The following is a 144179-nucleotide window of genomic DNA, read 5'->3' as shown; positions in this document are numbered from 1 at the left end:
TCCAAAGCCTCTCCAATCCTATGGAATGCCCTACCCCAATCTGTCCGCCTATCTCCTACTTTATTAGCTTTTAGACGATCCCTGAAAACACTTCCCTTCAGAGAAGCCTACCCCACCTACACCTAACTGTATTTTCATGTTCTCCATCAGCTCATCCCCCCACAGTTATTACCTTTTTGTTTCAACTTGACCCTCCCTTCTAGATTGTTAGCTCTAACGAGCAGGGCCCTCTGATCCCTCCTGTATTGATTTGTATTGTAAGTGTACTATCTGCCCTCATATTGTAAAGCGCTGCGCAAACTGTTGGCGCTATATAAATCCTGAATAATAATAATAATGAGATGGCACTGATAGGCGGCACTGATAGGTGACACTGATGGGTGGCACTGATATGCAGCATTAATGGGCATTGATAGGCAGCACTGCTGGGCACTGATGGGTACTGATAGGCAGCAATGCTGGACACTTAGGGCACTGATAGGCAACACTGATGGTCACTGATGGCTGGAACTGATACATTGCACTGATAGGAAGCACTGATGGCCATTGATGGCTGGAACTGATACATTGCACTGATAGACATCACTGATGGCACTGGCAGAGATTTTTAATGGCCATTGATTTGCAGCTGCCTGAGCACTGATTGGCATATCCTTGGTGGTCTAGGGTGGCATACCTGGTGGTCCTGTGTGGTGGCCATCCCTGGTGGTCCTGGCAGCATCCCTGGTGGTCCTGGGCGGGCATCCGTGGGGGAGCTGCACTGATAAACATTCAGCACAGACCCCCCTGTCAGGAGAGCCGCCGATCGGCTCTCCTCTACTCACGTTTGTCAGATGCGAGTGGTCAAAAGCCGATAAACGGCTCTTCTTGTTTATATCGTGATCAGCCGTGATTGGACTCGGCTGATCATGTGGTAAAGAGCCTCTGTCAGAGGCTCTTTACCAAGATCGGTGTAGTGGTGTGTCAGACATACTGTCAACTTTACACACCTATTCAAGTCAATAAACAATGGTTTAACTTTATAGATAAACTGTCCCACACACCCAATACATATGCAGAGCCCTGAATATGTTTGTGGATTCGTGTGGCTCAGCTTTAGTACATTTTTTGAAGCAAAGGTAAAATTTGGTGTCTTCAGTTAGCCACTTTAGTTGGTGCACTTTACCTCCTGGGTAGCAGGGCAAACAACATAACTGGCCCAAATTATTAAGTGAAATAGATAGGATTTTGTTCAACAAGGTGAGGGGACAATGGTGTCTGTATTCAATGTACCCGGAAATGGATGGCCTTATCCTTTATCCCTGTAGTACTAAAAGTGTCTGCAAGATGACCACCAGCAGTGATGTTTGTATGCAGGGTTCAAATAACTCCTTCTGTAGTGCAGTGTCTCTCTCTGTACCCTGCAGATGGGCAGAAATACCCTCTCACCAAATCCTGCGATCAGGGCCCAAGCGAACGCCCTGGAACAGGCAGGCTTTTCCCGGCAACCTGACCGGTCCCCTCACACTGGAACAGTTCACTATTGGTGGAGATGCGCCGCAATATTCACCTGGGATACCCCCCTCTCAGGCTGGACGTCCCAACTCGCAGTGGAGGCCTAAATCGTGCAGGGCATATTGTCTGAGAGACAGCATTCCACCCTCAGGTTTGGTCTCTTCCCTCCCTCAAGGCTGACTGAACTTTAGCTCAGGACACAAAATGTAATAATTTACTTTTCTGTCAGCAAATGATCATGGGGTTTGTAGTTCTCCCTGTTTACCAGTCTACGGGCCGTTTTGTGTGGGAACTTCATGTCCCAGAATCCATTACTGCTCTCTCTGTAGTTCAGTACAATCTCTTCCATTGGCTGTTGTAACTGTGCTCCTAATTAGTTTTCCTCTTCCGGCCAATAGGAGTAAAAGAGAGGCCACTGAATGCAGAGCTCTGTGTGTGTCAGCTCACATTACATTAACTCAGTCAGTGAAAACAGGAAGAAGGGAGGAGTGAGAAATCCCCTTTACAACTGTTAGCAGGCAGCTCTCCCTAACCCTAGCTGGAAAGCCTGTGTATATCATTCCGGACAGCTTGGGGGGATTATGGGTTGTAGGGTGGGACACCTGCTACATTGATGTAACGCTCTCTACCTTTGGTAGGTGCTTAATAGTCTTTTTCTGACAGTGTAGGATATAGAGACAGGCAAATTTAGCCAGGGCTGTGTCCTTTTACTAGGTCTGTTTGTTTATTCAGGGTTAGAAGTGTCAGAATAGAAGGGGGTGTGACCGCCTACACTTGGGCTCAGGGATACCTCCTCTGCTTGACAGTGGATTATGCTGGAAAGAGAGGAAGGGCTGAGACCTGAGTGGCAGGAAACCCATGTGAGAGGATTGACCAATGGTTAATTTACTTGGTCAAGGGGAGGTCTCTCATAAAAAGGGGGAGTCACATGCTCTACAGAATGGGAAGTTGGAGTTCAAGTTGGAGAGTCTGGAGGCCCGGGAGATCAGAGATTCAGAGATCCCGGAGCCTCTGGGAAGGAGGCGAGTCCAGGGAGGCTGAGAGTCTGGCCCCTGGAGATGGAGCTAACACGTAGCGCTGGAAAAATAGCGGACGTCCCCACGCAGAGGAGGAGGAAGTAGCGCCAGTACGCATACATGTGCGCCAATGTGCACGCAATACTTGAGAGATGCCAGTGTCCTATTGAAGCCTGCTGCAGCAGTGAACAACTGCTGCATGATCTTCAGCTTCTGTGTGTTCCTGAGTTCCTGTTCCTGCTGTCTTGGATACCTGTTAATGACCCGGCTTGCCTTGACCCGTCTGATGTGTGTTTACCCCTGGCTTGTTCCTGTTTACCCGCTTGACCTGCTGCTCTGTGTATGACCCCGGCTTGTTCCATTGACTTTGTTGCTGCTTGCTGTGCATGAACTCCGGTTTGGCTCTTGACATGGTTTCTGGTTCCTCCTGCTGCGCAATCTCATCTGGGACTTCCAAGGTACCCCTGCCAAGCGGTCTACTCTGCTCATCAGCTGCCTATCAGTTGACTTCTCTTCTCCACCTCAGCTTGCCACAGCCAGCGACCCCCTGCTGCTTTGAGTATAGCTCTCCTTGTGTCTCCTTCAGAGGGAGCTTGGCACTTAGTCGCAAGGGAAGCCCTTCCAGCATTTCAGCCTCCAATCAGGTACGTGATAAGCACCTTCCAGGACTGAGGGAAGTTTGACAATACAAGTCATGGAAATAGGCAGTATGGCATGGCCTGTGACTTTGAGTTCAACATCCACAGCGTTATTCAGAGTAATGCTTATCTGTCCAAATTGGAAGTGTAGCTTCAGAGAGAGAAGTGAAACCAGGAAAGGATCACTATAAGGGACTTCATTACCAAAGCCATGGCTACAGATTAGTACCCTTTAACCTAAAATTGGGGTCGGATGGGGCATTTCATATACCCTACTGAATAGCCCACCGATTTATACCCAAAATAAAGAACTATAAATCCAGAATTTTCTCTGTTTGGTGTCATGCAATTGCATGAGGGAATCGGAAGCGGAGCAGTCTGACAAAAGATAATGAACAAACTCAGCAGCCCCCATGGGGGTACTGCTACATATATATATATATATATATTAGTTTTTTCCTATTTGTAATTTATTTTTGATGTTCTCTGAGAATTTGCACTTGACAGGATATGCATTTTTTCCTGCATTAGGGGATACCAACACTCTTATCTTTTGGTGGTTGTGCCACTGAATTACTTTGGTTACTTCCTGGTCTTCATTAAAATGGCAGTTTTTGTATTTCCTGTGCCTTTGAGCATAGATGTATTGGTGGCCAAGTCACTTCCGGTCACCAGCAAAATGTCGATGTGATTTTAGCAGTTTTAAGAGGCTATATAAACTAGTTTGATGTCTGACAGTAGAGGACCCCTTGATAACAACCTTTTGGACGAAATGAGCAGCCAAACTATATTAATACATAAGAATTCCTAAAAATATATAAAAACATGGATGAGACGCATTGGAGGGAAACACTAGTGCTGATGTCAAGCCACTGTCTGATACTAGGTTGGCAGTGTCACCCATTGTCATGTGTTTTTATGATTCATTCAATTTTGGCTTTTAACATACAAATTCAATAAATGCTACACTATGGAGACTGCATCTGGCTCCCGGTAAGCTTTATTTAGTATAGCTACATCTGCATGGTGCCAGTTGCTGAACAGCCTTCCACACAACAAATGGTGGATCTACACTGAGTGCGTGTTTGCTGCTGTAACGGCCTGATTTTTCGGTGAGTGTCCATTTCACAGGGGTGCAATGGATGATTCTGGAGCTCTGTACTGGATCACCTCTTGACTTTTCAAGCGCGTTATTGCAATACTAATGAAAAAAGACAGAAAATTTTGTAAAAAAAAAGAATTTTTCTTCACTTCATACATTTTGGCCAACATTTATACTGCTACATATCTTTGGTAAAAAAATAACCCAAATCAGTGTATTTGGTCTTTGTGAAAGTTATAGAGTCTACAAGCTATGGTGCCAGTCGTTTAAAATTGATCACACCTGAGGTACTGATGGCCTAGCTCATTTCTTGAGACACTAATCAGCCAGAAAAGTACAAACACCCCATTTTTGGAAAGTAGACATTCCAAGGTATTTAGTGAGAGGCATGGGGAGTTTTCTGAAATTGTATTTTATTCCCGCAATTCTTTGCAAAATGAACATAATTGTCATATTAACAGGTTATATCTCTCAAATGGCCTGTGTATGTCAAAAACTACACCCCAATACACATTCTCTCATTTAAAGTTTTATTGAGTACATCAGACAGGGCAGAACAAGTCCATCAACAAAATTTTGTGCAGTAAGAATAGGCTGATACACAAACCAATAAGAATTAGCAACATCTAATAGGGACATAGCGAATCGGTTGAGCACCAACTCCCCTATATTAGAGTTAAGATGCAGCAGTATAAAACATTAATATTGCCCCAAGTCAGGTGTACACAAACAAAATTTTCCAAGATGATGAAGAAGACAATACATCTCAGAAATTAGAAGACAAGAAAGCATAAAAAGAACCAGAGCAGGCTCAATAGAAACCATAGGAAAATGAGGGTAAAGATTTCAGGAAAGAGGAGGGGGGGGCAGGAAAAAAAAGGGGGGAGGGGGTTGGTTGTGAAAGCAAATGGTTAGGGTCACATGTACAGTTACAGTTGCTCTACCAATGGGGGCCACATAGGTGTTATAATCTTGAGAGAACCAGAAATCATGCCATTCAAACCAGGTTTAATGCGGCCGTCAATTGTTCCAGCAGGTTAATTTAATTCACCACAGCTATCCACTGACCAATTGAAGGGGAATCTGAGCATTTCCATCTTTGTGGAATACATATTTTAGTGGCATTAAGAAGGGGGATCAAGAGGGACTTCTTATATTGACGCCTCAACATCGGGGTAAGGTGAAGTAAGCACTGTGCCGGATCGTCTGCAAGTGAAATGTCTGTCAGTCTAAAAACCATACGCCGAATAGCGTCCCAGAAGGGGCAGACACGTGAGCATGTCAAAAATATGTGCAGTAGTGAACCGTCAGGTTGTTGACACCGCCAGCAGGTGGAGGGAACTGAAGGGTAGATCTTAGGAAGGAGCGTGGGTACTCTATACCAGAGGGTCAGGCTCTTAAACCCCACCTCCTGGAACCTACTCGCAATTGAGGAGCAGTGTGCAAAATACAAAATACGTTCTCTCTGATCTTTTGAGAAGGTCGGACTCAGGTCGCTTTCCCATTTCCGTAAATAGGGAGGTATTAAGCTGTCCTGGGGTTCAATCAGTATCCCATACATTAATGACAGTAGATAGCGAAGAGGAGCAGGATCTGTGTAGAGCCTCTCAAAATCAGATGCGGAATAACAAGAGGAGGGCACAAAATTTGAGAAGAGAAAGTGTCTAATCTGTGTTGCTCGCCATCTATCTAGAGGGGGTGACAGCATTGCTTGAATTTCCTCAATAGTGAACCATCGAACCTCATGAAGAAAGTCTTCAAATCTATATCTGTTGGTCGAGAGAAATTCCCTAAACCTCCTCCCCAACAAACTAGAAGGAAACTCCTGGGCTCCAATAACCGGTGACAAATGTGAGGGAGTGTGGGGGACCATTGTGACACAACCAGATTTTGCTACTACCGACAGAGTAGTCCCAATCAAAGGGTGGGATTTCAGGGGTATCGGCAGGGTAGATATCTGCCACAACAAAGTTTAAAGGGGAAAGGGGGGCATTGCCTGTTCTACCCCCACCCACTACTTCTCTGAGACATGCTTGGTCAAGTCTATGGCTCTGGTTAAATGCACTGCGTAGTAATATGGCACCAGGCTAAAGGTCAATTGTGCAATCATACGACCGGTGTGGAGGAAAACTACCAGCTTGACCTTTGCCAAAGAAATTTAACTAAAATCACGGTACTCCACCAGCAGGGAGGAGAGTGAAGAGGTACACAGGACCTTGGCTACCTTCTGGAAGCATATCTTATTGCATTGTGTCGACCAGGAGAGAACCTCAGCATGGTGCCAATCAAAAAAGGGGTTGTGCCTCTGTAACCAAGGATAACCAATAACTTGCAGAAACTTAGTTGAAATAAATTGGAATTGGATTATCTCATGGTGAAGAGCCCCTATGGCCATGGACATCGGAACCATCTTACGAGTCACATGGGCAGGCTGTAGAGGTCTCCCGTCAAGATCCTCAATGGCAAGTGGAGTATCACGCAGCTGCAATGGAATCGAGTGCTTCAATACAAAGGCAGCATCAATGAACAGGCCTGCAGCCCCAGAGTGGATTAGAGCCTGTATCTCAATGGACAACTCAGCCCAAGAAAGGGTAACCGAAACCAGGGGCTTATGCTTCTGGATAACTGGGGACAAAACAATGCTGTTATACCTGAAGGGTTCCACATGTACTGCCACTTTAAGGCTGGCTCCACCCAGGAGTGATGCCAAGGGTCAAGGGGTATGGTAGCCATCTTGGACACATGTAAGAGCCTAATAAGATGTACTGTCCTGAGATGCATGTTGCAGTGTACAGTGAGTACTGGAAATAAACTTCCATTGTTCCAGACCAGAGTCTTGTGTCTCTCACAACACAGAGGATATAACAGTGGCGACGAGGATGGGATTTACAAAGTGTCTATCAGTCTGAGAGAGAGACAAAGACATTGTGGATTGTTACCTGGATAAAAGCAATCACAGATCCCAGCAGGAAAATGTCATTGATCGGGACATTAAGTGAATTTGATGGAGAACAGACATCCTGGAGTTCCTGGGTGGAGAGACTGGAACAGTATTTCAGTGCAAATGCCATCCCAGGTGAAAGGCAAGTAGCAGTATTTCTGACAGTGGTCGGTGCTCAGACATATGACACTCTCAGGGATCTTCTTTTTCCTGTAAAACCAGCAACTAAGGCCGCGTACACACGCGCGGACTGTTCGCCCAACTTTGTCCGTCCAACAGTTTCAGCAAACAGTCCGCTCAAAATTAGCATGGACGGACATGCCCACACACGACGAACGAACAGTTTGCTGAAACCGTGCGCGATGACGTGAACAGCACATACGACGGGACGAAAAATACGACGTCCTATACACTGCATTATAGCTTTCGGCGTGAAAATCCTTTCTGAGCATGCGCGCAACTTTGTTTGACGAACAAGCCTACACACGAGCGGGCTGTTCGCTGAAACAAGGTTTCAGCGGACAGTTTTTCGGAATTTCCGAAAAACCTTGTCCGTCCAACTGGCCGCTGAAACTGTCCGCTGAAAGCCCACACACGAGCGGACTGTCCGCCCAAACACTGTTCAGCGGACAAAGTTGGGCGAACAGTCCGCCCGTGTGTACGCGGCCTAAGACATTGGCAGAGCTCCTGACACTGTTAGAGGGTCACTTCCAGCCTAAACCACTAGAGATTGCAGAAAGATTTCGTTTTTATCAGAGGCAGCAGCAGCCAGGTGAAGAAATTAAAGCTTATGTGCTCGCCCTTCGCAGACTAGCCTCTACCTGTTCTTTTGGGGAGTACCTACCTACTGCACTGAGAGATAAGTTTGTCATGGGACTGAATTGTGACTCTAGCCAAAAGAGACTGTTAACAGAGAAAGACCTTACCCTTGCAAAGGCAATTGAGATAGCTTCAATGATGGAAATGGCTGTGAAAGATACAGAGGAATTGAACCCCCAGGGCAGAAGAGAAGAGGTGAAACAAGAAGTTTTCAGAACAGCAGTCAAGCCCACAGTCACAAACTGGAAATACAGACCTCCACCAAGCCAGGAGTCAGCTTGCTACCGTTGTGGGAATACAGACCATGATCACAAAGTCTGCAGGTTTAAGGATCAGACCTGTCATAATTGTGGTAAAACAGGACATCTGAAACGAGTTTGTCGGAGCAAGAAGGTGCGAGATAAACAACCTCTGAACCCCAAGACAAAGACCTATATGGTGGGAAGATATACTTCATCATCTGAGTCAGAGGATGAGGAAGTGCTCCACAGTTTAGACATACATCATATGCATTCAGCACCCTCTGCAATGACTGTAGAGGTAACCATTGAGGGAAAGAAACTAAAGATGGATGTAGACACAGGAGCAGCAGTTTCAGTTATCACTCAGAAACAATGGAGACAACTTCAGACCCGAACAACTGTCCGTCCAACGCCAATCAAACTGCAGACATACTCAAAGCAGATACTCCACCCACTGGGTTATGCAAAAGTGCAGGTATTGTACAAGGGTCAGACAAAGAGACTGCCATTATATATACTAGAGAATGGGGGACCCCCTCTCTTTGGGAGAGACTGGATTGCTCACTTTGGTATGCCAGACATCACCATAAATCCCTGTAACACTGTGACAATTCCATTAGGAGATAATGAGGGATGGGTGGTGTCCCTGAAGCAGCGGTTCCCAAAAATCTTTGATGACCAGTTGGGGAAAATAAAGCATGACTGTGTGAGACTCAAGCTGAAACCCAACGCCCAGCCTAAATTCTTCAAAGCTCGCACAGTACCTTTCGCACTCCGAGCAGGAGTGGAAGCAGAACTAAGTCGGCTGGAGGAACAAGGTGTCATCTCAAAGGTAGAGCACAGCGAGTGGGCATCACCTGTTGTACCAGTGAAGAAAGCGAATGGGGACTTGCGCATTTGTGGCGATTTCCGCATGGCACTGAACTCCCAACTGGAAATAGACCAGTACCCTCTACCCAGAGTAGATGACATTTTTGCCTCTCTTGCAGGGGGTCAAAAGTTCACCAAGCTTGATCTCAAACAAGCATATTTACAGTTTGAGGTCCATCCTTCTTCCCGCAAGTTTCTGACCATCAACACCCACAAGGGACTGTATGAGTACAATCGGATGGTGTTTGGTGTAGCCTCTGCCCCAGCCATTTGGCAACGGAAGATGGATGAGATTTTGGCGGACATTCCTTTCACTCAGTGCCTGTTAGATGACATGCTCATCACGGGACGGACGGACCAGGAACACAAGCAAAACGTGGAGCTTGTGTTGGAAAGACTCCAAGAGCAGGGTCTGAAAGTGAACTTAGCAAAATGCCAATTCATGGTGCCAAAATTGGAGTTTTGTGGCCACCTTGTGGATGCAGACGGTATACACACCACAGAAGCCAAGGTTGATGCCTTAGTCAAAGCTCCTGCCCCAACCAATGTCCAGCAGCTGCGATCATACCTTGGCTTGCTGAACTATTACCACAAATTTCTGCCAGATCTGGCACACACCTTGTTTCCGTTGAACAAGCTTTTGGAGAAACACTCCAGATGGGACTGGTCGGCTGCATGCCAACGCGCTTTTGAAGTCTCTAAGCGGAAGCTGTTGGCGTCACGCATGCTTGTTCACTATGACCTCCAGAAGCCTCTGACCTTGGCTTGTGATGCCTCACCCTATGGTCTGGGGGCTGTACTGTCTCACATCTTACCTGATGGGTCAGAAAAACCAGTGGCATTTGCCTCCAGGTCTTTGACAAAAGCAGAAAGCAATTACTCACACATTGACAAAGAGGCTCTTGCGCTGATATGGGCAATTAAGAAGTTTCATCTTTACCTGTATGGTAGGGAATTCACCATACTGACAGACCATAAACCACTCCTTCAGATTTTTAGCCCTGACAAAGGCATCTCTCAGACTACTGCGGCCCGCCTCCAACGCTATGCCCTCTTCTTGGGAGCGTACAGTTATAAAATCCAGTATCGCGGTCATGATGCCAATGCTAATGCGGACGCAATGTCCCGACTGACAGGGAGGTCAATGGACTCCTCTCCACCGGTCAAGAGTTGTCGTTACACCAGCCTGTCCTTCTTGTCTTCTGGGGAGATAGCAGCCCATACAGCCAAGGATACCTTTCTGAAAACAATACTCTCCTGGGTACGGTCCGGTTGGCCTGCAACCGTCACACAGGATTATGAACCTTATTTCCGTAGGCGTATGGAATTAACTGTGGCTGGTAACTGTGTTTTATGGGGAGACCGAGTGATCATTCCACAGACCCTCCGGAGACACATTCTGGACTTGCTACATACTGGTCATCCCGGGGGCACACGTATGAAACAAAAGGCCCGAGGCTATGTGTGGTGGCCAAACTTAGACTCGGATATCACAACATATGTGAATGCTTGTGCTGGATGTGCACAAACTGCAAGAGACCCTCCTCGAGGGTGCGTCCAGCCCTGGACTTGGCCCACGGTTCCTTGGTTTCGACTACACTTGGACTTTGCAGATCCGATCAGAGGACACACCTTCTTGATCATAGTGGACGCCCATTCAAAGTGGCCTGAGGTAATTCCTGTTACTCAGCCAACAACTAAGGCAACAGTTTCCATACTGTTACATCTCGCTGCTACATTTGGATACCCCAGAGAAATCGTCACAGACAATGGTGCACAATTCACCAGTCAGGAGTTTCAGCGTTTCTTGACTGCCCACAACATCAAACACAAGTTGACCGCACCTTACCACCCAGCTACAAATGGTCAAGCAGAGCGGTTTGTGCAGACTTTTAAACGCTATTTCAAAGCTACAGTGGCTACAAGTAAACAGCAGTCCCTGTCACCCCAGCAGCTGGACTCCTTCCTTTCTGCTTACAGAAACACACCACATGCAACCACCGGGAAAACTCCAGCAGAACTCCTTCTGGGTCGGCAGCCATGGACTGTTTTGGACATGCTCCGCCCACAAACAGTCCAGGAACATGTACTGCAGTCCCAAGACAAGATGGTCAAACACCATGAGATCCCCCGATTCACAGCCCAACAAAAGGTATGGGCCCGATCTTATGGGGCTTCCAACACCCGTTGGCTTCCTGCTGTCATTGCAGAGACTTTGGGACCCAAGATGTATAGGGTCTGCCTGGAAGATGGTTCTATTTGCAGAAGGCATGCGGACCAACTGCGCCCTCGTTTTCAACTGCATGAATCCCTGACGCCGGCTGAACCACCAGTGTTGCAAGGAACTGCTCCCAGCGGATCAGGATGCATGGGAACTGATGATTGGGGGGACTCTGATCTTTTGAACTCAGCTCCAACAGGGCCCTCCAGCCCTGGTCCGGAGGTTGGTTCACCCACTGAGCTGGGGGATCCCTTCTTGGCACCGCCAGTGCCCATTCCAGTCGACCCTGTTTCCTCCAATCCCGAGTCGATGGGTGCCCGCCCTCAACGACACTGTCGCCCTCCTGACCGGTTTCAGCTTCAAGACCAGTTACGAGACTTTCGACGGGGCCGCCGAAAGTGATCCAATGACATTGTATCCCCGCAACTGTCCCTGGAATCTTGCTCTCACATTTGGATGCAGGAAAAGTCCTGTGCATCTCCTGTGTTTGGAGGACTGTTATTGGACAGTTATTAGTTAATGTTTTGTGCCTTTTCTCGTTTTTTTTTTTGTTTTGTTTTTTAGGGATGGATGGAAGGTGTTATACCTGAAGGGTTCCACATGTACTGCCACTTTAAGGCTGCCTCCACCCAGGAGTGATGCCAAGGGTCAAGGGGTATGGTAGCCATCTTGAACACATGTAAGAGCCTAATAAGATGTACTGTCCTGAGATGCATGTTGCAGTGTACAGTGAGTACTGGAAATAAACTTCCATTGTTCCAGACCAGAGTCTTGTGTCTCTCACAACACAGAGGATATAACAAATGCCACCTAAGATCTGTCCATGACAGGACCTCAAGGTTTTGGGCGTTCCCTGGACAGGTAGGACAAGACTTCAAAAGGTGACCTGCCTGGCCAAAATAAAGGCACAATCTCTCCCTGCTCCTACGGGTTGTCACGGTACTACTTACAGTGAACCCACAGGCGAGCAGGTGACACGGGATCCCCCAGGGCGTGGAATCTAAGATCCAGCCGGTGTTCCGCCAGGGACCCTCTCACGAAGGTTTGGACTTAGCTGCGTGCTGACCCCAGGTCACGACCCCCGGGTTCACCCTGCTTGCTAGGGAAGTACTAGAAGACACTGTTAGACAAGGATGGATGAAGCAAGGAGAGCCAGATAGTAAGCCAAGGTCAGGGCGGGCTGCAGACAACGTAATCAGAACAAGCCGGGTCGGTACACAAAAGATCAGTTCACGAGAAGTCAGGTAAAACAGGTTACACAGAGGAGCTTCAGAAACAAACGTTGCTCAAGCAATGGTAGCTAGTTAGGAAGGGATTTAAATAGAGAAGCACATGAGGGGCTGGACAGGAAGTAGCAGGAAGGAAACATATATTAGGCAACAGGTGAAGGGTGGTGACACCCATAGCTGCAGAGTGCACAGAGCTGAACACCCGACAGTGGAACAACAGATGCCAGCCGACCCGCAGCTGATCTGTGACACAGGTTCTCTCATCCGCAGAGAGACGCATAAAGCCCGAGTGCATGGGTTCATCTTTACTGACGGACTCCACTTCTGCAAGCGCTCCTTAAAAGAGAGTCTTTCTCTGAGTCTAGAGTCAATGAGGATGGCAAACGTGATCAACTTCTCCAGCTCAATGGGTATATCTCGGGCTGCTATCTCATCCTTGATGGTATCCAAGAGACCATGAGAAAATGTAGCCACGAAGACGTCATTGTTCCATGCAACCTCTGCTGCCAGAGTACGCAATTTAATGGCGTAATCTGCAACAGTTCTTGTACTCTGATGGACAGGAGGCATTTGGCAGCAAAAGCGGAGCATGCGGGAACGTCAAATACCCTTTTAAAAGAAGCCACAAACTCAGGATAACTCAAGACAACAGGTTTTTGCATCTCTCATAGAGGGTTTGCCCAGGCCAGGGCTCTCTCAGAAAGCAAAGATATCACGAAACCTACTTTGCTTCTATCCATGAGAAACACCTGGGGCAGCATCTCAAAGTATATCTCAACCTGGTTGAGAAACTCTGCATTGGACTGGATCGCCTGGCAAATCACTAGGGAAGCAGAGTGGAACCAGACATACCTCAAATAGAGGTAATATTCGAGGTGGGTGCCTGCACAGAGACTGGAGCAGCAGCAGGGACGGCCTGCAACACAGGTTTTAACAGAGCAGCCACAGTGGCAGATTCCAGGTGAGCCGTGCAACTCAGGAGCGTTTGTAACGCCATGGCAAACTGATCCATGCGGTGATCCTGCTCATACAATCTGGAAAAAATATTACCAACAAGTGGATTGGCTGCATCTTCTGAATTCATGGCCTTCGGCTAATTTCAGAAACTATGAATCAGACTGAGACAGAAGTACAGTTAAATCATACTTGTTTAATAATAATAATTAAAAAAAAGGTAAACAGGGTAAATGTAGTCATAACATAGCCAGAGTTCAGGAACCGGAAAAGATAGTCAGACAAGCCAAAACGTCAGGGAGCCAGAGAACAGTGTAGTGGAACAGCAAGCAGGATCTGGAACCAGAAGGAATCTCGGCCAAGCAAGTCCAAGACAGTAACACAGGTGAGCATCTCTAGAGATGTGACTAAGGACAAGTAATGCCACGTACACATGAGCGGATTGTATGGCGTACTTAGTCAGTCGAAACACATTTCAGCGGACAATCCGCTCGTGTGTGGGCTTCAGCTGACTTTTTCAGCGTGCAGTCCGGAGTACTAAGAATTTTGGTTTCTCCGAAATTCTGTCCGTTGTACTTTGGTTTCAGCGGACAATACGGTCTTCAGTATGCTAGTCGGACGAACTAAGAATGACGCATGCCCAGAAAGGATTTACAGGGCTTTGCTGTGTCTTGGACTTCCTATTTCTAGTCCCGTCGTACGTGCTGTACGTCATGGCGCAAGCTTTCGTCGGACTGTTTGGGTATCCGTGTGTGGTCAAGTCCGTTCAGTGGAAAGTATGACCGACTGTCCGTCGGATTGTATGACGGACTAAGTACGCCATACAATCCGCTCGTGTGTACGCGGCATCAGAGATCTGGACTGGACGGCTAAAGTAGGCAGGACTGATGAGCAGGATATCATCAACAGGTGAGTCACTGTGGAGAGATGGGAGCTGGTAATTAGCCAACAGCTGAGTGACCACCTCAGAGAAGGAAGGGCTGAGCCCAGCCCTAACAAGTATATTGTTTTGGTTAGGGTTGTCCCGATACCACTTTTGAAAGACAGAGTACAAGTACCGATACTTTTTTCAAGTACTTGCTGATATCAATTACTGATACTTTTTATAATGTCATGTGACAGTTTGACTAATGGGCACTGATAGATACCACTGATAGTCAGCACTTTGGGCACTGATAGATGGCACTGACAGACGGCACTTATGGCTACTGATAGGCGGCACTTATGGGCACGGATAGGTGGCACTTATGAGCAGGCACTGATTGGCACTGAAATGCAACACTGATTGGCAATTGCATAATAAATTACATGAATGATGAGAGGAAAGGAAGGATTTTGCAATGCAATATGGCATAGCATTGCAAAATCATTCCTTTCCTCTCTTCATTCATTTCATTTAACATTTAGTAAGTATGCTGTGAGGCCAATCTTGGTACACCTTGCACTCGGCTGTAGTAAGCCAGCAATGGACATCTTGTTACACCCAGCCCAAACTTTATGGGCTGGGTGTAACAAGATGTCCACTGCTGGCTTACTGCAGCCGAGTGCAGGGTTTACCAATATGGGCGTCGTGTTGTTTACCCTCCAACTGAGACACAGAACGTCACTTCCTTTACCGAATGTTACAGCTCCGGTCACTGTTTTGGACAGAATATGAGGTGGCGCCCTGCAACCCTTCCCTGGCCAGCTTACATAATTCCACTGCTGCCAGACTGTTAACACGATCTCTGCTCCGCCGACTTCCGATTGCATTCCCAGATATCAGATTAGACATTGGGAGCATTTGTGCGAATACACGTACTCTCACAAATGCTCGGTAATGGTCCCGATACCGATACTAGTAACGGTATCGGGGCAACCCTAGTTTTGGTAATTCTAAAGGAAAAAATCTAAAGAAAATTGTATAATGTGTATCCAGCTTTAGACCTTCAATTGGTGTCCCTGTCCCCATTGAGGAGATTCACCCCTCTATGCGTAGTTTGGTTACCTTTGACAATGAGAAGGTGAGGGGAAATCCAAAATTTTAGAGTGGCAACAGCAGGCCAAGGACACTTGGCATTTTGGTAGGCTGTGTGTGTGTGTGGGGGGGGGGGGGGGGGGGTTGTTGGACCCCCTTGACACCCCCCCTTATCTATGCCACTGGAGTGGTCCCTAGAACAAGAGGTGACGGTAAATCTTCAAATGGGGGCTCCTGTTCCAAGGATAACTGTCTACACTTCAAAGACATGCTGGCAGGTAGGGATGGCCGAACTGTTCGCCCGGCGGTCGGTTCGCGGCGAATTTCGGCTGTTCGCGATTCGCCCGATCGGCGGACTATTCCCGCTGTTCGCCCGGCGGACCCACGTGTTTACTGTGTAAAAGAACTTTGACCTATGATGACACATCCATCATGTGGTACAGGACAGCCAATTGAGACATTACAGCACATGGACACTTGGACATTCCCCCTAACTTATAAATAGACCCGATCCGGCGGCCATTTTACATTCTTTCTACTGTCACTATAGGGAGAGGTTGCTGTTTGGAGCAGGGAGAGACTGCAGTGACACAAATCGCTAGCTATTAGGTCCACAAAAGTTCTTTTAAGGACTGGTATGGTATGGTATAGGTGTAGTTCAGGATATAGGTTTGAGGCATGGGCGTCCGCAGAACTTTTTCCAAGGGGGGGCATCATTTCAAGGCCACTCATGCTCCGCCCCTTTTCGACAATCTCATGAAAATCTTTACACTGGTAATACATATGTGTTATATAACAGATAATTCATCTTCACTTTGTATTGGAAGTTACTCTGACTGTGTTCCATGCCCATATAGCCTAGAAAATGTACATCTTTTTACATTGCAATACATCTGTTGTGGCCATATTTTGATCTCATACTCTCACTGTATAGACTGTTTTCATCAAGATAAAAATATGGCAACAACAGATGTATTGCAATGTAAAAAGATGTACATTCTCTAGGCTATATGGGCATGGTACGCAGCCACCTGAGTAACCTTGCGGACGCCCATGCTTTCAAAAACCAGCCCTGGAAAAAATTTCATACCAGCCTCACAGCATTATTATACCAGCCCAACAGCATAACGTCATTATTTTCTGGTTCATGAAAGGGAAAAACCATACATTTTAAAGCACCTTTGATGAAGAGAGTATTAGATATAGATATGAAATCACATAGGGCTTTATATATATATATATATATATATATATATATATATATATATATATATATATATATATATATATATTCAAATTCCAGTTAATAGTGGTAAGTGATCAATCATCAAGGGGGACCCCAGAAACTCAGGCCGCGTACACACGGGCGGACTGTTCACCCAACTTTGTCCGCTGAACAGTGTTTCAGCGGACAGTCCGCTCGTGTGTGGGCTTCAGCGGACTGTTTGACGAACAAAGTCTTACGGAATTTCCGTAAAACTGTTCGCTGAAACTTGGTTTCAGCGGACAGTCCGCCCGTGTGTGGGCCAGTCCGCTGTACTTTCGAAATGAGCGGACTCATTTCGAGCGCGTCTCCAGGTAGGCGGGGCCCGCGAAGGAGACGTCGCGGGCTCCGCCGCCCGGTGTGGACTTAAAGGGGAACTCCAACGCCGAAAAAAATCGGCGTGGGGGTCCCCCCAAAGTCCACAACAGACCCTTGTCCGAGCACGCTACCCGGCCGGCCAGGAAAGGGGGGGCGAGCGAGCGCGCCCCCCCTCCTGAGCCGTACCAGGCCGCGTGCCCTCAACATGGGGGGGTGCCTTGGGGAAGGGGGGGCCGCGCGGCCCCCCCACCCCAAAGCACCTTGTCCCCATGTTGATGAGGACAAGGGCCTCTTCCCGACAACCCTGGCCGTTGGTTGTCGGGGTCTGCGGGCGGGGGGCTTATCGGAATCCGGGAGCCCCCTTTAATAATAATAAAATACCGGCCCCCCACCCTATGTGAATGAGTATGGGGTACAATGTACCCCTACCCATTCACCTGTAAAATAAAAGTACCCAAAAAAAAACACAACACACGAGATAAAATATTTTATTGCACAGCTCCGGGGGTCTTCCGTCTTCGGGGGTCTTCTCGCCGGACTCCTCCGCTATCTTCTTGTAGCTCTTTTGCTAGCGGAGGAGTCCGGCTTTCTTCCTCCCCGCCGCCGGCCTCTTCTCCCGACTTCGGGGGTCTTGTCCCCCTCTTCGGTTCTTCTGCCGGGCCACCACGCCTTCTTATAGCTCTTTTGCAGGCGGTGGCCCGGTCTTCTGTCGCCGCTGTCGCCGTCGCCGCCGCCGTCGCCTTCCGTTCTTCTTCTTCTTCTTCTTCTTCTCCAGGAGATGTTGACACGTCGCTCTCTCCGGCCGGAATGCCAGAGCCGCGCTGCGCGGCCACTTATATAGTGACAATGGGGCGGTGTCACATGGTATATGTCACATGGGTTGGTCACATGGGTTGATGTCACATGGGGACTATGACATCGCAAGGGGGCGGGGTCACCATGTGACCAACCCATGTGACATATACCATGTGACACCGCCCCATTGTCACTATATAAGTGGCCGCGCAGCGCGGCTCTAGCATTCCGGCCGGAGAGAGCGACGTGTCAACATCTCCTGGAGAAGAAGAAGAAGAGGAAGAAGAAGAACGGAAGGCGACGGCGACAGCGGCGACAGAAGACCGGGCCACCGCCTGTAAAAGAGCTATAAGAAGGCGCGGTGGCCCGGCAGAAGAACCGAAGAGGGGGACAAGACCCCCGAAGTCGGGAGAAGAGGCCGGCGGCGGGGAGGAAGAAAGCCGGACTCCTCCGCTAGCAAAAGAGCTACAAGAAGATAGCGGAGGAGTCCGGCGAGAAGACCCCCGAAGACGGAAGACCCCCGGAGCTGTGCAATAAAATATTTTATCTCGTGTGTTGTGTTTTTTTTTGGGTACTTTTATTTTACAGGTGAATGGGTAGGGGTACATTGTACCCCATACTCATTCACATAGGGTGGGGGGCCGGTATCCGGGGGCCCCCTTATTAAAGGGGGCTCCCGGATTCCGATAAGCCCCCCGCCCGCAGACCCTGACAACCAACGGCCAGGGTTGTCGGGAAGAGGCCCTTGTCCTCATCAACATGGGGACAAGGTGCTTTGGGGTGGGGGGGCCGCGCGGCCCCCCCTTCCCCAAGGCACCCCCCATGTTGAGGGCACGCGGCCTGGTACGGCTCAGGAGGGGGGGCGCGCTCGCTCGCCCCCCTTTCCTGGCCGGCCGGGTAGCGTGCTCGGACAAGGGTCTGTTGTGGACTTGGGGGAACCCCCACGCCGATTTTTTTCGGCGTTGGGGTTCCCCTTTAAGTCCATTCCAGGCGGCGGAGCCCGCGACGTCTCCGTCGCGGGCCCCGCCTACCTTGACACGCGCTCGAAATGAGCGGACTGTCCTCGTGTGTGGGCGAGTCCGTTCATTTCAAAAGTTGCGCGGACTTAGTACGACGAACTTAGTCCGCTCAAAAAGTGCCGTGTGTGGGCAAGTTCGTTCATTCAAAAGTTTGAGCGGACTGTTTGACGAACTTAGTTTCGGCAGACAGTCCGCCCGTGTGTACGCGGCCTCAGAACGTGGGGGGAACCACCTTCTTCAGAAAGAATACTCTAAGGTAAGGGGGGTGGGTTACTAATATAAGGAGGAAACCGTTTATGTCAGTGCCCCTTACATTATCGTATTCACTCCCCCCTTACATCAGTGACCCCCGACTGGCCTGGCGGTGCCTTCACTGACCTCCTCTCAGGTGCACTGTGCAGGGCTCAGTCAGTCGGCTCCAGCTTGGAGGTTTTATCCTATAGTCTCCTATCCACAGTCCACACAAGTCTGACTTCTCCCATGACCCCCATCCCGGCGGTGCTCCCACTTTTGACTACTCTCCAGACTCCCTCAGAGACTTCAGACATGCTACAGGAGATGGACAGAGACTGCAGACTTGATGCAAGAGCTCAATGCAGCCTCACCAGTGCCCATCAAATTCAGCCTCACTGTGCCCACCAATGCAGCCTCACTGTGCCAACCAAATGCAGCCTCACTGTGCCCACCAAATGCAGCCTCACTGTGCCCTTCAAATGCAGCCTCACTGTGCCCTTCAAATGCAGCCTCACTGTGCCCTTCAAATTCAGCCTCACTGTGTCCATCAAATGCAGCTTTACTGTGCCGTGAATGCAGTCTCACTGTGCACATCATTGCAGCCCCTCCTGTGCCCCATGTCCCAGTCTGCAGTCCCTGTCTGTGGGAAGGTGTGTTGTTTATGCTCGGTACAGTACCTTGCATGCCAGCAGGATATCCATGACGGCCAGCAGCAGGCAGGGTCTGTTCTCGTTTTGGATGGGGACGGTGCTCCTTCCAGAGGATTTGTCTGCTGTGAGATGGAGTGGTCCCTGGCCACCTGCACCTTCAGCCGTCCTCATTTTCTGGCCCCAGTCAGCCTGCCCTCTGGTCCTGGGGAAGTGGAGAGCACTGAGTGGGAGTTGGAGAGAAGGGGGGGCAAAGAGTACTAGCAGGGTTGGAGAACACATGGGTGGGGGCAAAGAGTGAGGGGGAGTGGAGATCACAGGGGTGGGGAGCGGAGAGCACTTGGGGGGAACTTGAGAGCACTGGGGGGGCCAACAAGAACAGGGGTAGAGAGCACGGTAGGCTGAGAGCACTGGGGGGGCTAAGAGTGTGGGGTGGTGAAGAGCACTGGGGGGGGCACAAAGAGCAGGGGTGAGTGGAGAGCAATGGGGGGGAGCTTGAGAGCACCAGTGGGGGCCAGAAAGAACAGGGGTGGAAAGCACGGGGGACTGGAGAGCACTATGGGGGGTGGAGAGCACATGGGTGGGCGCAAAATGCAGGGGGAGAGGAGAGTACAGGGGTGGGGAGTGGAGGGTGCTAAGGGGGAGCCAAAAAGAACAGGGGTGGAGAGCACGGAGGGTAGAGAGCACTGGGGGGGGGCTGGAGAGCACCAGGGGGGCAGATAGAACAGGGGTGGGTAGTAAGGAGGGCTGGAGAGACTGGGGTGGGGGCTAGAGAGTGATGGGGAGAGCTGAAGAGCACTGGGGGGGGGGGGAGAACAGGGGGGGAGCATTGGGGGGAGGGGAGAGCACTGAGGGGAGAGCACTGGAGGGGAAAGAACAGGGGGAGAGAGGAGAGCACTGGGGGAGAGCACTGGGGGGAGTGGAGGGCACGGGGGGAGAGCACTGGGGGGAACAGGGGCGGAGAGCACTGGGGGGGAAAGCACTGGGATGGTGGCTAGAGAAGGATGGGGAGAGCTGGAGAGCAGCAAGAACAGGGGAGGAGAAAACTGGGGGGGGGGCAGAAGAGTGTGGTGGTGGTGGTGGTGGTGGTGGTGGAGGAGAGCACTGTGGGGGGGGGGGGCAGGAGAGTGTGGTGGTGGAGGAGAGCACTGGAGGGGGTGGCAGGAGAGTGTGGTGGTGATGGAGACCACTGGGGGGGCAGGAGAGTGTGGCGGTGGAGAAGAGCACTGGAGGGGGTGGCAGGAGAGTGTGGTGGTGGAGGAGAGCACTGGAGGGGGTGGCAGGAGAGTGTGGTGGTGGAGGAGAGCACTGGAGGGGGTGGCAGGAGAGTGTGGTGGTAGAGGAGACCACTGGGAGGGGCAGGAGAGTGTGGTGGTGGAGGAGAGCACAGTGGTGGAAGAGAGCATGGGGGGCAGGAGAGTGCGGTGGTGGAGGAGAGCACTGGGGGGGGGGGCAGGAGAGTGCGGTGGTGGAAGAGAAGAGCACTGGGGGGGGGCAGGAGAGTGCGGTGGTGGAGGAGAGCATGGGGGGGCAGGAGAGTGCAGTGGTGGAGGAGAGCACTGGGGGGGCAGGAGTGTGCGGCGGTGGAAGAGAAGAGCACTGGGGGGGGCAGGAGAGTGCGGTGGTGGAGGAGAGCACTGGGGGGGAGCAGGAGAGTGTGGTGGTGGAGGAGAGCACTGGGGGGGGCAGGAGAGTGCAGTGGTGGAAGAGAGCACTGGGGGGGGGGTCAGGAGAGTGCGGTGGTGGAGGAGAGCACTGGGGGGGGCAGGAGAGTGCAGTGGTGGAAGAGAGCACTGGGGGGGGGTCAGGAGAGTGCGGTGGTGGAGGAGAGCACTGGGGGGGGGGGGCAGGAGAGTGCAGTGGTGGAAGAGAGCACTGGGGGGGGGGCAGGAGAGTGTGCGGTGGTGGAAGAGAGCACGGGGGGGCAGGAGAGTGCGGTGGTGGAGGAGAGCACTGGGGGGGGGCAGGAGAGTGCAGTGGTGGAAGAGAGCACTGGGGGGGGGGGCAGGAGAGTGCGGTGGTGGAAGAGAGCACGGGGGGGCAGGAGAGTGCGGTGGTGGAGGAGAGCACTGGGGGGGGCAGGAGAGTGCGGTGGTGGAAGAGAGCACGGGGGGGCAGGAGAGTGTGGTGGTGGAGGAGAGCACGGGGGGCAGGAGAGTGCGGTGGTGGAGGAGAGCACGGGGGCAGGAGAGTGCGGTGGTGGAGGAGAGGAGCACTGGGGGGGGGCAGGAGAGTGCGGTGGTGGAGGAGAGCACTGGGGGGGCAGGAGAGTGCAGTGGTGGAGGAGAGCACTGGGGGGGGCAGGAGAGTGCAGTGGTGGAAGAGAGCACTGGGGGGGCAGGAGAGTGCAGTGGTGGAAGAGAGCACAGGGGGGGGTCAGGAGAGTGCGGTGGTGGAGGAGAGCACTGGGGGGGGCAGGAGAGTGCAGTGGTGGAAGAGAGCACTGGGGGGGCAGGAGAGTGCGGTGGTGGAAGAGAGCACGGGGGGCAGGAGAGTGCGGTGGTGGAGGAGAGCACTGGGGGGCAGGAGAGTGCGGTGGTGGAGGAGAGCACTGGGGGGGCAGGAGAGTGCGGTGGTGGAGGAGAGCACTGGGGGGGGGCAGGAGAGTGCGGTGGTGGAGGAGAGCACTGGGGGGGCAGGAGAGTGCAGTGGTGGAAGAGAGCACGGGGGGGCAGGAGAGTGCGGTGGTGGAAGAGAGCACGGGGGGGCAGGAGAGTGCGGTGGTGGAGGAGAGCACTGGGGGGGGCAGGAGAGTGCGGTGGTGGAGGAGAGCACTGGGGGGGGGCAGGAGAGTGCAGTGGTGGAAGAGAGCACGGGGGGCAGGAGAGTGCGGTGGTGGAAGAGAGCACGGGGGGGCAGGAGAGTGCGGTGGTGGAGGAGAGCACTGGGGGGGGCAGGAGAGTGCGGTGGTGGAGGAGAGCACTGGGGGGGGGGTCAGGAGAGTGTGGTGGTGGAGGAGAGCACGGGGGTCAGGAGAGTGCGGTGGTGGAAGAGAAGAGCAGGGGGGGGGGCAGGAGAGTGCGGTGGTGGAGGAGAGCACTGCAGCCCCCCTCCCCCCTCTATCCTCCTATCCAGGCACTGTAGCATGGATGGGCATCTACTCCTGTGTATCACAGCGCTGGATGGCTGTGTTCGGCGGCCGCTCTGTAACACAGTCCCGCCCCCCCCCCAGACCGGCTCATGTGATAGGCGGAGCGTTGATTCTCTCTACTATCACACGAGATGGTCTGGGGGGGGGGGGGGGGGGGACTGTGTTACAGAGCGGCCACCGAACACAGCCATCCAGCGCTGTGATACACAGGAGAGAGCGGACTCAGAAAAAAAATAGTGCAGCATGGCGGCGGCGGCGGCGGCAGTGGCAACACCTTGGGGATTCCAGAGGGGGGGCACTTGACCCCCCTTGCCCCCTGCTGCGGACGCCCATGGTTTGAGGCACTGCTATTCAAGTCATTGTTGCAGCAGATTGTCTTTTCTCAGTGCAGATAGGGACAGGATGCTGTGTGCAGCAGGGACAGTCAGTTTAATCATTAGCTGTTACTATTAGGTCCACAAAGGTCCTTTTCAGGACTGGTATGGTGTAGTAGTACAGAATATAGTTTTGAGTGCAGTGCTATTCAAGTTATTGTTGCAGCAGCCTGTGTTTTGTCAGTTTAAATAGGGACAGACAGGAAGCTGTGTGTAGCAGTGAGGGACAGTCAGTTTAATCATTAGCTGTTACTATTAGGTCCACAAAGGTCCTTTTCAGGACTGGTATGGTAATAGGTTTTTACACGTATAATATTCTTTCTTCCAAATATAGAAAGAATATTATAATTGACTGCTGCCCTTCTGCTGCAGTAGTCCTTTATGAGAATAGGGACTGAGGTCCCTCTAAGGACTGGTAAGGTATAGCGTACTACAGTATATAGGGTTGAGTGAGGTACAGTCTGCTAATCCTTAAGGACTGGTATAGATCCACAATATATAGGGTTGAGGTGCACTACTGCTGACTTCTGCCCTTCTGCTGCAGTAGTCCTTTATGAGTATAGGACTGAGGTACAGTCTGCTAATCACAACCTACTAGATCCACAAAGGTCCTTATAAGGACTGGTAAGGTATAGTGTACTACAGTATATAGGGTTGAGTGAGGTACAGTCTGCTAATCCTTAAGGACTGGTATAGGTCCACAATATATAGGGTTGAGGTGCACTACTGCTGACTTCTGCCCTTCTGCTGCAGTAGTCCTTTATGAGTATAGGGGCTGAGGTACAGTCTGCTAATCACAACCTACTAGTTCCACAAAGGTCCTTATAAGGACTGGTAAGGTATAGTGTACTACAGTATATAGGGTTGAGTGAGGTACAGTCTGCTAATCACAACCTACTAGTTCCACAAAGGTCCTTATAAGGACTGGTAAGGTATAGTGTACTACAGTATATAGGGTTGAGTGAGGTACAGTCTGCTAATCCTTAAGGACTGGTATAGGTCCACAATATATAGGGTTGAGGTGCACTACTGCTGACTTCTGCCCTTCTGCTGCAGTAGTCCATTATGAGTATAGGGACTGAGGTACAGTCTGCTAATCACAACCTACTAATTCCACAAAGGTCCTTATAAGGACTGGTAAGGTATAGTGTACTACAGTATATAGGGTTGAGTGAGGTACAGTCTGCTAATCCTTAAGGACTGGTATAGGTCCACATAATATAGGGTTGAGGTGCACTACTGCTGACTTCTGCCCTTCTGCTGCAGTAGTCCTTTATGAGTATAGGGACTGAGGTACAGTCTGCTAATCACAACCTACTAGTTCCACAAAGGTCCTTCTAAGGACTGGTAAGGTATAGTGTACTACAGTATATAGGGTTGAGTGAGGTACAGTCTGCTAATCCTTAAGAACTGGTATAGGTCCACAATATATAGGGTTGAGGTGCACTACTGCTGACTTCTGCCCTTCTGCTGCGGTAGTCCTTTATGAGTATAGGGCCTGAGGTACAGTCTGCTAATCACAACCTACTAGTTCCACAAAGGTCCTTATAGGGACTGGTAAGGTATAGTGTACTACAGTATATAGGGTTGAGTGAGGTACAGTCTGCTAATCACAACCTACTAGTTCCACAAAGGTCCTTATAAGGACTGGTAAGGTATAGTGTACTACAGTATATAGGGTTGAGTGAGGTACAGTCTTCTAATCCTTAAGGACTGGTATAGGTCCACAATATATAGGGTTGAGGTGCACTACTGCTGACTTCTGCCCTTCTGCTGCAGTAGTCATTTATGAGTATAGGGACTGAGGTACAGTCTGCTAATCACAACCTACTAGTTCCACAAAGGTCCTTATAAGGACTGGTAAGGTATAGTGTAGTACAGTATATAGGGTTTAGTGAGGTACAGTCTGCTAATCACAACCTACTAGTTCCACAAAGGTCCTTATAAGGACTGGTAAGGTATAGTGTACTACAGTATATAGGGTTGAGTGAGGTACAGTCTGCTAATCCTTAAGGACTGGTATAGGTCCACAATATATAGGGTTGAGGTGCACTACGGCTGACTTCTGCCCTTCTGCTGCAGTAGTCCTTTATGAGTATAGGGACTGAGGTACAGTCTGCTAATCACAACCTACTAGTTCCACAAAGGTCCTTATAAGGACTGGTAAGGTATAGTGTAGTACAGTATATAGGGTTTAGTGAGGTACAGTCTGCTAATCACAACCTACTAGTTCCACAAAGGTCCTTATAAGGACTGGTAAGGTATAGTGTACTACAGTATATAGCGTTGAGTGAGGTACAGTCTGCTAATCCTTAAGGACTGGTATAGGTCCACAATATATAGGGTTGAGGTGCACTATGGCTGACTTCTGCCCTTCTGCTGCAGTAGTCCTTTATGAGTATAGGGACTGAGGTACAGTCTGCTAATCACAACCTACTAGTTCCACAAAGGTCCTTATAAGGACTGGTAAGGTATAGTGTACTACAGTATATAGGGTTGAGTGAGGTACAGTCTGCTAATCACAACAAGGGATGAGCTTCGTGTTCGAGTCGAACATACGTTCGACTCGAACATCGGCTGTTCGCCCGTTCGGCGAATTCCGAACGTTAAGGGCCGTTTGCACCAAATTCGTGTGGCGCTCACGGCCCAAAATGCACTGCAATGACGCAGTGCATTGCTGGCTCATGAATGGCCAAGCATGCACTGTGACCCCGCATGCTTGGCCAATCACAGCGCCGGTAGCGAGGAGAGCCATGATTGGCCACAGGCAGGATGCCTGTGGCCAATCATAGCTCAGGCTGTGTAGTACACGCCCCACACTATAAAGGCCGCCACCGCGGCAGCCTTGTGTAGTGTGTTGGCATCTATAGCAGTTAATGGGTGTTCTGTGTACCTTCAACACAGTATACACCGATCGTTATTGGCCGATTTTTCGTTCTTGCTCTTCTGTAGTGGTTGTTGTCTGTGTGTCCTGACCGCAGTATACACCGCTATATTCACCTATATATCTAGCGATATATCTATCTTTTATAATAGAGCTGTCAGTCAGTGTTAGGAGATTGTGCGTGCTGTCTGCATGCTCTGAACACAGTATACACCGCTATATCCACCTATCTAGCTAAATATCTTGCTCGTTTTAAATAGAGCTCTCAGTCAGTGTTAGGAGATTGTGCATGCTGTCTGCGTGCTCTGAACGCAGTATACACCGCTATATCGACCTATCTAGCTAAATATCTTGCTCGTTTTAAATAGAGCTCTCAGTCAGTGTTAGGAGATTGTGCATGCTGTCTGCGTGCTCTGAACGCAGTATACACCGCTATATCCACCTATCTAGCTAAATATCTTGCTCGTTTTAAATAGAGCTCTCAGTCAGTGTTAGGAGATTGTGCATGCTGTCTGCGTGCTCTGAACGCAGTATACACCGCTATATCGACCTATCTAGCTAAATATCTTGCTCGTTTTAAATAGAGTTCTCAGTCAGTGTTAGGAGATTGTGCATGCTGTCTGCGTGCTCTGAACGCAGTATATACCGCTATATCCACCTATCTAGCTAAATATCTTTCTCGTTTTAAATAGAGCTCTCAGTCAGTGTTAGGAGATTGTGCGTGCTGTCTGCGTGCTCTGAAAAAGACGGACGGCAAAACAAATTATACAGGGGTGATAACCCTTCCCTATGTTTTCCAAAAAGCTTAAAAATAGTTTTTTTGACTGGAGCTACACTTTAAAAATGTACCAGTTGAAAATTACAAACCGATTCAACTTAACACAACAAACCTACACAGTCCCTGTCTTGTTTGCACCGCCTGTATACTGCTGTTCTGCGTATATAGGGCCTGGGGGCCACACGTATTTCCTTTTTTTAATATGGGTATGGGGTTCCCCTTAATATGTGTACAAGACCCAAAGGGGCTGGTAATGGGCAGGGAGGGCTACCCATGCCATTTTTCTCAATGATTTTCAACCATATTGCAGGAACCAGATATAACATTACAACCGCAAGCAGCTTTAAATGACGTTATTTACGTTAAATGTCATTTTGTGCAGGGACTGTTCTAAACACCGGAAACACGTGGCACTTCACAGGCATACTACAGACACCCCCCAGGCACCATATTTAAAGGAATATTTCACTTTTTTTTTCATTTTAATCGTCGTTAAAATCAGTGCTCCCGCCAAAACGTCTGTTTTTAAAAGTTTTTTTTGCAGTGACCCATGTCCCTTGGGGCAGGAGCCAGGTCCCCAAACCCTTTTAGGACAGTATCTTGCATATTAGCTGGTTAAATTAACACTTTTAATTTCGAACGTGCGAGTCCCATAGACTTCAATGGGTTTCTAACGTTCGTACGAATTTGGGGTCCGTTCGAAAGTTCTGGTGCGAACCGAACCGGGGGGTGTTCGGCTCATCCCTAATCACAACCTACTAGTTCCACAAAGGTCCTTATAAGGACTGGTAAGGTATAGTGTACTACAGTATATAGGGTTGAGTGAGGTACAGTCTGCTAATCACAACCTACTAGTTCCACAAAGGTCCTTCTAAGGACTGGTAAGGTATAGCGTACTAGAGTATATAGGGTTGAGTGAGGTACAGTCTGCTAATCCTTAAGGACTGGTATAGGTCCACAATATATAGGGTTGAGGTGCACTACTGCTGACTGCTGCCCTATTCTGCAGCAGTCCTTTATCAGTATAGGGACTGAGGTGCAGTCTGCTAATTACAACCTACTAGTTCCACAAAGGTCCTTATAAGGACTGGTAAGGCATAGTGTACTACAGTATATAGGGTTGAGTGAGGTACAGTCTGCTAATCACAACCTACTAGTTCCACAAAGGTCCTTAAGGACTGGTATAGGTGTACTATTTGGTGTGCAGTATATAGTTGTGTAATACACATATAAAATACTTTCACATACTTGACTTCCTCCTGGGGCTGCTTATTATGAGGGGTTCCCACCATCCCTGTGCTATGCTGACTTACTCCTGGGGCTGTACCTCTGCTGTGCATATTATGAGGGGCTCCCATCATCCATGTGCTATGCTCATTATGAGGGGCTCCCACCATCCCTGTACTATGCTGACTTACTCCTGGGGCTGTAGCTCTGCTGTGCATATTATGAGGGGCTCCCACCCTCCCTGTGCTATACTCATTATGAGGGGCTCCCACCATCCCTGTGCTATGCTGACTTACTCCTGGGGCTGTACCTCTGCTGTGCATATTATGAGGGGCTCCCACCATCCCTGTGCTATGCTCATTATGAGGGGCTCCCACCATCCCTGTGCTATGCTGACTTCCTCCTGGGGCTGCTTATTATGAGGGGCTCCCACCATCCCTGTGCTATGCTGACTTCCTCCTGGGGCTGCTTATTATGAGGGGCTCCCACCATCCCTGTGCTATGCTGACTTACTCCTGGGGCTGTACCTCTGCTGTGCATATTATGAGGGGCTCCCACCATCCCTGTGCTATGCTCATTATGAGGGGCTCCCACCATCCCTGTGCTATGCTGACTTCCTCCTGGGGCTGCTTATTATGAGGGGCTCCCACCATCCCTGTGCTATGCTGACTTACTCCTGGGGCTGTACCTCTGCTGTGCATATTATGAGGGGCTCCCACCATCCCTGTGCTATGCTCATTATGAGGGGCTCCCACCATCCCTGTGCTATGCTGACTTACTCCTGGGGCTGCTTATTATGAGGGGCTCCCACCATCCCTGTGCTATGCTGACTTACTCCTGGGGCTGTACCTCTGCTGTGCATATTATGAGGGGCTCCCACCATCCCTGTGCTATGCTCATTATGAGGGGCTCCCACCATCCCTGTACTGTGCTGACTTCCTCCTGGGGCTGCTTATTATGAGGGGCTCCCACCATCCCTGTGCTGTGCTGACTTCCTCCTGGGGCTGTACCTCTGCTGTGCATATTATGAGGGGCTCCCACCATCCCTGTGCTGTGCTCATTATGAGGGGCTCCCACCATCCCTGTGCTATGCTGACTTACTCCTGGGGCTGCTTATTATGAGGGGCTCCCACCATCCCTGTGCTGTGCTGACTTCCTCCTGGGGCTGCTTACGGTGCAGGTGTCAGTGCTGTATATCACGGTGCGGGTGTCAGTGCTGTATATCACGGTGCTGGTGTCAGTGCTTTATGTCACGCTGCTGATGTCAGTGCTCTCTATCACGGTGCTGGTGTCAGATCACTCTATCGCGGTGCAGGTGTCATTGCTGTATGTCACGCTGCTGATGTCAGTGCTCTCTATCACGGTGCTGGTGTCAGATCACTCTATCACGGTGCAGGTGTCATTGCTGTATGTCACGCTGCTGATGTCAGTGCTCTCTATCACGGTGCTGGTGTCAGATCACTCTATCACGGTGCAGGTGTCATTGCTGTATGTCACGCTGCTGATGTCAGTGCTCTCTATCATGGTGCTGGTGTCAGATCACTCTATCACGGTGCAGGTGTCATTGCTGTATGTCACGCTGCTGATGTCAGTGCTCTCTATCACGGTGCTGGTGTCAGATCACTCTATCACGGTGCAGGTGTCATTGCTATATGTCACGCTGCTGATGTCAGTGCTCTCTATCACGGTGCTGGTGTCAGATCACTCTATCACGGTGCAGGTGTCATTGCTGTATGTCACGCTGCTGATGTCAGTGCTCTCTATCACGGTGCTGGTGTCAGATCACTCTATCACGGTGCAGGTGTCATTGCTGTATGTCACGCTGCTGATGTCAGTGCTCTCTATCATGGTGCTGGTGTCAGATCACTCTATCACGGTGCAGGTGTCATTGCTATATGTCACGCTGCTGATGTCAGTGCTCTCTATCATGGTGCTGGTGTCAGATCACTCTATCATGGTGCAGGTGTCATTGCTGTATGTCACGCTGCTGATGTCAGTGCTCTCTATCACGGTGCTGGTGTCAGATCACTCTATCACGGTGCAGGTGTCATTGCTGTATGTTACGCTGCTGGTGATCATCTCCTGCACCCTCTTCTTTGCCTACCCTGACCTTCCCTCTCCTCCATTGCCTTCATGCGCTCCACAGTCCTGAATTGTCACAATTTCACATATAAAAAAAGAATGCTTGTAGTTGTATTTTGTAGCTGCAAATTTGACCTGTAGGTTTGTAAAGTTCGCCTCCCATTGAAGTCAATGGGGTCTGCCGCAAACGTTACGGTTCGCGAACGATCGGCCGCGTTCGCGTTTCGAGAAACGTCCTGTCGGAAGTTCGTCCATCACTACTGGCAGGATAATTGGCTCCAGTCTAAATGTGCCCTAGTACGTGTATGTATGGATGTGAGTTAGGGCCCTTAGATTGTAAGCTCCTTGAGGGCAGAGACTGATGCGAATGTACAATATATAATGTGTAAACACCCTGCATAAATTGGCAGGTCAATATAAGTACTTGTAATAAATAATAAAATGAGGGGAAGACTTCACTTTGGGAAATATCCTCAAACTTCCTGCTGCATCTTTGGGACAGGAAGTGAAGGGAAATGTCCCCAATCCCCATTCATACACATCAAATTAAAAATAAACATGTTTTAACCTTTTTTGTACCAGAAACCAAATGAAATTGTTCTGACTGTATAAACACGTTGCTCTTCATATTCTTTGTAGAGCAACATGTTCTACTAACTACAGCATACCAATAACAAGTTAGTGAGCAACGTGAGCCCACACGCACACGACGATTCACGCAAAGCACCACTGACCAGGTAACACTGTTTCACGCATGCTCAGTGTAAGAATAAGGCAATGCGCACGCTCTGAGGCAGGCTGATGACCTGCGCATGCTCAGTGCGGCGGGCCCGGCGCTGGTGGACGGCAAGATGATTATGGCGCTAAGTAAAACGTTTGGGCAGAAGCCGGTGAAATTTCAATTGGAGGAAGATGGGGAGTTCTACATGATTGGCTCCGAGGTAAGGGGCGAGGAAGGTGGGCTTGTGGCTACACAGGGCCCGCCGGGCTTCCCGTATGAAGAGCGAGGCCTGAGACAAAGAGAGTGGAGGGGGGACAATGATAAGAGTGTGGTGGGGAGAGGACTGGTTCGGCACACACCACCCGGAAATAAATAAATTAATGAATGGTGTCCTACGTCCTAGCCTTCCTAATTATTATTATTATAACACAAGTTACCAGTCCCAATTGTATTGCTTATAGCAGTCCTATGACCACCAGTGTGTATTCCACTGATTGCATGAGTCGCAGCGATCGCCACATTGTGAATCGCACCACCTTTCCCGTCTCTGGCGATAAGTCACAGTCTAGCCTTGTTTACACTTACTTTTGCTGTTTGACATGCGATCCACGTTCAGGTCACTCTTCAGATAGCGATAGGCGACAAGGAGGTGTCTTATCGCCTCTTTTAACCCCCTAAATATCGGACGCGTGCGCTGCCATTGTGTGGGATTGCTGGGCAGCTGCAGTGCAGCTCCATTTTCGCTTGAATGGGTCGCACTCGGGGGGGTAGTAAGGCTTGCTGAGCGCGACAGGGATATAGTTTCTGCCACTCACAGCGGCAAAAGGCCGAGCAATTGAGGGGCGGTAAAACAACTCAGCCACAGGGTTTTAGCACACCCACAATCGCAAGTGTAAACGAGCCATTTGTGTGTCAAGATATTCCATTTATTTCTAAATAACAGGTATTTACATAACTCTGCACAGTGCTTTACATCACATCAGTCCCTGGCTTCGAGGAGCTTACAATCTAAGGACCCTATCTCATACACATTTTGTCTTTCTCTTCTGTTTGAGCCTGTGGTACGCAAAAACAATACACCAAAGTGAACCAAAAAAAGTGGGCGTTGGCCCCCTCCTGAGGCAGGTTTCCCCAAATCCAATTCGCATGGTGGGAGAGTGTGACCGGCTCTCTATGGAGCTGGTTCACACATCTCTGGGGTGGCCGCGGAGCGCACAGCAAAGGGGTCCCGTGCGTCTTTGCAAATTGAGGTAAAAATTTGGACCTGAAACAGTGAACGGGGATGCACCGGACCCCCTGATGTGCTCCGTGCCACGCATAGGGGTTGATTTACTAAAGTCAAATTTACTGGGCACTTTTGAAAGTGCAGTTGCTTCAGAGCTTAATAAATGAAGTAAAGCTTCAGTTTACAAGAACAACCAATCCCATGCAAGGAAAATAACAGCATTATATTTTCTTGCACATGATTGGATGATGGAGCCAGCAGAGCTTTCCCTCATTTACTAAGCTCTGGCCCAACTGCACTTTCAAAAGTGCACAGTAAATTTGACTTTAGTAAATCAACCCCATAGTGTGAACCCAGCCTTAAAAAAAAAAACAGATTTTTCCATTCACACATTTGATGGGGGGGATCCTCCCAGCATTGCTATTGCATTGTCAGTGGGAAGCCTTCCCCGCCATCAGAATACACTGATCAGTGCTGCCGGCTACAGCTAGTGATGCTGATCGCTCCGGAAAGAAACCAGACAGGCTAGTTGTAGAGAAGCAGATCATCTTCTCTACAACCTGGGTGCCAATGCATCGATCCAAATTTAAATCAATGTAAGGCCAGCTTAAACGGTTTGTAAACCGCCGTGTTCTTTCACCATAACGCATCCTATAAATTACGGTGACAAAACACCTGGCGTCTTTGGGGGCGCTCTGTCCCTCTTTCTCCGGGGTCCCGGCTCTTGATTGGATAGATTTGATAGCAGCGCAGCCATTAGCTCCAGTTGTTAGTCAAATCTAATGACGCGGGGGGCGGGGCCGAGTCTGGGGCGGTGGAGGCAAATGCTGGACTCGGGAGCGTACCGTAAGGTGACCCCTTCAGAAGAGCGCTTCTTCTAGGGGGTTATCTGATGCGGGGAGGAGCCGCTGGGGGACCCCAGAAGAGGATGTTCAGGGCTACTCTGTGCAAATGAGCTGCACAGTGGAGGTAAGTATATGTTTGTGTTTTTTTTTTTTATTTAAACGATCCTTTACAATCTCTTTAAGGCAAACTTCGATCCACCTCACCAAAAGACCTAGCGAATCCCCCTCACGATGGTCCAACCACTAAATGCAAAGGCAGACAGCGGTGCAAAATCATGGGTTGCAGGAAAGAAATTTGCACAATTCCCCTATCAACACAGATAGTGCCGCTGATAGTGGAATCCTTTGTGCCAAGCTATTGTATTCTCCTGGCAGGGGAAGCCATCCTCTCCGGGAGAAGACAGTGATAGTCGCTAGCGGCATCCACTAGTGATAATAGTAAGTGAATCCAGCATGCTGGTTGTACCCAAGTTGATCAATTAACTTGGTGCATTCAGCCTGCCCAGTAACGGTACGAATCTCAACCGGTTCCTCTTGAACCAGCCAAGATTTGAACCGTGTATGGCAGGCCTTACCATGCAAAACAGTTAAGGGGCTGGTTCACGATTTTTCAACCCAGTCATTTGAATAAAGATGTGCAAATGCAATTTAGAAAGGAATTAATTTATTATTGTTGAAAACACACAGAAAATGCACTGAAAATACATGCAGAAAGGCACAGCGAACACTGAGATTGTTAGCATTTTTTTTTTAGCTTTCCACATTGAGCACAATAAAATAAACATTCCCCAGTGAACTTTTTTTTTTTTTTTTTTTTTTTTTTTTTTTTAATTCTTACCCCAGTGCTCGCAGTTTAGTGCAGATAGCTCCTGCTTTCTCAGTGCCGCTTTTCTGAGCTTCTGGTCTTCACAGGAAAGCATGAACCATGGACAGTGTGGAGTCTAAAGTCAGTCCCAAGGTTTGGAAAAGGAAGTACTGGGGGGAGGGCCTTGTCATCCTAGGCTATGATGCTGTGTATTTCTATTGATGCACACCGTGTAGGGGGAGACGGCTCTAGTCCCTTCATGCAAGAATGGTTCCATAGAACACTGCAGAGGGAAAGAGTCACCTTGAAATAGGAAACCTGGAGAAACAGCCAAGACTCTAACTTAGATTGGAACATAACCAGGAATTAAAAGATAAAGAAGACATATATTCAATAGGAGAATAAATCTCTAAGGCAGGCCATAGATGATGCATTTTTTTTTTCCAATCAACCAAGGGGGGGGGGGGGAATTTCCCTACCAATACACTCCTTGTTGATGGGGGAATCCCTCCTGCAGTGCTATTGTATTATGACCGCAGGTAAAGTTCCCTGCCATCAGATTACACTGATCGTGGGGAAAAAAAACATTACAAGCTGGTTGTACTGAAGTCGATCAAGAAATCAACTTCTGTACTACCAGCCTGTCCATAGAAATATCGAAATGTGGCTATTCTCTGCTGAACCAGTCAAATTTTGATCACCCTATGGCCAGTTTATCATTACTTTAAAGTAGAAGTTTATGGAGAAATCCTTTTGCTCCTTTTATGCCCGGTTCACAGTGGTGTGACATGCATTCGGTATTTGAGTGCACATGGCGCATGACATGTAAAAAATCAATGTTTCCCTATGAGCCATCTTAACTATTCAGACTTATGTTGGTCTGACTTTGGAAAAGGTGCCTTCACTACTTTGGTCCGACTTCTGTCCGAGTTTTCCATAGAATTGAATGGAAGTCGCATCCAAGTTGGAACCTCATCTTATTGTGATTTGTAGTTGACATTACAGAGGATTACGCAGATATTCCCTGAAGTTGCTTCAAAGTCGCCTTGCAAAATCACACGACTTTCAGGTCACTGTAGTGTGAACCGAGCCTTAGCTCCCCTCCCTAACCCCCAATACAATCAGCTGATGCCCACCATACCTGCGCACCAACATTCTATAATTCTGACTTGAATGAAACTTTAACGTGCACTTTAAAAGCTTATTCACATCAGCCTGCACAGGAAAACAAGCAGTTTTCCCATGCAGGCTGGTGTTTGTTTTGTATGGGTTAGGGATGCACCGAATGGGTTTTTGGTGCCGAAACCTATACCGAAAATAAATCTTCCTTGATACTGAATCCCATACCGAAGTTGACTGTTTTTAAAAATTTTTTTTATACAGGAGATGGTCAGAGACATGCTACAGGAGATCAATGCAGCCTCGCTGTGCCCAGCAGCCTACCAGTGCCCGTCATGTAGCCTGCGCCTCACCAGTGCTTATAAACCTACGAACACAACGCACACAAAACACTTGCAAACATATAACATACACATAACAAACGCACATAAACATGCACACATATAACATATATATATATACTCTTAAAAATTGTCAGCTGCAGCTCTGTACCTTAAAGCGGGCTTCCACCCTAAAGTGGAACCACCACTGATCGGATCCCCCCCCCCCCCTCCGGTGTCACAATTGGCACCTTTCAGGGGGGAGGGGGGTGGAGATACCTGTCAAAGACAGGTATTTTCACCCACTTCCGGGCATAGACTCCCGTGGGAGTCTACGCCATTTCCTGTCCTGCCGCGCTGTCTGCTGGGACACACACGGGTCTCAGAGACAGCGCAGAGAATTCCTATTGCGCTGCGTGACTTGCGCATGCGCAGTTGGGAACCGGGAAGTAAAGCCGATTCCCTTCACTTCCTGATTCCCTCACCTAGAATGGTGGCGGCAGCAGCCGAGGGCCAAGCGATTGATCGGCCTCGGCTGCCGGCATCACTGGAACCCGGGACAGGTGAGTGTCCATTTATTAAAAGTCAGCAGCTGTAGTATTTATAGCTGCTGGCTTTTAATATATATATATATATTTTTTTTTTGGTGGAAACCCTCTTTAATCTCCATGCTGGGTACTGCACTGTAGGGGGAGGCAGAGAGCACAGCACACACTGCTAGACATCTCTCCTTTGCTTTCACTTTCACAGTAAACAGTATGCCCGAGCTCCTGCACAGCCAGCCGATTTACGCATTGGTTGAAGATCCATATGCAGCCACAGCTGGGGAGAGGGGACTTTACAGCGAGACCCCACGGGCCACCTGCAGCATGGGTGAGGAGGAGAGAGTAAAGGCAGGCGCTCCAGAATGACACCCCCGCGATGGGCGGCACCAGGTGCGTGCCGAGCCCAGCATGCCCTGCACCATTTTCAGCACCATTTTCAGCACCAGTATCGGCTAAAGTTCTTTCGACTTTTTACCGAAAGGGACAATTTTCGGCCGATATGTTTCGGCGGCCGAAATTTCGGTGCATCCCTAGTATGGGTGGTATGGGACACTTTATAATGCAAGAAGCAGTTTACTTTTTTTTTTTTTTTTTTTTTGCCTTTATTGAAATGCCACAAAGTTACAAATCATTATTTCAATGTAGCATAGCTGTGATGAATACAAATACACTGATGGAGCTTAGAGGAAGTGCAGTAAAATGCAGACGTGCTGCATTTTTCCTCACTGTTGTGGTGTGAATGGGGCACATAGAAAACCTGTGTTTGCATGCACTTAAACGTAATGTGAGCGAGCCCCGAAGCTGAACTCCAGAGTTAGCCAATATTTTCTAAATACAAGAGTCTTGTATTTCTATCTGGAGTATTTCTTCTAGATCTGTGATGTAATCCAGATTGAAACATTTCCCCTGTGTAGAAGCTTCTGGTAATAAAGACCATTCACTGCTGCTTTTTGCTTATAAAGGGTGACTGGTCTTGTTTACTCCCCATCCTGTAGTTTTATGTGGGCAGTCTGTAGTGGGTGGAGCATGGTTTGAGTTAGGTACCCTAACAATCAAAAAAGGAATAAAGAGAAGAGGCTGTATCAGCCTTGTGCATTATCCTTTGATACGTTTATTAAAAGGAATGAATTAAAAACTACTCACAAGCATATGAAAGTAAACCGCAATGTAAAAACCTTTAACTGGTGGCAATCAGTCTGATAATAGCAGCCTCCAGGTGATGGAGGAGTGAAGCACTGCTGGCTGATGCATTTAGAAGGAATACCTTCTTCCTCAGAGCGCTTTTCCTGAGCATTTGCTTGGCTCCTTTAATTGCCTTTTCCTGGTGCCAACATGGTAGCATACATGTACCTGTGCCCACAATACCAGTGCAAAGCTATAGAGAGTTAACACCCACACAACAGCCTAATCTATTGATGGGCTTAAAAGGTCTCATGACAGCTGTCTCTGGTGGGAAGGCAGTAGCTTACTCACTTCTTATAAGAATGGATTTGCCTAAGCTTCCCACCCTGGTAGCTAGTTATTGATCTCCGTCATGTTGGCACCAGGAAAATAATTTTTTTTATCAAATACCGTAATATTCCTTTCCTGATGTCAATCCATGGCAGCATACTAAACCCACCCAAGTTTGTTCCTAGAGATGTGCAGGAAATGTTCTGTTGTGTGAGCGTTTACTCTTTATACCTTTGCACTGGTCCTGTGGCCAAGAGGAGGCAGGGCTACTATCAAGTTTGCTGCCATAAATTGGCACCAGGAAAGGAAAATTATGTTTAAAGCGGAGTTCCACCCAAAAGCGGAAGTTCCGCTCATTTGCCTCCTCTCCCCCTCCGGTGCCACAATTGGCACCTTTTGTTCCCACTTCCGGGAGTGAGGCTCCCTCCTCCTCTTGCTGTCGCCGGCCCAGTAGGAGAGAGGACCGGGACCTTGTGCATGTGTAGTTGGGTTCCCAGCGTGAAGCCGCAAGGCTACACTGCCAGGTACCCTTACCCGCAATGGTGGCGGCAGCACCTGACAGCTGATGGAAACATCAGCTGAGGTGCCAACATCGCTGGGCCCCAATGCAGGGGAGTGTCCTATTGTTAAGTCAGCAGCTACAGTATGTGTAGCTGGTCGCTTTTAATTTTGTTGTTTTTTTGGGGCGGAACACCGCTTTAAGTATTCGATACAATTTTCCGTGTTTTTTTTTTCTGGTAGGGGAAAAGCTGCTTAAATATATGGTAAAAGCCACCTTTTGCACACGTTTATTCGCATTTGGTGTTAATGTATTCTATTGGCCGGAGTAATTTATTCTGACCATTAGAATGCAATTAACATGCAAACATGCCTAAACGCAATTAGAGTTAACATGTATATGAACGCACTGATGTGGTTTTTTTTCAGCCTGTAAATGCATGTGTGCATGGACACATAGGCTAGCATATAGGTGCATTTATATACTGAAAAAAATTAATGCCAAATCTCTGTAAAGGTGTCTTTTTTTTTTTGGCCCTATGTACATGAGGCCTTAATGACTGTTTTGGTGCTGAGTTCAGTTTAAAGATTAACCTTTCTTTAACCACTTGCCACCCAGGCCAATTCTGACAGTTCTCTCCAATAAATATGTAAAAATTATATATATATATATATATTTTTTTGCTAGAAAATTACATAGAACCCACAAATATTATGTTTTTTTTTTTTAGCAGAAACCCTAGAGAATAAGATGGCAGTAAAAAAAAAATTGCAACTTTTTATCTCGCACAGTATTTGCGCAGCAATTTTTCAAACACGTTTTTATTGGAAAAAAAAACAAACAGTTGTATGATTTAAATAAAACAAAACAAAAAACGGTAAAGTTAGCCCAATTTTTTTGCATAATGTGAAACCATCTGGTCTGCCGGAAATCTTTAAGGCCGACATCCATTCACCAATGGCAGGGGTGAGTCGGTAGAAGCACTGGTGGGAGGGAGGGATGTCCCCTCTCGCCGCCCATAAGAACGATCAAGTGGCTGAACAGCCGCTATGATCATTCTTATGGTGTAGGTAATCGCTGGCTCTAAAAGACGACATCTGAATGATGCCTGTATCTGCAGGCATCATTCAGATATTCCCGCTCAAATTCAAGAACGTCATATGGCGGCCGGCGGGAGTGAAGTGGTTAAAGGAGCTGTAAAGTCTCAGGGTTTTTCACCCTAATGCATTCTATGCAGCTGCCCCCCAGAGCCCCTTTTTTCTTACCTGAACCCAATTGTTCCAGCGACGAGCAGGAGCCCAGCAGCTCCAGCTGCTGTCTCGGGTCCTCATTAAATAGATTGATAGAAGCAGGCGCCATTGGCTCCTGCTGCTGTCAATCAAAACCAGTGACACGGGGCGGGCCAAAAACTGCTGTGTCAATGGATGCAGCAGCAGGACTCAAAAGCATGCCAACACCTGTGCCCCCATGGAAATCTGCTCTCCTTGTGGGCACTCGCTGAAGAGGAGGAGACAGAAGCGCCTCCGGGGGGCCCCAGAATGGAGGATCGGGGGGCTGCTCTTTGCAAAACCCTTGCACAGAGTAGGTAAGTATGGCATGTTTTGTTTAAAATAAATACACAAACCTTTACAATCACTTTAAGGGCTCATGCACACAGGATGTTTTTACAGATGCTGTTAGAATAGTTTTTTTGTTTTTTGTTTCTCTTTACTGCCTCTAAAAGCCCCTCCATGTTAGGCTGTGTGTCCATGCACACATAAATTGTCGGAGGTGTTTAGGGACAGTAAAAAAAATGACAGCCTGCGCGTCCACAAGTTGTTAAAATGGAAAACGCACCAAGCTGCGTTTATCCGCGTTTGACATTTTTAGGCGGGAAACTGCGCAATAACGCTAATGTAAAAACACGGCTAAATGGGTGTTTTTAGCGCTGCTGTAGTGCTGACGTTTTGAAAACCTATGTGCATGAGCCTTAATGCCGGCCATACATTGTTTGAATTTCGAAAGAATTTTCTTTCGAAGATCATATCAAAGAATTTTCGTACGAATTTCGCATCATTAGTGGGCTGCAGCAACAGACGGTTTTCGTGCGGAAATCAAATTTGAGGAATCGGACACCCCCACAAGTATTTCTCAGTTTCTCACTTGTGTGGTTGCATTTGGGTATTTTCTGCTTGTATTTGCCAATTTCAATAACATTTGGATGTTGTGTAAATATCTACATGAAACAGAATGCAATGATTTCCAATCTCATAAACCCATATTTTATTCACAATCGAAAGAAAACATGTAAAATGTTAGGCTCCATGCACACTAGCGATTTTTAGAAGCTCATAAAATTCTGGATGAAAAATGCTGATAATAGCATTTTTGTGCTGGCTTGTTACTGCGAGCATTTAGCAGTTTTTAGGAGCATTAATGTTTTTATAGTACATATAAAAAAAAGTTAAAGTAAAAGCCAAAAAAAAGCTTTTAGGAACGTTCAGCATTTTTTTATTTTTCTGCTGGAAAACCACTTCCTAGACGCTGAAGCTCAAAAAATGCTAATAGCCTAATGTAGTGTGCATGGGCACATAGGATAACACTATTTAGCTGCCAGGGGCAGGAAAAACAAGAACGGTAGTGTGCATGGAGCCTTAGAATGAGAAAATTTACCATTTTAGCCTAGTTTCACACTGCTGCGGAATTGAAATTGTGCGCACCACATGTCAGTCCAACTTCGGGGGCGATTTCAAAGACATCTGTGTGGAGAGAAACTACATTTGAGAATTGGTGCACCACCGCAAAGTCATCGTTGCATTGTTTCAGACAGGGCCATTGCCAGCAATAGCTGCCGATGTGGCATGCAATTTGACGTGTCAAATCGCATCAATGTGAATCTAGGCTTAAGAAAAAATTAAGGTAATTTTGAAATTGATGGCAGCAACAGGTCTCAAAAAGTTGGGACAGGGCCATGTTTACCATGGTGTAGCATTACTCTTCTTTTTACAACACTCTGTAAACGTCTGGGATGAAGTCCCATTCTTGCTTGATATAGGATTCTAACTGCTCAACAGCCTTGGGTTGTCTTTGTTGTATTTTTTGTTTCAGGATGTGCCAAATATTTTCACTTTGTGAAAGGTCTGGACTGCAGACAGGCTATTTAAGTACCTGGTCTCATCTGATACAAAGGCGTACTGTTACCATAGGTGCAGTATGCGGTTTAGCATTGCTCTGCAGAAATATTGAAGGCCTTCCTTGAAAGAGACTTTGTCTGAATGGGAGCATATGCTGCTCTAAAACCTAGATATATTTTTCAGCATTAATGGGGTCTTTCCAGATGTGCAAGCTACACTAATACACCCCCATACTATCGGAGATGCAGGCTTTTGAACTGAGCCCTGAGAACATGACAGGAGGTCCCTTTCCTCTTTAGTGTGGAAGATGTGGCAAATCTAGTGCAGCTCTGCCCAGAAACCAATCGGCTTCCAGGTTTTATTATCAAAGCTTAATTGAACAAGCTGAAGTTAGGAGCTGATTGGCTACCATACACGGCTGCATCATATTCTGAGTGCTCCAGTTTTAGTAAATCAATCTCTCTCGCTCTCTCATGCTCTTTTTATACCGAATCATGTTTCAATTTCAAAATTACCTTATTTTTTTTCTCTTAATTTTCTCAGTTTAAACATTTGATATGTTTTCTGATGCGAATAAAATATGGGTTTATGAGATTTGCAAATCATTCCATTCTGTTTTTATGTAAGATCTACACAGCTGGAATTGGGGCATTATTCAGGTGACTACAGCGCTAAAAATAGCGCCTGAAAAAATCCGGCCCCTTTTACTCCAGTGTGAAAGCCCTCTGGCTTTCACACTGGAGCGGTGCGCTAGCAGGACGGTGAAAAAAGTCCTGCTAGCTGCATCTTTGGAGTGGTGAAGAAGCAGTGTATTCACGGCTCCTACCCATTGAAATCAATGGGGCAGCGGGGCTATACCGCAGGCAAAGCGCCGCTGCAGCGTCATTTTGCGGGTGGTTTTAACCCTTTTTCGGCCGCTAGCGGCGGTTAAAACCGCCCCGCTAGCGGCCGCATACCGACTGTAAAGTGGCGCTAAAAATAGCGCAGCTTTACCGCCGACGCCGCTCCCGCCTTAGGGTTGTACGTGGCTGCTTTTCTAACTCTTTGTCTTCAGTGCACTTGCAGTCACTGACCTGGAACAAGTATGTCTATTGGGAAAGTAAGAAGTCCTCATCTGCATGCTTGCTTCAGGTTATTGACTCAGTGTTATTGATTGAACCATTAAGCCTAGATCAATCTTGCAGCCACCAAAGTTTGGGCTCTTGTTCTGCTTGCATGTTCTGACTCACCAAAAAGTAAAACTTGGATCCTGGTCTTTTTATAAAAATCGGTGATGGCAGCACCTATATTTATATTGGGACAAATTTACTTTACAGAGGCACATTGTGAGATATATGGTGGAGAGCCTATGTGTCCATAATGTGCGTATCTTGTTCTGAGGTGTCTGGAGTAATTTTCTTCCATTATCAAGAATAAAGATGTCTCCTGGTTACCGGCTATTGCTTGATGCTGCTGCCTGTGGTTAGAGTTGCTGTACTTTAATGTTTCTAATGTGATATATATACTTTTCTTCACAGGTGGGGAATTACCTGCGCATGTTTAGGGGCTCACTGTACAAAAGGTACCCTTCTCTCTGGAGACGCTTGGCCACTGTTGAAGAAAGGAAGAAGATTGTTGCCTCCTCACATGGGAAGAAATGTAAATACTGTTTCACCATTTTCTGGATTTCTTCATGTTTTTAACACTTGGCAAAGACATTCAAATAGACTTTACTGTTTTACATAATTTTATTCTGCTCCCCCCACAGTATTTATATAAAACTCTATAGAAACCTCTGAATTGCTCACATTTCATTTTGAATTCTACAAGTTCTTAGTCCTTCAACAGCTGGCCACTTGTCCAGGCTAGACTTTTTTGTCATGAGATCTGTGCTGTAGGAGTTTGAAACAGCAATGTACAGGACAGAGCTGGACAGTTGGCAGCTCTGCCTTGACACCGTTTTCCCTTTTAGCAGAGAACTGACAGGGGGATGATTTAAGGACAAAGCTAGATGTTTTAGATGTCTGTGTTGCATTTTGTATCATTTTTAGAATTACCAGAAAATTTGTTGCATCTTGGAGGTTCTTGAACATTGTTTTAAATTGTTTGTGGCATTGTTGTTGCATGAGATGTCAGGTTGGAATTTTGATGCCAGAGACAGCTTAAAGCTAAACTCCAGCTTTTGATACTGTTCACTTAAAATGGAAGTAAACCCTTCCAAACAACTTTGACCTACAGGTAAGCCTAGATTAAGGCTTACCTGTAGGTCCAAGTAATATCTCCTAAACCTATATGGTTTAGGAGATATTTGCCCGAAAATGGGCACCGCTGTCTACGGCGCATGCGCCGTAGACAGCGGCGCGCAGGCGCACTAAATGCGGCAAGTCCAAGAATGGATTTGCCAAATTTGTCTACTCCCGTGCGCATGCGCGGGAGTGACGTCATCGCGGCTCCGGCGAATGGCAGCGTCGGAGCTCCGAGACGTGACTCCCGTGCGCATGCGCGGGAGTGACGTCATCGCGGCTTCTCCGCTGTCATTCGTCGGAGCTGCGAGAGACGCCACAACCAAGATGGATGCGGCGGACTACAGGTGACAGCGGCGACTTCGCTGGCTCCTGTGTCAGGTAAGTGACACATAATGAGCTACTATGCGATGCATAGTAGTCCATTATGCTTTACCTTTGCAGGGAAAAAAAGAGGAAGTAAACCCATCAGGGTTTACTTCCTCTTTAATTTACATAGTACATACAACTATGTTCCTCACTAACATGTGAGGCCGCTGGATGTGCTGTATGATTTGTATGTACCTAAGGCTGCATACTGCACTGTGTTCGGAGTTCGAGCGGAGACCTACCTTCCTGTCTCGTACCCAGGACACAATAGTCTATCTGATCAGCCATTCAGAGAAAGTTATGTATTCTAGCAATGAATACTAAGCTTCCTATGATTGGCCAAGTTAGTTGTGACATTGGCTCGCCTCTGACTCAGCCAATCAGAAGAAGCTTTGTATTCATTGCTAGAATACATTGCTGTGTCTGAATGGCAGAGCGCTGCTGTGATTGGCTCTGTGTTCTGGGTATGAGACTGAAAGCTTTGGCTTGAACCTGGAATACCTCGCCTACATACAGCCTCCACTACATACAGTTTATAATTTATATCTAGCGGCCTCACATGTTAGTGAGGTACATAGTTTGGTTATGAACTATGTAAAGTGTATCAAAAGCTGGAGCTCAGCATTAGAGAACATATTGCACCAATATCTGTCATATTTGTTTACAGATAGTGAGATTTTCTATGTATAGCCAACGAAAATGTATCTCCAAAGATAATTCACTTCTCACTCTTCTTTTTCTAGCAATTTTAGTTAGTTTATACTCATGATTTGCCCTAGCCAGCACGTCACTGTCAGAGGTTCCACCTATAAAGCACAAAATAAGATGCATTTGAGTGGATGAAAACAACATTTGTGTTGTATATCCAGGGAACTGGAAAGTCTCTGTGTGATATCAGGTGGTTCTAAAGGCAGGACATTTTTCCCCTTAAAGTGCTATTAAACCCAAAATCAATAATGTAATATTGGCATAAGCTGCCAGAGCTATTTAAATGGAAGAAAAAAAATCTTATTGGAATATGATGTAACTCCTGTAATACTGAGATGGCAACTGTTCAAATAGATTATTTAATGACTTCCTCCCTTGTCATGCTTTATTACCTAGATCATGGATACACAACATTAGCTACTAGCGTTACTCTACTGAAAGCTTCAGAAGTTGAAGAAATCCTCGATGGGAACGATGAGAAATACAAAGCTGTTTCCATTAGCACAGAGCCTCCAACCTACCTCAGGTAAGTGATCACAAAGGAAACTGGATCTATTGAAAAAGGTTTCTAATTTGTGTAATCGCCTTCTCGCTTGTGAGTGATCTGTTTTCCACATACTATAGCTGAGATCTAGATGTAGATACAAATTCAGACTGAGAAATTATCATGTATCCTATGAGCATCTTAAGGCTGCATTCACACTGGTGTAGTGTGTGAATGCATATAAAATCATGATATTTTGCATTCGCGAACTGTGCATAATATGCTCGTGGCGCTTGTGTTGGTACTTATTGTTAAATGGCACTCCAAATGCGTCAGTAAAAAAAGGTGATTTTTTACACGTAAAAAAAATTGCAAAGCTTGAAGTTTAAAAAGGTATATGAGCTTCTTTGACCAGCGTAGGCAGACCATTGAAATGAATAGGCTGCTGTATACGTGCAGCGTGACAATGGGCAAAACAAATGAAAATGTGCGACATAGTGTGAACAGGGGCTAAAAGATATGACTAGTAATTTCAAGCCAAATTATAACTTGTTTGTGTTTTTCCTGCCCAAGTATGCCAATTCATTTTACTCATGTCCTTAAATTACTTTTCACTTTGAAGTAAAGGAAGATCCATGTCTTCCAGGTATTAGATGTACAAATCTGTTCAATGATTTAAAGGGTTTGTAAACCATTGACAGTGGAACTCGACCCCGCTCCCATGTTACAGCTTTTGATTGACAGCTGCAGGAGCCAATGACACCTGCTGCTATCGATCTGTCCATCGAGGAGAGCATCAGCAGATGGAGCCGCTGCGCTCATGCACATCATTCGATCAGGCTCCGGTAAGAAAAAGGGGGGGCATGGGGGGAGCTACAGCACAGAAGGTTTTTCACCTTAAAGCGGAGTTCCACCTAAAAGTGGAACAACCGCTTTAAAGACTCCTGACCCCCTGACATGCCACACTTGGCATGTAATTTTTTGGTGGGGTACCTAGTTTTCACAGGTACCCAGCTTCCACTTTCATTCTCGCCGCCTAGGCAACTTGAGCGCATGTTCTCCTCTCCCCCTCCCTGCAATCTTCTGGAACACGTCATAGGTCCTAGAAGATTGCCTGGCCATTCATGATGTGCATGCATAGTGCGCACCCAGCTGCCAGGTGCCCACACTAGGGATCCGCATTGCTAGATCGACTGCCGGTTGCCCACACTAGTGATCCGCATTGCTAGATCGTGGGACAGGTGAGTGTGTTTATTAAAAGTCAGCAGCTACACTTTTTGTAGCTGCTGACTTTTAATATAAACAATCGGCTGCAACTACGCTTTAATGCATTAAGGTGAAAAACCTTAAGACTTTACAAGCACTTTAAGTTGTCTTTATTCATCTAATGTATATATGTCCTATTGTAAAAAAAATAAAAAAATAAAATTTTGTTTTTAATTCTAGGGAACAAAAAGCAAAGCGAAATAGCCAGTGGGTTCCAACACTGCCCAACAGCTCCCATCACTTAGATGCTGTGCCCTGTTCGACTACTATTAACAGAAATCGCTTGGGTCGTGACAAGAAGAGAACTTTCCCTCTTTGGTGAGATTTGCCTCAACTTTACTTCTATAACATTTCACTGTGGATTTTTCTTCCTAATGACACGATGTTGTTATAAATCTGGGTATGTACTAGTTAATCATAAACCTTAGATTGATGAGAATATAGAATGTTTTTGTACATAATATATGATAGGCTTAAACATTTAAAATATTTTCCTTTTAAGTCAGATTAGTATAAAATAATGCATATTAATATTATGCATTCTTTTATGCCACCATAGGGAACTTAACCCCCTTCCAGACCAGCCGCCGCAGTTATACTGCGTCAGGTTGGCACTGCTGCGGAAGCCATTGTAGCTGTACGTCAGCTCTTTAAGGCGCTGTAGCAGGCATGTGCTGCTGGAGGCATGTGCCCGGGCAACCGCGATCGCTCGTAACAGAGCAAGAACCAGGATCTGTGTGTAAACACACAAATCCCAGTTCTGTCAGGACAGAGGAGACAGATTGTGTGTTCCTACTAAGTCGGAACAACGATTGCGCTCCTCCTTTAGTCAGCCACATTCCCCCGACGGAACACATTTAACCCTTTTGATCCCCCCCCCCCCCCCCCTAGTGTTAACCCCTTCCCTGCCAGTGACATTTATACAGTAATCAGTGGCTATTTATAGCTCGCCTCCATTACTAGTAAAAAAATAATAATAATAAAAATGCCATAACTCTATCCCCTATTTTGTATGCGATAACTTTTTGCACAAACCAATCACTATATACGCTTATTGCGATATTTAAATAAAAAAAAGTAGCATATATTGGCCTAAACTGATGAAGACATTTTTTTGGGGGGATATTTATTATAGCAAAAAGTACAAAATATATATTTTTTTCAAAATTGTCGCTTTTTTTATGTTTATAGCACAAAAAATAAAACCCACAGAGGTAATCAAGTACCACCAAAAGAAAGCGCTATTTGTGGGGGGGAAAAAGGGACTACGTTTTGTTTGGGTACAAAATCACATGACTGCGCATTTGTCAGTTAAAGGGACGCCGTGCCATATCACAAAAAATGGCCTGGTCAGGAAGGGGGTAAATCCTTCCGGGTCTGAAGTGGTTGGGGTCCTTTTCACATATTGCAGGCTTTTTGGTTTTCTTCTTTTAGATGTATAGCATTTGTTATACAGAGCTAAAGGACTTGGTAGCTCAAGATGAAACTTAAAGCTATCCATAGATCGAAATTCACCCAGGTCAGAAGGGACGAGTTAAATTTAGATCCTTCTATAGGCGAATTAAACTTCTCCCGAACCGGCTTGTTGCAAAACTATAATTTGATCAACAGTACAGTTCTGGTTAGTGTATTCTGACAGGGAAGGAGTCCCTGCTGTCAGAATACAATAAGGCTGGATTCACACCTATGCGTTTTTTGTGCTTTTTGCATTTTTCAAATTTGTACTACAGTCCATTCACCATGGTTTCCTATGGAACACGTTCTATTGTGCAAATCTGCAAAATGCAAAAAGCACTAAAAATGCATAGGTGTGAATCCAGCCTAATACAGTGGGAAACATTCCTCCATCTACTTCGCTTGTGTGTATGGCCGATCGAAAAGAAACTGATTCATGTATGGCCAGCCTCACACTCAAACACTGCCTTAGGAAGCCTTTGCTCTGCTATCGCTTTATCTAACCTATCGTGCTTTGGAAATCTTGCATAATGCACAAAATAGAAAATGTATTCCATACAATTCCCCCCCCCCCCCTTTTTTTTTTTTTTTTCATGTTTTTAAGTGTAAATATGCCTCATAGTACAGAAAAATAGTGTCAAAGTATGTAAACCACTGAAATGAACTGTTCATTTGCCATTAAATGTGATCTGATCTTCCTCTAAAGGCTCGTACACACTATACCAGGAGTGCCCTTTTGAGGAGCAAGGGCCACTTAAGTGACTTGATAACCGGTCATGGGCCACAATGAGCAGAGCAGGAGGATGAAAGGGCCCTTGTCCACTCTGCATATCCAGAGCAGACAGTCTGCTCTACTCTATCGGCCCTCCAATCTGATCTGCCAAGATGGAATGGGACAGATCGCCTCCTTTTTTTGGGGGGGTGGGGATCGATTTGGAGGTAGGCGGGTATAAACGGACACAAGACTGTTTACACCTGCCGCTCCATAGAGGTGGATGGATTTGGTATCACTCTGACAGGAACTGGCCCTATACAGGAAGCATCAGCTTATGCGGCTCTGCTCCACATCTGCTTGCTTCCTCTACCACAGGTTTCATTCACAACACTGATGCTCTGGGATGGCAGGTCGACAACCCGCGATCTGAGCTTGCCGCCCTGCCATCCCAGAGCAGGAGGTCATGGGCCACATAGGGCCCCCAGGCCACTGGTTGGGCACCCCTGCACCATAAGAAAATCAGCAGACATTTTGGTTCGAGGAAAAGCCTTGAGACGAGAATTTTTGTACATGGTTCCAACTTGCTGTGAAACTAGGAAAATTGGACGATTGTTCGCCTGATATTTTTCTTATTTTTTTATAGTATGTACCCAACTTAAGGCCTCTTGCACACTGCAGCTTGAAAAAGCGCAGTACAGTTTTTATTTTTATTTAATTTTTTTTTTTTGTTTTTTTACTAAGCTAATATACAGCCCATTAATTGTAATGTGCCTATGCACCCAGGCTCGTAAACAAGCGTAGTGCATTTGTCAGTAAAAAAAAAAAAAAAAAGTCTGCATTTATGGTCAGTAATTTACGCCTCATGCGAACAAATACGCACAATTGCACAACTGACTATTTACATACTGCAGAATAAGAACGCGAGAATAAGTTTGTGCACAAATTGCACGATTTTGCGCAAAGCCATGTGCGTGAAAATACGTGCAAATACATAGGGAAAAAATTGTGCAAGAGGCCTTAGTCACAACAATAGATAAACACAATAGGGGTTATTTACAAAAGGCAAATCCACTTTGCACTACAAGTGCACTTGAAAGTGCAGTTGCTGTAAATCTGAGGGGTAGATCTGAAATGTGGGGAAGCTCTGCTGATTTTTATCATCCAATCATGTGCAAGCTAAAATTTAGTTTTTTTAATTTTCCTTGCATGTCCCCCTCGGATCGACAGTGACTGCACTTCCAAGTGCACTTGTAGTGGAAAGTGGATTTGCCTTCAGTAAATAACCCTCAATGTGCTTAAAGCGATTTTTCACTCTGAAAACAAAAAGTCAGCAGCTACATTTACTGATGCTGCTTTCCCTGTATTTTTGTGATATGCTAGTCTTATCTGACTCACAGCTCCATGTAGGCCTTCCTTATATGGCCTGTTTAGTGTATTAAAAAATAATTGAAAAGAGGACTTGGCAATAATAATTGTACTAAAAGGTGTGCTTGGGGGCGGTGGGGGGGGTGGGGGTATGGTAGCACTGGGCAGACATAGACCAGGAATCAAGCCTTTATGAAGTGGGCCTTTCTCTGTGTTGGAATAGAAAGGTTTTACTGGTTAGATGCTACTCTAATTTTGCTGAAATTTTGATCTAGACCTGTTTTTCAATCCTTAACAGTTTTGATGACCATGATCCAGCTGTTATTCATGAAAATGCTTCTCAGCCTGAAGTACTAGTTCCCATCAGATTGGACATGGAGATAGATGGACAGAAGTTGCGAGATGCCTTTACCTGGAACATGAATGGTAAAAGTGACCTAAAATGTCTTCAATTATTATTATTTTTCAGTAACAAGTCTAGGTGCTTTTATCATGAATACGTAGTTTAACCACTTGATGGCCGTATAACTTGGATACATGGCGGCTAGGGGGCACGTGCCACCAAGAATTTTGACTCTGCTGTGATTTTACACAGCAGATATCGATCAGTTGGTGCTGGCCAATAGATAACCAGCGTCACCTGCTGTTTGTCTGCAACACACAGGACAGGGCTCTGCCTATATAAACAAGATAGAGCCCTGTCCAGTCAGCGGGGAAGTAATACATTTTTGTTCCCCACAAAGCAGGGAAGAAAATCCATTACTTCCCTTAGTAAAAGCACAACATACAGCACACATTTAACCCTTTGATCGCCCCTGATAACCCCTTCGCAGCCAGTGTCATTAGTACAGTGACTGCATTTTTTTTTTTAGCAGGAATCACTGTATTCGTGTCCCTGGTTCCCATCAAGTTTCAGAATGTCCGCCGCACTATCACAGTCCTACTATAAGTTGCTAATAGCCACCATTACTAGTAAAAAAATAAATAAAAAAAAAATATCCCATAGTTTTGTACATGCTATAACTTTTGCACAAACCAATCAATATGCTGTTATTGGGATTCCCCCCCCCCCCCCCCCCACATTTCATGGCCTCCGAAACTGTGATGGGTAGTGAGGAAGTGAAATCACCATTTTACGCCCATAGCCTGAAGTCGGTGATTGGTTTTCGGGTCCTGTATACGGCTAGTTTTCCCGCAACTTGTGGCAAAATATAAAATATTCCATGGACCCAACATGCCTATCAGAAAATAGCTCGGGGTGTCTACTTTCCAAAAAGGAGTCATTTGAGGGGGTTTGAACTGTCCTGCCATTTTATACACAACATTTAGAAGCATATGTCACACATCACCCACTCTTCTAACCACTTGAAGAGGCAGCAGACAACCCTCCATTCAGTCAGCTCTGTATGAGTCTTCTAGGGAGGATGGTGTCCTCCTTTGAGGCAGTGCCCTATGCCCAGTTCCGTTCCAGGTCTTTACAACAAGACATCTTGTTGGCTTGGAACAGAAGACAAGCCCTGGATTATCCAATGTTCTTGTCTCCTTGGGCACGCTTAAGCCTAAACTGGTGGTTGCAGGATCAGAACCTACAAAAGGCAAAATCCTTCCACCCGGTAACTTGGAGAGTACTGACTACAGATGGCAGTCTCTCAGGTTGGGGAGCGACCCTAGAGGGGCTCAGGGGAATATGGTCAAGGATAGAACATATCTTGCCCATCAACATCCTGGCATTATGGGCAGTACGTCTGGCCCTACGGTCCTGGACGGTGGGGCTTTCCAGGACTGTCCTATCAGGGTTCAGTCCGACAATGCCACTGTGATGGCCTATATAAACCACCAAGATGGTACCAGGAGTCATTCAGCTTTGAAGGAGGTGAACCACATGCTAGCCTGGGCAGAGGGACATGTGCCAACTCTATCGACAGTCCATATCCCGAGAGTAGAGAACTGGAAGGCAAATTATCTCAGCCGCCAGCAGATCTGCCTGGGGGAATGGTCACTACACCCAGGGGTGTTGTAGAAAATATGCCATCGTTGGGGATAGCCAGAGGTCAACCTACTGGCATCCAGGTTCAACAACTATCTACAGCAGTTTGTGTCCCAAACAAGAGATCCTCTGGCAATTGGAGCAGATGCTCTGGTAGTTCCATGGAACCAGTACTCCCTGGTTTATGCTTTCCCTTCAATCCCTCTTCTTCCACATTTGTAGCGCAGGATTTGGAGAAAGGGGGCTGCAGTCATTCTTGTGGCACCATCCTGGTTCCCAGAGATTGTGAGACTGACAATAGATGGGCAATGGACACTTCCATGTCTCCTTGATCTACTTTCTCAAGGTCCTATATTAAACCCCAATTTACAGTCTCTAAATTTGATGGCATGGCTATTGAAGCCAGGATGTTAAAGGACAGTGGCATATCAGGACCAGTGGTGTCTACCCTAGTGAATGCTAGAAAAGCGGTTGCTAGGAAGATCTATCATATGGTCTGGAAGACATATTGGTGTGAATCCAGAAAATGGCATCCTTGGAAATACGTGATTGGGAGAAATTTTTTTTCGTCATACTTAATGTAAAATCCTTTTCTTTGAGTACATCATGGGACACAGGGGCCTCTCCCCTCTTTTTGAGGATTCCGTGCTTGCTACAAAGCTGAAGTACTTCCTGTATGGGAGGGTTATATCGGGGATCACTTCCTGTTTAAAGACCTTTGGTCTACCAGTGTCCATTCACCTGAAGATAAAGTATAACTTAGTAGATAATGAATTTTACCCAAACTCTGTGTCCCATGATGTACTCAAAAGGATTTTACAGGTAAATATGATGAAAAAAATCCTACTTTTATGTAGGAGAGAAATGTCAGACTTGGCCTAAGGTTTAGTGGCCATGTAAGGAAATCTTTAACCACTTACTGTCCTATAGCAGTTTTACTGCTACAGGGCAGCAGCTGTGTCCCGGACTACGTAGATATATGCACTTCCACCCACAGAAGCATTCACAGAAGAAGCCGATCTGCGGGTGTCGGCAGAACACCAAGTGCCCAGCGCCTGCTGATCGGGCACAGATTCAGAATGGAGCTCTGCCTATGTAAACAAGGCAGAGTTCCATTCTGACTCGGAGGGGGTGGGTTTTGTGTTCCTGCTAGGTACGCAGCTAACCCTTTAATCGCCCTAGATGTTAGTGGATATTTTTAGCCCTGATCACTGTGTTGGTGTTGCTGGTTCCCAGAAAGTGTTGGTGTCGGACTGTTTGTAGCAGTGTTGCAGTCCCACTTTAAGTCGCTGATTGCCGCCATTACTAGTATAAAAAAAAAAAATATACAGTATATCTCATGGTTTGTAGACTGTTTGTGTAACCCAATCAATATACACTTATTTGGATTTTATTTTTACCAAAAACATGTCGCAGGATACATATTGGCCTAAATTTTTATAAAGAAATTAGATTTTACTGTTTGGTTTTTTTTTTTTTTTATTTATTTTTAGAAATTCAGTTTTTTTTTGTTTTTTATAGTGCAAAAAATAAAAAACCCAGTAGTGATCAAATACCACTAAGACCCCTTCCACACTGGGGATGTGGCAGCATTAGCGTTCTTAGCAGCTGTTTAAGTGGCACTTTTCAGCTGCTAGGGAGGTGCTTTTAACCCCAAAGAAGGGGTTAAAAACTCCCGTGTTGCGGTGCTTCCGAAGTGCTTTTCAGTCGCTTCTGAAGCGCTGCCCATTCATTCCAATAGGCATTTTGGGATGTTAAGGTGCTGCTTGCAGGACTTTTTGGAAAATCCCGCAAGCACACTGCCCCAGTGTGAAAAGCCAAACTTTAATAAATGGGAGGCGGTTTTCAGGCGCTTAGCAGAAGCGATTTCCAGCTCTAAAGCGCCTGAAAAACACCCCAGTGTGAAATGGGACTGAAAGTAAGCTCTATTTATGAGGAAACAAAATGACAATTTTTTTGTTTTGGTACAGCGTTGCATGACCGTGCAATTGTCAGTTAAAATAACACAGTGCCGTATCACAAACAGTGGCCTGGTCATGACGCGGGGTAAATTTATTGGTGGTAAAGTGGTTGAAAGAACTGGTCTAATTTTTGTTACTTGTATTATGGTTGACAAGACCTACATTGCACTATTGATCCTGTATGGTTACTGACACTACTTTTCTTGAAAGTAGAGTTGCAGTGCCCCCTACTACCACTCCTTATATAGCTCTAATTGAAATTGGTTTGCGTAAATATTTTTGTGGATATTGATGTGTCAAGTCTACATATGAAAAATATTTAGTACAAAGGAAGGGAAACCTGATCTTGTTTTTTTTGTAGTCGTTCATCATTTGTATAAGAACAGACGATAACAAAAAACATAGATCAATGAAAATGCCTCATATTTGACTGCAGTTACTATTATGGCCAGAGGTACTATTTCACACCTTGGAGCCCATTCATGGCTTTGTTAAATATGTCAGGTTAGAGCGTTTTCAAAGTGCATTATCGTTTGGGGGCATTTATCTCTACACCCCATTTAAAGTGTACCTTAAGTGCTAGCTGCATGCAAACGTTTTCATGTACGCACATTACCTAAAGTAGAACTATAACATCTCATTTAAAAATGTGCTCCAGTAATAAATTATACTTCAATTTAGTTTCTATTTTTCCAACTACAAAATCTCACAAATCTGTGCTAGAAGAGTACCTCACAGAGGTTACATGAGACATGGTTATCGGCATTGCCAGTCGACATCTGGTCACACCTAGCCCTGCCCACTGCTTTCTGTATTGGAAGCCCTGCTGCTAAAACCTTCCCTACAATGACTGGGAGTGGAAGCATCTAAGGCAAAATTTGAGGATTTGATACCAACATGGGCAGGTGTGTCGGTTGTTTTTTTTTTTAATACACTTTGAGGCGCTTGCATGTTAGTCTAAACAAGTCCCAAATCCTGTTACTATATTACACAGAAGCATTTGGAAGTACTTTTTTCACCTTTCCACCAACTGTTACATGCAGCCCATTTCCTAATGCAGTCAGAAGCAAGTATCAGTTGTTGCTGTTTACACAGCTCTCTGGACTTGTGTTATGTTATCCCTGTTGTGGGCAATGATACAAAAACTTAGAGAAAGCTGCATGCGCATACACACTACAATTTCGATGTGAGAAACACAGAATTGGTGAGCTGCTTTGGAATCGTTTGCTCGCTTTCTGATAATTTTGCAATGTAATACATTCTAGAGATTACACTATACATGCCCCACTTCTGCTTTGTGAAATTATGCTAAATTTATTTTTTTTATAAAATGGTGATAAAAATTCCGTAATCCACAAAATGTTACCAATTTTATTAATGTTAGATCACCAAAATGTTTTACAGAATTTGCTACATCATACCAGTTTGGCCCTTTTTTGTAGCTGTAGTTGATCAGATTTTTGGAGCTCTAAAAATCAGATCTGCTATAGCTACATGGAAAGGGCATACTGGTATAGAGTTAAAAAATATAGTTGTATTTTGTTTAACAGATGTATAAAAACGTTATAAATTTATTGAGAATTTATGTTTTTATAGTGAATCTCCAGTTTTGTTGGTTCAGGGGCAGCAAGCTTCCGTGAAGCTAAAACCGACACCAACAGATGCAAGTAGATCATCAGTTACACTTTACATCTTTCAGAAAAAAATACCCTTTTCCTCAAAGCTCTGGGGAAGGGCGCATGTTCGCTGACAATGGGCAGCCCAGAGAGTATTGTGCAGCATACTGGAACTTCATTGTATGCCTTCGTTCCCAACAAGTTTGTGGGATCATTTTATTATGTTTTAACTTGGCAACAGGAATGCACAATTTGTATCGCCGGACAGGTAGTTTCTTTTTCTACATTTAGCCCAGCTGTTGGTAAGCAGACTCTGTTACCACCCAGTTGCTTCCACATTCATCAGTAAAATGCCGTGCTATGCATCCCAGGCTCCCTTTTGCCCATTTGCGGGCCCGGGACTGACATATCGGATGGAGGGTGGACACATCTGCGCTCCTCCCCATCTTGTGCCTGACTCAAAGTGAAGTGTATGACGTCACTTCCAGGTCCCTGTTGTCGGTGTCCCCGGCCATCGAGGGTGGTTAAGAATGTAATGCAGTGCGATCTGCATTACATTCAGTGGAGCTCAGGGGAAACCTACAGGGTCTTTTAAACCCTGCATGTCGCATTAAAGAGAACATGTCCCCAAAAAATCATATGGGGGCTTTTTGTCCCCATGTGATTGAAAAAAAAATAATTTTTTAATTGTAAAAAAAAGTTACACCCAAGCACATAAAACTATTTTTGAGGTCTCCTCCTCAACCCCCACATAATATACGCACCTACAAATGTAAACGCACATAGCAGGGGCGTCTACGCATAAAAATGTTGATTGCGATACACATGTTGCTTATCAAACCACCTCCTAATACTAAACTGATGACCTATAGGGGTCTTTTAAAGCGTTGCCTATAGAAAATATAGGGTACTGAACTTTGTCACTATTTCACAGGCACACACAAGTTTAACCACTTCCGGACTGCCCTCCATCGTTATACGTCAGTACTTTGAAGAGGTATATGGTTGTTATGGCAACAGCTAGCTGCCATAACCTTGGTATCCTCTTCTTCAGCTTTAATAAAAAAGTGGTCTCTGTGGCGGATTTACCGCGACATCACTTTTATCGGCGGCGGGAGAGGGCCCCCCTTCTGCTGCCCTCTGCCGCTTACAGGAGGCGATCGTATGTTGTCTTCTGGTTATGGAGATGGGTGAGGGGAAGAAGGCCCCCACTTGTCTCCATATCATTGCAAGGCAGAAGCGACGCCAAAATGTCACTTCTGCCCATAGCTCTTACAGAGCCTTTTTATTATTTTTTTTCTATTTTGTTTTTTTTATTGCATTTTAGTGTAAATATGAGATCTGAGGTCTTTTTGATACCAGTTTTAAGAGGTCCTATCACGCTTTTATTTATTTATTTATTTTTTTATATTACAAGGGATGTTTACATTCCTTGTAATAGGAATGAAAGGGACACTTTTTTTATTTTTTTATTTTTTTTTTATTCTTTTTTTTAAAAGAACGGTGTAAAAATAAAACACATAAAAGGTAAAATATATGAAAAAAAAAATCTTTTTAAACACGCCCCGTCCTGGCGAGCTTGCATGCAGAAGCGAACTCATACATGAGTAGCACCCACATATGAAAACAGTGTTCAAACCACACATGTGATGCATCGCCGCGATCGGTAGAGTGAGAGCAATAATTCTAGCCCTGGACCTGTGTAAATCAAAACATGCAACCTGTAGAATTTTTTAAAAATGTTGCCTATGGAGATTTTTAAGGGTAAAAGTTTGTCGCCATTCCATGAGTGGGTGCAATTCTTGCGTGACATGTTGGTTATCAATTTATTCAGCGAAATATTATCTTTCACAGTATAGAAAAAAAACTTTACTGTTTAATTCGAAAAAGTGTATTTTTCCCAAAAAAGTACACTTGTAAGACCGCTGTGCAAAAACACTGCAACAGAGTATTGCAACGACCACCATTTTATTCTCTAGGGTGTTAGAACCCCCAAACATTATACTTTTTTTTTTTTTTCTAAGTAATTTTATAGCAAAAAAACCCCTGTTTTTACAACAAATCTCAGAGGCTCGGTCCTTGAGTGGTTAAGGTATGACATGTTGGACATCTATTTTACTCAGTGCAACCTCAGCTTTTATATTTTACCTAAAAATTGCGTAATTTATTGCGTTTTTGTGCCGTCTAAAATTATCTTTCCTGGTGCCTCCATGGCAGCATACATGTAATAGAGCTAGTGCCTCTACTCCGCCTTCAGGACTAGCGAATAGCATAAATAAAAGGGCATGGCCCCTCCACAAACATTCTCCTTTTTTCCTCATACCCCTGGAATTGGTGAAGAGTAGCAGTATGTCCATACCTCTGCAGTCGGCAGCGTCTGCCGGGTTAAGCCTCTCCCGTGCGCAGTCCCTGTTCTTGGGCTGCTATTAGCGCTGATAAGACTGGGGGCCCCTTCTGTGGAACTTTTGGGGTCTTGCAGAGTTTCCTCATAGGAATGCAGTCTGCTGGTGTCTCAAACACAAATGAATGATTGGTGACGGCAGCAGGAGGATCAGCTCTTTCGGTTCCTTGGTCAGATTTGATTCTCTTTCATTCTTTAAAATAAAAGGTATTATCCCCTAAATTTCAGCACACTGCTGACTAAAATCAGACGCTCCCTTGAAACTTAGCATAACCTTAAGCTCACGTGGTGGGGGAGAATGAATGTCATCAAAATGGATATAATCCCTAAAGCATTATGCTTATTCTAAACATTGCCAATCCTCCTCCCTAAAGCGTTTTTTCATTCGCTTCGCCCCCATAATGGTCAAGTTCCTATGGCAGCGCCACCCCCTAAGTCTAGAGAAGGGCCTGGCCTACTGGACTTACAATTATACTATACTTCAGCATTGGTCTCCAGACTCCTCGAGACGCTCCCGAGACTGTAACTAAACCTTCTACCTCTATCGAACAACATATGGCAAGAGTCGACCTTCGAACCCTTCTATGGGGATATAATGCTAAATTTCGCACAATGCAAGGGATCTCCCCACTGACGATAGCTGCTCTCTCCTTATGGTACAATAAGACCAATAAATTTGCCCTGTCCACTGACCCAAGCCCTCTCTCTTCCTATTAATCGACAACTGGGCCCTCCCTGCTTTTCTCTTTAGAGAACAATGCGGGGCATACAGACGAGAACAATGGCCAACCAATTTGTCCACCCCACCACAGGCCATATCCGACCACCTTCAGACCCACAGACTCCCACAACAGACTGGATCTCCACAATCTCCCTAAATCAATTTACCAGATCACTACATTTCTCCGGACTGGTCCACAGATCACTCACGTCATTTGAGGACATATGTAGTCTCTCACAGACCCCCAGACACACTTTATCGCTAATATACAAAGACATCCAATCCCACCTGTGTGACTCTCTTCTCAAGTATACACACAAATGGTCCAGAGACCTAGCTATCGAGAAATCTCCAGCACAGTGGACTACCTCATTTATATTTACCCACAAATCGTCCAGGTCAGGATTCACGCAGAACTACTACATACTGATATCACGGTGGTATAGAGTTCCAGTCTCGGTGCACAGGATGTTTCCGTACAGATACTTGTTGGCGATGTCACAGAGGAAAAGGATCCTACATCCATGTATGGTGGGAATGCATCAGAGTTCGTCCATTTTGGGATATATATAATGTGTATCAGACTTCCCTGACTCCTTCGCCTTTAATTGCTCTCCTATCCATTCTGCCAGGTACAATCCAGTCACAGAAGAGGAGTCTCCTTAGATTCTTCTTCTCTGCAGCTCGCCATGTTATCTCTCTTTACTGGAAGGATTCCACCCCCCACCCCCCCTATTTCTAGGTGGGTGGACATCCTTAACGACATAATGCTCATGGAGGAGTTGCAAGCGAAGGCGGAGGACACGTACGATAAGTTTGTTTTCTTGTAGTCTCTTTGGTGCCACCACTCCACCTCAGATCTCTTCCTCAACAACCTAAATGTCTGACATTGAGACCAGACGCTACATATAGATGGAGGATGGAATCACTGGTCGAGCCATAAGTCATATTAAGATTAGAATTGGAGCTATTTTGTTCCTCGCTTTAACCATTGGTTAACCGATTGTTGGAAAGAACTGGGTGACATAGCTACTTTGAACCCATACATGCTGAGCTTCCCCCTTCCTCTCCCCTTTTACCCCCTTTAATACCCTTGGTACTCTCCTCCATGGGACAGGATAATGGATGAAATTTGACTCTTGGCGGTGTCCGAAGAATGATGGCACTGCAGAGATACAACTGTTTCTATTGAAAACTTTTCCTAGTTTGCAAAGTTATTTCGTATTGCACTGTGAAGGGGACTGCTGGATGCTTCCCCTCCCTCTTTCCCCTTTGACCCCTCCTCTACTCCCTACCCCTCTCCCTCTATCTTTACCAATATGCCTATTTGATAATTACTTTGTTATACTGTTGTTACTTTATTTCTTTTGAATATAATAGTTTTTATTATTCAACCTTTAAAATAAAAGGTATATAGGTGAGTTCAGTTTTTAACTACTGTTCATAGTGACATGAAGGCAGAAAAAGTAATAGCTGGTGCATTTACATAAGAGAGAAAAATTTGTCCCCTTTAAGATGTTTTATTCCTGGTTTGCGCATGCGCAACCCGGTCATTATATCCTCTTTTTCTTAAAAGCTGTATTGTGCTTTAGATTAGGGTTCCTACCATGTCCTTGGTTTGTTCCCTCTCTCCACTCACGGTATGAGGGGTGGGGAGAGGGGGTGGCGTCTCTCCTGTAGATCAAGGTGTGTTCCGGGTCTCTGGGTGCTTGTGCAGCCTGGAATACACAGCGGCCCGCTGTTGTCAGTGGGGATCGTCTGGTAGACTGTGCGCCTGCGTGCAGGCGCACATGACTCTGACGCCTCTGATGTTTTTCACGTCATAAGTCTTCCAGGAAATCTGGGTCTAGACGTCATTCCTCTCCCTCACCCCAATCTAGAGGGTTAAACAAGAAGTATTGGGCATGTGGTGCTGTGCCACTCTGATAAATTGGTCTGTAAGGACTGTTTGAGGGAATTACGCAGCCGATCGAGAGTTAGAAAGCAGTTAGGTGGTCAATCTGCTCATGCTGCTGTTCAGGCTCAAGGCCTAGACCCCGACACTCCGAGTCCTTCATCGGGCAGTAACCCGCTACCTACTTTGGGAAGCACAACCACATTCCCCTGAGGATCCTTCTGGAGAGTCGTCGAAGCAAGCTGAACCATCGGCTTTCATTCTTTTTCCTTGGTCCAACCATTTGTTTAGGCAATCTAGCCACAGGAGCAGCCTGCAGACCCGCCATTGCATCGACGTCCATTTCCAACACCATTAGTTCATGGACAGAGAACATTGAGGCAGCCCTCCACCAGGATGTCCCCAAGAATGATATAATCAAGGCTCTGGAGGAGCTTAAGTGAGCAGTAGATTTTGTGGGAGAAGCAGCTATTGATACTGTCCGCTGTTCGGCCAACCCAATGCTTCACTCAGTCATGGCAAAAAGGGCCCTATGTCTGAAGCCATGGACTGCTGATCATGCATCCAAAACAAAATTGTTTTTGAGATTCCATTTGATGGCAAATTCCTCTTCGGATAAAGCAATTTCCTGAGTAACGGGAGGAAAGTCCGGCTTGCTTCCTCAGGACAGGAGGGTCCGGAGGACAAGAAATTATGCATCTCGCTTCCGGCAGTCAAGCTCCAGAAATTTTAGGCAAACTCGTCCCTTTTTAAGGACAACAAGAGGTCATGGTGAGGCACTGTCTTCCTTTCTGGGTGCCAGAAAAAACAAGACTCACTGCTCCCCAGGAGGGTATGAACGCTTTGATGCCAAAGGGGCAGAGACACCCCCAGTAGGAGCCTGGCTAAAACTTTTTTTTTTTCCCAGTCTGGGCTGCCAGGTGCCAGAACCCATGGGTCCTATCAACAATTTGACATGGACATTTCTTATAGTTTCATAGTTAAGTTGAATAAAGACACCTGTCCATCCAGTTCAACCTGAGTGAGTGTCTACAATTGTCCCCATCCCTGTACATTGCACACTCATGTCGGTCCCTACCCTCAAGGAGCCCACAATCCATGGTCCTCATTCATATACTAGGGCCAATTTTAAACAGAAGCCAATTAACCTACCAGCATGTCTATGGACTGTGGGAGGAAACCGGAGCACCCGGAGGAAACCCACGCAGGCACAGGGACAACATGCAAACTCCAGGCAGGTAGTGTCGTGGTTGGGATTTGAACCAGCGACCCTTCTTACTGCTAGGTGAGAGTGCTAACCACTACACCACTGTGCTGGATTTTGTCATCGGCCTCTACACACTTCCTTCAAGAAAACCCAGGTTCTGGCCTTGGGTCAGTTTATGAAGTCCTTTCATCTGAACATTTTACAGGTGTCTATTCCACCCTCTTCCTGGTACGGAAGAAGACTGGCAACTGGAGACCTGTAATAGACTCGGAGAGACTCAAAAAATACATTAATCTCAAAAGTTTCAAGATGGAGTCACTGCAGACAATCATTCAGGTCCTACAACCAGGAGATTGGTTGATATCAGACCTGCAGGACGCCTACTTTCATGTCCCTATCCTACCATATTACCAAAAATATCTAGGGTTCGCAGTGGGTCATGTCCACCTGCAATTCCATGCTCTACCTTTCGGGCTGTGCACCTCCCCTTGGGTGTTTACGAAGGTGCTAATATCTGTCCTGGCCCCCTCTGAGGGAGGGCTAATTATTTACCACTATCTGGACGACAGCCTATTGTTCTCAAACAATTAGGATCAACTTATAGCCCACAGAGAGATACTTCTACAGTCGTTGTCGGATCTAGGTTGGTTGGTGAATCGCCAGAAGAGCCAGCTGATCCCAACACAACAAATGGTCTACCTAGGAGCAATGTTCAATACAGATCTGGCCACAGTTTCCTTACCTCAACAGAAGATGGAGGGCATCATTCAAAAGATGTTGAAGACTTACAATGTCTGAGCCTCATAGGCACAATGTCTTCCTGTATTCCTATGGTCCCGTGGTTTCACTGGCATCTGAGATACATCCAGACAGGTTTTCTAGCACAATGGAAAAAGCAACATCTATTCCAGACAATACTGTTGTCAACCCTGATGTCCTGAAGCTTGCACTAGTGGACCAGGCTGGAAAATCTCTCCCGTTTGCATCATCTAGGTTCCCACACTTGAACCACAATTACTTCAGTGGTCAGGGGTGGGGTGCATATTGCGGAGAAGTCAGGATCCAGGGGAGATGGTCCTTTCCCACTAGGGGCATAGTACCCAATGTATTGGAGATCAGAGCAGCTTTTTTAGCTTTAACTTCATTTGCACCCCAAATCAAGGTATAGAGGGTGCTTCTGCACCTGGACAACAAAGCTGCAGTTTCCTATCTTCAGAAACAGGGGGGCACCCACAGCCGGACGCTTCTGAGGGAAGTGGAACCCATAATAATTTGGGCCCAAAGGAATTTGGTGAACTTAAGAGTGATGTATCTCCCAAGAAAGATGAACACAGAGGCAGACATCTTGTTGAGGAGATTTTGAGACGAGTGGTCACTCCACCCCATGTGTTCAATCGGATTTCCCATCCTTACGCCTTTCCTCCTCATCTGCTCATATCAAAGTTTCTCCTCAGACTCCTAAGGGAACCAGTTCAAGTTCTGCCAGTATTGCCTTACTGGCAGAAGAGGCCTTGGTTTCCTCTAGCCTTGCACCTCAATGTGAATCCTCCTAAAAGATTCCCACAGTTGTTAACCCAGGGCAGGCTAATCCATCCAGACTCTCAAAAGCTGGATCTTCGAGTATGAAAGGAGGAGGTTTGAGCTGTTAGGATATTCCCAGGAAGTTATATCCACCTTTCTGAAAGCCCGGAGACCAGCAACCAATGCAAAATATGCTAAGGTTTGGGACAAGTTCCTAACTTGCGCCACAGGAAAGGGTTTTGATCCAGTCTCTCCGACAACTGTTGGTATTTTGAGTTTTCTTCAAACAGGTTTTGATTTGGGCCTCAGCCAGAGTTCCCTTTTAAAATTCAAGTGTCGGCAATCTCAGCAGTAACCAACACAAGGTGGGCTAAAAATCCTCTAATGGTCACATTTCTCAAGGGTGTACTGAAGATGCCCCCTCCAACCAGGCTTTCCAAAATAGGATCTTCCCCTGATGCTAAAGGTATTAGCCGCTTACCCTTTTGCACCGGTAGATAAAAATTTCAATTTGGATCCTAACCCTGAAAACTACCTTTTTCATGACCATCACATCCGGCAGGAGGATTTCAGAGTTTCACTCCCTGGGAGTGGAAGATGAACACATTTCTTTTCTTCCAGATGGAGTAGAACTTCACCCTCTGAGGATTCACGCCCAAGGTCGCCTCAATGGCAAATCTATCAGAACCATGGGCATTACCAGTCTTTTCTGACCCAGAATCAAGTTCCTGTCATGAGTTAGATCTCTTCCAAGTTCACAGGGCCTACTTGGAAGCCACAGTGAGTTTTAGGAACTCCAACAGACTTCTCATCCCATGGGGAAAAAAAAACAGAGGGAGGGAGGCTTACCCCAGAACCTTGGCCTCTTGGGTCGTTAAAATAATATAGAAAGCATACAGGGTGAGGAACCTGGATCCCTCGAAACATTATGCAGGGCCCCCACTAGGTCTTCCCGGCACACGTTCCTCAAACATTATCGTATTGATTTTTTTTTTTTTTTTTTTTTTCAGCTGCCCCTGAACTCTCCTCTGTTATCAGTACATGTACACAGGGTCATTTACAGTCGTTTCTAGGTAGAGTATAGAAGCATTTTTTGGAAAGCAAAAAAAAGAAATTGGGACGGATGTTCAGAGGTGTTTTGAAATGCCAAATGCCGGTAACCGCTGATAAATGCGTACATGGACGCCCTCCTGGCAATTGAGGCCTGCTCTGTAGCCATCTTTTGGCTATAGCGTGGATGGGAGGAGGTTAAAAGTTTAAGTTGCCATAAAGCCCCTTTCATTTTTAAAAGGTCCAGACATTTCTAAAAGTGCCTCAGATTTAAATACGGTTTTGGTTTTAAAAAATTTTTTTTTTTTTTTAAGTAGATTGAGACCCAAATTTGGTCCCTTCGACAAGTCGTTTTTAAAAAAAAAATGTCCACACTCTTGGCTATCCATTAAAGAGGAGCAAGACCGGAACAAAACTTCATATATAGTTTTCTAGGGAATGGTTTACAGTTGGAGGGGTTGCTTGAATGTAAACTGTTGTATTGGGATCCACTAGTTTGGAATTAACAGTAACCATTGTGCGCATTTGTGATTATTGATGAGCTTTACAAATAAACTAGCAAAAATGTTCACTTTCTGGACATAGATGGGATTGTAGTTGTCAGACTTATGATTGTCAGGGCTGTTTTATGTGCTGCATTTACAGAAGTCTGCAATGCTGTCCTAAACCACTGTGCCATGTGTGTTCAATGGGTTGTCTGAGCCCTTGTACACACGGTCGGAGAATCCGTCGGAATGTGTCCTATCAGACCGTGTCGTCGGATAATCCGACTGTGTGTGCTCTGCATCGGACTGATTCCGTCGGAATATCCATCGGACCCAATTTTCCAACATGTTGGAAATATTTCCCGACCAACTGGTTTGATCGGACATACTCCGATCATGTGTAGAGAATTTTGATCGGACCAAGTGCCACGCATGCTCAGATCAAAGTCCTACATCAAAGCTATTGGCTGCTAGCCTGAACGTAGTCCCATCGTAATGAAATTACGTCATCACGTTCTGAATGATCGGATTTTTTGACAACTTAGTCCGACCGTGTGTATGCAACAGTTTCGGATAAGATCCGACGGACAAAATCTGACGGATTTGGTTGTCGAAATCTCTGACCATGTGTACAGGGGCTGAGAGTATCCCCAGTAATTTCTTTATTGTTTATGCCTAGTGTGATGATGCCTCTAAGAGGTACCAGGGGTAACCCCCAGCTAAGTTTTTATGTGTAGGCAACATCATTTTTGTCAAAAGGTGAGCTAGCCAACCAGTGATGAAACACAAAAATATCTCAACATGTGTTAGAAAAGGTTGTATGAGTAATGCCAATGAGCTTTGCAAGGAGGGCAGAGTCGATAGAGCTGAGTAAGGACCTTAACCACTCCACCCGTAAGGGCAAACACCAATGTTGATGCCGAAGCACAATTTTGCAACTTTGAGATGTTAGTAAAACTGTACATATCACAACTACTTTGTGATTTACTGTGCATCCAGATGGATTATACCTTTTTTTTTTTTTTTATTTTTTTTTCATGGCAAATGGGGCTTTCATTTGGTGGTAAATGGTAATGGATGTCTCCAGATTTTTTTAAATTTTTTTTTTGTTCTGATTATCCTAGGGAAACTGGCACAAAATAGTAAAAAAAAAAAAGTTTCTTTAGCTGTATACTTCTTGGTACTACCATAACGTACCACCAAAGAACAACCCCCCCCCCCCCCCCCAAAAAAAAAAAAAAAAACTCCAGTTTGGAGAGGTTAAAGCACAATCAAGTTCTGACTGTCACTTCAACATGCTGCTAATAGGTTTCAGGAATACTTGAAATTTGACAGCATGCCGTAGCCTTTTAGCTACAGGTTTAAATTATAAGTCTGCACTACCATTAGGATCTATGTTGAACATCCCTATATTGGAACTAGTGTTGTGTTTTTTATTTTTATTTTTATTTTTTTATTTTTTTTGTTAAAACTTCATCAAAGCTGCCCAAAGCCTGTTGAAATCAGTTGCTTTGTAAAATCTTGCTCTATGCACTGTGAACAAGGCCTAAAGGATTGCAGAGCCACCAAAGCTTGCTGGGAACAGTAAAGGGGAGCAGAAATGCCAGAGTGAGGACAGTAAGAGAGCAGAGACACGGGAGGAGAGTGAAAGTTGTGCAACTCAAGCTGCAGGATGCTCATTCCCACCCTGTGAGATGCTTTCTGGAGTCTGCAGTTTGCTGAAGAACTCAGATTAGGGTAAATTAAGTAAACTTTCTGATGCGCTTATTTCTTGCCATATTTTCTAGATAGCATTAGTAGCTCACTGAATTGTTTCACTTGCCTGGAATACAGAACAGGCATTGGTAAATAACAAAACTTTGTTTTAATTTATTGTGCATATGATTTCTCTTTTTTTTTCTAACAGAGAAGTTAATGACTCCAGAAATGTTTGCAGAGATCCTCTGTGATGATTTAGACCTTAACCCCCTTGCTTTTGTCCCGGCTATTGCTTCAGCGATCCGTCAGCAGATAGAATCTTATCCCACTGACAGCATACTGGAGGATCAGTCCGATCAGAGAGTCATTATCAAGGTACACTGATAACTAAATCTTCTGTTTTTCTTAAAGCATTGTGGCATTTTTACTTTTTATATTCATTCATAGCTGGCCCCAATGCATGCCCTTGCAGTGTGTTGCATGGACTTCATTTAGAGCAACTGTAAGCATGCAATGTTTTGTCTTCTCTGGTAAAGTGACAGTTGTTCAATGTGTAAGTAAGCTGTATGCCATTTTGCATGGCACTTGCAGATTCTGCTCTATGTAAACAAGGCTGCCTATGAGTGTTCAATCAGCTCTGTCTGAGTTACTTATGCTGGTGAATAGACAATAGCAGCCTCACTTTCTGGCTCGTGGTTTTGTCCTTCTGTTCTTTCTCAGCTGAATATCCACGTTGGGAACATTTCTTTGGTGGACCAGTTTGAGTGGGACATGTCGGAGAAGGAGAATTCACCAGAGAAGTTTGCACTGAAATTGTGTTCTGAGCTTGGTTTAGGCGGGGAGTTTGTCACCACTATCGCATACAGCATCCGCGGGCAGCTCAGCTGGCACCAGAAGACATACGCATTCAGGTAGGATGACTTGTTGCTTTAAAATTCAGGGTTGTTGGAAGACAGTTGGTGACACCACCATTGATGAGTGTAACACAGTAAAGCCTAGTACACACACTATGTTTTTATATTTTTATTTTTGGAGGTTTTTACGTTCAACCCAGCGGGTTGAAAAAAAAAACCACCAAATAATTGACAGCTCCAGAACACAGAGCATTGCTTGGTAGCTGGTCAGCTGCTGGTTTTCCAGCATACACGGCCAACAGAAGGCCGGCCCGGCTGCCATACACACAAGCAAAATGTTAACCGGTTTTTATTGAACTGGCCAATATTCGGCTTGTGTGTACTAAGCTTTAGTGGACACAGTTGTGCAGTGCTTGGGTTTGAAAGGGGTTTTCCAGGAAATGAATAGCTGCTTATGACAAGATTCCCTCCTTGGGAGCATCAAATTCAAACTTTACTTGCAACCTAATATACAGTATTAACACAGACGCATTACATCTAAATAGACGAGTAAACATTGACATCTGAATGTCAGAACTTTAGTTGTCTAAACAGATGTTAAACACCGGTACAATGATTCTGTTGTTGCCTATGATTCTTATACCTTATGTTTTATTATGTGATGATATCTAAAACACAAAGGGGTCAGAATTGGCAATACAATTGTACTTAGCTGAAATTGCCCTTTAAATCCCCTCTTTGACAACTAACATGAAAATTGTGCTATTAACTGGCAAATAGACGCATGTCAAACTTAACTGCTTTGTGCAAAGGATTTGCACAGAGCAGCCCCGCTCCTCCTCTTTCCAGATCCCCTGCTGACCCTCATGGCTACTTCCCACCATGGGACAGGGTCTTATCGAGTCCCTCTACCATAATCCAAGGCCTGGTGGAGGACAGCTCTCTTCTGCCCTGACCCATTATGGAACAGCTTTGAGCAGCACTGCTGCTTGTAAATATACAGAAACTAATTTTATCAGATCACAAATTCATACATGTAAATTGTATTAGCTGCATAGTCTGAAAAATGTTGTGTTTTTTTTTTTTTTAAACAATAGTTACCGTATATACAATTGATGATCTGCACAATAAAAAAAACAGCAAAGCCATGATTTTGTGATTGCATCATGCTTTAGGTCAATACAATTTAAATTGCAAGAGTAAACCAATGTATCACGCTTAAGTATGTATATCTGTGTGTGTAATTTTCTCTGTCCAAATGGATGCAGGATATAAGGCTTCGCTGGGTACATTCCGATATTTTTCATGTAAGGAACCAGTTGCTCCAAATTTTATTGAAAAAACTGATTGTCAGTCTACTTTTAGTATTATGGCAGGTGCAAGCAAAAGGCACTTTCAGATGCATTTGAGTTATTTTACCCTTTGGAAGAAACAAATGCTAAGGGCTCATTCACACAGGTGCTCAGCTCCATTGAGAGTGTCTGACAGTTTGTTTAGCACTGAGCCGCATGCAAGCAAACCCATATAAGTTAATAGACACAGGGCTGTACAGACTCGTCCACACAGCCCAGTTTGACAGGGTGTTATATATATGAGAGGTGTTCTAATTAGATGTGGGGGTGTCAAAAAATGTACAGTTTAGGCCCATTTTTGCAGTCCACCAGCTGACCCCTTAAGCTGCAATAGGCAGTGGATGGAGGTGTTTACCTGCGGCAGGAGCGATGCTTTGCGTCGCACCCATGGCAAAGTTTACCCGACATGTAGCGATCAGCAGGCAGCCGCCCCCCTGAATGCTACTCACTGATGCAAATGAGGAATGGCTGAAAACACCCTGCAACTGCATGCAGTGCATACGGTTGTACCACATTTGTCAGAAGAAATGGGGTTACAACAGAGGCTGTGAGGAGGCATTGCATCACTTTATCTCTGCCTTGTCAGTAACCTCTGGAGCGCAATCCGAATGCAAATCGGACTTTAGATGAAAGGGAGATTTAAATGCACGTCTAAATCTACCCTTATTGCTATAGTCATGTGTCTCGAATCTCAAGTAAATTATTGGCTCATTTATGTGAAAATCAAACAGATGGTGTTGCGCTACCTGAACTAGATATAAATATGAAGAGCCTAATACTGGAAGAAATAAAATCTAGCTATAAATCAACTAGCCTATCTTAAATATAAATTAAAGTGCCTTGTGCTATGAAAAATAGTAACCAGTGTATTAAAAACTTAAATTCCAGAAATCATGTGTTTATATATCAACATAAGTAACTCTAAGTAAAAGGGGAAAAATATTCCATAAAGTGCAAATGTCTTATATTAAAACGTGCAATTCATAGTGCATGATTACAAAAAGTTGGTAAAATACAGTCTTTAGTGAAATTAAATAAAGTGCCAGTGATTATTAGTTCCGTAATCTTCTTAATAATAAAAAAAAAAAAAATTAAATATTCTTAATAATAAGAAAAAATTAGAAAAAATTAAATATGTATATAAGACAGTCTATATATAAGCTGAAATAAGTGCTCAGTGACTTGTTCAGTGCTTCTCAAAAAGAAAGACAGGTGCCAGCAATCGTGTTGTAATTTCTGTGTCTCCAGTATACACGGCACACTAGGTAAAATGGCCCCTTACCTTACTGCTGTAAGGTAAACAGCAAATCAAGCAGCAAAAACAAGGGTCCAGGGATTCTATCCCAATTCCTAGCAGGTGGATATTGGTCCCCTCAGGTAGGTATTTTTCTCTCAGATAGTTTCCATATAGATCTTTGGCTTCAGTATAGCTCCCAGAGGTCAGATCTGTGGGATCTCAGGTTACAGAGATCATATAGGCATACACAGGAGGGATCAATCAGCCAGGGACGGTGTGTTCACACGTTCATCCCAAATGACGTGGATTTAGAGGAAGGCTTACGCCTCTCGAGTCATATGGGCACTTCGGTCTTTTTCGGCGGCGCTCTGTCTTTTTCGGCGGCGCTCGCTCGGTCTGTCTCGGCGGCGGGATATTTAAACATGGGCAAGGCTACAAACGGCGCTGGGCAAGCTGGAAATGATACTCTGCAAGGCTGCAAACAGTGCTGGGCAAGCTGCAAATGACACTGATCATTCTGCATCATTGCAGAATGATCAGTGTCATTTGCAGCTTGCCCAGCACTGTTTGCAGCCTTGCAGAGTATCATTTCCAGCTTGCCCAGCGCCGTTTGTAGCCTTGCCCATGTTTAAATATCCCGCCGCCGAGACAGACCGACAGAGCGCCGCCGAAAAAGACCGAAGTGCCCATATGACTCGAGAGGCGTAAGCCTTCCTCTAAATCCACGTCATTTGGGATGAACGTGTGAACACACCGTCCCTGGCTGATTGATCCCTCCTGTGTATGCCTATATGATCTCTGTAACCTGAGATCCCACAGATCTGACCTCTGGGAGCTATACTGAAGCCAAAGATCTATATGGAAACTATCTGAGAGAAAAATACCTACCTGAGGGGACCAATATCCACCTGCTAGGAATTGGGATAGAATCCCTGGACCCTTGTTTTTGCTGCTTGATTTGCTGTTTACCTTACAGCAGTAAGGTAAGGGGCCATTTTACCTAGTGTGCCGTGTATACTGGAGACACAGAAATTACAACACGATTGCTGGCACCTGTCTTTCTTTTTGAGAAGCACTGAACAAGTCACTGAGCACTTATTTCAGCTTATATATAGACTGTCTTATATACATATTTAATTTTTTCTAATTTTTTCTTATTATTAAGAATATTTAATTTTTTTTTTTTTTATTATTAAGAAGATTACGGAACTAATAATCACTGGCACTTTATTTAATTTCACTAAAGACTGTATTTTACCAACTTTTTGTAATCATGCACTATGAATTGCACGTTTTAATATAAGACATTTGCACTTTATGGAATATTTTTCCCCTTTTACTTAGAGTTACTTATGTTGATATATAAACACATGATTTCTGGAATTTAAGTTTTTAATACACTGGTTACTATTTTTCATAGCACAAGGCACTTTAATTTATATTTAAGATAGGCTAGTTGATTTATAGCTAGATTTTATTTCTTCCAGTATTAGGCTCTTCATATTTATATCTAGTTCAGGTAGCGCAACACCATCTGTTTGATTTTCACTTTTATTATCTGGGGGTTAGGGTTCATACCCCTGTCGGTAGTTTGCTGCAACCTATCCTTTTAAATAGCTTAGGCCCTTGACGACAGCGCGGGGATACCTTAACCCAAATTGGCTCATTTATGCTTGCTGTTGGGAGGGGGGGGGGAGCGGAAAATGGTTGAGCCACATTTTTACCACTTAGCTGTAAATGCAGCATCCCGGGGTGTATACACCTGCTGCAATGCTTTTTGTTTTGTGGTCGTCGCAGGATTTATAACCCCGTCACATTCAGTGAACACTACTACACGCAGGCACGTTGTATGTAGCGTGGCATTTAGGGGATTAAAACGGGGAGTTAGGAAGCATTGCAGCACCTTCTCACCCTCTGTCAAATACTCTCTAAAGAGTGATCAGAGCATGGATCCCTATTCAGAGAGCACCGCTAGTGTAAACGAGGCCTTTTATCTTATTTTATAAAGAGGGTTTCCATTTCCATTTTTCCAATGATTAATTTAGTGTAAACTGGGGGATCATCAGACATCCAGCCCCTTGACCATCAGCTTCCCTGCTTACTTTCAGTGGGTCCAAAGTCAGATAGCAACCTTAGGTCCCCTGTTCCATGCTGATAGACCTGTTGGAAGAATTTTCACTTTAGGAGGGAAGAAACACCTTTGACCATAATGATGGAATTACTTTCCAAAAGTCATAATCCCAGTATATCTCCAGACTAAATTGTATTTTTTTAATAGCCAAATGGTGAAGTGTTTTGTTCCCACTGAGCTGCATAAAAACCTTGTCTGCAGCATCTGGCTGTGTGACACTGCAGGCTTATTCCTTTTTGTCTACCCCACAGGGTAAGCAGCAGGGATTCTTGGGAAGACTTGGCAGGGGTGACGGCTGTAAGCCACGTGTGCCTAGATGCGTTTCCACATTAGTGCTTGTGTGGATGAGCTCTTAAATCTTTTTACATGAGTTGTTGACTTAAAAACAGGATATGCAACATAAGTATCTTATCACGTGTGTCAATATGATGACTGTAAGCATGTGTTTTTAGTCAGGAACATCTACCCGAAAGATTGTGCACTTTGATTACATTTCATATACTCCCAGCTGTCCTATTACTTTAAAAGAAAGCTGACATTGCTAATAGATACCTGGATATCTCATTGTATGCTGCCAGTGAAGTGAATCTGCATACTTGTTCCATGTAAAATGACTACTATTGCCCTCCAAAAGTCATATGCAAATACCATATTTCTAAAATGGATATTTTCACTTGGCATAACATAAGTGCTTAAACTGAACTTTATATATATATATATATATATATATATATATATATATATATATATATATATATATATATATATATATATATATATATATATATATATATATATATATATATATATATATATAGCAGTTTTATTGGTCCAGTATAAACCATTGTAAGACTGCATACCTGAGAAATTAGTTGGCACTTGACTTGACAAAGTGGGGCATCGATGACACAATCATGCCACCTCAGCCAGTCCTATAAAAATGACAAGGTGATTTGTGACTGGTACCTTTGTCGAGCGCGCAATCCCCCACCATTAATGTGGTTACTGTAGAAGGGAAGCCAATCGACACAGGACTCAGAGGATTGCTGATATCATTGATCATTGTAGCAGCAGCAACTGTTTGTGATGTGCAAGTTCCACAGTGATTGTGTAGTTATAGAAATTTGCATACTCATTGCAACCTGGACCAATGTAACTATCATAGAATATAAAAATCATGCCTAAAGTTCAGTTTTAGGCCTAGCAAATAGATGCTTAGGCACCTGTTACTGTATTGTGTAAAATGTGAAGTTAGAAAAAATTTGAATGGGCTGAAGTATCCCACAAAGGAAACATGCAAGATGACTTTGTTATCCCTCCTTAATACATGTTTATTAATATTTCAGTGAAAACCCCTTGCCAACTGTGGAGATTGCCATCCGAAATACAGGTGATGCAGACCAGTGGTGCCCTCTTCTGGAGACCCTTACAGATGCTGAAATGGAAAAGAAGATACGTGACCAGGACAGAAACACCAGGTGCCACCGTCGTTTCATACGCTTTTCCTTCCGGGCTTCTCGTCGGGGTAGAATATAGACAACCAAGTGGCACTTCCTCGGAGCGTCCACGAGGAAGACATTTCAGCTTTTGCGCACCAGCCTATGAAGTGATGTCTTTTTCCGTGTCTGTGCTGTCGTGCTTCAGCCCTATGGAGCTTCTCTTTTAATAATTATCACACTTTGCAAGTGACGTGTTTGGTATTTCGTTTGACTTAAGCTGGTGGGATTGGACATTTCTCCCAGTGCTCGCCATTAGCTTAGTAGCACCGTTTATGCTGAAATTCCCTGATAGCCCTTACTTGGCCCTGGCGCCTTACGCACTTAAAACTACCAAATTCTAACTAATTCCATTGTCTCACATTGAGATTTTCTGACACCCTCTTGCTTCCCCCTAATCTGGTGGTGGGACCTGCAGTATATTCTATATTGCTGGTTTCTGTAATCAGAATAGCCCCTGTAAAAGTATGCCGACTACAGAATCTTTTATTGTCCTTTAGTGTATTGTATTCCTGTTCGCTTTAGTATTCTTTATATTGTAGGCAATACTTAAAAACTGGTGCCAAAAATATGCTTGTGAAATGTTCTAGATAGCTTTGCTGCTTTAAATGCTAAATGTAATCATTTAACTTCTGCCAGTCCTTGTAGAGCATAATTCTACTGGTGCATGCCGCAGTTAAATGCAACGTGAATTTCCACCGATTATAGCGCAGGTGGTGGCTTTATGAAGTATGTGCAGTATTAAGACTTGTAACCATTTTAATTGCTTTACTTTTAAGTGTATGACAGTGGTAGTGACAGTGTTAATGTTTTCTTGGATGATGAGGAAATGCTTTTCGTTTTCAGAAAGGTTGGCCAATGCTGGTTGTGGAGCCCCTAAAGGGCCTTATTTGCCTCAGAGGGTTATACGGATTAGTGGTTTAGTGAGGGCAGTAACAAATATTCAGTGCCATTTGAATTCTCCATTGAATTGCTGGGTACGATAGGACAGGAGTACAAAAAGCAATGCTGTGCTATATACAGTACTGACCCCATCCGATAGGTAAGATTTTGAGATGCTAAGGTTCTTTGCAACATTAGCATTACGAGTAGCAAGCGGGTATCACATCAGCTGGGTTGATGGTACTGTTGATGCCCTCCCTTTGGCCATTGCTATACCCTGAGACTTGTGAGTTACAAGTTTTTATTGTGTGTGTTGTTTATTGGTACTTGGGGACATTCAGATCTGCCAAATAACGGTAGTGAAAATGTCTCTACTCTTAAATGAAAACCGTGAAAGGTTAGGAGCTTATGTAAAATCTTTTATTCCCTTTACTGCATATCTATATATTGACTTAAATGTTCTTTGTATGCAAGATGTCTTTATTTTATTGTTTTTTGCATTGTGCCTTTTTAGGAAGTTGGTGTGTATGTGGTTTGGTTTGGTGCTTTTAGTGTTGACCAGTTGTGTCAGTGTCTGGTTCTTGCATAGCACAAGAGGATAGGACAAGTTGCCTAGTAGCTGTGTTTTTAAATATGCCAAATCAAGGCCATGAATGTATTAACAAATATGTTATCATACCTTACAAATACCAAACCTCACAGACTACTTCCCTCTTGTTAAACCTCCCAGCAGATAAACCAGCTGCCCTTTTCTTCTAACTAGGGTTCACGACGTGCTTATCCCGCCAATGTTTCTGGAATACACCATGAAAACATTTGAACTCCTTTCCAATGAAAGCAGTTTTGCCAAATAACTGCTGTGACCATCATTTCTTATACTTTAATTTTGGTATACAGTCCAAATTTTCCATGGTGTCACTTCCTGAAACAATGAGCCCCTGGCAGGATGCATACCTACGAAATCACAAAGTCTGCAGAGAAACCTGCATTTACCTTATTAGTATTTAGCACCTTAGTATTTTTTAGTTTCCATGACATTCAATACCTTTATTTTATCACAGCTTCAGCACCTTTCACTGGCAAAGGTGATGCTTTCTTTCCTTATAAATTTAAAGGCAGACATTTTTATTTACAAAATGGTCTGCATTTGCAAGCATTTAAATCGTTGGTATTGTATCTTTTGATCAGCAGAATTGTTTTTTTTTTGTTGTTGTTTTTTTCCTTTTTTTTTTTTTTTTTACCATTGAATTTGCTTTATTACAAAGCAGCCCAGTGTTTGCACAAGAGATCTTTGGGTCTTTGAATTCTAGTATTATGTGTGATAATTCCCCTCACTAAATATATAACTATTTTTCAGTTTACTGGGTTCTATTTAGGATAGATATTGATAACCCCTATCTGTTTGTAGCAGTGATCTTAATAGCCTTTGGACCAGGGCTGGAGAAATCCCAGCATCCTGGTAGCCAATGTGCCTAAATAAATATAGTTGGCACCAATCTTTGAGCCTTTCTATAGCCAGCATGTTTTCTGGCTCCTTAAAACTGACTCTTGAATTTTTTTTTTTTTTTTATAAATTTGTCCAACCCTACCTTAACTATAGTACTGAATATATTTTTTCAGAGTTTAGGCCAATGATAGAGTATGTACAATTGCACATGCTCAATTAGCTATTCTTTTAGCTGTCAAGCACACTTGTGGCCTAACTGGCATCACTGTTGGCAGTACTGGGTTTTGTGCCAATGAGTGAGTGACCTTTTTAGTTTAAACTTTTATCATGATATAGGAAATGTTTATATGCTATTTGTTTTACTTGCTAAATTAGTGTGGCTGGAAGGGAATTTGAGGTAATGTTTCTTTCCAGTGGAGAGTATTACGTAAAAATCCCCCATAAGATGATCCTCTGACTTAGTGTTAAGAGTACGGCTACAACCTCCTTATCATTTACCTTGCCCCTCTTCTCTTTTCCTCCCTATAGGCGTATGAGACGTCTTGCCAACACTGCACCGGCCTGGTAAACAGTCCCCTCCCGACGAAACTCGCGGTTCACATCCTGGAGATGGAACCCCGCCCCATAAATAAACAAAAAGTAACAATTAAAAAGAAAAAAGTAAAAAAAAATACTAAGACTAAAGATTTGTGGAGGAGAGGAGGGTGGTCACAGCACCTCTTGAGCCATATCAGAAGGTGCGGGGGACCCACACATTCCACTTTGAAAGCAGCTGGGTGCTGCTGTGTTTGACTCCCTCACATCCTTTCCTTCCATGTACAGAGTGTGAAGCATTAGTGCTACCTGACTACCGGAAGACCTGAGACAGATGTCCCAAGCCCTCCTTTATACCTGTGTACGTGATATGTAAAGCTTTTTTGTGTTCTATTTTTAATTTGTATAGGTGCTTCATGCACTTGTAGAAATCAACTTTTTAAATAAAAGTAATGCTCAATAACGTTTCTTGTTTAAGTGGTGTTTTATGCTTTTAATATGCATTGATGCTTCCATTGCTCATACCAGTGTTTTGTCTTGTGTGCACTGTGATGTTGTGTATTATATCAATCAACTCGCCTCATGACATGATGGGGATGACCTGCTTGGAAAGGTAAGACTATAATATAATATTCTCCAGAGGTAGAGATTAGACTGAACTGCTGTTAATACATTAATAGAAAACTTGCTTTTAACACCAGCTGAATGGTATGTAGGACAGGGCTCGACAAAACCCGGGCGCCAGGTCGCATTTGCGACTAGAAATAGCGGGCTGGCGCCTGGGTCATCACAGCTGGGGGTATCCTGTCACCGCGGACCCCCCCGGCGTGATCGCGTCGGGCCGCGCCGCCGGCGGCCGGGAATTGAGGCCCCGGCTTTGAGGCCTTCTACGATCCTATGGTTCCTTCTGGAATCTGGCGCCCTCTTGTGGTGGCCGTTGGAATTACAACCAGCAATGCTAATAGGCTGGCAGGCAGGGGAAGCTCCATCTCCTTCCCTTTACTCAGAACCCCCTAAACATTATATATATATATATATATATATATATATATATATATATATATATATATATATATATATATATATTATTCTAACACTCTAGAGAATAAAATGGTGGTCGTTGCAATACTGTCTGTCACACTGTATTTGCACAGCGGACTTACAAGCGCACTTTTTTGGGGAAAATGTATTTAATAACAAAAAAAGTAAGACAACAGTAAAGTTAGCCCAATTTTTTTTTATATTGTGAAACATAATGTTACGTCGAGTAAATCGATACCCAACATGACATACTTCAAAATTGCACCTGCTCATGGAATGGCGACAAACTTTTACCCTTAAAAATCTCCATAGGCGACGTTTAAAAAATTCTACAGGTTGCACGTTTTAAGTTACAGAGGAGGTCTGGGGCTAGAATGATTGCTCTCACTCTACCGATCGCAGTCCTCACATGTGTGGTTTGAACACCGCTTTCATATATGCGTTCGCTTCTGCACGCAAGCTTGGCGGGACAGGGCCTGTTTAAAATAATTTTTTTTTTCTTATTTTAACTTTTATTTTTATTTTTTTCAATGTTCTTTAAAAAAAAAAAAAAAAGTGTGTCACTTTTATTCCTATTACAAGGAATGAAAAAATCCCTTGTAATAGAAAAAAGCATGACAGGTCCTCTTATATATGAGATCTGGGATCAGAGAGACCTCGCATCTCATATTTACACTAAAATGCAATTTAAAAAAAATTTGTCATTTGAAAAAAATAAAAAAATAAAATGTCCCTCTAAGAGCTATGGGCAATGACTTGGAGACAGGTGAGGGGCTGGGGGCTATCTTCCCCTCACTCGTCTCCATGTCAGGCCAGGGACACGGGTCCGAATCGCTGTCACGGACCTGGCTCCTAACTTTTTTAGCTGGCTCCTAGATTCCAAGCAAATTTGTCAACCCCTGATGTAGGATTTTTCTACTACAATTGCAATAAACATTCCAAGTGTTTTAATGAGGGCTTTTATTATTTCAAGTTGCATCATGTAATGTTTCAATACTGAAAACCTGAGCTTAGTAAGAAGATAACTCAGTCCTGGGCCCCTGGAAGTGGCTAATCTTGGTGCGGTCTGTTTACAGAATCCTCTGGTAGTGGATTATAATTGGGATCTGCTAATGGCACATCAAATATTTGCTTTCTGTAGAGCACAGAGACAAAAGACAATTAAGACTTGGTCAGTTAGACAATGCAATGACAATTTTTTTTTATATATATATATATATTTTTTTTTTAGTCAATATTGATGAGATGATCTTATTTGTAACTATTTTTCTGAAATTTTTTTTTTTTTTTGTTTTGTTTTTTTACTAGAGGTTTGTAGTTACTTTTAACAGCCAAAAAACGTTTTAGGGTTTTTAACTTGGTAGGGTATCGAAACAATGATGAACTGTTTTTAAACAGATTTTTTTGACATTGAGTACTGTCAATATTGGCTGTATTGGAAAAGGGACAAAAAGGGTATTGTTGGTTGTAATTAATCTAATGGTCTTTTCCCATGAAATGTGAGCAAAATTAGGGTTGTGGCAGCTTGTATGCTATAGGCATTTATACTTGTATAATTTTTAGGCTTATGTCCTGAGCTTGCTGGCGACATAAGTCTTATTAATCAATCTGTCTAGTTAGTACCAATTTGCTTCCATTTGCAAATACAAATTGTAGTGAATCATGCATATCTTTACCAACTCCTAACAGGTCATTTTATCTGCAGTAGTTCGTGTAGCGGCATGCAATTTTTGCATGTCAGAATTAACCTCATGTGTTGCGCAGGCTAAACACAGCAAAAACATAAGCATCTAAGTAGTTAATAGGATTGTAAACTTGAACTGGCCATACACTAGTAGATTTTCATATAAACATTCATACAGAAATTTGAAGTACATTTTTTGACATGGAGATTGATGATTGAAAGTATTTAAACATTTTGGATTAATATTTCCTGTATGAAAACCACATTTAACCGGTTCCCGACGGCGCACGCCGATGTTCGTCGGCAGAATGGCACGGGCAGGCAAATGGGGGTACCTGCACGTCCCTTTAAATTTGCCACCCTGCCATCGCGAGCGCGCTCGCGTGGCGGTCAGGACCCCCATGAGTCCAGCCGCGGGTCCCGCTGATTCTATCACCGTGGCCCTACCCGCGATCGTCTCACAGGGCGGCTGAATGGAGAAATGCCATTTGTAAACAGCATTTCTCCATTCTGCCTAGCAACTAGTGACGCTGATCTCTGCTCCATGTGATTGGAGCAGAGATCAGCGTTCACTAAATGAAAGCCCAGCCCCCCACAGTTAGTAACACACCCCTAGGAACACTTAACCCCTACACTGCAACCCACTGGTTAACCCCTTCACTGCCAGTGTCATTTACACAGAAATCACTGCATTTATATAGCAGTGATTGCTGTATAAATGACAATGGTCCCAAAAATGTCCGATGTGTCCGCCGTAATGTCACAATAAAAATCACTGATCGCTGCCATTACTAGTAAAAAAAAAAATTAATAAAAATGCCATAAAACTATCCCCTATTTTGTAAACGCTATAACATTTGCGCAAACCAATCAATAATCGCTTATTGCGATTTATTTTTTTTTCCCCAAAAAATGTAGAATACGTATCGGCCTAAACTAAGGGAAAAAAAATGTTTTTTATATATATTTTTGGGGGATATTTATTCTAACAAAAAGTAAAAAATAATGCGTTTTTTTTTTCAAAATTGTCACTCTATTTTTGTTTATAGCGCAAAAAATAAAAACCGCAGGGGTGATCAAATACCACCAAAAGAAAGCTCTATTTGTGGGGAAAAAAGTACGTAAATTTTGTTTGGGAGCCACATTGCATGACCGCGCAATTGTCAGTTAAAGCGACGCAGTGCCAAATCACAAAAAGTGGTCTGGTCTTTGACCAGCAAAATAGTCCGGGGCTGAAGTGGTTAATATTAGAAATTAATTCAAGAAAAGATTTCTATCCTACTACTTTGAACTTTTGTGACTCCAATCAAAAAGGAACATCAATTTGACCCCACTGGCAATTAGAAAGTTAAATGAACCTTCTTAAAGTGGATGTAAACCTGATTCATGAAATTTGACCTAAAGGCATATATCTGTAGTGTTTTTTTTTCTTATCTCTCTCCAAAGTACTCTTGCTCTGATCTTCTGTTATCAGCTTGATAACTTCTGACAAGTTCTCTGACAACTGAGATAAAACCAGCCTGAAGTTTGTGTCCAGGGTGGGTGCTATAGATTAGCAGAGAGCTGATCTATTCACAGCATGTTCCTTCCTTCCTCTGCCTATGTGGAGTGGGGGTGTGTGACTTTCCTCCAGTCAGCTGTCACACAGTGTATGCCAAGACTTCACTCCTACTGCTGAACAGGAAGAAAAAAAATCTCTTAACACTATGTGCATTTTCTAAAGAATATAGCAAGCTGAATACAGCAGATATACATTTAAAACTTATGTAGGGAGATTTGTTTCATCTCTGTGTATCATCTGAGGCTGTTCACTTCACATGGTATATGTGAGGGTTTACATCCACTTTAAAATATTAACCCCAAAAAAAAAACCAAATGAATCTTGCTCCTTTAAAGCATGTTGTACAGCACAGTGCTTGTGCTGTTTCATTTGGCCACCTGTAGTACCTGGCTGATCCTGCCTGGCTATACCCTCCCCCCTGTACACTGAACACAATAATATCAGGGCTGCTGAGTCCTGACACTGTCCTCCTGCCCCCTCCTCTTCCGGCCTGTCAGCTCCCCGATTCTCCCCTCCTGCACTAAAAATGTTTTTTCTTCTGTAGTTCCCTCTGATATATAACAGTAAGCTCCCCAGTGGATGTAATTTATAAAAAATATGCAATAATAATGGCTTACTTCAGAGTGCCATTCGGCGCTCATGTGACTGCCCACCCGTCTCCTCTTCTCTGATGTCAGTGGGGGTTTCTCAGCACCCCCCCTGCAGCTAATCAGACCAGGAGAGGAGACCAGCGGACAGTCAGCTGAGCACCTAACGCTCGGAGCTAAGCTATTATAGCACATCATTTTATAAATTACATCCACTAGGGATCTTACTGTTATATATCAGAGAACTATAGAAGAAAAAATATTGGATTCACAAACACTTTAAGGCTCCTTTCACACATCTGCGATTTGGGATCCTACTTGTGAGACTCCAAGTTGCAGGACGTAAAATTCATTGTATTTCTATGAGAGCTGTTAGTACTGAAACTACAGAAGTTGCCGCGACTTAAAGCGGGGTTCCACCCTAAAGTGGAACCTCCGCTGATCGGATCCCTCCCCCCCTCCGGTGTCACAATTGGCACCTTTCAGGGGGGAGGGGGGTGGAGATACCTGTCAAAGACAGGTATTTACACCCACTTCCAGGCATAGACTCCCGTGGGAGTCTACGCCATTTCCTGTCCTGACGCGCTGTCTGCTGGGACACACACGGGTCCCAGTGACAGCACGGAGAATTCCTATTGCGCTGCGCTACTCGCGCATGCGCAGTAGGGAACCGGGAAGTGAAGCCGATTCGCTTCACTTCCTGATTCCCTCACCTAGAATGGTGGCGGCAGCAGCCGAGGGCCGAGCGATCAATCGGCCTCGGCTGCCGGCATCGCTGGACCCCGGGACAGGTGAGTGTCCATTTATTAAAAGTCAGCAGCTGTAGTATTTATAGCTGCTGGCTTTTAATATATATATATATATTTTTTGGTGGAATCCCTCTTTAAGAAAAGGTTCCTGCACTACTTTGGTCTGACTTTTGATTTGGTCCAGAGAATGTAATGTCTGATCAAAGTCACATCAAACTCATGCTCCAAAGTCGCACTGGAAATCATGAGACTTTGGAGATGTACCAATGTAAAAGTAGCCTAAAGGAAAAGTCAGTTGGAATTCTAATAGTGTATAGCTAGATATAATCTAGAGTTGTGGGGCAAATCTTCCATACAGACACCCGCAAGAACCAGACAAACGTTCTGTCCCTTTACTACATTGTCCAAATAAAATGTTTTGGGTGGGGTTTCACTTTAAAGGAACCCTTTACTGGAAATTGTATTTAGGATGCTATTTCATGGATACCTTTTTCAGGATTGTAAATTATTATGGCAGCCTCTGTATGTCTCTTAGCACACATTTCCTTTAAAAGCCTTATGATGCTGTTATCTTTGGTGTATCTGAATTCTCAACATTGACATTAACCGACTAAATTGCTCAGTCATTATTACATAGCCAGTTAACTTCATATACCCTTTTATATCCCGTGTGTGCTGACCTAAGGTAGAAAGTGAAGGAACACTAAATTGGTCTGTTAATCACCTCGTTCCCACTGCCATCCGTTGTATCTTTGCACGAATTATCTTAAAAGCACAGGATGTTCTGGCTGTAAACTTTCAGCAAACAGACTTTTTAAGTTTGCCAGAGCTATATGTAAACAAATGGCTGGAATGAGGACACTGCATATTCTCTGTTTTCATACTTACAAAATAGCAGGAGTAACTAAAAGCTTTTTTCCTCCAGGCTGGTTTGGGAAAATATCTTCTAGAAAAAAGTAAGTGTGTCCAGCAGCAATGCCTGAAAAGGAAGGCCATCAGAAATTAAATGGCATAATGCGCAGATATATTGGCCTTGTCAGGTTAGTTAGTTGTGGTCATGCCAAGTTTAGTCTTGCTGTCATATTTCTAAGAAGTGCATGAATTCATGCCTGGCTCAAAAGTTTTGAGAATGACAGAAATATAATTTTTCACAATTTAGTGTTTTTAGATCCTTTTTGTCAGATGTGACTAATATTACAAGCATTTCATAAGTGTCAAAGGCTTTTATTGACCATTACATTAAGTTGTATTCAAAGAGTCAACATTTGCAGTGTTGACCCTTTTTCAAGACCCCTGCAATTCACCCTAGCGTGCTGTCAATCAACCTCTGGGCCACGTTTTGACTGATGGCAGCCCATTTTTGCATAATTAATGCTTGCAGTTTGTCAAATTTGCAGGGGTTTTTTTGTTCACCCACCTCTTGAGGATTGACCACAAGTTATCAATGGGATTAAGGTATGGGGCGCTTCCTGGCCATGCACCCAAAATTTATATGTTTTGTTCCCCAAGCAAGGTTCTCCACCATGCTGGAATAGGCATTCTTCGTCACCAAACTGTTCTTGGATGGTTGAGAGAAGTTGCTCTCATAAGATTTTTTTTGACCATTGTTTATTCACGGCTGTGTTCTTAGGCAAAGTTATGAGTGAGCCCACTCCTTTGGCTAAGACCCCACACATGACTGGTCTCAGGATGCTTTACTGTTGGTATGACACAGGACATGGTAGCGCTCACCTTTTCTTCTCCGGACAAGAATTTTTCTGAATGCACCAAACAAAGGGGAAAATTACTTTACCCCAGCCCTCAGCAGTCCAATCCCTGTACCTTTTGCAGTATATCAGTCTGTCCTTGATGTTTTTCCTGAAGAGAAGGGGCTTCTTTGCTGCCCTTCCTGACATCAGGCCATTCTCCAAAAGTCTTCAGCTCACTGTGCATGCAGATGCACTCACATACCTGCTGCCATACCTGAGCAAGCTCTGCACTGGTGGTGCCTTGATCCCACAGCTGAATCAACTGCAGGAGAAGGACCTGGCGCTTGCTGGATTTTCTTGGGCGCCCTGAAGCCTTCTTCACAATTGAACCTCTCCCCTTGAAGTTCTTGATGATCCGATAAATCGTAGTTTTAGGTGCAATCTTAGTAGCAGCAGTATCCTTGCCCGTGAATACCTTTTTGTGCAAAGCCATGATGACTGCACGCGTCTCCTTGCAGGTAACCAGGGTTAGCAGAGAAAGAACAATTGTTTCAAGCACCACCCTCATTTTAAAGCTTCCAGTCTATTCTAACTCGGTCAGCATTAGAGTGATTTCCAGGCTTGTCCACGTCACTGACACCTGTGTTAATGAGAGAATTGCTGACATGTAGCTGGTCCTTTTGTGCTGAAATGCAATGACATTTTTTGGGGGGGTGATTGTGTTTATTTCCATGGCAAAGAGGAACATTGCAATTCATCTGATCACTAGTCATACATTCTGGAGTTTATGCAAATTGCCATGATAAACTGAGGCAGCAGACTTGAAAATATTTGTCATTTTCAAAACTTTTGGCCAGAGCTGTACCGCTAGAACTCTGTAGGTGTGTTTTTTTTTTTTCTCTCTCTGTAGGTACAGTGAATATCTCCTAAACCTGCATCATTAAGGAGATATTCACACTGCATGCGTTCGGCGATGTCACAGGCGCGTGTGCTCTGAAGGCACAGCATACCCCTGCCGTCCCTTCAGAGCAACGTGCGTTTTTTTTTTTTTAAGGTTTGTACAAAGGAGAAGTTTAGAGCCTCTGTCAGCTTTTTTTTTTTTATTTTTATTTTTTTATTGCTGCCCACATCCCTGTTGGAAAGATTTACCCTCTTATTTTTTTTTCCTGCCCTTGGAGATTGTGTGGCATAAGGTACAGAGGCAGTGAACCAAGCCCATTAAATCAAGTGGACGTAAACTTTTTTTTTTTTTTTTTTTTAGCACTTGTATCTACAGGTAAGCCTATGATAAGGCTTGCTTGTAGGCAGGGTGGATTTGATTTAAATCAAGTCAATTTTAAATCCATGATTAAATCACTAGTAAAAAGGCTTGATTTAAATCAACTAGATTTAAATCATAATTTTTAAAGAGCAACTGTCATCTCTGTCCTGCAGCTTCCCCTCTTACCCGCTGTTGACTCGCCGACAGTCTCATTCACTTTAATGGGACAGCTGGTGATGTGGCAGTGACACAAGGTAAGGGACGTGGCGGCAGCAGGTGACTGCATGCCCAATAACAGGCGATGCCATGATGCCTCAGAAATGACAGGTGCTCTTTAAATGTAAGGACTTCTCGCTGTTAGAATATTTAATAACTGCAAACAAAATCAAGTATTTCTATTTAGGATAATAAGCTGTTAGGTTAGTAAAACAGCGATATAAGAACCGATTCAATCATACAGTTTGTAGTGTACATAGATTTGCAAAACAATGGGATAAAGGAATATTCCTGAACTTTGTTTTATCTCATGGTTACTGTGAAATTGTGAATGTATCAATGCATTGCATGTTAGCTCAGCTTGCAGAACTTGGATTAATTGAGTAAATATTGCAGTATATACAGCCTCATGCTACTTAACTAAGCTCCATTTCATGCTGAATAAACTTAATCATTAATGTATCTTAAATGGAAAACTATCTTTAGATCTTTTACTCCAAAAGCCTTTTTGTTAAAATAAATTTGATTAAAAAATCAAAAAAATCTATTTAAATAAAAATCAGTTTTTTTTTATCATTGATTTTTATCCACCCTGTCTGTAGGTACAGTGAATCTCTCCTAAACCTGCACAATTTAGGAGATATTCACACGGCATGCATTCGGTGATGTCACAGGCGCGTGCACTCTAAAGGGACAGCATACCCATGCCGTCCCTTCAGAGCAATGTGCGATAGTGACGTCATTGCAGCGCGACCGGAGAACGCGTACCTGAAAGGAAGACCAGGTGAAGATGGGAAAAGCCTGTCAGCTGGTGCGGCGCTGGGGGGCTTTGTTCTGCGGTAAGTATTTCATTATGCCTTTACCTTGCAGGGTTAAAAATTGGTGTGGTTTACTACTTTTAGTAGCGTGGAGAAGAGTTTAGGTTCTCTTTTAGGTGTTTATTGCTTTTAAATTTCAAGCATGTCATCCACATGTATTCCAAGTGTCACTAGGACAGGAAGTAAAGGCAAACCTCCTCAATGAGGATGCAGACAGATTCTAACCCTTAACCCGGTACAAAAATTATAAAGACAAGTGTTGGGTTTTTTTTGGCTTACGTTATGGCAGAGCTCCAAAGTGATGCTCCATGGGTAGAATTACAAAGCACACACATTTCTTATACAAAAAACATTTGACACTATAGGTTTTCTAATTGAAGAGTCTAGGACAGGCTGTTCTCTTCCACTAGTCTTAAATCTTCCCCACTGGATGCATGGGGGGGGTCATAAGTCACTTGCTCTAACTAATTTATTCACATATGTGTAAATCTTTATGCTTTTTCAACGGGAGGCAAGGATACATTTGGGGGGGAGAGGCCTGTGCTGTCTGAGAATGCAACCTATTTTATATTTAAAAAATATTTTGTGTGTTTTTTTTTTTTGTTTTTGTTTTTTTTGTTCTCTCCCCTCACCACAATAAAATTTGCAGAAAACACTTCCCTTAAAAGATTTAGCGATACCTCTTACCCAACAAGTCGACAAGGATGGATTCTCCTGTTAGCAAAGTGAAACACAGAAGAACCCAGGGCAGACAGGAAGCCTGAAGTGTGACGAGACCAAAGGCATTCATTTTTATGTAAGGATTTCTGCGGCACCATACATACACCAACATAAGGGTGAGGGCCTGGCTAAGGAAAGGGAGGCTGGAAAAAATACCAAAAAGCTGTTTTATGTTGAGGAAGAATAGAAAAGCTGTATAGAAATTAAATCGCCATAGATGTTTTCTGAAGGTTAATATTCGCTAGCTGGCATTCAACTACTTACAAAGCAAGATACATAATCAAGAGTTACTATTGGGGGTAGTTCAATCGGACCTTTAGTAGTTGTAAAATACAGAAAGGGTAAGTGGTCAGTCATTTTGTACCATTTATGGATGGGATCATAACTCAATTAGCCAGGGCTCAACAAATCCAAGGCGCCAGGTCACCACGGCAACCAGAAATGGTGTCCTAGCTCCTGCCATCCCATCTGCCACTGGCACCAGGCATGAGCAACTCCAACTGCGCCAGGCAGCCGATTCAGCTACAACCAGTGGCGGAACTACCAGGGTCATACTTTGGAACCGGCCCTGGAGTTCTGTCATTGAGGAGGAGTGCCTTAAGACAGCTGTAGCAACTCTCAGCCCTGGGCTCTGCTCCTGTCAACTGCGTCTGCCTTCCTGTGGTCTGTGACTTCTCCACAGCGGGGCGCCTCCTCCCTCTCCCCTCAGTGATCTCCATTGTATTCTAGTCATTGGTTGCTGGGACCACCGGTTGTGCTAGCAACCAGTGACGCGCTGCACACACTGGAGGGGAGGTAAATAGCCCTTGAACCGCGCCACCTAGCTCCGCCCCTCAATTCTGGCTACCAGCTTCAGACACTTACTGGCTTGCAGCTCTTTGAGTCCTGCCAGTAAGGAGGCAATCTATGGGCGAAGCGCTATTATGAAAGGCGAAGTCCTTATGATCTTATGAAGGTCTCGGGTTGGCATTAATATGGGGATTGTGAGCTATTGGGGCTCTCAAAAGGGGGGAAGTTGATGACTGCTGATCAGAAGTCGGCACCCCCCCATTAGATCAGAGTCCCTCTATATCAGCATCACCCCCTTAGGGACACCCCATTCCAAAGTCCCTTTATATTAGAACCCCCCCCCTCACAATTTTATCAGTTCCTTTGTTAGCACCCCCTTTAGGGATCCCCCATTATATTGGAGCACCCTTTCGTCAGCGACACCCCCCTTTAGCTGGCTCCTAGATTCAAAGCAAGTTTGTCAAGCCCTGCTATTGGCTATACACAAAATATGGCGTATACAGAGGTGAGCCATTTAGACTTCAGTTTTACTAAATGTGAAATAGTGTACATATATTAATGTCCATCACAACTTCTCACAGGTGTCTTAAAAAGAAAAAAAAAATGCTTTGTGCAATAATTGTTGCAACCAGCAGAAATGTGCAATTCTTTTCATTACGAATTTGTTTTCAGACTAAATTTGCCATATTCTTTCATTCTCAAGCATCCGAATGGACGAAAGACTCTCTTGACGAATGCATACGAAAACTAATTGTCCGAACCATAATACGCAAGAACAAAAGTCAGAACAAAAAACGATTCAACTTACGAGTTTACATTCAGATAATTTTGTTTTTCGTATTTTCTATTCTAATTATCAACTTTTATCATTTTTATTATATATAAATTTAAGGTAAAATGGCTGAAGTCCTTAATTCTTCTATTCAGGTCTCTGCGCCATAGCAGCTAATTTGGTATACATTCAATTTACATTTTATTGGAGTTCCCTTTTAAATTTGGCTAAAGTAACGGTTAGTGAATGTGACGCATATGAATGCATCCGACGTTAACGTCACCTCGTGTTTGGAACAGTTCCAGGAGAACGGGTCTGTCCGCATGCGTCCGGCCGGCGCAACGGAATCAAGGCTTTTGATTTTTTTTATACACTGTAAGTGCAATTTTACTTTTTTATCTTTAGTAAAAAAGGGTTTTACACTATTTGGAGTTCTATCTCTCTTCCATGGTTTTGATGTCCCTATCTTGAGTCCCTCTGGATCTATGAGAAAGATTCCTGGGAGCACTTTCCCACAACCTTTACTGGAGTGGCGGCGTAAGGAGAACATCGAGGACCCCTCTTGACTAGAAGACGAGTGTATATCCATATGCTTTTGGTGACCCTTTGTAGTGGGGGGGTCATGTCTTTCTGGTAAGCGGCAAATTTAATTTCTTTTGGTGGCGGATCAAGCACTACCTAATTGGACTCAGCAGCGGATTATTTATGGTTCATTTGTGGAGGACTTTATTCACATTTTTTAAGAGAATTTTTTGGTGATTTACATATACGGACTTGTAACTCATACACTGGGTGTCTTTAGAGTTTGTATTCCTACACATAGGTACATGCGACTTGGTCTTATACTGCAAGGATTGAGTGGTTCGCATGGCCTAAGCTTATAACATTTATATGCATTCATTATTTATGGTGTGATTTCATATTAATTTGTTTAGAGGCTGTTAACAGTCCACAATTTCTATTTATTCATGCACAATTTGATGTTTGTGTGATTCAGCGCGGCTTATTTTTTCCTTATCCGAAGTTAAGAATCATCTGCAGTAAAGAATTCCGCATCTAAACGAACGGAACAAATGCATCTAAAGTGACTAATGCCGCATCTAAACATGGTACGAATGCATCCGAATTAACAAATGATCATAACAAATGATCCGATAAACGAAAAAACAAAAACGAAACAAAACATCTTTCGGTAGTTCACATGTCTAGCATCCAGAATTACTTTTCTTCAAAAAAGACACCAGAAAGTGTTCCCCTCCACCAAGTTTGCTAAGCACTGAACTCTTTTGCTGGTAAATACCAACAAGACTCTCATCAAGCAGGATCCATTAGCAGATCTCCCAGAGATTATCTAAAACCACATTGCCGACATAAATTTACAAAGCCAGTAACTCTCATTTGTATGGGAAGGAAAGCAAAGGAAGAACTATCCTAGTGCAACAATAAATGTGTCTCCACGGGATTACTGGTCTGTGCTTGCAACTAGTTTGTGGCTGGAGCCAGCCTGCTTACACGTTCATGCAAGATATGACCGTGTAGGATAAGACTCTTTACATGAAAGTGGATAAAGTTTGTTTACTTTTATTCAATAAAGAATTGTTGTGGTCAATAGGGTGGTCAGCTTCCCTATTTTTGGTGGGGTGTCTCTGTGGTGCTGAACTTTTCAGGTTCGGACCTCCTATGGACTGCCAGGCTCATGCTTCTACCTCCTGATCCACTCATGGAGGCGGGTGGTCCCTCTGGGTCCTCTATCCTGTTTGATGCACTGGCAGCAGCCTTTGATGCCTGTTTCCCTGGTGGAGGGTGGCATTCAGACACAGGGAAAGCAAAAGCCCCCCAGCCCTTATTCTCCTTCAGACGTTTAAGTCAGGCTCTGCCACTACAGGCCCAGTTTTCCCTGCGTGTCTGATAGATGTACTACCTAATTCCTCTGTTGGCAAGAATGATTCCACACAGGAAAAGGCACTGGTGACCACACTGATTACCTTGCTGGAAACCCTAAAGAATGAGGGTACATCTGGGGCTGCTGAAGTGGCTACTCACAAGCCAGGTTTTTCTGCTCTGGTTTTTCCTTACCCCACAGATTTTTTATTTTAATTGTTATACATTTGTTTACAAGGATTAGGAACGTTCGCAGAGCCCCTTTGTGGTTCAAAAACAGTTTTTGGTATGTTATCCCTTCAAGGAGGCCCTTCTGAAAAAGTGTACCTCTCGTTTGGTTGTGGAAGAGGGATCCTGCATACCAGAAGATGAATTGGTCGCCTACTCTTTGCTTACAAGGGCCATGGCCAAAACCATACAGTTGTATCTCAGATGCTTACAGAGTGGGCAAGCTCTTATGCCAAGGTCCTGGTAAAGAACAGGTGTCCCCCCCCCCCCCCCCCCCCCCCCCCCCGCCTACATGGAGCTGGTGAACCAGTTGGTCAAGGGCTCCAAATGTGTGCGATGCTTCCCTGGATGTTTCCTTATTGCTCTCCAAGGTTTTTTTTTTTTAACTGTTCCTTCCAATTTTTTTTTTTTTTGTTGTTAGGGAATGTAAATATCCCCTTATAGCAATAGGTAGTGACAGGTACTTTTTTTTTTTTTTTTTTTTTTTTTTTATTGGGGTCTATTAGACCCTAGATCTTTCCTCTGCCCTCAAAGCATCTGACCACACTACACTGTTCGGTGTGATAAAATGCTTTCCCAATGGCGCCGTTTATATCCGGGAGGGGTGACATTCCCTCCCACTGCTTGTAAAAGTCTAGAGGCTAATTAGCTGCTAGGATTTCTTTTACATGAAAGCCGATCACTGGCTGAAAAGAATAATACCAAGATAACTAAACCCGCAGGCATCATTCTGGTATAACCATTCAAAGTACAGCAACATACCAGTATGTTGCTGGTCCTTGTTGGACATATATTGTGATCTTTTTTTTTCATGCAGCCTGTTGGCTGAACGAAAAAGATTGATCGGTGGGTATGCCCACCATTAGAATACCTCCCTTCATTCACCCACTACTAATGATGGGCATACATGCACCATTTATATATGCCGAAGCATTGGGGCATCCTCCCGCAAAAGTTATGCTGTGTACACGGTCGGACTTTTCCAGGGGCAAGCCTCCGTCGGAATTTCGACCACATGTACGTGGCATTAGGAGCAAATCGCTCCCCCACCCCTGCTGCCCACATGCTTCGGCATATATGCTCTTTTTTTTTTTTTTTTTTAACTGTGGTGGTGAAATCACCTCCTACAGCACTGGAGTCACGGTTTTATGTATCGTGGGAGCATACGCTGTTGCTGTCAAGATAAATCCGCACTGCAGCAGAATGGCGCACCTGAAAAAAAAAGTTAACCATAAAACACAGTTAACAGTAAAGTATAAAAAAAAATTACATACCTGAAAAGCAAGCATGATAAAACATTGCAGAATAGAATACAGTAAAGAAGAGCAAGAATAGAGAGAACACAATAAAACGACAAGTGTGTTTTTTTTTTTTTTTTTTTTTTTTTTTATCTATTTCTATTTTAAGATTTTTTTTTTTTTTGTAATTGTAACAACTGTAACGGTTTGGGCCTCTCAAAATGGGAGACTGTGTAAGTGTGTCCTAGTCTGTGAAATGCTATACCCTACGCTAAAACTTCACTAGTGTGTGGTAGCGTTCAAAACATTCACCAATGCCGAGACCAGGATTGTCAGGACAGTGTGGACAATAACGGGTGTCACGCCTATATCTGCGCTTGGTACAGACACAACATCTTCTTTGGGGGGCTCGTTGGGTAGGGGTACTCTAGAGGACATATGGAAAATGCCTCTCATGCAGCCGGCTTACTGCATTTGGTTGGGAATGGTGAGGTGCAGAAGGTCTGTTACAATCTCTTCCTGGAATGTAAGGAAGGATAAAGTCCCGCCTGAAGCTCTGTATAGCAGCACATGAGCGTTCAGCAAAGCCAATTGAAATAAGTAAACACAATTTTTCGTACCAGCGTCTGGCCTTACAGGCAACTAGATACGGTGCCAAAAATATATAAAAAAAATTTCCTCAGTTTAGGCCAATACGTATTCTTCTACATATTTTTGGTAAAAAAAATCTCAATAAGCGGTTGGTTTGCGCAAAATTTATAGCATTTACAAAATAGGGGATAGTTTTTATGGCATTTTTATATAAAAAATTTTTTTTACTAGTAATTGGCGACAATCAGCGATTTGTTTGTTTTTTTGCGACTGACATTATGGCGGACACATCGGACATTTTTGGGACCATTGTCATTTATACAGCAATCAGTGCTATACAAATGCACGGATTCCTGTGTAAATGACAGTGGCAGTGTAGGGGTAAAGTGTGTCCTAGGGGCATGTTACTAACTGTGGGGGGCTGGGCTGTGTGTTAGTGAACACTGATCTCTGCTCCAATCACAGGGAGTAGAGATCAGTGTCACTTGTTGCTAGGCAGAACGGGGAGATGCTGTCCCCCTCTGATGTAACGCAGGTTTCCGTTACATCAGAGGGGGGCAGGGTCACCCGTACGTCACTGTGGAAGCCCGGCTTTCCCCTTGTGTCAGAGGGGGGTGGGGTCAGGTGATGGGTGGCCCCGCCCTCCTCAGATAAGAAGTGTCAGGCTGCCGGGATTCCCGCAGTGTCTCCAGTGGAGACAGAGGATGGATGTGCTGCACTGGAGGGAGAGATCACCTATCGCTGGATCAGATCAGGCATCTAGCAAGAGTGGATTACCACCACTGGAATCCTTTAGATTTTTTTTATGACTTTTGCAACGGTGTGTGTCTTTTTTTAACAATTTTTTACACTTTGTGAAATGGTAGGGGTACAAAAGACCGCAGACCCCCACAACCACCGGCCAGGGTTGTGGGGATGAGGGCCTTGTCCTCAACATGGGGACAAGGTGCTTTGGGGGGGACCCCAAAGCATCCTCCCAATGTTGAGGGCATGTGGCCTGGTACGTTTCAGAAGGGGGGTGCTCTCATGCCCCCCTCTTTCCCTGCGGCCTGCCAGGTTGCGTGCTCGGATAAAGGGTCTGGTATGGATTTTTAGGGGGAACTCCACGCCATTTTTTTTGTCAAATTTGGCGTGGAGTTCCCCTTAAATTCAAGTCTGGTATGGATATTTGGGAGGAACCCCACAGTTTTTTTAATTTGATGCGGGGTTCCCCTTAATATCCATACCAGACCTGGTAATTGAATTTAGGGGAACCCCAAGCTTTTTTTTATATATATCAATGACTTTTCTCTGTATTACGGGAGCCGACAATTCATTATAGCCGCGAGTGATTTTAAATGACTATTTTTCCTGCAGAAATGACACTTTGTGCAGGGACAGTTCTTAGCACGGGAAACATGTGCCCCTTCACAGGCATACTATACACACACCCCCAGGTACGAAATTTAAAGGAATATTACACTTTTGTCTCACTTTAAGCATTATTAAAATCACTCCTCCCAAAAAAACTGCCATTTTAAAAACTTGTTTTGTATTGATACATGTCCCCTGGGGCAGGACCCAGGTCCCCAAACACTTTTTATGACAATAACTTGCATATTGGCCTTTAAAATTAGACTTTAATAGGGTTCTAAAGTTCACACGAAGTTTAGGTCTGTTTGCAGGTTCTGGTGCGAACCGAACTGGGGGGTGTTCGGCTCATCCTTAGTGGCGGGCACCCAATCAGGATTGGCAAATTCTGCAGGAAGGACACTATGGGAATGACGGGCCTGCCTCTGTCATCATCTTGGTGGCAGTGGGACACTACTTGTGCTTGCCACCTCACCAGGTTGAACTGCACTTATGGGACTCGCCACCTCACCAAGTGTTACTGCAGTGCTGGATGTACGTCCAGGGTGTACTAGGCCGCTGGTGCTTTCCAGTTAACCAGAAGGAATAGCGGCGCTAGTACTGGCTCTCTGCTCCATACTAGGGACCTGCAGGTCTTGCACCTCAACGACATCAGAAGATCAGGATCGGGTACACCTGACCTTAGCAGGGACCTCACCTTTGTTGCCAGAGCTATCTCTCATGGAGCCGCTGTCCTCTACAGGATCCTATTCTGAGCCTGAACCTGACAGATGAGTGACCTCCTCTTCACTATCTGTCATGCTCAGAAACGTGTAGGCCTCTTCACTAGCGTACCTTCGATTTGACATTTTGGGCTCTAAATTTACTGGTACAAATAGTGAGATTCACAGGTAAAAAAGCACCTAGGCTGTCAGCAACTGTATAAAACGCTACCAAAAAAAACTTGGCGATCGCAGGGATCAGGCCTGACTCTGTGAACGCTGCAGTTATGTGTGTTGTGTTTTGTAAGTGACAGTGGTCGATCGATACTGCATTTGGGTGGGCTGGGCGGAGGGGCAAAATGCAGGTATCTGGGCTGATCCCGCTAAGAATGCATTTTTTGGAACGCTAGTATAGATCTGATCAGATATTAATCTGTTCGGATACTATACCACTAATGGAAGTGTACGCTTTGCTTGTGGGTGTTAGCGGTACTGGCACCAACCTGACGCTGCCTGGGGCGATGCAGACCCTAAAACCTAATTGATATCACCCGCCGGGGGTTACACCTTTATTGGGTAATAAATGGTGGGTGCCCTGATGCTATAAAAAGTAAGCTAACTAACCAGCATCACCCGTAACACTTATTACGGTGATTACTGGTGAAAGGGTTAACTAGGGGCAATCGGGGTTAAAACCTTTATTAGGTAATATATGGGGGTACCTGACGCTATATAAAAACCTGACGGGGAACCTAAATAACTGGCTAACCAGCATCACCAGTGACACTTATACGGTGATCACTGGTGAAAGGGTTAACTCTAGGGGCAATCGGGGTTAAAACCTTTATTGGGTTGTATATGGGGGTACCTAACGCTATAAAAACCTGGCGGTGAACCTAAAAAAAACCTAAAGGGGCCTAAAGCTAACTGGCCTGACACTTTTTACAGTCACAAATGACACTAAATGCAGTGATCAGTAAATAAATGACCACTGCAATCAGTGACACTGTGACCAGGGGGGGGGGGGGTGACTGGGGTGTGAAAAGTGTGCCTATGTGTCAGTGTAGTGTTGTGCACTTGGATGTCTTCTCTTCTCGCCGTTCCGGTCACAAAGACCGCCACAAGGAGAATGACATCACTTCCTCCTGCCTGTGTTTACAGTTCACAGGCAGGGGAAGCTTCTCATTTGCCAGGAGCGATCGCGAGGAGGTGGCCAAAAATCAATGGCCGCCCCCTCATCACGGATCGGTCCTGAAGCGAAACGGACCGCCAGCGGGAGGGGGTCCGATCGGACCCCCACCGACTACAAGGCAGGCACGTACAGGTATGTTGATGTGCCTGTCCATGCCATCGTGCCAACGTATATATACAGGCGGTGGTCCTTAAGTGGTTAAGGTGTAAAAACAAAACAAAAAAAAAAAACCTATAAAGCTGTCGGGGCTGGGCTCAGACCTTTTCTTCTCAAAGCTGGCCACTCAGCTGTCAGCCAATTGCCAGCCCCTATCTCTCCACAGTGACTCACCTGTTGATGATATCCTGCTGATCAGTCCTGCCTACTTAAGCCATCTAGTCCAGATGATCTCGGCCTTCGCCTTGGTCACATTTCTAGAAACGCTCTCCTTTGTTCCTGTTAAAGACTTGTTTGGCTGACATTCCTTCTGGCTCCAGATCCTACTTGCTGTTCTACGCTCATTTCTGACTCCATGATGTTTTGGCTTGTCTATCTGTTCCGGTTCCTGAACTCTGGCTATGTTTTGATTACGTTCACTCTGTTTTTTTTATTATTAACCACTTGCTTACTGGGCACTTAAACACCCTTCCTGCCCAGACCAATTTTCAGCATGTAACACTGTACCCAAATTAATTTTGTGTCCTTTTTTTCCCCACAAATAGAGCTTTCTTTTGGTGGTATTTGACCACCTCAGAGTTTTTTGCGCTATAAGTTAAAGACTGAAAATTTGGAAAAAAACTAATTTTTCTTAGTTTGTGATAAAATTTTGCAAATTATTTTTCTTCATAAATGTTGGCCACAATTTATACTGCTACATATCTTTGGTAAAAATAACCCAAATTAGTGGATATTATTTGGTCTTTGTGAAAGTTAGAGAGTCCACAAGCTGTGGTGCGAATCATAAAAAGTTGATCACACCTGATGTACTGGTGGCCTATCTCATTTCTTGCGACCAGAACAAGCCAGGAAAGTACAAATACCCCCCAAATGACCCCTTTTTTTGAAAGTAGACATTCCAAGGTATTTACTAAGATGCATGGTGAGGTTTTTAATGTCATTTTTTTCCCACAATTCTTTTCAAAATGAAGATTTTTATTTTTTTTTCTCACAAAATTTTCAATGTAATAGGTTTTTTTCTCACATGGCATGTGTATACCACAAATGATGCCTCAAAATACATTCTGCTACTCCTTATGAGTATTACGATATCACATGTGTGAGACTTTTACACAGCCTGGCCACATACAGAGGCCCAATATTGAAATGGCACCATCAGGCGTTCTAGGAGCATAAATTACACATCTCATTTCTCAACCACCTATTACATTTTTGAAGGCCCTGGAACACCAGGACAATGGAAAAGCCCACAAAGTGACCCCATTTTGGAAAGCTAACACCCCAACGTATAATCTGAGGCATGAGTCTTTTGAATGGTCCATTTTTTTCCAGAAGTTTTGGGAAAATGTGGAAAAAAATGAAAACGCATTTTTTTTTTTTTTTTTTTTTTTTTTACGAAAAGTTGTCCATTTATAAGATATTTCCAACACATAGCATGTACACAGCAAAAATGACACCCCAAAATACGTTCTACTCCTCCTGAGTATGGCGATAGCAAATGTGTGAGACTTTTACACAGCTTGGCCAAATACAGAGGCCCAACATGCAAGGAACACCATCAGGTGTTCCAGGGACACATAGCATGCACATACCAAGAATTACACCCCAAAATACATTCTGCTGAGCAAAGAGTAAACAAAAGATTACCTGTGGTTTTAGCAGCGCAGTGGTCCACAGGATGATAGCACTGGTCCAGGCAGCAGGCAGGGACTTGGTCAGCAAAAGCAAACACAATTTTCCAGGCAACAGGCAGGTATACTGTCCATAGTCAATATAGGCAGCAGGCAGGGATACTGTCCATATACAGTCCAAAGTCAGTGCAGGCAGAGATTGTCAGCAGTGCCAAAATATTGGTCCTGGTAGTAGGCAGGAACATGGTCCATCCATGTGGTGTGGTCAGTTCATGCGACAGGCAGAGGCATGATGGTATAGGTCCTACAGGCAGAAGTAGGGCCTCGTTCAGGACAGAATGGGGATAGGGGTAGAGGCTTCTCCCACCCAAATCTCTTTGAAGCCTCCGAGTCACCAGACCCCTAATCTAGGAATGAGAAAACAAATGAAATTGTCTTCTTCATCCAGAAAAACAATTCTGGAGCCCCTCGCATATGTGAGACCCCTGTTATGAATCCCACTAGTCCACTGGGAGGGTACAAGATCAGTCCAAGAGGCATGGTCAAACAGTCCAGGGTCAGTTCCAGATCAGGCAGAGGTATGTACAGAATCGGTAGGCAGAAGCGTGGTCGAATAACAGTCCAGGGTCAGTTACAGAGCATAAGGGGTGTGAAGGTAAATGGCAGGAAGTGAGGGTTATGGTTACCATACTTCACTAATAATTCACTGAAGTATGGTAATGGCGGAAACAGTCACCTATGCAGAGGCCTGGTTGGGAAGGGCATTGGGCACAATAAGTGGTGTCTCTTCTCAATCCTCATTTGCTCTACACCCGACATTTTTTCTGATGTTTTCGGCCTGTTGGTCTGGGAGGGATTTTATCAGGAAAGTGACATTCAGAGAGTCTGCTAATTACATCGGATCGAATGTTTTCTGGTGGGCCATTTGGGTATATAAGGGCAGTGGCGATTTCCTCCTGGTAGCCAAGGAAGGGTATGGGTCTTTCTGTGGATTTTCGATAGATTACATACGTGTTGTACATGGCCAAATTAAAGAAATAAATTGAATTTTTTATACCACCGGTATGTTCTTCTTGTGGAAAGGTAGGGTTCGAGTATCTGGTCGTTGAAGTCGACACCCCCCATGAACATGCTGTACTCATGGATACAAGTTGGCTTTTGTATTGGGCCATTCCTCCTGGTGATCCCAACAAATGTATTGTTGTGGATCGAAGAAAGCATGTACACATCCCTTCTGTTTCTCCACTTCACAGCCAAAATTTCCTTGTTCCATAAACTCACCGCTTATCCTTTTCTTAACTTTTTGTTGACGAGGCTTTGAGGAAAGCCCTTCCAGTTCATCCTTACGGTGCCACATGCTGGAGTTTTCTTTCTATGGAGGTTGCGGAACGGGTAAGCTTGTGTTAAAATTGTCCACATAGAGATGGTAGCCTTTCTCCAGGAGTGGGTTTATGAGTTCCAAAACAACTTTCCCACTCGATCCGATGTATTCGGGGCAATTAGGGGGATGTAGCTGGGTGTCCTTCCCTTCGTATACCATGAAGGAATATGTATACCCTGTGGCTTGGTCGCACAATTTATACATTTTCACCCCATAGCGGGCCCTTTTGGAGGAAATAAATTGTTTTAGGCCCAGCCTGCCAGAAAATTTGATCAGGGACTCATCCACACATGTGTTAGTCTGGGGTAAACAACTGGGGGAAGATCTCAGAAAAATAATTTATTAGCGGCTGAATTTTGTAAAGTTTATCAAAATTTGGGTCATTTCGGGGAAGGCACTAGGTATTGTCATTAAAGTGTAGGAATCTCATAATCATGAGATATCTGGTCCGGGGCATTATTGAGGAAAAGATGGGCATGTGATAGATGGGGCGGGATGACCAATATGAACGTATTTCATTTTTTCTGTTTAGTCCTATGTAGAATGTGAGGCCCAAAAAAATTTTAAACTCCTAAACTGTTAGGGCTCTCCACTCGTAGGGACGGGCATAATAGGACCTTGGGTTGCTTGCAATAAATTGTTGGGCATATAGGTTGGACTGGACCACAATTGATTCAAGCATGTCCTCGGTAAAAATTAAGTGGAAAAAGTCCATCCGGGAAAAATTGTGTGTCCATCTGGACTGCTGGGTTGGCAGTGAAAGGGGGAACGTTGGCTTCTCCTGAGTTAGGAGGAAGACACAAGGGGTTCTGGAGGGAATAGGGAAGGCTGGCACGGGACCTAACCCTTTGGGGCTGAGTTGACACACTGGTACTTGGCCTTTGCCGAGGTACTGTGGTGCTGGTGGATGGTACCGCCTCCTCACCAGTATGCCTTCGTCTGACAGATGTACTCTCATCTTCCTCCTCTGAGGCTGTCATTGTACCGCTGCTGAGGACAGGCTCGTAGTCCACGTCAGACTCACAATCTGAATATGAGGAGGAATCCGAAGCGGAGAGCTCCCCGTTGCTCTCGTCGGCTGCAAGAATATTGTATGCCTCCTCGGCTGAATATAACCTTTGTGACATTTTTAGTGATCACATATGGCACGGACAGGTGACACTGATGTGGCAGATGACACTGACAGGTGACGCTGATGTGGCAAGTGACACTAGCAGGTGACACTAACAGGTAGCACTGATCACAGGTGATGCTGATGTGGCACTGACGACACATGGCAGATGGCTCTGGCAGATGGCACTGGGGCTGGCAGATGGCACTGGGGCTGACAGATGGCACTGGGGCTGACAGATTTTATACACTAACAATTTTACACTCTCAGATCCTCTCTCTCTTCACACGCTGTGTCTGTGTGAGGAGGGAGAGACAGGGCAATGAGAGATGATCTCATATGTTTACATTTGAGATCATCTCCCATTGGCAGCTAAGATCGCGCTGTAAACGGCCGCTTTGATTGGCTGTTTACAGTGATCTGTGATTGCCTGTCTCCGGGGGACACGGCAAACAAAACTTCCCCGATGCACGCCCGGGGCGGCGTGCATTGTGGAAGTAAACAGGAGGATGGCCTCCCGGCAGATAGCGTGCGCTCTGTAGCCGTCTTTTGGCTATAGGGCGGGCGCAAAGCGGTTAAACAAGTGTGATTTAACTGTACTTCTGTATATACGATTCATGGTTTCTGACAAAAGCATTCCACACCTTCAAGAACAGCACAGAGCCAATAAGGGCTATGAAACAGTGGGAAGATCAAAAAAAATAAACAGTATAACAAACAATTCAGCTTGTAGAAACCAGTGTAGGCTAAGGAAGTCTGGTGACAAGAAAGCCTATTTTGTTTAGGCAATAAGCAACTGATAATTGTCTGCCATGGGGTCCAGCGTGGGCAATTTGTTTCCCATTAACGGAGAACCTGGTTTCCTGCCGGAAGCTTGGGTTGGGTGACCCATACCACCCACTACGTTTGGGTCCCACCAAATGTAGTGCTATAAGTGTGGCCAGAAACACAAAAAAGACTCATGAGCGTCTGAGCCAGGTAAAAAGCATGGGTGATCAGAGCGTTTATAAAATGAACGTTCATAAAAGAGATTAGTCTCTGGGGGTGAGGTGCTGACTTTAGATGGCTGCAGGCAGGGTTTCTGTAGAAATACAGAAAAGAGATAGCGGTGCCATCTAAGCCTGTATGCTCTGGTTTTTCCCAAACCTCATTGAGACACTTTAGGATGTCCCTATGGTCAAAAATCAGAAGAAGCTGTGTCTGTCAATGAATGTAAGAGAAAACAGGATTTTTTGTTTCTCACTGTAAAATCCTTTTCTCTGAGTTCATTGACAGAGCACCCACCCCTCCCTGGTTCCCATTTATTTGTACTGCTTTGACTCGGCTGCCTATAGCAGAGAAGGGGGTTATGCCAGCCAGTATGGCCCTATAGTTGGTGCTGTTCTCTGCCTAGTGTCCTACTCCTGTAGGTGGTGCTATAAACCCATGAGCTGTGTCCATCAATGAACTCCTAGAAAATGTGAATAACAAAAAGAAATCCTGTTTCTCTTATATTCACCGACCGACACAGCTCCTCTCTCTCTCTGTAACTAAATGGTTTGTTAGCCTGCCATTAGGAGAACTAGGCAAAAATTGTAACACAATACACAGGACTTTAGCCCGCCCCGGGGGGGCGGACCCTGTGCGAACAACCTTCCCTGCTCCCAGGCAGAACTCCGTTTTTATTTTGCCTAGTGAAGGAGAATGACCTAGGAACCCTGCGGGCCCTTTGGTCCATTTTTTTGATGCAGGTTTGATATTTTTTGCGCAACATGGAAGATCCCAGGATCTTTCATCAACTGCCGGCTGGGTGACAGGCTGGTTAAGTTATACTTGTAGTCTCCCCAGTCCGGCCATCGAGCGCGTGGAGGCCGCAGCTAAGGTTCGGCAGGCCACGACATGCCTTGGCTCCAGAGGTGGTTGGTGAGCTTCAATGTTCTGGGGTATACATATGACCGGGCTACTGATGTCTGGATCACAGTATACCGAGGCCAGCAGCCACCCTGTAACTGCGCAGGAGTGGGTCTGTGATGGAATGTCTCCCAGCTCTTCAGGACTGGTAAGTACGGCTCTCCCTGCTTCGGTGGGGTGAGCAGCTGGGCACTCTCTGGGAGGTCGATTCGGGGGCCACCTCACCACCTTCTCTTCTCTACTGCCTCCCTATCTCCCCTCCTCCCCCCCCCCCCTCCGGGGGGGTGGCTGTATGTGTTGCAGGCAGTGTGTGTGTGGGGTTCGCTGGGTCTCTCACCTGTAGGGGGCTCTGCGGCTAGTGTTAGTCCCGGTCTGGGGGGGGTCCCAAAAAGGTGTCTGTGGAGGTGTTCTTGCTGAATGCAGGCAGCACTGTCTGTGATTTTTTTTCCTGTCACCGCATGGCACTGTCCGGCGGCCATTTTGACTGTGGGCGAAGCAGGTTCCCCTTGTGAGCCTCAGCAGACATTTTCTATAGGATTTTCCTATTAGTTGCATTGGCGGCCATTTTGTTGAAACCAGAGCGCTCTTTTCACTGCAGTTCTCTTGTGACAGCTTTACATGTGCTCTCACATGTTTCCTGTGTCCACTGTGTATACAGGGCGCTGGATGGCTCTTCCCTGAATGCTGGTGCAAGCTCTGCAGATCGTTTCACCGCTATTCTATACAGCTGCTGCCGACAGTTTCTTCACTCTGCAACTGGGGACTACAGGCACGGCTAGTGACATTCACAGAACGCCCCAGGGTGGCGAGTCTGGCACTAGGTACCCCCTCACGCGGCGGCAGCAGGAGGGTGGGACTTCACTGTCCTAAGTCCCCTTGCAGGTGGCAGACAGGGTAGGGTCAGCATGGCTTCAGAAACTGGTGTTTCTTCCCCCGAAATCCAGGCTATTGCAACCGGGTCACCTGCGGATAGCTCTGTGCCCATGGACACCCTAAAGGCGGTCCTTAACTCTTTTGTTGCTAAAATAGAGGCAGTGCGTGGAAGGAAAGGTGCGCGTTAAAGGCCCCTACCCACCCCTCGTCCTCTGGGGAGAGCTCTGATGCTGTCTCGGGCCCTGCTGCGGCTGGTGACCCCTGCTCTGACCTATCAGACGAGGCTGACCAGGACCATTTGGACAGTGAGGATGATTCCCTGTCCGGGTCCGGGCGCGACAAAGCGCTTGTTAGAGCACTTATCACAGCTGTGCGTGATACCCTGAAGATCCATGAGCCAGCAAATCCCTGATGTATCGGTCCCTTTTGGGTCCCCAAAAACATGGCGGTGCGTTACCCCTCTGAGGAAAGCCTTCTCAAGAAATGGTCGGCGCCTCCGGTCGTGGACTCCCCAGTATCCAGGTTAAATAAAGTAACCACGATCCCGGCAGAAGGGACTCCTGCATTCAAGGATCCCACGGACAGGAAGGCCAAGGCAGTGGCTTGTTCCTTGTTTATGGTTGTGGGGTCAGCCGTGCGACCAGTATTGGCATCCGCACTGGTGTCAGACACTGACTGAGTGGGCAAAACTTTTGCACCGCAAATTGGGAGAGCAAAATGCCTCCCTTGTCTACGTGGAACTAGCAGACCAACTAGTGCAAGGCCTTCAGTACGTTTGTGACGCGGCCCTGGATACTCTCCCTCTGTTATCCAGGGCTTCAGTGTCAGCTGTGGTGCTGAGGCGCCTGATTTGGCTAAAATGCTGGTCTGCTGACCAGGCATCCAAGAAAGCCTTGACGGATCTTCCCTTCCTTTGCGACCGGCTCTTTGGAGCTTCGTTGGTTGACATTATCAAAAATGCCACGGGTGGTAAGAGTACACTACTCCCACAGGCCAGGAAGGCTAAGGAGCCATGCCGCAGGCAAGGGCCCTCTCTTTTCACTCACAAGCGGCTTTTTCGTCTGCCCGGTGCTTCGACAAAATGTTCCCAGCCCGATAGGACGTCCACGGACGGTCAAAAGCTTCCCTGGAACCGCAAGCCTAACAAGCCTGCGAACAAAGGTGCTACTGCATGAGGGTTTGCCCCCACCTCACCTTCAGGAGTTTGCAGTCCGGTGGACCTCCCGGTTAGCCGACCAATGGGTCTGCGACCTGATTTCCACAGGCTACAAGATAGTTTGGCCACCAAACAGATTCTTCCCCTCCAGCAAACCTGCATCCCCGGTTTGCCGGGAGGCCCTGCTAGGGGCGGTAAGGGACTTGCTGAATCAAAGGGTGATTGTACCAGTTCCGGAATCGGAACGCTTCCAGGGGTTCTACTCAAATCTGTCTGTGGTTCCCAAGAAGGAAGGGGTACGTCCAATCTTGGACTTGAAAGCCCTCAATCACTTTGTAAAAGTGCAGAGGTTCATAATGCAATCAGTTCGCTCAGTAGTCGCTGCACTCCATCAAGGGGACTCCCTGGCATCCTTAGACATCCAGGATGTGTACCTGCACATACCCATATGCCTTCGGCATCAAAAATGTCTGCGTTTGGCAGTCGGGGAAGCACATTACCAGTTTGTGGCTCTTCCCATTGGCCTGGCATCAGCCCCTCGAGTTTTTACCGAAGTACTGGCTCCGGTATTGGCGTTGCATGCGTCAACGCGGGATCGCGATCGTGGGTTACCTAGACAATCTCCTGAGAGCATCTTCCGCCTCAGAATTAGAGGAGAATGTGGCGATCACCATGCAGACCCTGCAAGAATTTGGGTGGCTGTTGAACCTAAAGAAGTTGGTGGTTGTGCCGACTCAGCATCTGGAGTACTTGGGTTTACTATTGGACTCCAGGGAAGCGAGGGTCTTTCTCCCCTCAGACAAATTGCAGACTCTCAGATCTGCGGTCAAACTACTGATGTACCGCAAGTGGTTGTCGCTCCGTTTTTGCATGCGAGTATTGGGGCTCATGGTAGCCTCCTTTGAAAGGAAAAGTACCTTTATGCCCAGTTTCACACCAGAGTCCTGGAGAAGGAGATTTTGACAAAATGGGACAAATCTCCGTTGTCCCTGGATCGACAGATCCAGGTCAGCCAGCCAGTCAGGGACTCGCTGATCTGGTGGTTGAGGTCCCTGGTGATTCAGTCTGGAAAATCGTTCCTCCCTCTGAAATGGACGGTGATTACTACGGACGCCAGCCTCTCAGGCTGGGGTGGAGTAATGGGGATTCAGTCGGCTCAGGGCCTCTGGTCGACGGACGAATCCAGGTTGCCGATCAATCTGCTCGAGTTGAGAGCAATCAGGCTGTGCCTCCACACGTGGTCGGCAGGTCTTCAAGGATGTCCGACCAGGATACAGTCAGACAACGCCACGGCTGTGGCGTACATAAATCACCAAGGGGGAACGAGAAGCTCAGCCGCTGCTCGGGAGGTCGCTCACATACTTCGGTGGGCAGAGCGACACGTTCTGGCCCTGTCAGCCATTTACATCCCGGGGGTGGAAAATTAGCAGGCGGACTATCTGAGTCGTCAGATGCTGGACCCAGGAGAATGAACGTTGCATTTAGAGGTATTCAGGCTGCTGTGCCTGAAATGGGGCACGCCAGATGTGGATCTATTGGCCTCCCGTCTGTCGGAAGGTGCCGAGATTCGTGTCCATGACAAGAGATCTGTGGGCAGACGGGCTGGTGGATCCGTGGGATCAGTACCAGCTGATCTACGCCTTTCCTCCACTAAAACTGTTACCACGTCTGCTTCGCAGAGTGGAAGCCAGGGGGATCCCAGTAATCCTGGTTGCCCCAGATTGGCCTCAGCAGCCCTGGTACGCAGACCTGGTCCGTCTGGTGACAGATGCTCCCTGGCGGCTGCCGCTGCGAGAGGACCCTTCTATTTCAAGGTCCAATCTTTCACCCTGATTTACCATCGCTGGCTTTATCGGCATGGCTATTGAGAGCCAGGTGCTGAGGAACCGGGGTCTGTCTGACTCAGTGATTCCAACTATGCTAAGGGCGCGGAAATCTTCTTCACGGAAGATATACCATTGTACCTGGAAGGCCTAAATCTCCATGTGTGAGGCGAAAGGGTGGCATCCGCACTCCTTTTCTATATCCAGGATCCTGCTGTTTCTTCAGCAAGGAGTAGACCAGAAATTGGCATTAAGCACCATTAAGGGGCAAATTTCAGCCCTGGCTGTCTTTTTTTATTTATTTTTTTTTTTTTTTTCAGAAACCCCTGGTGTCTCACTCATTAGTGAGTACATTTGTCCATGGGGTTTGACATGTAGTCCCTCCGGGACGTCCACCGTTGCCCCCATGGGATTTGAACCTGGTGTTGGCGCTTCAGAAGCCGCCATTTGAGAATATCGGGGAGATTCCCCTGTTGACCCTTTCACAGAAGGTGGTCTTTCGAGTGGCCATCACATCGGCCAGGAGGTTTTTGGAATTGGTGGCCTTGTCATGCAGGTCGCCTTATCTGGTCATCCACAGGGATAAGGTGGTGTTGCGTCCGCAACCGTCCTTTCTACCGAAGGTGGTTTTCGGCTTTTCATATCAATGAGGACATTGTTTTACCATCGTTGTGTCCTAAGCCGAAGCACCCCAAAGAGGTGGCCCTTCACGCTCTAGATGTGGTTAGGGCTCTGAAGGTGTACTTGTCTGCCAAGGCTCCCTTTCGGAAGTCAGACTCGCTGTTTGTTTGGCTGGTCCAAAGAAGGGTATGGCGGTCTCGTCGGCCACCATTTCCAGGTGGATCAGACAGATTGTAGTCCAAGCCTACTCCTTGAAGGGACAGGAGCCCCCCTTTCCAGTCACGGCCCACTTTACAAGAGCTATTGGAATGTCTTGGGCCTTCCGACACCAAGCGTCTGTCGCTCAGGTGTGTAAGGCGGCGACCTGGTCCTCTGTCCATATGTTTACCAAGTTCTACAAGGTAGACGTTAGTGCATCGGCTGATGCCTGTTTTGGCCACAAAGTTTTGTAGGCGGCTGTGTAGTTGCAATTGAGATTTTTTTCCTGTGGTTTTTTTTTTTTTATAAAAACGCAGTACTGTTTGTTAATGCACTGTTGCATTACTTCCGCAAAGAGTTTGCGGCGTTGGGGATCTCTCCTGTTTAGAATGCCCGGTTATGGCGGTGTGTTTTTCCGTACACTGCTGTTTTTTTGTGGGTTTAGTTTCACCAGTTCCCACTTGCCATGGTGGATGAAGTTTTAATGCTGTTTTTTTCCCACCCCTCGTTTGGCACTGCTTGGGGATGTCCCATTTAGTTACAGAGAGGAGCTGTGTCGGTCGGTGAATATAAGAGAAAATAGGATTTTTGTACTCACCGTAAAATCCTTTTCTCTGTAATTCACAGACCGACACAGCACCCACCCCTCCTTTTCTCGACGTTGTACTGCTTGTTGAAGTACTGAGTTCTGCCTGGGAGCAGGGAGGGTTGTTAGCACAGGGTCCGCCCCTGGGGCAGGACTAAAGTTCTGTGTATTGTGTTACAATTTTTGCCTAGTTCTCCTAATGGCAGGCTAACAAACCCATTTAGTTACAGAGAGGAGCTGTGTCGGTCGGTGAATTAGAGAAAAGGATTTTACGGTGAGTACAAAAATCCTATTTTTTATAGCACTGCCTCAATTGTTTTGTTTTTGTTTTTTATTGTGAGTTATGGCTTTTGTTTATCTTAACCATGTTACCTAACAAGTTACACAGCTCATAGGCCCAAGGCTTAAAGCCTTGGGCCTATGAACCATTTAAATGTTTGGGGTCTAGCTGTGAAAGAAACCTTTTTCGTATTTGGAGATTAAATCTTTTTTGATCTGTGATGACCTCAAAGTGAATAACTCAACACCAAGTTCACTATATGGACCACTTATGTATTTGTACATGTTAATCATATCCCTCCTAATATCCTCTTCTCAAGAGAGAACAAATTCAGTTCCCCTAATCTTTCCTCATAGCTGAGCTCCTCCATGCCTCTTAGCAGATTGGTTGCCCTTCTCTACACTTTCTCCAGTTCTCCGATATCCTTTTTGAGAACTGGTGCCCAAAACTAAACTGCATTTTCCAGATGAGGTCTTAATGATTTGTACAAGGGCATAATGATATTTCTCTCTCTCTCTCTGGAGTCCATACCTCTCTTAATACAAGAAAGGACTTTGCACGCTTTGGAAACCACAGCTTGGCATGGCATGCTATTATTGAGCTTATGATCTACCAAAACCCCTAGATCCTTCTCCATTATGGATTTCCCCAGTTGTATGTATAATGCATGCATATTCTTAGCCCCCAAGTGCATATGTTTACATTTATCAACATTAAACCTCATTTGCCACTTGGTTTCCCAATTAAACAGTGCATTGAGGTTGGCTTGTAAATTGGAGACATCCTGTAAGGACGTTCATCTACTGCATAGCTTGGTGTCATCTCCAAAGACAAATTGTACTTTTAATCTTGGACCCTATATCATTTAGAAAGATGTTAAAAAGTAAGGGTCCCAACACTGAACCTTGGGGTACCCCACTGATAACCTTAGCCCATTCAGAGTAAGAATCGTTAACCATTACTTTCTAAATTCAGTCTTTTAGCCAGTTTTCTATCAATTTACAAACTGATCTTTCCAAGCCAGTAGACTTTACCTTACATATGAGCCATGTGTGGGGAACTGTGTCAAACACTTTTGCAAAATCCAAGTATACCACAACCAAAGCCACCCCTCTGTCCAAGCTTTTACTTGCCTCTTCATAAAAAGAAATTCGGTTGGCAACTTCTGTCTTTCATGAATCCATGCTGTCTTTTGCTTAACATTTTTTTTTCAAGCAAAAACTCATTTATGTGGTCTTTTTTTAAACTCTCCAGTATCTTCCAGACTATAGAAGTTAAACAAACAGGTCTATATTTGTTTTGTAAAGACTTTGATGCCTTTTTAAATATGGGTACCACATTGGCCCTATGCCAATCCAGTGGTACCATTCCAGTTGTTAAACGAGTCCCAAAAAATTTGAAAACATGGCTTTGAAATGACAGAGCTCAATTCTTTTAGGATCCGTGGGGGATGCCATTTGGTTCAGGTGCTTTATCCACCTTTATTCTGTCTAAATCTTTCTAGACCATATCATTTTTGAGCCATTGTGAATCATTTGAGGCTGTGCCAATACCATCCACATTATGGACATGAGCTCCCCCATGCTCCTTTTGTATACACAGAGCTGAAGAAAGTATCTAATAATAAACTATCCTCTTTGTCCCCAGTGACCCACTCTAGATTATTTTCTAAAGGGCCTACATGCTCAGACCTGACCTTTTCTTTATTGTACATCATAGGACACAGAGTCTCAAGTAATTACTTGGTGGGTTATAGGCCTACCTTCAGGTGTTGACACTGGTATAACCAATGCAGGAAGTTGACTCCCCTATATAACCCCTCCTCCTTCCAGGAGCACTCCGTTTTTTTCACCAGTGTCTAAAGGTGTTGGTCACGAGTGAAGATGTGCTCTGCGGAGATCCAGGACGGATCCATGCTGGATTTAAAGAAACCTCAACAATCAGATCCATCCTCGCCACTGAGGCCATAGGATGGTACCTGGACCTCGATGCAAGAACAAGTCTCTGCCTGTAATGCTTCTCTTTGAGAGCTGGACCCTAGGAACCAGGACGCTTTTTGGTCTTGCTACATTTCCTAAAGTTGTCCTGAGGAGTGCTATACAAGGCCCAAAGGAGCAGAACCCCTTTTAAAAGGGCCCCAGTCTTTGAGCGTGTTTAAATGCAGCCCGCCGTGATGGGTGAAAGTTGGCTCTGTCTGTTAAATCGGCAGTATCCTGCAGTGAGGACAAGGTAAGGGAAGAAGCTTTGCTTTTTCCTTCAATATACCTTATATGCCAATCAGGTTCCACCTGAGGCTTTATATCGCAGACACTCTCATTTCAGAAAGACTTTTTAACTGAAGAGAGGCAGTCTGTCACACTAAGACACCAGAGTGCAGGGCACGTAAGGGTGTAAAACAGGCATTCCCAGACAGATTGTTACTTCGTAGCAAAAGAACTGTTATTTTGTGTGTACCTCTGCTTGTGTTTTGCACTATGTCTTCCAAACCTACCGTAAGGGTACCTAAGGTGTCACCCCCCCCCCCCAAGGCGCTGGGAACCCCAGTTATGCCTCCATACTGTCTTCTTCTTCGGAAAGATCAGACATGGCAAGCCAGGGTGAGTCATTGGAAGCTAGCAGTGGTGCAACTGCTTCACACACTTCAGCCCCCGTAGAGGTGACTGAAGATGCATTTTCCTCTGCCTTGCAAGGCTTAGAAGGAAGATTAGCGGCTTTAATCGCATCCTCCATCCAGTGCTCAGATGATCGGGAGGAAAGACATGCGATTATTTCTCTGCGGAGGAAACAATACTTGAAGTTCCCAAGGATCCCTACTTCACAATCTGAAGTACAGAGGCTTGCAAAGATGGTTCGCTCTACTTGCATGCTACCCCTAACAGAGTTAGCTGAAGGGCCGGTCTCTTCCTTGGGTTCTTTGAAGCCTTTACAGCCTTTGCATGCGTTTCCCGTCCACGCATTACTAAAAAAGCTTATTTATACCGAATGGGATCATCCGGATAAGCATTTTTTCCCTTCCAAAGAGTTTCGCAAAGCTCTATCCTATGGAAGAAAGATTCACTAAAAGATGGAAAGTTCCAGCAGTTGACGCTGCGATTTTTACCCAGTGGACAATGCGCTCATGCTTAAAGTGGTTGTAAACCCTTACAACACACTGACCTACAGGTAAGCCTATGTTAAGGCTTACCTGTAGGTCCAAGAAATATCTCCTAAACTTACACGGTTTAGGAGATATTTGCCAAAAGACAGGCACCGCTGTCTGCGGCGCACGCACATGCACTGAGCGTGCCGTGGTCAACGGCGATATGCCGCGAGTTGGATGCCGTGGACTACAGGGGACAGCGGTGACTTCGCTGGCTCCTGTGTCAGGTAAGTGACACATAATGGACTACTATGCGATGCATAGTAGTCCATTATGCTTTACCTTTGCAGGGAATGAAAGGAAGTAAACTCATCAGGGTTTACTTCCTCTTTAAAGATCCAACAGATAAGAAGTTGGAAGGTCTGTTGAAATCCTTTTTTTCTTAGCAGGTACTGTTGCTCAGCCTGCAATTGCAGCTTTAGGCATCTGCCAGTCCTTAAAGGACCAGTTCACAGATGCTCTCAGATGAGCTCCCTGCACAACAAGCACAGGAGCTGGCCGAGCTACCTAAAGCATTATGCTTTGCCGTAGACGCTATGAAGGATTCTATTCACCAGGCATCACACCTTTCATTTGTACTTGTACATATGCGAAGGACCCTTTGGTTAAAGGGTTGGTCAGCTGAGACTAGTTTCCCCTTTAAGGGAGAACGATTATTTGACGATAGTTTGGATAAATACATTCAATTTCCAGCGGAAATGGTACTCTTTTGCCAGTCAAAAGAAAATATAAGCGTCTTTCATTTAAATTGTTCGGCCTCTGCCATCAGACCAGGCATAAAGGAAGACCTGGGGCTACAAGTCTGCAAAGCAGAATACAAGACCTCCTTATGAAGAGGCATCTCCCCTCACCAAGGTGGGGGGGGGGGGGGAGGCTTCTGATGTACTCAGAAGTCTGGCAGAGGGAGTTTTAGGACAAATGGACTCTCTCCACAGTGTCTCTAGGATACAAGCTAGAGCTTTGAGAGTTTCCACCATCTCGTTTTCTGAGATCAAACGTTCCCAAGGATCCAGGGAAAAGGCGATCCCTGTTGCCAGCATTAGACCAATTATTGGCTCAAGGGGTGATCAGACAGATTCCCAAACAAGAGCAAGGTTTGAGGTTTTACTCAAACCTAATTACGGTGCCAAGGCCAAATGAGGATATCAGACCAAGTCTAGATCTACGTAATCTAAATCGGTTCCTGAAAATCCGCTCCATTTGCAGGGAGTCAATCAAGTCAGTCGTTTCCATCCTGCAAGGAGAAAAACTTCTGGCGTCCATCGACATTAGGGATGAGCTTCGTGTTCGAGTCGAACATACGTTCGACTCGAACATCGGCTGTTCACCCGTTCGGCGAATTCTGAACGTTATGGGCCATTCGCGCCAAATTCGTGTGGCGCTCACGGCCCACAATGCACTGCGTCATCGCAGTGCATTGCTGGCTCATGATTGGCCAAGCATGCACTGTGACCCCGCATGCTTGGCCAATCACAGCGCCAGCAGCGAGGAGAGCCATGATTGGCCACAGGCAGGATGCCTGTGGCCAATCATAGCTCAGGCTGTGTAGTACACGCCCCACACTATATAAGGCCGCCAGCGCGACGGCCTTGTGTAGTGTGTTGGCGTCTGAAGCAGTTAGTGGGTGTTCTGTGTACCTTCAACACAGTACACAGCGATCGTTATCGGCCGATTTTCGATCTTGCTCTTCTGTAGTGGTTGTTTGCTTGCCCTGACCGCAGTATACACCGCTATATTCACCTCACCTATATAGCTAGTGATCTATCTTTTATAATAGAGCTTGCAGTCAGTAGTGTTAGGAGCTTGTGCGTGCTGTCTGTGTGCTCTGTACCCAGTACACACCGCTATATCCACCTACATAGCTCTTCTCTATTTGAGCCCACTTGCCATCTGCAGGAGTTATTGGAAGTTGTGTGTGCCTCCAGCACAGTATACATCTGTATATACCCCTTTATCTCTGGTGTTCTATAATAAAGGCATCTGCAGGAGTTAGTGGGTGTTGTGTGCCTCCAGCACAATATACACTACCCAACTGCTGTTTTACCCAACTCCCTTCAGGCCATTACCATGTCTGGAAGGCCAGCAAGGAGAGGCAGACAGGCGCGAGCCGATAAAAGAGGGCAAGCAGGCTCTGTGTCTAGAGACAACAGTGCTGGTCGTGGACGCGGTGCATTGTCATCAGCACGTGGCCATGGGACACGCTTGTCCTTCTTTTCGGCAGCTGGACATGTTGAACCGCAACATGCCAACGACTTGGTAGAGTGGATGACCAAGCCCTCTTCATCCTCCTCATCCTCTCTCACCCAGTCTCAGGGTACTAACAAAGCAGCTGCCAACGCATCGTCTTCCCTCCTCTCAATGTCATCATCAGTGACTCCTTCCCTCGACCCACCACGTCCTCCTGAGGAGTCTCCTGAACTCTTTGAGCACAGTGTTGGGTACATGCTCCAGGAGGATGCCCAGTGTTTTGTAGGCTCTGATGACACTCAGCTAGAGGAAGGCAGTAGCGTGAGCGCAGAGAGGGCGGATGCTCAAGAAGGACAGCAATCTGGCAGTCATGTTCCACAAGCTGCAGCATACTGCCAGGTTTGCTACAGCGATGAAGATAAAGCGCATGCGCGCGAAACATGTTAGCAGGCCGGTCGACATGGCAACTCCCCTCGCTACGGAGCCTCCCACGTGACCAATAGTGACCCGCAACCGCTCGGGCAAGCGGAGCGCTGCGCTCCAAGCCTCTCTGACACACAAGGTGGACGCCACCTTGTGTTCAACTTGGACCAACATCCTCCAGCGTTTACTGCACCTCCGTCCCAGGGCACAGGGAGCAGGATTGACCCTTTCTCTTCCACTCCTCCAGCTCAGCATGACGGCGCCCCAGCCCTACAGTCCAGCCATTTACAAAAGTGAGTGACTTTTGGAACTCAGTTCCAACCATTTATTTTCACTTGTATAGGAACTCTATTGGTTTCCCCTGCCTCTGGGAGATAATCACCCACAGTCCTTATATCCACGTGCACAATAGACTACACTGGTAACACAGCCCTGTTGTCACCAATATCTCAAAGTCAGGAATAGAAGATCCCAGGGTTAATTTGTCATCAAGCAACTGTCGTTTTATTGTCGTGATTGACTGATGTAAAGGTTTTAAGATCCCAGGAGGATCAAACGTCCTTTATTGAGTTTTTTATCTTTTTCATTTAATAAATTGTCTTTATGCTTTTTACATCAGACTATGAGTCTCTCTGATGCGCTGTTCTTCTGATGGTTCAATTTCTGCGTTATTCTAAAAGTTCTTTGGTGTGGGCCTTTTTTGAGACGAGTGCATCAGATCGCACCGCTGCTATTTGCAACATGTCTCAAGCGTATCTCGCGTGGCCAAAACATCAGCCGCTTGGGCACCACATGCTTGACCAGACATATGTTGACCTGCCATGCAGCTCGTTGGCAAGCGTACCCCAAAGACCCACACCAAAGAACAAAGCGGACCTCTCCTTGCGCCTCATCAGCTGGCATCTCCAACCCCACTAGACCTTCAGTCCTCTCTGAAACCTGCTCTGAGAGGAATGAAGGTGTAGAATTAGGTGTGTCACAGCCAAGTGCTTCCGGGCACTCTGCTAGCAGTACACCCACGTCCGATTATAGCAGGCAAATGTCCCTGCCCCAGCTGCTGGACCGGCGAAAGAAGTTCACTCCCAGCCATCCACATGCCCAGCGGTTGAATGCTAGCTTGGCTAAATTGCTAGCACTTCAACTGCTGCCTTTTCAGTTGGTAGACTCGGCCCCTTCCGTGAGTTTGTACAATGGCTCAGTAGCAGGTCCCCAAACGCCACTTTTTCTCACGGAAGGCGATTCCGGCTCTCTACCGGCATGTGGAAGGCAATGTCCTTGCCTCGCTGGACAGGGCGGTCAGCGGTAAGGTGCATATTACGGCTGACTCATGGTCCAGCAGGCATGGACAGGGACGTTACCTGTCTTTCACGGCCCATTGGGTCACTCTTCTGGCAGCTGGGAAGGATGCAGGACAAGGTGCAGTAGTGTTGGAGGTTGTTTTTCCGCCACCACGCCTCCAAAATGCTACTATTGGTTGTGACACACCTCTCTCCTCCACCCCCTCCTCTTCTTCTTCCTCCATGGCCTCTTCCAGTGCTCTGTCAGAACCAGCGGTGCTCCGTAGGCGTTCCAGGGGCTATGCAAGTACGCAGGCAAAACGATGCCATGCCATGCTTGCGCTGGTTTGTTTGGGGGACAGGAGCCACACTGGGGCGGATGTTTTGTCAGCTCTGCAGGGGCAGGCCGAGAGGTGGTTGACGCCACGCCAGCTTAAGCCAGGAATGGTGGTTTGTGACAATGGCACCAACCTCCTCTCCGCCCTCCGAAAGGGACAACTGACCCATGTGCCCTGTGTAGCTCACGTCCTTAACCTGGTGGTGCAGCGGTTCTTGGGCAGGCACCCCGGCTTACAGGATGTCCTGAAGCAGGCCAGGAAAGTCTGTGTGCATTTCCGCCGATCATTTAATGCCTGTGCTCGGCTGGCTGAGCTCCAAAAGGCGTTGAACCTGCCCAAGAACCGCCTTATATGTGACATGCCCACCAGGTAGAACTCAATGTTGGCCATGCTGCAGCGGCTGCACACGCAGCAGAGGGCCATCAATGAGTACCTGTGCGACTACGGCACCAGGACAGGGTCAGGGGAGCTTGTTTTTTTTCTCACCACGCCAGTGGGGCATGATCAGGGATGCATGCACTGTCCTGTCAGCGTTTGAGGAGGCCACAAGGATGGTGAGCAGTGACAGTGCATGCATCAGTGACACTGTACCTCTTGTCCACCTCTTGGAGCATACGCTGCGTGGAATAATGGACAGGGCACTTGAGGCAGAACAGAGGCAGGAAGAGGAGGACTTCCTTGCCTCTCAAGGCCCCCTTTATCCAGACAGTGTTCCTGCTGTACCATCCATCACACAGGAAGAGGAGGAGGAGGATGATTGTGTCAGCATGGAGGTGGAGGCTGGCACTCAGCAGCAGCAGCAGTCTTGTAGGGATGATTTACAGTCCCAAGAAACACGTTGACTTGTACGTGGCTGGGAGGAGGTAGCTGCGGATCATGTTGTCCTTAGTGACCCAGAGGACTCCGGACCGAATGCCTCAGCTAAGCTACGCTGCATGGCCTCCCTGATCCTGCATTACTGGCTGGCCACTCTCCTTGATCCACGGTACAAGGGTAAGGTTGCCGACCTTATCTTGCCATCGCAGAGGGAGCAGAGGATGAGACATCTCCGGGAGGCTTTGCAGAAACGCGTTCCCACAGACTGGGAGGTTACAAACTCCTGGTCATTGACAACGTGTTGCTGAGGCATCGGTCAGAAGGAGCGGTGGAGAAGGTGGCCGTCTGACTGATGCTTTCAGACAATTTTTTAGTCCGCAGCCCCAAGGTATGATCGGTTCCAGCAACCATCGCCAGCGTCTGATTTACATGGTGCAGGAATACCTAGGGGCAAGGTCAGACTTGGACACCTTTCCCACCGAAAATCCTCTGGCTTACTGGGTCTTGAGGATGGATTACTGGCCAGAGCTTGCACAGTATGCAGTTGAGCTACTGGCCTGTCCTGCATCCAGCGTTCTTTCGGAACGCACCTTCAGTGCTGCTGGTGGCTTTGTTACCGATCACAGGGTGCGCCTGTCCACCGAATCAGTTGATCGACTGACCTTCATCAAGATGAATCAGTCTTGGATCACCACCAGCTACCAAGCACCTGAAGCTGATGTAACCGAATAATTTTTTTTGAAATATCACATCCCTTCAAGACTGCCTATGCTGATGCTGAGTGACTGTCCTGTTATGTTGATTGTCTATCCTCTTCCTCCTCCGCTGATATGTTGGAAGAACATTTCTGGTTCTGGGTGATGCCATCAGCCCAATTTTTCTGCCCCTGTTTAACAGGGGCGTTTAATTACAATTTTTGATGCAATGCTTTGCAGCAGGGCTAATTCCTGCAATAAAACTAGAGTATATGGGAGAGGTTGCAGTGTGGTGGCACCAGCACCAGTGCCTAAAGCCCAATTTTTCTGCCCCTGTTTAACAGGGACATGTAATTACAATTCTTGATATAATATTTCACAGGAGGGCCCGTTCCTGTGCCCACCCAGAGTAACTGTGAGGACTTATAGTGTTGTGGCACCAGCACCACAACCACCAAAGGTCAATTTTTCTAATTACAATTCTTGATATAATCGTTCACAGCAGGGCGCTCCAGCGCCCACCAAAAGTCACTTTGAGGGCTTACAATGTTGTGGCAAAACCAAAACGCCTTGTTCCGCCATTTCTGCAGAGCATATAGGGCAGGCCCCTACTTTCAAACATCCAACTTACAAACATCTCCTACTTGCAAACGGAAGGAGACAACCGCAAGTGAGATGAAAAAAGATGGACGACAAAACAAATTATACAGGGGTGATAACCCTTCCCTTTGTTTTCCAAAAAGCTTAAAAATAGTTTTTTTGACTGGAGCTACACTTTAAAAATGTACCAGTTGAAAATTTCAAACAGATTCAACTTAACACAACAAACCTACACAGTCTGTCTTGTTTGCACTGCCTGTATACTGCTGTTCTGAGTATATAGGGCCTGGGGGCCACACGCATTTCCTTTTTTTAATATGGGTACGGGGTTCCCCTTAATATGCGTACAAGACCCAAAGGGGCTGGTAATGGGCAGGGAGGGCTACCCATGCCATTTTTCTCAATGGTTTTCAACCATATTGCAGGAACCAGATATAACATTAAAACCGCAAGCAGTTTTTAATGATGTTATTTCTGTTTGATGTCATTTTGTGCAGGAACTGTTCTAAACATGGGAAACACGTGGCACTTCACACGCATACTACAGACAACCCCCCAGGCACCATATTTAAAGGAATATTTCACTTTTTTTTTCACTTTAATCGTCATTAAAATCAGTGCTCCTGCCAAAACGGCCATTTTTAAAAACATTTTAGGCATTGACCCATGTCCCCTGGGGCAGGAGCCAGGTCCCCAAACCCTTTTTAGGACAGTATCTTGCATATTAGCCGTTAAAATTAGCACTTTTAATTTTGAGCGTTCGAGTCCCATAAACTTCAATGGGGTTCTAAAGTTCGTACGAATTTGGGGTCCGTTCGATAGCTCTGGTGCGAACTGAACCGGGGGGTGTTCGGCTCATCCCTAATCGACATCAGAGATGCATAGCTGCTTATCCATATATTTCCTTCTCACCAGAGGTTTCTGCGGTTCAAAGTAGAACAGAAGCATTTTCAGTTAATAGCCTTGCCCTTCGGGCTTGCTACAGCACCTCGGGTATTCACTAAGGTATTAGCCCCACCTCCAGTCAGGTTAAGGGCACAGGGCATAACTTTCTTGGCTTACTTAGACGATCTATTTTTAATAGACCAGTCAGTGGCTTGCTTGAAGCAAGGTGCAGCCATCACAAGCAGTTACCTGGAAGGTTTGGGTTGGATTCTCAACCTAATGAAATCCTCCTTAAAGCCACTAAGAAGGCTGGAGTATCTGGGCCTGATCATAGACACAGCCCAGAAAAGGGGTGTTCTTGCCTCCCGCAAGGATCAGCTCCATACAGGAGCTGGTGAGGATGATCAGGTCGAAGAGAAATCCTTCAATTCGCCTTTGCATGAGGTTGTTAGGGAAGATGGTAGCTTCATTCGAAGCAGTTCCCTATGCTCAATTCAATTTGAAACTGAAAGCAGTATTCTGTCTGCTTGGAACAAAATGATTCAAGCTTTGGACTTGCCAATGTGGCTGTCCCCATGAGTGTCCCAAAGCCTCAGTTGGTGGTTACTATCTTGTAACCTGCTGAAGGGAAAGTCCTTCAGATCAATTATCTGGAAGGTAGTAACGACAGATGCCAGCCTTTTCAGGCTGGGGAGTAGGAGCCTTGCCCATCGACATCCTAGAGATTCCGGCAGTGTATCAGGCTCTAGAAACCTGGACCTCCAGGTTAAAGAATTGTCCTGCCAGGATCCAGTCCGACAATGCCACGGCTGTGGCATATATCACAAGGGGTCACCAAGAGTCTCTCAGCTCAGAGAGAGGTGAACCAGATTCTAACTTGGACAGAAGAGAATGTCCCATGCCTATCGGCAGTTTTCATTCCGGGAGTAGAGAATTGGCAGGTGGACTATCTAAGTCGGCAGTTATTCCCAGGAGAATGGTCTCTTCACCGCAAGGTGTTTCAGTCGGTTTGCCAAAGATGGGGGACTCCGAACATATACCTTCTAGCATCCAGATTCAACACTAAGCTAGTCAACTTTGCATCCAGGACAGGGGACCCACTCGCATATGAAACAGATGCGTTGGCGACCCCGTGGGATCAGTTTTTACTGATCTATGCACTTTAACCCCAATTTAGTTGCTACCTAAAGTTTTGCAGGATCAAGCTGGAAAGAAAATCTGTAATATTGGTAGCACCAGCATGGCCCAGGTCATGGTACGCAGAGATCGTAAGGATGGCAGTGGAGGGTCCAGGGCTCTTCCCACTAAGGCCAGACCTGCTATCTCAGGGGCCGATATTCCATCCTACTTTACGAATGCTAAATTTAACGGGTTGGCTATTGAGACCCACATTCTGAATAAACATGGGCTTTCCAGGTCAGTTATCACTACTTTGATTAATGCTAGGAAGCCAGCTTCTAGAGCTATATATTATAGAGCCTGGAAAGCTTGTTTCCTGGTGTGAGTCCAAGGGTTGGTACCCTCTGAGATATAGGCAGAATTCTTACTTTTCTACAATTAAGCGTAGAGATGAAGTTGGCCCTGAGTACTATCTCAGCTTTATCATTTTTTATTTCAAAGACTGCTTGCTATGCATTCTTTAGTCCAGGGTTTCATGCAAGGAGTGCTGCGGATTAATCCGCCAGTTAAATCACTCTTAAACCCTTGGGATTTGAATTTAGTTTTCAGTGTTACAAAAACAGCCATTCGAACCGTTGCAGCATGTTCCCTTAGTCCTGACTAGGAAGCTGATATTTTCGTTTGCTATATCCTCACCAAGGAGGATTTCAGAATTGGCTGCTCTTTCTTGTAAGGAGTCATATTTGATTATTCATGAGGACAGAGTGGTGTTATACCCTCGTCCAGGTTTTTTGCCGAAAGTGGTTTCAGGCTTTCATCTGAATGAAGATATTGTCCTGCCAGGGTTTTTTCCCCAAGACCTTGTTCCAGGGAAGAAAGGTCACTACATTGTCTTGATGTAATGAGAGCAGTGAAAATGTATTTAAGAAAACTGCTCCGATTTGTAAGACTGATGTATTATTTCTTCTGCCAGAGGGTCCTAAGAAGGGACAGGCAGCGTCAAAATCCACTGTTGCTAAGTGAATTTGGCAAGTATAATTCAAACTTATGATTTAAAGGGAAAGATTCCCCCTTTTCAAGTTAAGGCGCACTCTACCAGATAGGTTGGTGCTTCTTGGGCAGTGCGTCACCAGGCCTCCAGGTCTCAAATCTGCAAGGCCGCGACTTGGCCTTCAATACATACATTTGCAAAATTTTATCAAGTGCATGTAAGATGGAATGAGGATATCGCCTTCGGGCGCAGTGTGCTGCAGGCAGCAGTATAAGTCCTCAGTTCTGGGGGTTACCCTACTGGTTGTGTCTCCCTCCCCTCAAGTAGCATTGCTATGGGACATCCCACCAAGTAATTTCTTGAGACTCTGTGTCCTATGATGTACTCCAAGAAAAGGATTTTTACAGGTAAGCTGTTTTAAAAATCCTATTTTGTGGGACTTGCCCAGTGAGAGAGGTGAAATGCGTAGTCTTCCTGACCCTGTGCCTGGAAGTTTTACACATCACACACCTCCCACAATTGTAGAAACCCACTTGGTCCAAGAAGGTGCAAACCACCTTGGGTGGGTCTACTACATTGGGTGCTAGTTTAAAACGCAGAGTGGGCAGCATGGTATATAGGAACTGTGGTCTTAACAGTAAAACTTTCTTTAAATCTGCATCTTTCAATAATCGGGGCCAATGTCTGAATAATTTTGTTTGTGCTGACGGGTAAAACTAGTCATAAAAGCAACTCCATAATCTTTCTTAATAACTTCTTTCTTTTTGAACAGGTTCTCTCTCCTCAATTCTCCAACTATTGTCTAAGTTTTTACTAGATACTTAGAATTATAGCCTTTTTCCAGGAATTTATCTAATAAAATATCGGCCTGTACATCATAATCCTCTTAACGCAATTGCGTCTTACTCTCATCAGTTGACTTTTAGGGATTGCACTCCCAATGGAATGTAATCATTCCTGTCAACTACCTTGAAGTTAGTTTTGGTAAACAATTGGTCATTGGCTTTAACCACTACAATACAGGGCACTTTCGCCCCCTTCCTTCCCAGCCCAATTTTCAGCTTTCATAGTTCTCACAATTTCAATGACAATTACACAGTCATGCTACGCTGTACCCAAATTAAATTATTTTGTTTGCACAAATAGAGCTTTATTTTGGTGTTATTCCCAACCACATGATAACCCAGCGGTGACTCTAAAAGCAGCCATAATGGGGTCATTCTCCTCCCTTAGAAACGTGGTGTTCAGAGGGACGAGATCCCACCCTGGCATCACGAAACTGATGAGTACAACAATCATAGTATGGCATAGGGCTAGGACCCGCTTTAGCTCTACCAAGACATTTTCCCCTCACATCCCCCTCTGTGGCAACCCCAGTTTACCACACATGGATATTGTTCCAAATCCACAGATCTGGGCGAGGAAAGGAATAGTGAAACTGAAACACATTGTCATGGGAGGTAAACTGAGATCCTTCTCTGATCTCAAGAGTGCCTACTCACTACCGGGGTGGATGCTGTTCCGATACTACCAGCTCCGCCATGCTTACAGGAAACTGTTCCCACCACTCCTCACACTGGAATCAGACTCTGTGGAGGTATTACTTACTGCCAAGACCATAGATAAATCCCTGTCCTCCCTATATTTCCCTTTGTCCATAGCTCTTACAAAGAAACTTGAAAAAACCCTGGACAAATGGAAATTGGACATTCCTGCCTTGTCTTAAGACAAATAGGAAACGTGTATCCTCCTTTGTCTCCAACATGATTTTGGCTAGGGACCGATTTATGCAGGTCAAGTTACTCCACAGGGCCTACTACACCCCAAAACGATTGACAATTATGAATCCTACCCCCTGTTGGCATGTCCCGCATAGGATTTAAGGTCTGCCTCCTTCTTCCACATGGTATGGTCCTGCCCCCACCTCAGGCACTATTGGTTGGGGATAGTTGACACCCTTAACCAGATCACCTTTCTGGATCTGGGAGCAAACCCCAAAACGATGTTGCTAAATGTTTTCAACCCTAGTATATGGGGCAAATACACTAAGCTGTTCCTAAGTTATACTATATTTTATGCCCGTAGAGAGATATTCCTCTACTGGAAGGACATTACACCTCCCAGGAGTCTTCATGGCACTTAGCATTGAGCTCATTGCTGCCACTGTACAAGCTCACCTATGCTAATAGAAATTGCCCTAATAAATTTGACAAGATATGGTTGGGATGGATAGATGCTTGGGGTACAGAGTTAGTACAGTGCACAGAGTACATCCAAACTATCTCATTGTTATGTTATATAGCAGCTTTAAACACCTTTCTCCTGTTAACATGCACAAACCAACTGTCTTGTGTGACAATCTATGCAATAATGTATCTGTGACTAAATGTGTATATGCATCATTTTGTGCTGTAAAAATTTGAATAAATATTTTTCTTGTGGAAAAAAAAAAAGTAGTCCAATTTAAGAATCGCCAAGCCACCCACGTTGCCAGCCCCCCAAATAACAATCAGTTTTTTTCCAAAGATTTTAAACCTTTTTGGATTACTAGGTCTACTAGGTTTTAATTGTAAATGTTCTAAATCCTAAACTAAAATTTTGAAGACTTCTGAAAAATGGGTTTTGGTATTTTTAGGATTGAAAATGGAGTTGTTCCTTACATTGGTCTTCTCATAATATTAGCTCCTGTTCTCAAGGAGAACTGAATTTGTTGACATGTTTAATATTTAATTTCCTTGTGAATTTCTGAAGATCAATAAAAACATAAAATTTATTGATCTGGGGCATACTTGGGGCCTAATTCTAAAACTTTTATTTCATCTACTGTAAATGTGGCATCACTAAGGTTGAAGATTCTTTGCATTAAGTCTCTCGCTTTCTTTTTCCTCCTCTACATCCTCTTGGCTTTCTTCTCTTGATTTCTCCCCCATATGGTCTGTGAGGTGCCATGGGGTACCAGGGTCTCCATTCCCTTCCCCCACTTTCCAGGAGATACTGGCCTCTCCCCCTGAAAAAAAGGGCCTTTAAGATGTTTAATTCTATCTTTATATTCGACTGATCCTTCTAAAGATGTTATTTTGGCTTTGACAGCATTGATATTGGCTTCCAATAACTTTCATTTTCTTTTCTTTCCTAGATATAAAAAGTTCTAACAATCTTTTTTTACTGAGATTGAAAAAGAGAACCATTCGACCTCTAATTCATTGCTTGTCATGCCATCATTGGGAGCTACATCCCATCTTGATCTCCTCTTAGGAGTGATGCCATGCTTCACATATTTTGCCAAAGTGAAGACATCCCACCAGGTTCTAATCTGCTTATCTAAAGCATTTTTCAAAACCTTAAAATCATGATTCAAATCTAAATTACCAATGTTGTGTGAAAAGAATTGAGCTGCATCAGTTACCCTATTATTAACAAAAGTACTTCCATAGCTGCTAAGTGCATTTAAAAGAGAAAAACAGTGAAACAAATATATACTCACGCTAGAAGCAAATAGAAAATAGTAATACTAATGGTTGCAGCTGCTGTACACAAAATGCTTTTCACTTGGCTCAAAAAAAGGTATAATTATAGCGCTTGCAATACTGTAAACAATCAAATTAATGAGTGAAAAAAATCTATGACATAAACGTCCATATATATTGTGCAAATGTGCTCCAATCATAAAGTGCAATTATGCTTCAAACTTCAATGAGACTTGTGACCAATTAACCACTTCCCCTTAATTGGTAGTCTGAAGCAAGAAAGGGAAAAAAAGGCTATTTAAAAAGTGACAGAAAAGGTGTTAAAAAGCTGCAAGGAAACACCCCAGAATGCACCTAAAAATGCAAACACAGCAATCGCCAGCAGTCAATATGCTTTTGATAGCATATCCCATGCTAGATGTCTGTATGAGCACTGACTTGGAACATGCATTTGGCAATTCAATCTGAGCTCATGATCTGCATACTTGTTTTGGGTCAGTAACTCAATTAATTAAACCCACTGATTAAGCATGACAGCCAAGCAACTAGCATATACAGAAGTCGGCAATGACAACCTTCACATGTCTCTAGAAACTTCATCCAACCAGAGAACACCTGGTATCCATTTAAAAAATAAAAAATGAGTTTTGTGAATGGCAGCAGTGCCAAATGAGCACCCCTCACCCCATATGTGGTCAGTGTTCAGAGGGTAAGTGGCACAGAACCAGGAAGATTGCTCCAATCACCGTTGTAACACCAATTTACTTGACCAATGTAAGTGTGCAATGAATATCATACCTGTAATTCAGCTTTAAAGGGTTTTATAAAATAGTGATGATTATCTTGAGGGTTGCAAATTCACATGTCATGATTGCATGCCATGCCACTTGAATAAAGAACATGGTATTGCATGCTAATTATTTAAAGGATACAGTAATGAGGAATCCTCCAAAAAGAAACATGAATACAAAATCTGCAGTACGACCCCTAAATGTTTCTTCTAGCATTTTGCAATATCTGTACCTGGAGGCAACCGCTATCTGTAAAGGAAACTAAACAGTAGTATTTACACCATTACCATTAGGCTTCATTGATCTAATCAAGTTTGAAACTCAAATTCAATATATGAAATGGGTAGGTGTTCTCCTATAGAACTGGTGTTTACTGAGATATAATCGTATGGGAATTGTACATGTGCCAGCACCCAGCTATGGAGCATAATGGCCAGACTGAGATTCGGTCCTAGAGTGATGAAGTGCTGCCTGGACCTGCACATAGCAAAGCATGTATGAAGGGGTAAGTCTGACCTAAACTGGATTTTCCTATACATTTCTGAAGAAAAGGGCAAGAGGAAAAAAAAGGGAGGGAGAGGCTATATTTTATCTCTGTGTAATTCTACTTGTATTAAGAGCCAGACTCTTTTTGCAATATTTAACACTTTGCAAAAGTATGCCCAAACCATACATTTTCTGAAAGCATGGGACTGATGAAATAAAAAAAAAAAGGAGCCACTAATTTTCTGGATCCCGTGATAGTTGTGGAAATGTTGCAAAATTATAGAAAATACACTAAAATCATTTGTGCATAAAAAACATGCTTATACAATTCCAACTAAATCTAAAAGATACAAATGTATTGAGTTCAATAAATATATGTCAATTTTAACTTGTGCTTTTTTTTTTTTTTGTAAACTAGTGGAAATTGATGCTGTATTGGTGGTGTGTGTAATGCCCCGTACGCACGATCGGACTTTCCGGCGGACAATCCGACGGACTTTGTAGCTGAGGTCTGCCGGACTGTCAAGCAAACGGACTTGGCCACACGCAATCACTCCAAAAGTCCGACAGATTCGAACGTGATGACGTAGAATAAGGAAGTTCATAGCCAGTAGCCAATAGCTGCCCTATCGTCTGTTTTAGTCTTTCGGACTAGCACACAGATGAACAGATTGTCTGCTAAAAGCCAAGTCCAGCAGACAATTTTGAAGCAAGTCTTATTTCTAGGTCCGCTGGACTTTTGGGAAGAAAAAGTCCACTGGAGTCCACACACGATCGAATTTTCTGTCGGACTCTGGTCCGTCAGAAAGTCCGATTGTGTGTACGCGGCATTACAGTACAATGATGCAGGCATATATTTTAGCACAATGCAGCATGTAACAATATGCTCATGAAGTTGAAGGACTGTAATTGAAGTTAATTTTTTAATAGTATGTGCACAACATACTAGTTTTACTTAGAGTATGTAAACCCAATATTTAATATTCTTTAGAAGTACCTGCTGCACCATGTACCTGTATGAAAAAGTATCCTGTTCTTTGTATTGCTTCTCTTGGGTGGAAACCCCGGTATTCCTGCCAGTCCCTCTGCTTTCCTATTATAAAATGACCACACTAAACAGAATACACCGTGGTCAGTTCTCTAGCTATGTTGGGAAATCTGTCTGCTCTCCTTCAATGATCATTCTTGTCACGACAGGCGTGCCCTGTTCAGTGTCTGCTGTTGCTCCTCTCCTAGCTGTTATGCAGCTGAGAACAGAGGGAATATAATCACTTGTGAAAAAATGGAAAATAAGGTATTTATAGTAAGTGTTTTTTGTTTTGTTTTTTTATATCTATACAAGTTTTGCCTTTCATTTCAATTTTAAACTGAATGTGTTCTTTTGCAAGGTGATTGTAAACAATCATTTTTATTTCAAAGCAGAATAAAAAAAAAAAATTGTCAGTTTCTGAAATGTGCCTTTCCCCCTGTATCCCTTTTAACACATTGCAAGTACAGAAAAACAACTGCCTGTGTGCCAAAAATAGTGTTCTAGCTTTTTTCTTGACATGACAACAGAGCACTGAATTCATAAGGGTTTGGTAGTCCTGTCTATTTAATTTCTGATGGATTACAAAGAACAGAGTTATCCCTATTCCCCCATCCTCATCTCCATAACTCTTCCCAGGAAGTCATCTGGAAAAAGCATTGTTTTTTTTTTTCTTCAATTTTTAAGCAGATATAACAAAGCACTTTAAATGACATATTTAGCAGATCAAAATGGAGCAAGAAAAAGACATTCATTGCTAGGGTTTATGTACACTTTACATAGGACACACAACTACTTAAATCAGTCCCTATCGCTGAATAAGCATACAATTTACTGTTCCTGGCATACAGTGCCTTGAAAATATTCATACCCCTTAAAATTGTCCACGTTTTGTTACATTACAGCCAAAAATGTAAATGTATTTTATATATATATTTTTTGTGATAGACCAACCCAAAGGGGCACATAATTGTGAAGTGGAAGGGAAATGATAAATGATTTTCCATAATAAATATCTGAAAAGTGTGGCATGCGTTTGTATTCAGCCCCCTTTACTCTGATACCTCTAACTAAATTGCAGTGGAACCAATTGCCTTCAGAAGTAACCTAATCAGTAAATAAAGTCCACTTGTGTGTAATTAAATTTCAGTATAAATACAGCTGTTCTGTGAAGCCTTCAGAAGTTTGTTAGAGAACCTTAGTGAACAAACAGCATCATGAATGCCAAGGAACACACCAGACAGGTCAGGGATAAAGTTGTGGAGAAGTTTAAAGCAGGGTTAGGTTATAAAGGTGTGGAGAAGTTTAAAGCAGGGTTAGGTTATAAAAACATATCCCAAGCTCTGAACATCTCACGGAGCACTGTTCAATCCATCATTCAAAAATGGAAAGACTATGGCACAATTGCAAACCTACCAATACATGGCCGTCCACCTAAACCCAGGGGTAGGCAACCTCGGCCCTCCAGCTGTGGTGAAACTACAAGCCTCTGCCTCTAGGAGTCATGTCTGTGATTGTTGGGGTCTTGAGATGTCTCATGGAACTTGTAGTTTCACCACAGCTGGAGGGCCGAGGTTGCCTACCCCTGACCTAAACTGAGAGGTCAGGCAAGGAGAGCATTATTAAGAGAAGCAGCCAAGAGGCCCATGGTAACTCTGGAGAAGTTGCAAAGATCCACAGCTCAGGTGGGAGAATCTGTTCACAAGACAGCTATTAGTTGTGCTCTTCACAAATCTGGCCTTTATGAAAGAGTGGCAAGAAGAAAGCCATTGTTGAAAAAAAACCATAAGAAGTCCCGTTTGCAAGAAGCCAGGTGGGGACGCAGAAAACGTGGAAGAAGGTGCTCTGGTCAGATGAGACCAAAATTTTACTTTTTGGCCTAAAAGCCAAACGCTATGTGTGGCGTAAAACTAACACTACACCTCACCCTGAACACACCATCTCCATTGTGAAATATGGTGGTGGCAGCATCATGTTGTGGGGATGCTTCTCCTCAGCAGGGACAGGGAAGCTGCTCAGAGTTTATGGGAAGTTGGATGGAGCCAAACACAGGGAAACCTGTTTGAGTCTACAAAAGACTTGAGACGGGGGTGGAGGTTCACCTAACAGCAGGACCCTAAACATACAGCAAGAGCTAGAATGGAATGGTAAAGATCTAAGCATATTTACAGTATCTCACAAAAGTGAGTAAACCTCTCAGGATTTTGTAAGTATTTTATTATATCTTCATGTGACAACACTGAAGAAATTACACTTTGCTACAATGTAAAATAGTGAGTGTATCGCTTGTATAGCAGTGTACATTTGCTGTTCCCTCAAACTAACTCAACACACAGCCATTAATGTCTAAACCACTGAAAACAAAAATGAGTACACCCCCAAGTGAAAATGTCCAAATTGGGCCTAATTAGCCATTTTTCATGTGACTCAGTGTTACAATGTCTCAGGTGTGAATGGAACCAGATGTGTTAAATTTGGTGTTCTCGCTCTCACTCTCTCATACTGGTCACTGGAAGTTCAACATGGCACCTCATGGCAAAGAACTCTCTGAGGATCTGAAAAAAAGAATTGTTGCTCTACGTAAAGATGGCCTAGGCTATAAGAAGATTGCCAAGACCCTGAAACTGAGCTGCAGCACGGTGGCCAAGACCATACAGCGGATTAACAGGACAGGTTCCACTCAGAACAGGCCTAGCAATGGTCGACCAAAGAAGTTGAGTGCATGTGCTCAGCATCATATCCTGAGGTTGTCTTTGGGAAATAAACATACGAGTACTGCCAGCATTGCTGCAGAGGTTGAAGTGGTGGGGGAGTCAGCCTGTCAGTGCTCAGACCATATGAGCACACTGCATCAAATTGATCTGCATGGCTGTCCCAGAAGGAAGCCTCTTCTAAAGATGATGCACAAGAAAGCCCGCAAACAGTTTGCTCAGGACAAGCAGACTAAGGACATGGATTACTGGAACAATGTCCTGTGGTCTGATGAGACCAAGATAAACTTATTTGGTTCAGATGGTGTCTAGCATGTGTAACGGCAACCAGGTGAGCAGTACAAAGACACGCGTGTCTTGCCTACAGTCAAACATGGTGGTAGGCGAGTCATGGTCTGGGGCTGTGTGAGTGCTGCCAGCGCTGGGGAGCTACTGTTCATTGAGGGATCCATGAATGCCAACATGTACTGTGACATACTGAAGCAGGGTAGGACCCCCTCCCTTCGGAGACTGTGTCACAGGGCAGTATTCCCACATAACGACCCCAAACACACCTCCAAGACGACCACTGCCTTGCTAAAGAAGCTGAGGGTAAAGGTCATGGACTGGCCAAGCATGTCTCTGGGCCTAAACCCTATTGAGCAACTGTGGGGCATCCTCAAATGGAAGGTAGAGGAATGCAAGTTTTCTAACATCCACCAGCGCCGTGATGTCGTCATGGAGGCGTGGAAGAGGACTCCAGTGGCAACCTGTGAAGCTCTGGTGAACTCCATGCCCAAGAGGGTTAAGGCAGTGCTGGAAAATAATGGTGGCCACACAAAATATTGACGCTTTGGGCCCAATTTGGACATTTTCACTTAGTGGTGTACTCACTTTTGTTGCCAGCAGTTTAGACATTAATGGCTGTGTGTTGAGTTATTTTGAGGGGACAGCAAATTTACACTGTTATACAAGCTGTACACTCACTACTTTACATTGTAGCAAAGTGTCATTTCTTCAGTGCTGTCACATGAAAAGATAGAATAAAATATTTACAAAAATGTTAGGGGTGTACTCAATTTTGTGAGATACTGTATGTTAGAATGGGCCTAGTCATAGTCCAGACCTAAATCCAATTGTGATTCTGTGACGAGACTTGAAAATTGCTGTTCACAGACGCTCTCCATCCAAACTGACAGAGCTTGAGCTGGGTGAAATTTTCACTCTAGATGTGCAAAGCTGGTAGGGACATACCCGAAAAGACTTTCAGCAGTAATTGCAGTGAAAGGTGGTTCTACAAAGTATTGAAACAGGGGGGCTGAATACAAATGCATGCCACACTTTTTAAAATATTTATTTCTAAAAAAAAAATTAAAACCATTTATCATTTTACTTCCACTTCACAATTTTGTGCCATTTTGTGTTGGTCTATCACATAAAATCCCAATAAAATACATTTTACATTTTTGGTTGGAACATTTCAAAGGGTATGAATACTTTTTCAAGGCAATATATATGGCCTAACATACACATTCAGGAATCAATGTAGTTAGATGGCAACTGCTCCAGGTGAGTTTTTGGGAGGGAATTCTCACATGCACAGATTGCACTGATCACATTCATGTAGTTAGTGTCACCATAGGAATTGGAACCTAGACCTCCAACTATGCAAGGCAAGAGCACTAACCACTTAAAGGGTATTTCCTCATTTGCATTCAAACTTAGATAACACCATTTTTACATTTGTTATTTCTTATTAACTTCAGTTTTTCAGGTGGATTTGAAAGGAAGCTTAATGTGATGACACGTACACACGATTAGAATTTTAGTCTGAAAAACCTTGGATATTGTTTCCAACGGAATTCTGCTCAAGCTTGGCTTGCATACACACGGTCACACAAGTTCTCTGAAACGTTTGACCGTCAAGAACGTGGTGATGTACAACACGGACGATGGCAATAGAAAAGGGAAGTTCCATACGAAGCGTACCACCCTTTGGGCTCCTTCTCCTTTCTTTTCTATGCATGTTTTTTGCGCTTCGGAATTGCATACAGACGAACGGAATTTCTGATCAGAACTTTTTCTGCCAGAAAAATAGAGAACCTGCTCTCGCTCTTTTGCTGGTGGAAATTTTGCCAGGAAAAGTTTGATGGAGCTTACACACGGTCTGAATTTCTGACCAAAAGCTCACATCGGACTTTTGGTGGCGGAATTTTCGATTGTGTGTACGCAACATTAGTTTACATCCAATTATCTCCAAGTCCATCTATGTCCAGCAAAAAATTTAAAAGGTCTGCATCCTTTTCTTTTTTTCTGAAATAAGTGTGAGGGATTGGAGGTAGTGAGATGTAGATTAATGCACATCTGTCTGCTTGTTGACTTAACATGGTTTTAATAAGCTCTGGGAAGGAAAAAGTGAATAGACAGGGATGTTACAAAAGTGAAATCCTTACCATTCAACTATAATTCAACCCTCTCCCTATAATTTTTTCCAGCGGACCTGATTAGAAAGTCTACTTATCCTTATGGACAAATGGTCTAATCAGGCCTGCTAAATTAAAAAAAAAACAGGAGAGGACTCCGTCCTCTTCCGCTTAAGCAGAGTGGATCCAAGGTAGCTGGGTGTAAATAGCAGAGTCCGGTCACTCATAGAGCGGAACGGGCTCGGCCCCTGTCCATTCTGCAGATACTGAACGCACACAGATGTCACCCGCCTACTCTGCTCGGAATAGCAGGGGATCAGTTCACATATCAACTGATGATCACAACAGAATATGCCCTGTGTGAAAGGGGCCTAAAGATGGATACACACTATTGGACGAACGATCGTCCAGTTTTCCCTCAATGTTTCACAGCAAGTCAGAACCGAGGATGGAAATAATGTACAAAGCCTTTTTTTTGTTTTTGATCATGCTCTCTTTCCTATCAGATTTTTCTGGTACGAAAACAGTACACATTATATGAAAATTGTTAGTTCTATAATGTACGAGAAAAATGGCATATGTCCCTTTTGGAATTTTTAATTTGGAAAGTCTGAATCGGATGTTGAAAGTTGTGTACACACTATATGAAATCGAAACATCGTTCCTCATATGGAATTTTCTTCCAATTTTCTCAGTGTGTACCCAGCTTTTTCTTTTTTTCTTTTTTTTTTTTTTTTTTTTTTTAAGCAGGATATGTCACGTTTGCTTTTTATTACTTCAGAGTTTTGCAGTAATATAGCAATTCCGTGAGCAGTACAACTGTTAATCGGTTTATGAAATCATGAAGGAGTAATGAATATTGACAGGTTTCCATATTTCATCTTTGTCATAGAATTGTGCACTCTCCAGCAGTTTGAAAAGGATACATGAAAATCATATTAAAGAAGAAACTTAAACCCAATTCTCCAAAGTACAGAAAGTTGGTTATTAGTCTCCATATCTGTGGAATAAAAAAAAAAAAAAAAGACATGATCGGTCTTTGCAAGCAGAATCAATGCTTAAAGTTGTGCAGTAGTAAATTATGTTGGGGATGAAAGGGAAGAAATCCACTACCAACTGTCAAACCTCCACTATTATACATTCATACGTGAAAGATATTTTAGTATATGCATGCTCTATACCAGCCTTTGTCAACCTTTCCAACATAGAGGAACCCTTGATATAGCTTTCTGGTCTCCGGAAACCCTTGCTAAAAATTACAATATTATGATACATTAGTGTGATGGTCAGTGGGAAGAATGCTCCTTACACTTGTAGACACTGGGAAGAATTCCCTCCTTACAAATAGCTAAAAAGTTCAATGGTGGCAGTGGGAATTTATCTGAGAGGCAGAAATTGCTCATTTCTCAAGGAACCCCTAGCACCCACTGGAGGAACCCTAGTTTAGAAACCCTGCTCTATACACTCTGCAGATGACAAATGATAAGGTAATAACATAGGGTAAAGTGATAAACTGTCTTTTCTTCAACAATGCTCAGGGATGCAGCTTACATGATCTAGTTAAAACGGAACTAGAGTTGAGAAACAATTTGCAAACAATGAGATTTTAACTGCAGAAGAGACACACAATAGAAAGTGGGGGATTTACTAAAACAGGGATGTGCAAAATCTGGTACAGCACTGTATAGAAGCTAATCGGCTTCCATGTTTTTTATTGTCAAAGCGTAATTGAACAAGCTGAAGTTAGAAGCTGATTGGCTACCATACACAGCTGCACCTGATTCTGGGTGCTCCAGTTTTGGTAAATTCCCCCCAATGGGTCTTCTGCCAAAAAAAAAAGAAAACCTGGATGTTCATAATCCTCTTTATAATTTACACTGAGCTCAGTCGATGAAGGATCAAAGTTTGGGTGGTTCAGCAGAGACTAGATTAATTTTAATCTGTGTGGCCAATCCTGCTTGACCGTAGGCAATCTAACAATCCACATCTGTCAAACATGCATGTTGAAAATGTCTTCTATATCAGAGACTGCAGCTAATGGGCTGCAGCCTTTGATCAGTGTATTGACAGCGGAGATATAATTGTGTGGATGGTGGACTCTGTTCATTTTTTTTTTTTTTTTCATTCGGCCCACTGGCTAAATGGGAAAAAAATAAATCCATCTATGGCCAACTTTAGTTTACATTGTGGCACAGTGCCTGTGCGCTGGGATTCCTGCACATACCAAATTTTTAAAGACTGGCACCCAGAAGAAGCCAGGAAGGAGATACTGTCTTGACCTCGTAGTCGTCAGACCATTGGAACAATAGTAAATATTTTTTGACTTTAGTGCCGCTTTAAAATTCAATTACCAGCCCCATTATTTTTAAATGTGTTATGATATAGTTGCAGGTGTAATGCATCTAAATTTTTCTTCTTACCATAAGAAAAAAAAAAGAATGATCAGAGTTGTGTTTTAGTGCAGCTTATACTGTACTTTCACCTCCAACCCTTTGACACATTGGTATTGTTTCTCCTTCCTAATGTGTGCTTTGCCCATTGATAGGAGCAGCATGTGAGGACATTGCCGCTGTGGGTTTTGTGAATGGGCAAAACTCATGGTGCTGATTTTTTTTATGTTGTCAGAAGAAAATAAAAAAGGTAAACTTCAATGGTAAATAGATCATAAAACATAAAAACCTATTTGAAACCACATTTTCTGCCTAAAATTCATTGGTAACATTGGAGTAATGTATGTGGTAGGCAAGGCTGAACTCCAGTTTTAGCTGCCAAATTATTAGTTATTCTGTCCATCCAGCTCTGAGATGTACACAGCCCTGCCAGACAACACAGGCATGTTGGTGACTTGACTTTTCTCTGTTGAGGTCAACCAAAACAGCTAAGTCCTCTCCCTCTCTCTAACCTGTGATTACATCATTCTGGAGCAGCAGCAGACTGATGAGCTCACCCTTATTCTCATTTTGCTCTCTCTTCCTTTTAGCATGCTCCTTGTCATCCCATGTGTATACAACACATATGTACACTAGATAATTTTAAAGCTAAACTCCAGGAAATCGGCCACTTTGTAAAATCTGCTTGCTTACTGTGAGAAAAGTCCAGCAAGGTACATGTTTTACTGAGCACTGGGAATACAGCTATCGCTACATTCCTGGCTCTATGACTGGAAAGACGCTGTCTTCTCACACACACATCTCTCTCCCCCTGATGTCCATTCACAGAAGGCTTTGTATTTTGTGAATGGCCTCACATAATACAAAGTGCTCCGTAATTGTGCACAAAGAGGAAAGGAGCTGAAACCAGAAGGTCCAGTGTCGAAGCGCTCGGTAAAAATGTGAATTAAAAATTAAAGTGATAAGTTCATGAGGTGGCATGCACCTTCTTTGACTTAAACGCTAGTAATCCAGCACATTTTACAATTTAAATTCCTGGGGTTCAGCTTTAAAGATATATTAAGGGGTAAGTCATTTAAAAAAAATCTATCCATTGAAAATGCCACATTATGATCACTAGATGGAGCTGATGGGCACACTTATTTCCTGTGATACTCGGTTCCAGCTAGTGGCCATAGTGCAGTATTTTCATCATTCATACTGTTTTTTTTCAATGAATAACATTTGATCTGCAGATAATATAACCTGAGAACATTCAGTTTTGCACTGAATGAATTTACATGCAGTTTCCATGGATTAAATGATTTTCAATGAACATATAACTGCATTAGCTACTGTTTCTTTATCTTTGCTAGAAATTTTGCATCAAGTGTTATACCTTCTAAAACAGTGGCCATTTTTAACACCCACCTTGATCACACAGATGAAATACTAGCTCCAGTATTAACAAAAATCCTAGTTGAAGCCCAGTTCCAGGAAAATAAAAAATAATTCACCATTGGCGTGCACCCCAACAAACCCACATTGCAAAAGTTAAATGTTTATCTAGTCAAGGGGCAAAAGATTAAGGTATAAATACCTTACTCCTCTCTAGAAGGTTCCCTGCAGTTTTGCATCCAGTGCTTGCAGCTACCTCTGTAAGCTCCAGCTTCCTCAATGTGCCATACATAATTAAAGTGGTTGTATAGTCTATTTTTTTTTACTTTTACCTACAGGTAAGCCTATAATAAGGCTTACCTCTAGGTAAAAAAAATCTCCTAAACCACTATGGTTTAGGAGATATTCCCCTAGCAATGAGCCGCTGACTGCAGCAGCGCATGTGCACAGGGGTTTCTCAGCTGGAAGCCCGGCAGACGCCGGACCCTGCAGAAAACAAATCTCCCGTGAGCAAGCGTGGTAGTGACAATAATCGCTGCTCCGGCCACTCACAGCGCCGGAGTTGCGATATTCAGAAGACACGCCGAGAGAACATGTCAGCTCCCTCGACGTGTATCGGGCGATATGTCAGGGCCTCATTCTAAGGTATTTCATAATGAGCTAGTATGCGGTGCATACTAGCTCATTATGCCTTTTCCCTTGCAGGTGTGAGAAGAAAAAAAAACATTTCAGCGGGTTTACTACCACTTTAATGTGCCTGTATGATATGTGATGACACTGAGGGGTTGATTTACTAACGGCAAATCCACTTTTCACTAGAAGTGCACTGAAATTAGATCAGAGGGGGAGATCGGAAATGAGGGGAAGCTCTGCTGATTTTATCATCCAATCATGTACAAGCAAAAATGCTGTTTTTTATTTTCCTTGCATGTCCCTCCCATATCTACAGCGACGGCACTTCCAAGTGCGCTTGTAGAGCAAAGTGGATTTGCCTTTAGTGAATAACCCCCAATGTCTCCACCCAGAGACCAAGGCTTGGGGCAGAGGAGAAGCGTGTCAGAGCTAATCAGGGCAAGAAGCCAGGTAAGCGAAAGAGGCCATTCAACATCCCCTTACCCATAACAAGCAATTGGCTCTTGCAGTACTGGAGGGGTCCCACTGTAAGGGTGGATTTTGTTTTTTTTTTATATTTTCCTTGAGTTAGGGTTTAAACTGACTCACCTGTAGTTTTCTGAAGATTAGATCGGTATTGAAGTAAAGCTGGAAAGGACTAATGATGTCAGCTTCCTGCAGTTGAGAAAGTACATGTAATAATTTCATATTACAAATAAATAAAACATCCTGCAATTTCTATAGTACCAATATTGATTGGCAGGAAATAAGCCTGGAGAGATCTCCTCTCACTTCCTGTCCAAGTGAGGATAGAGGAAGTGAGCAAGATTTCCACAGACAGTAATAACCTGCTAGAAGTTTAATCCCTTCCCTACTCTGTCCAAAACATAAGAAAAAAATATATGTAAACCCAATCAATAAATCTCACATATGCTTTAATACAATGGTCATCAACCCAGTCCTCAGGGCCCACTAGCAGGCCAGGTTTTAAGTATTACCTTGGGGAGATGCAGACTAGAATACTGCAATCACTGAGCAGTAAATGCTCTCAGCTGGGATGTATTTCAGTTATTTTGCAAACTAAGTATATTTCCTACAAGAATAGAAATATATGCAGTATGTTGATCCTGTGCTAGAGTGACTATGCTGCTCTTCCCATAGAGTGAGTGAGCATCGTGTGTTATTGATGGGATCAAAAATATAGGAAAAATACCTGAAAACCAATACAGCCACCCCATCACAGGACTTGAGTTCAAATACGTTTTAAGCAGACATCAATGAAAATATGTCAGTTAGTTTAACCAGAAATTTAGCTAGAAGAAATTATATACAAATCTCAGCCTATATCCCATGTCTAGTTCCACCCCTCCTTGGCCTTTCTAAAGCTGGCCACGGGAGCATACCTACAGAGACCTATCCCCAGCCTGCACGCCTGAATAGGATGGACGGCTGCATATAGTGGAATCATATATAGCAAAGGAAAAACTGCACTGGACAATATACTAAACTAAATAGCTGCAACACAAAGTGGAATACACACAAAATACAATAAAAACAAAAAAAGCTTGCGCTCTTGTGACCCTAAAAAAACTCAATGAGTGAATATTAATCTAATATATAAAGAAAAAAATATATTTTATATTGAAAAATATTAGTGATCAATAGTACTGTAATAATGTCCAAAAAGGTGTGACCTAAAAGTAAACAAAAAGTGTCCAAACTGTACAATATTTAGTGACAGTCCAACATATGATGAAATCCACAATCAAAGTGACTTTTGCTTGAGAGATCCCACCACCAGAAGAAATGTGCGCTTACCAGCTGCCAGATAGTTAATGCCTGTAACCAACACCCAGCCAGGGCCTTTTCTTCAATTCGGAAACAATCTGGTCGTCACGTCTGTGGGGGTCTCCTGGTCAGGACTAGGGCCACACAAATCCAACCTTTTTTGTTTGGAATCAATCTCTCCATTTTCCCCCTGTCACTTGCGCCTGCAGGCATTCAGCGGCTGCAGGAGGAAAATGGAAAGAGATCGATTCTTCTATATGTAGCTGCTCCTTCTATCCAGCTTCCTTCTGCTGCGCTACTTGTGCTGTCCAGCCCCCCCTGGTAAATGTGTTATTTACCTGCTCCTTCCTTTTCTGAATGGAGAGCAAGTAATTCGTACCGATCATAGACTCTGTCCATTTGTAACTGAGGAAGAGTAAACTACTTCAGTTTGTGAATTAACGGGAAGCTCTGCACAGAGCTATTCCTGTTCATTCTTTGCAGCTGAGGCTGCAGAGAGGGAGATTGAGGGCTGTGTAGACCCCTGAAATCTCACCAAAGCCCCCCAACAAGGCTCCTAAAAAAAAAAGTAAAAAAAAAATATTGTCAAAAAATGTAAACATAAAAAAAACTACCAACACCAGTGGCGGAACTACCGGGGTCTCAAAGGTTGCACTTGTGACTATGCCTTGGTGCTCCGCCTTTGGGCTCTGAGGTCCTGAATGTTCTAGTTACGCCACTGGCTGACCATACACTAGTAGATTTTCTAACAAACACTCATAACAATATTTGTACAAAAATTCTCAATACAATCTAAAAAAAAAAATGTAACATTCGATTTTGGAGTGAATGGACTTCACTGAACGAAAACAACTATCATTGTTAGAAATTCATTTGTTTTGGACCGCAGTGGCAAGAAAATTCGAAGACGCAGAATGGAAATTTTTTCACAAACATCAGTTTTGCCCTGCTAATGATTAGAAAACCAAACTATTGCTCTTAAAACAAACATTTTGAATAACATTCTATTAGTATATATCCAGCTTTGGGTAGACCAAAGGGCCAACAAGGCAGACAAGTGGAGAGTTGTCATGGGTTATAAACAGTGAAATCTCCTGGCTGTTCAGTTGGACAATTACTTTGCACAGTGAGTCTCCCAGTCTAATATTTTCTTTCAATAAAGAACACACGTGCGGTACTGAATTTAGCTCTAAAAAAAAGCACTTGCTGTGTTGTATTTTTTTTCCACAATGTATCAATGCTGTTTTTCCCATCCATTGAACTGAAATATATAAAAAGATATTGTATGCTTACATAATTTATAGACATGTAATATGTTTGGACAGCTTCCAACAACGTATCATCAACTCACTGTATTTTACTTTGAATATACTGAGAATGTAAAGATATTGTAAATAACTAAACTAAAAAGAGCATGGATTTTATTGTGATATTGATGGGTGTTAAAAAAAGTGATGGACACTTCCAGGATCTAAAACCTGGAAGACATGGCAAGTATTCCCATTCTGTAACCCTCTTGTATGACATTGCTGTCACTTCTTACCACAGCAGCAGTGGTGATCAGGCAGGCAACGGTGTAAGCCCGGGTGACAGTCGGGATAAATTGGTGGTCCCAGGTGATACCAAGCTGAGCCATGCTGTGTATATGCAGGGAGCCTAGCAGTCTTCAGTGTAACAGCTGCTCTGATCAGGTGCCAAGTATATCCTTCTTTATTCTCTGCCACATCCCCCGCCCAAAGATAAACTGATTGCTCTTCCTTGCCAAGATGTCACTGCTGTATTTGCATTATCATCACAGTATGTATTCTGTCTAGGTGTATATCACAAGTGTACAGTATACTACTGACACAGGTAGCTAGCCTTTGAAACATTTCTTTCTCTAACTTTCTACCCTGGAGAAACCCTTAACCAGTTAAGGACCAGGCCTTTTTCTGACATTTGTTTACAAGTTTAACCACTTAAAGCTGCGTTCCGCCTGGGGAAAAAAAATAAAAGTCAGCAGCTACAAATACTGTAGCTGACGACTTTTAATATATGGACACATACATGTCCAGGAAGCCTGCGATGCCGACACCCCAGACGATTTTCGGTTTGGCTGTCGGGTGCTGCCGCTGCCAATCATCGCAAGGGAAACCAGCAGTGAAGTCTTTTGACTTCACAGCTGGTTCCCTACTGCATGAAGCATGCTGCGCTTTGTAATTTTGCCTACTTTTGGGTGGAACTCCGCTTTAAAGTGTTACTATAGCCAAATGACGGCTACAGTGTGGACCTCCTTTGCCGGGACTACGTCTATTGACGTTGTCCCGTGCACGGCGCGCTCTGTGAACGGTGAGTCTGAGACTCGCCTGATCACGGATCCGAGCAAGGGGTCGATCCCGACCCCTTACCACGTGATCAGCTGTCAGCCAATGACAGCTGATCATGTGATACAACGGAGCCGGTAATCGGCTATTATTCCTCCTCGCGCTGGCAGTGCGAGGAGAAAAAAAAGAGCCGATCACCGGCGGCCGTGATCGGGACATCAGTCCCGATCACAGCCAGCTTACCAGTGCCCACCTGCCCCCCTCAGGAGTAAGTGCCACCTAGCAGTGCCCACAGTGCCACCGACAATCTGCCTCAACCGTGCTGCACCCCAGTGCCACATATACGTGCCCATCAGTGTCATCTACCAGTGCCCATCAGTGCCGCCCATCAGTGCCCAGCAGTGCCACCTATCAGTGCCCATCAGTCCCATCTATCAGTGGTACCTATCAGTGCCCCTTAGTGCCACCCATCTGTGCCATCTTATCTGTGCCCATCAGTGATGCCACCTTAACTATGCCTATCAGTGCCCACCAGTGCAGCCTATCAGTGCCGCCTCATCAGCGCACTTCAATGAAGGAGAAAAATGACCTGTTTGCAAAATTTTAGAACAAACTATTAAACATGATTTTATTTTTTATTTTTTATTTTTTTGCATCTTTTTTTTTGTTTAGCAAAAAATAAAACTCCCAGCTGTAATTAAATACCACCAAAAGCTCTATTTGTGGGAAAAAAATGATAAAAATTTCATTTGGGTACAGTGTTGTATGGCCGCGTAACTGTCATTCAAAGTGCATCAGCGCTGAAAATTGGTCTGGCCAGGAAGGGGGTTTAAGTGCCCAGTAAGCAAGTGGTTAAAGGTAAAAAAAACGTTTTCAGTCTCCCTGTGCCCCGCTCCAGTGATACAAATGTAGCACTACCCCCCCGAAGGAGCTGCTGGTTTTATTGGGCTTTATTGTTTGCTTCTCTGTCTAGAGATTCCCGTGGTAGATGGCCCAAAGAATGTGGAAACTGACACTGAATCTTCTTTTGAGTTATTTATTTGTAACAGAAACAGAGTCTCTCAATAAAGGGTACAGGGTTAGAATTAAGTTCAGGTACTTTAGACTGCAAAAATTGAAGTCCTTATAGTAAATCCAGAGAATAAAGACCGTTTCACAGCTGGATTCTACAACCCAAGGATTGACCTTCTCTCACTAGGCCTAGCAGCCTTGTGATGTACACTTGAGCGTTACTGAGGGACGTAGATGAATTTAGAGAGCTATCACATGATACCAGGTTCTCTCAGCCAATCCGGCGATACCGTATGAGTGTAAATCCAGATTGCGTCCTTCAACTAAACCTCCAGGCTCCCTCAGAGAACACGGCCTTCTCCTGAAGAGTCCTCCCCTGGGGTTCTTCAGTTGCTGGGCCTCTCCCTTCAGATGAGACAGCACCGAACCACCCTTTGGATCAACAGGCCCCGAAATCCACTCGGGCCTGTCCCTGCAGTTTCGTTGCCTCAGGCAGCCGGACTCGGAATGCATGGTTTCGCACCCCAGGCCAGGACAGGTACCCCGATATATAACGTCAAATTAATGCCGTATATATACAGTCGGCTGTCCGGAAATGGTTAGATATGTATTTTTTGCTAAAAAAGCACTTAGAACCCCCAAATATTATATATATTTTTTTTTTTACCAGAGACCCTATAAAATAAAATGGCAGTCAGTACAATATTTTATGTCATACTGTATTGTTTTAAATGCAATTTTTTTGGAACAAATACACTTTCATGAATTAAAAAAATAGTAAAGCTAGCCCAATTTATTTTTTGTATAATGTGAAAGATGATCTTGCGCTGAGTAAATACATACCTAACATGTCATGCTTCAAAATGCATGCTTGTGGAATGGCGACAAACTACAGTACCTCAAAATGTCCATAGGCGACGATTAAAAATTTTCTACAGGTTACCTGTTTAGAGTCACAGAGGCAGCCCAGTGCTAGAATTATTGCTCTTACTCTAACAATTGCAGAAATACCTCACGTGTGGTTTGAACACTGTTTACATTTGTGGGTGTGAATTACGTATGCATTTGCTTCTGCATGTGAGCTCAGAGGGATGGGGTGCTTTACTTTATTTTTTATTTATTTAACTTTTTATTTTTACACTGTCCCTTTAAAAATAAAAATGTTGATCACTTATTTGCCTTACAAGAAATATAAACATCTCTTGTAATAGAAATAAGCATAACAAGTCCTCTTTTTATTGCGAGATTCCTTTGGTATCAGTATGATACCTATAAACCAGAGAGGATCAAAACAGCTGCTCTGTCCCACAGGGAATAACCCTTTCAACTTGTTTTCATGAATACGCTGATATCAGGGTGGTCAGAGCAGACGCTTTGATCCAAACAAAGGAATATTGGCATTCTCAGAAAAGGAATTGTTCAGGTGGCATCTTTCTGAAGTTTGTTGCTAGCATATTATTATTATACACGATTTATATAGCACCAACCGTTTACGCAGCGCTTTACAATGTATGGGGGGGGGGGGGGGGGGGCAACACAATTACAGTACAATACAAAAGGTACAGGAGCATATGAGATGTGCATCCTGGGGAGGATACTTGTGTCAGTCCATTAATTTGTCAATCTTCCCGATATAATAGGGTGTGAATACAGGGTTCATTTTGTTATGCAGACACCTCATCGGAGCTCTTTATGGGCTCTGAGGATTCCTTGGAACTGCGACCTTAATAAAGGGTGATAGTGTAATATGGTCTTACAAAAGCTCCAGAAGAAGCCACGATTGTGGTGAAACATGTAGAAGCACCTATCTTTTTGTACAGCGACCATTGAGCTCTATTGTGCTCTTTTTATACTAATTGTTCTTTTTTATATTTGCTTAATAAAATAATATATTTTTTCTTAATATCAATTTCTATTGATTGTATGCACCCTTAACAACTTGCCGACCGCCGCACGACGATGTACGTCGACAGAATGGCACGGGCAGGCATATGGGCATATGTATGGGCAGGCATATGTACGTCCCTGCCTTCCCGCGGGTGGGGGGCCCGATCGAAATCCGTTCAGGAGCGATCCGGGATGAGGGGGCGGCCATTCATTCATGGCCACCCCCTCGCGATCGCTCCTGACGAATGGAATTGCAGCATGACATCACTTCCTCTCCTGTAATGTAAACACAGGCAGAGGAAGTGATGTAATCTCTCCTTGTGTCGGTCTTTTTCGTTCCGGCACCGAGGAGAGAGGATCGGTGAGTTGCACCAACAGACTACACTTACAGTAGAACATGCCAGGCACACTTTCACCCCCCCTTCACCCCCCTATCACCCCCCCAATCACCCCTGCACCCCCAGTCACAGTGACACCAATTGCATTTTTTTTTATTATTATTATTGCATTGGTGTCATTTGTGACTGTAATAACTGTTAGGGCAGTTAGGGTTAGCCCCCTTTAGCTCTAGGCTACCCCCTAACCCCCCCCCCAATAAAGGTTTAACCCCGTGATCACCCCCCGTCGCCAGTGTCACTAATAAGAGATCGTTTTTCTGATCGCTGTATTAGTGTCACAGGTGACGCTAGTTAGGCAGGTAAGTATTTAGGTTCGCCGCAGCTTTTTATAGCGTCAGGGACCCCCATATACTACCGCATAAAGCCCCCTGATTGCCCCCTAGTTAACCCTTTCACCAGTGATCACCATATAACTGTTATAGGTGACGCTGGTTGGTTAGTTATTTTTTTATAGTTTCAGGGCACCCGCCATTTATTACCTAATAAAGGTTTAACCCCCTGATCACCCGGCGGGTGATATAAGTTTGAAGGTCAGATAAGATCTGCGTCGCCCCAGGCAGCGTCAGGTTAGTGCCAGTACCGCTAACACCCACGCGCAAAGCATACACCTCCCTTAGTAATATAGTATCTGATCAGATCTATATTAGCGTTGCCAGCATTTTAGGTTTCCCAAAATGCATTGTTAGCGGGATCAGCCCAGATACCTGCTAGCACCTGCGTTTAGCCCCTCCGCCAAGCCCAGCCCAGCCCACCCAAGTGCAGTATCGATCGATCACTGTCACTTACAAAACACAACACACATAACTGCAGCGTTCGCAGAGTCAGGCTTGATCCCTGCGATCGCTAACAGTTTTTTTTGTAGCGTTTTGATACAGTCGCTGACAGCCTAGGTGCTTTTTTACCTGTGAGTCTCACTAGTGTACCCCTAAATTTAGAGCCCAAAATGACAAAGCGAAGGTACACTAGTGAAGAGGCCTACACGTTTCTGAGCATGACAGATAGTGAAGAGGACGTCACTCATCTGTCAGATTCAGGCTCAGAATACGATCCTGTAGAGGACAGCGGCTCCATGACAGATAGCTCTGGCGACGGAGATGAGGTCCCTGTTAAGGGCAGGTGTACCCGATCCCCAATGTTTTCTGTTGTTCAGGTGGAGGAACCGCAGGTCACTCGTATGGAGCAGAGATGTACTAGAGCCGCTCATCCTTCTGGTGAACTGGCAAGCACCAGCGGCCTAGTACACCCTGGACGTACATCCAGCACTGCAGTAGCACGTGGTGACGTGGCGAGTCCCATAAGTGCAGTTCAAGTTGGCGAGGTGGCAAGCACAAGTAGTGTCCCGCTGCCACCAAGAGGAAGACAAAGACAGGCCCGTCGTACCCATAGTGCCCTTCCTGCAGAATTCGCCAATCCTGATTGGGTGCCCACCACTTCTGCAGAACCCCCATTCACTGGCCAACCTGGCATTAACGTGGAAACAGTTGATTTTACGACACTTGATTTTTACTCACTGTTTTTCACCGAAGATCTCTATAGATCTATTGTGGACCAAACCAATTTGTACTCTGGTCAACACATCGCCACTGTTCCCCAGTCCGCCCTTGCCAGACAATGGAAACCAGTTACGGTTTCCGAATTTAAGATCTTTCTGGGCCTCTCCCTCAACATGGGCATAACCAAAAAGAGTGAGTTGCGGTCATATTGGTCCACTGACCCAATTCACCATATGCGCGTGTTCTCTGCTTCCATGTCCAGGGCACGATACGAGCAGATTTTGCGGTTCATGCACTTCAGCGACAATGAACTCTGTCGTCCTCGTGGAGACCCTGAATACGATCGGCTCTACAAAATTCGGCCCCTCATAAACCACTTCAACCAACGTTTTGCAGACTTGTTTACTCCCCATCAAGTTGTCTGCGTTGATGAGTCCCTGATTAAGTTTTCTGGTCGCTTGTCATTCAAACAATACGTTCCCAACAAGCGTTCCAGATACGGGGTCAAGATGTATAAGCTCTGTGACAGGGCCACAGGCTATACACGTAGTTTTATGGTTTATGAGGGTAAAGATAGTCACGTAGAGCCGGAGAACTGCCCTGACTACATAGGAAGCGCTGGCAAGATAGTGTGGGACATGGTGTCACCCTTATTCGGAAAGGGGTACCACTTGTACGTGGACAAATATTACACAAGCGTGCCACTGTTTAGTCACTTGTTTGATCAGCAGATTAGAGCATGTGGCACCGTGCAACCTAATCGCCGGGGCTTTCCCCAGCGGCTTGTAGAGTCCCGTCTTAGGCTGGGGGAGAGAGCCTGCGTGCGCAGTAATAATTTGCTCGCTATGAAGTGGAGGGATAATAAGAATGTTTTCGTTCTCACCTCCCTTCATGC

General features: G+C 44.9%; 2 protein-coding genes across 3 annotated transcripts; one reads left to right on the top strand and one right to left on the bottom strand.

Annotated features, from left to right (window-relative positions):
* The first annotated feature begins 30973 nt into the window (after positions 1–30973).
* SMARCB1 (SWI/SNF related BAF chromatin remodeling complex subunit B1) lies at positions 30974–76361 on the top strand. Of its 2 annotated transcripts, none has more exons than XM_077461590.1 (9): positions 30974–31137; positions 42358–42478; positions 44536–44665; positions 46070–46207; positions 49723–49850; positions 66264–66340; positions 66686–66876; positions 72886–73017; positions 75893–76361. In XM_077461590.1, the coding sequence occupies exons 1-9, from the start codon at positions 31009–31011 to the stop codon at positions 75930–75932; spliced, it is 1086 nt and encodes a 361-aa protein (XP_077317716.1). In that variant the 5' UTR covers positions 30974–31008; the 3' UTR covers positions 75933–76361. The 2 variants fall into 2 exon arrangements, with proteins under 2 accessions (XP_077317716.1, XP_077317715.1); XM_077461589.1 differs by having other exon boundaries at positions 66174–66340.
* Positions 76362–77884: 1523 nt separating this feature from the next.
* DERL3 (derlin 3) lies at positions 77885–137865 on the bottom strand. Its single transcript, XM_077461588.1, has 7 exons — positions 137736–137865; positions 135014–135079; positions 130952–131025; positions 123541–123631; positions 86191–86386; positions 82409–82499; positions 77885–78074 (listed from the first exon to the last, which is right to left on the bottom strand). Exons 1-7 carry the CDS (start codon positions 137826–137828, stop codon positions 77990–77992), a joined length of 696 nt encoding a protein of 231 aa, XP_077317714.1. The 5' UTR covers positions 137829–137865; the 3' UTR covers positions 77885–77989.
* Between the last annotated feature and the right edge of the window lie 6314 nt (positions 137866–144179).

This window comes from Lithobates pipiens, unplaced genomic scaffold, assembly GCF_037356315.1.
Source record: "Lithobates pipiens isolate NorthernLeopardFrog02 unplaced genomic scaffold, aLitPip1_a1.2 Scaffold_3, whole genome shotgun sequence".
Taxonomy (NCBI): Eukaryota; Metazoa; Chordata; class Amphibia; order Anura; family Ranidae; genus Lithobates; species Lithobates pipiens.
This window is presented reverse-complemented; position numbering and strand designations above follow the sequence as displayed.

Bases quoted from the DNA above. Each gene is read 5' to 3' on its own strand.
- SMARCB1 (XM_077461589.1), top strand. From the start codon at position 31,009: ATGCTCAGTGCGGCGGGCCCGGCGCTGGTGGACGGCAAGATGATTATG. The intron at 49,851-66,173 runs GTAAAAGTGACC...TTTTTCTAACAG, and splicing joins CTTTACCTGGAACATGAATG to AGAAGTTAATGACTCCAGAA. The intron at 66,341-66,685 runs GTACACTGATAA...GTTCTTTCTCAG, and splicing joins ATCAGAGAGTCATTATCAAG to CTGAATATCCACGTTGGGAA.
- DERL3 (XM_077461588.1), bottom strand. From the start codon at position 137,828: ATGGCTCAGCTTGGTATCACCTGGGACCACCAATTTATCCCGACTGTC. The intron at 131,026-135,013 runs GTGAGTCAGTTT...TTTATTCCACAG, and splicing joins TAATCTTCAGAAAACTACAG to ATATGGAGACTAATAACCAA. The intron at 78,075-82,408 runs GTAAGTATGAAA...TGTGCTCTACAG, and splicing joins TTAGTTACTCCTGCTATTTT to AAAGCAAATATTTGATGTGC.